This window comes from Pseudophryne corroboree, unplaced genomic scaffold, assembly GCF_028390025.1.
Source record: "Pseudophryne corroboree isolate aPseCor3 unplaced genomic scaffold, aPseCor3.hap2 scaffold_914, whole genome shotgun sequence".
Taxonomy (NCBI): domain Eukaryota; kingdom Metazoa; phylum Chordata; class Amphibia; order Anura; family Myobatrachidae; genus Pseudophryne; species Pseudophryne corroboree.
Genome location: NW_026970494.1, coordinates 1 through 125,820, shown reverse-complemented (window position 1 = coordinate 125,820; position 125,820 = coordinate 1). Strand labels below are relative to the sequence as shown.

The 125,820-nt window shown below is 44.5% G+C and overlaps 44 non-coding genes and 7 pseudogenes across 44 annotated transcripts; 26 read left to right on the top strand and 25 right to left on the bottom strand.

Moving 5' to 3' along the window:
• Window positions 1–63,656: 63,656 nt before the first annotated feature.
• Window positions 63,657–63,820, bottom strand: LOC135045886 (U1 spliceosomal RNA). Its single transcript, XR_010238282.1, has one exon. It is a non-coding gene; the product is annotated as a U1 spliceosomal RNA (small nuclear RNA).
• Window positions 63,821–64,491: 671 nt separating this feature from the next.
• On the bottom strand, window positions 64,492–64,654 carry LOC135045936 (U1 spliceosomal RNA). The gene has a single exon (XR_010238317.1). It is a non-coding gene; the product is annotated as a U1 spliceosomal RNA (small nuclear RNA).
• A 152-nt stretch (window positions 64,655–64,806) lies between these two features.
• LOC135045986 (U1 spliceosomal RNA) lies at window positions 64,807–64,970 on the bottom strand. Its single transcript, XR_010238364.1, has one exon. It is a non-coding gene; the product is annotated as a U1 spliceosomal RNA (small nuclear RNA).
• A 668-nt stretch (window positions 64,971–65,638) lies between these two features.
• LOC135045920 (U1 spliceosomal RNA) lies at window positions 65,639–65,802 on the bottom strand. Its single transcript, XR_010238307.1, has one exon. It is a non-coding gene; the product is annotated as a U1 spliceosomal RNA (small nuclear RNA).
• A 152-nt stretch (window positions 65,803–65,954) lies between these two features.
• Window positions 65,955–66,118, bottom strand: LOC135045957 (U1 spliceosomal RNA). Its single transcript, XR_010238336.1, has one exon. It is a non-coding gene; the product is annotated as a U1 spliceosomal RNA (small nuclear RNA).
• Window positions 66,119–66,816: 698 nt separating this feature from the next.
• LOC135045934 (U1 spliceosomal RNA) lies at window positions 66,817–66,951 on the bottom strand (annotated as a pseudogene).
• A 152-nt stretch (window positions 66,952–67,103) lies between these two features.
• Window positions 67,104–67,267, bottom strand: LOC135045960 (U1 spliceosomal RNA). Its single transcript, XR_010238339.1, has one exon. It is a non-coding gene; the product is annotated as a U1 spliceosomal RNA (small nuclear RNA).
• A 702-nt stretch (window positions 67,268–67,969) lies between these two features.
• LOC135045931 (U1 spliceosomal RNA) lies at window positions 67,970–68,104 on the bottom strand (annotated as a pseudogene).
• A 152-nt stretch (window positions 68,105–68,256) lies between these two features.
• LOC135045974 (U1 spliceosomal RNA) lies at window positions 68,257–68,420 on the bottom strand. The gene has a single exon (XR_010238352.1). It is a non-coding gene; the product is annotated as a U1 spliceosomal RNA (small nuclear RNA).
• A 2,361-nt stretch (window positions 68,421–70,781) lies between these two features.
• On the top strand, window positions 70,782–70,937 carry LOC135045940 (U1 spliceosomal RNA). Its single transcript, XR_010238319.1, has one exon. It is a non-coding gene; the product is annotated as a U1 spliceosomal RNA (small nuclear RNA).
• A 674-nt stretch (window positions 70,938–71,611) lies between these two features.
• LOC135045897 (U1 spliceosomal RNA) lies at window positions 71,612–71,775 on the top strand. The gene has a single exon (XR_010238292.1). It is a non-coding gene; the product is annotated as a U1 spliceosomal RNA (small nuclear RNA).
• Window positions 71,776–71,927: 152 nt separating this feature from the next.
• On the top strand, window positions 71,928–72,090 carry LOC135045928 (U1 spliceosomal RNA). Its single transcript, XR_010238313.1, has one exon. It is a non-coding gene; the product is annotated as a U1 spliceosomal RNA (small nuclear RNA).
• A 3,581-nt stretch (window positions 72,091–75,671) lies between these two features.
• Window positions 75,672–75,835, bottom strand: LOC135045962 (U1 spliceosomal RNA). The gene has a single exon (XR_010238341.1). It is a non-coding gene; the product is annotated as a U1 spliceosomal RNA (small nuclear RNA).
• A 655-nt stretch (window positions 75,836–76,490) lies between these two features.
• LOC135045889 (U1 spliceosomal RNA) lies at window positions 76,491–76,653 on the bottom strand. Its single transcript, XR_010238284.1, has one exon. It is a non-coding gene; the product is annotated as a U1 spliceosomal RNA (small nuclear RNA).
• Window positions 76,654–76,805: 152 nt separating this feature from the next.
• On the bottom strand, window positions 76,806–76,969 carry LOC135045982 (U1 spliceosomal RNA). Its single transcript, XR_010238360.1, has one exon. It is a non-coding gene; the product is annotated as a U1 spliceosomal RNA (small nuclear RNA).
• Window positions 76,970–77,642: 673 nt separating this feature from the next.
• On the bottom strand, window positions 77,643–77,805 carry LOC135045909 (U1 spliceosomal RNA). Its single transcript, XR_010238299.1, has one exon. It is a non-coding gene; the product is annotated as a U1 spliceosomal RNA (small nuclear RNA).
• A 152-nt stretch (window positions 77,806–77,957) lies between these two features.
• LOC135045979 (U1 spliceosomal RNA) lies at window positions 77,958–78,121 on the bottom strand. The gene has a single exon (XR_010238357.1). It is a non-coding gene; the product is annotated as a U1 spliceosomal RNA (small nuclear RNA).
• A 3,347-nt stretch (window positions 78,122–81,468) lies between these two features.
• Window positions 81,469–81,542, top strand: TRNAN-AUU (transfer RNA asparagine (anticodon AUU)). Its single transcript has one exon. It is a non-coding gene; the product is annotated as a tRNA-Asn (tRNA).
• A 1,381-nt stretch (window positions 81,543–82,923) lies between these two features.
• On the top strand, window positions 82,924–83,087 carry LOC135045977 (U1 spliceosomal RNA). Its single transcript, XR_010238355.1, has one exon. It is a non-coding gene; the product is annotated as a U1 spliceosomal RNA (small nuclear RNA).
• Window positions 83,088–83,239: 152 nt separating this feature from the next.
• Window positions 83,240–83,402, top strand: LOC135045908 (U1 spliceosomal RNA). The gene has a single exon (XR_010238298.1). It is a non-coding gene; the product is annotated as a U1 spliceosomal RNA (small nuclear RNA).
• A 674-nt stretch (window positions 83,403–84,076) lies between these two features.
• LOC135045981 (U1 spliceosomal RNA) lies at window positions 84,077–84,240 on the top strand. The gene has a single exon (XR_010238359.1). It is a non-coding gene; the product is annotated as a U1 spliceosomal RNA (small nuclear RNA).
• A 152-nt stretch (window positions 84,241–84,392) lies between these two features.
• Window positions 84,393–84,555, top strand: LOC135045994 (U1 spliceosomal RNA). The gene has a single exon (XR_010238371.1). It is a non-coding gene; the product is annotated as a U1 spliceosomal RNA (small nuclear RNA).
• A 655-nt stretch (window positions 84,556–85,210) lies between these two features.
• LOC135045961 (U1 spliceosomal RNA) lies at window positions 85,211–85,374 on the top strand. The gene has a single exon (XR_010238340.1). It is a non-coding gene; the product is annotated as a U1 spliceosomal RNA (small nuclear RNA).
• A 9,744-nt stretch (window positions 85,375–95,118) lies between these two features.
• LOC135045916 (U1 spliceosomal RNA) lies at window positions 95,119–95,281 on the bottom strand. Its single transcript, XR_010238303.1, has one exon. It is a non-coding gene; the product is annotated as a U1 spliceosomal RNA (small nuclear RNA).
• Window positions 95,282–95,433: 152 nt separating this feature from the next.
• Window positions 95,434–95,597, bottom strand: LOC135045991 (U1 spliceosomal RNA). The gene has a single exon (XR_010238369.1). It is a non-coding gene; the product is annotated as a U1 spliceosomal RNA (small nuclear RNA).
• Window positions 95,598–96,272: 675 nt separating this feature from the next.
• Window positions 96,273–96,435, bottom strand: LOC135045917 (U1 spliceosomal RNA). Its single transcript, XR_010238304.1, has one exon. It is a non-coding gene; the product is annotated as a U1 spliceosomal RNA (small nuclear RNA).
• A 152-nt stretch (window positions 96,436–96,587) lies between these two features.
• Window positions 96,588–96,751, bottom strand: LOC135045953 (U1 spliceosomal RNA). The gene has a single exon (XR_010238332.1). It is a non-coding gene; the product is annotated as a U1 spliceosomal RNA (small nuclear RNA).
• Window positions 96,752–97,425: 674 nt separating this feature from the next.
• Window positions 97,426–97,588, bottom strand: LOC135045894 (U1 spliceosomal RNA). The gene has a single exon (XR_010238289.1). It is a non-coding gene; the product is annotated as a U1 spliceosomal RNA (small nuclear RNA).
• A 152-nt stretch (window positions 97,589–97,740) lies between these two features.
• Window positions 97,741–97,904, bottom strand: LOC135045967 (U1 spliceosomal RNA). The gene has a single exon (XR_010238345.1). It is a non-coding gene; the product is annotated as a U1 spliceosomal RNA (small nuclear RNA).
• A 593-nt stretch (window positions 97,905–98,497) lies between these two features.
• On the bottom strand, window positions 98,498–98,625 carry LOC135045939 (U1 spliceosomal RNA; annotated as a pseudogene).
• Window positions 98,626–98,769: 144 nt separating this feature from the next.
• On the top strand, window positions 98,770–98,885 carry LOC135045947 (U5 spliceosomal RNA). Its single transcript, XR_010238326.1, has one exon. It is a non-coding gene; the product is annotated as a U5 spliceosomal RNA (small nuclear RNA).
• Window positions 98,886–99,167: 282 nt separating this feature from the next.
• Window positions 99,168–99,283, top strand: LOC135045948 (U5 spliceosomal RNA). The gene has a single exon (XR_010238327.1). It is a non-coding gene; the product is annotated as a U5 spliceosomal RNA (small nuclear RNA).
• A 286-nt stretch (window positions 99,284–99,569) lies between these two features.
• On the top strand, window positions 99,570–99,685 carry LOC135045950 (U5 spliceosomal RNA). Its single transcript, XR_010238329.1, has one exon. It is a non-coding gene; the product is annotated as a U5 spliceosomal RNA (small nuclear RNA).
• Window positions 99,686–105,056: 5,371 nt separating this feature from the next.
• On the bottom strand, window positions 105,057–105,130 carry TRNAN-AUU (transfer RNA asparagine (anticodon AUU)). Its single transcript has one exon. It is a non-coding gene; the product is annotated as a tRNA-Asn (tRNA).
• A 1,304-nt stretch (window positions 105,131–106,434) lies between these two features.
• LOC135045937 (U1 spliceosomal RNA) lies at window positions 106,435–106,598 on the top strand. The gene has a single exon (XR_010238318.1). It is a non-coding gene; the product is annotated as a U1 spliceosomal RNA (small nuclear RNA).
• A 152-nt stretch (window positions 106,599–106,750) lies between these two features.
• LOC135045930 (U1 spliceosomal RNA) lies at window positions 106,751–106,892 on the top strand (annotated as a pseudogene).
• A 692-nt stretch (window positions 106,893–107,584) lies between these two features.
• Window positions 107,585–107,748, top strand: LOC135045926 (U1 spliceosomal RNA). Its single transcript, XR_010238311.1, has one exon. It is a non-coding gene; the product is annotated as a U1 spliceosomal RNA (small nuclear RNA).
• A 152-nt stretch (window positions 107,749–107,900) lies between these two features.
• On the top strand, window positions 107,901–108,042 carry LOC135045901 (U1 spliceosomal RNA; annotated as a pseudogene).
• A 692-nt stretch (window positions 108,043–108,734) lies between these two features.
• On the top strand, window positions 108,735–108,898 carry LOC135045970 (U1 spliceosomal RNA). The gene has a single exon (XR_010238348.1). It is a non-coding gene; the product is annotated as a U1 spliceosomal RNA (small nuclear RNA).
• Window positions 108,899–109,050: 152 nt separating this feature from the next.
• LOC135045900 (U1 spliceosomal RNA) lies at window positions 109,051–109,192 on the top strand (annotated as a pseudogene).
• Window positions 109,193–109,884: 692 nt separating this feature from the next.
• Window positions 109,885–110,048, top strand: LOC135045989 (U1 spliceosomal RNA). The gene has a single exon (XR_010238367.1). It is a non-coding gene; the product is annotated as a U1 spliceosomal RNA (small nuclear RNA).
• A 4,845-nt stretch (window positions 110,049–114,893) lies between these two features.
• On the bottom strand, window positions 114,894–115,056 carry LOC135045905 (U1 spliceosomal RNA). Its single transcript, XR_010238297.1, has one exon. It is a non-coding gene; the product is annotated as a U1 spliceosomal RNA (small nuclear RNA).
• A 152-nt stretch (window positions 115,057–115,208) lies between these two features.
• On the bottom strand, window positions 115,209–115,372 carry LOC135045992 (U1 spliceosomal RNA). Its single transcript, XR_010238370.1, has one exon. It is a non-coding gene; the product is annotated as a U1 spliceosomal RNA (small nuclear RNA).
• A 675-nt stretch (window positions 115,373–116,047) lies between these two features.
• Window positions 116,048–116,203, bottom strand: LOC135045942 (U1 spliceosomal RNA). Its single transcript, XR_010238321.1, has one exon. It is a non-coding gene; the product is annotated as a U1 spliceosomal RNA (small nuclear RNA).
• Window positions 116,204–118,564: 2,361 nt separating this feature from the next.
• Window positions 118,565–118,727, top strand: LOC135045976 (U1 spliceosomal RNA). Its single transcript, XR_010238354.1, has one exon. It is a non-coding gene; the product is annotated as a U1 spliceosomal RNA (small nuclear RNA).
• Window positions 118,728–118,879: 152 nt separating this feature from the next.
• Window positions 118,880–119,025, top strand: LOC135045914 (U1 spliceosomal RNA; annotated as a pseudogene).
• A 691-nt stretch (window positions 119,026–119,716) lies between these two features.
• On the top strand, window positions 119,717–119,880 carry LOC135045956 (U1 spliceosomal RNA). Its single transcript, XR_010238335.1, has one exon. It is a non-coding gene; the product is annotated as a U1 spliceosomal RNA (small nuclear RNA).
• A 152-nt stretch (window positions 119,881–120,032) lies between these two features.
• LOC135045910 (U1 spliceosomal RNA) lies at window positions 120,033–120,195 on the top strand. The gene has a single exon (XR_010238300.1). It is a non-coding gene; the product is annotated as a U1 spliceosomal RNA (small nuclear RNA).
• Window positions 120,196–120,866: 671 nt separating this feature from the next.
• Window positions 120,867–121,030, top strand: LOC135045958 (U1 spliceosomal RNA). Its single transcript, XR_010238337.1, has one exon. It is a non-coding gene; the product is annotated as a U1 spliceosomal RNA (small nuclear RNA).
• A 152-nt stretch (window positions 121,031–121,182) lies between these two features.
• LOC135045935 (U1 spliceosomal RNA) lies at window positions 121,183–121,345 on the top strand. The gene has a single exon (XR_010238316.1). It is a non-coding gene; the product is annotated as a U1 spliceosomal RNA (small nuclear RNA).
• A 671-nt stretch (window positions 121,346–122,016) lies between these two features.
• On the top strand, window positions 122,017–122,180 carry LOC135045955 (U1 spliceosomal RNA). Its single transcript, XR_010238334.1, has one exon. It is a non-coding gene; the product is annotated as a U1 spliceosomal RNA (small nuclear RNA).
• The last annotated feature ends 3,640 nt before the right edge of the window (window positions 122,181–125,820 follow it).

Here is a 125,820-nt window from a genome sequence, read left to right as displayed (position 1 = left end):
TGGCCTAACAGGAGGCTTTAAAATTTTCTTTCTAGTTCCCTTCGTTTGGGAGAAAAATGCAATGGTACAAGACAGCTTTTCCTTGCCAATATCTCTCTTTTGCAAAGAGCTGCGCATTGGAAAATTCAGGGCTATGTCGTGTAGATGATGGCCTAACAGAAGGCTTTAAAATTTTCTTTCTAGTGACCTTCGTTTGGGAGAAAAATGCAAAGGTACAAGACAGCTTTTCATTGCCAATATCTCTCTTTTGCAAAGAGCTGCGCATTGGAAAATTCAGGGCTATGTCGTGTAGATGATGGCCTAACAGGAGGCATTAAAATGTTCTTTCTAGTGTCCTTCGTTTGGGAGAAAAATGCAATGGTACAAGACAGCTTTTCCTTGCCAATATCTCTCTTTTGCAAAGAGCTGCGCATTGGAAAATTCAGGGCTATGTCGTGTAGATGATGGCCTAACAGAAGGCTTTAAAATTTTCTTTCTAGTGACCTTCGTTTGGGAGAAAAATGCAAAGGTACAAGACAGCTTTTCATTGCCAATATCTCTCTTTTGCAAAGAGCTGCGCATTGGAAAATTCAGGGCTATGTCGTGTAGATGATGGCCTAACAGGAGGCATTAAAATGTTCTTTCTAGTGTCCTTCGTTTGGGAGAAAAATGCAATGGTACAAGACAGCTTTTCCTTGCCAATATCTCTCTTTTGCAAAGAGCTGCGCATTGGAAAATTCAGGGCTATGTCGTGTAGATGATGGCCTAACAGGAGGCTTTAAAATTTTCTTTCTAGTGTCCTTCGTTTGGGAGAAAAATGCAATGGTACAAGACAGCTTTTCCTTGCCAATATCTCTCTTTTGCAAAGAGCTGCGCATTGGAAAATTCAGGGCTATGTCGTGTAGATGATGGCCTAACAGGAGGCTTTAAAATTTTCTTTCTAGTGACCTTCGTTTGGGAGAAAAATGCAAAGGTACAAGACAGCTTTTCCTTGCCAATATCTCTCTTTTGCAAAGAGCTGCGCAATGGAAAATTCAGGGCTATGTCGTGTAGATGATGGCCTAACAGGAGGCTTTAAAATGTTCTTTCTAGTGTCCTTCGTTTGGGAGAAAAATGCAATGGTACAAGACAGCTTTTCCTTGCCAATATCTCTCTTTTGCAAAGAGCTGCGCATTGGAAAATTCAGGGCTATGTCGTGTAGATGATGGCCTAACAGGAGGCTTTAAAATTTTCTTTCTAGTGTCCTTCGTTTGGGAGAAAAATGCAATGGTACAAGACAGCTTTTCCTTGCCAATATCTCTCTTTTGCAAAGAGCTGCGCATTGGAAAATTCAGGGCTATGTCGTGTAGATGATGGCCTAACAGGAGGCTTTAAAATTTTCTTTCTAGTGACCTTCGTTTGGGAGAAAAATGCAAAGGTACAAGACAGCTTTTCCTTGCCAATATCTCTCTTTTGCAAAGAGCTGCGCATTGGAAAATTCAGGGCTATGTCGTGTAGATGATGGCCTAACAGGAGGCTTTAAAATTTTCTTTCTAGTGACCTTCGTTTGGGAGAAAAATGCAAAGGTACAAGACAGCTTTTCCTTGCCAATATCTCTCTTTTGCAAAGAGCTGCGCATTGGAAAATTCAGGGCTATGTCGTGTAGATGATGGCCTAACAGTAGGCTTTAAAATTTTCTTTCTAGTGTCCTTCGTTTGGGAGAAAAATGCAAAGGTACAAGACAGCTTTTCCTTGCCAATATCTCTCTTTTGCAAAGAGCTGCGCATTGGAAAATTCAGGGCTATGTCGTGTAGATGATGGCCTAACAGGAGGCTTTAAAATGTTCTTTCTAGTGTCCTTCGTTTGGGAGAAAAATGCAATGGTACAAGACAGCTTTTCCTTGCCAATATCTCTCTTTTGCAAAGAGCTGCGCATTGGAAAATTCAGGGCTATGTCGTGTAGATGATGGCCTAACAGGAGGCTTTAAAATTTTCTTTCTAGTGTCCTTCGTTTGGGAGAAAAATGCAATGGTACAAGACAGCTTTTCCTTGCCAATATCTCTCTTTTGCAAAGAGCTGCGCATTGGAAAATTCAGGGCTATGTCGTGTAGATGATGGCCTAACAGGAGGCTTTAAAATTTTCTTTCTAGTGACCTTCGTTTGGGAGAAAAATGCAAAGGTACAAGACAGCTTTTCCTTGCCAATATCTCTCATTTGCAAAGAGCTGCGCATTGGAAAATTCAGGGCTATGTCGTGTAGATGATGGCCTAACAGGAGGCTTTAAAATGTTCTTTCTAGTGTCCTTCGTTTGGGAGAAAAATGCAATGGTACAAGACAGCTTTTCCTTGCCAATATCTCTCTTTTGCAAAGAGCTGCGCATTGGAAAATTCAGGGCTATGTCGTGTAGATGATGGCCTAACAGGAGGCTTTAAAATTTTCTTTCTAGTGTCCTTCGTTTGGGAGAAAAATGCAATGGTACAAGACAGCTTTTCCTTGCCAATATCTCTCTTTTGCAAAGAGCTGCGCATTGGAAAATTCAGGGCTATGTCGTGTAGATGATGGCCTAACAGGAGGCTTTAAAATTTTCTTTCTAGTGACCTTCGTTTGGGAGAAAAATGCAAAGGTACAAGACAGCTTTTCCTTGCCAATATCTCTCTTTTGCAAAGAGCTGCGCATTGGAAAATTCAGGGCTATGTCGTGTAGATGATGGCCTAACAGGAGGCTTTAAAATTTTCTTTCTAGTGCCCTTCGTTTGGGAGAAAAATGCAATGGTACAAGACAGCTTTTCCTTGCCAATATCTCTCTTTTGCAAAGAGCTGCGCATTGGAAAATTCAGGGCTATGTCGTGTAGATGATGGCCTAACAGGAGGCTTTAAAATTTTCTTTCTAGTGACCTTCGTTTGGGAGAAAAATGCAAAGGTACAAGACAGCTTTTCCTTGCCAATATCTCTCTTTTGCAAAGAGCTGCGCATTGGAAAATTCAGGGCTATGTCGTGTAGATGATGGCCTAACAGGAGGCTTTAAAATTTTCTTTCTAGTGACCTTCGTTTGGGAGAAAAATGCAAAGGTACAAGACAGCTTTTCCTTGCCAATATCTCTCTTTTGCAAAGAGCTACGCATTGGAAAATTCAGGGCTATGTCGTGTAGATGATGGCCTAACAGGAGGCTTTAAAATGTTCTTTCTAGTGTCCTTCGTTTGGGAGAAAAATGCAATGGTACAAGACAGCTTTTCCTTGCCAATATCTCTCTTTTGCAAAGAGCTGCGCATTGGAAAATTCAGGGCTATGTCGTGTAGATGATGGCCTAACAGGAGGCTTTAAAATGTTCTTTCTAGTGTCCTTCGTTTGGGAGAAAAATGCAATGGTACAAGACAGCTTTTCCTTGCCAATATCTCTCTTTTGCAAAGAGCTGCGCATTGGAAAATTCAGGGCTATGTCCTGTAGATGATGGCCTAACAGGAGGCTTTAAAATTTTCTTTCTAGTGACCTTCGTTTGGGAGAAAAATGCAAAGGTACAAGACAGCTTTTCCTTGCCAATATCTCTCTTTTGCAAAGAGCTGCGCATTGGAAAATTTAGGGCTATGTCGTGTAGATGATGGCCTAACAGGAGGCTTTAAAATTTTCTTTCTAGTGTCCTTCGTTTGGGAGAAAAATGCAATGGTACAAGACAGCTTTTCCTTGCCAATATTTCTCTTTTGCAAAGAGCTGCGCATTGGAAAATTCAGGGCTATGTCGTGTAGATGATGGCCTAACAGGAGGCTTTAAAATTTTCTTTCTAGTGACCTTCGTTTGGGAGAAAAATGCAAAGGTACAAGACAGCTTTTCCTTGCCAATATCTCTCTTTTGCAAAGAGCTGCGCATTGGAAAATTCAGGGCTATGTCGTGTAGATGATGGCCTAACAGGAGGCTTTAAAATTTTCTTTCTAGTGACCTTCGTTTGGGAGAAAAATGCAAAGGTACAAGACAGCTTTTCCTTGCCAATATCTCTCTTTTGCAAAGAGCTGCGCATTGGAAAATTCAGGGCTATGTCGTGTAGATGATGGCCTAACAGGAGGCTTTAAAATTTTCTTTCTAGTGCCCTTCGTTTGGGAGAAAAATGCAATGGTACAAGACAGCTTTTCCTTGCCAATATCTCTCTTTTGCAAAGAGCTGCGCATTGGAAAATTCAGGGCTATGTCGTGTAGATGATGGCCTAACAGGAGGCTTTAAAATTTTCTTTCTAGTGTCCTTCGTTTGGGAGAAAAATGCAAAGGTACAAGACAGCTTTTCCTTGCCAATATCTCTCTTTTGCAAAGAGCTACGCATTGGAAAATTCAGGGCTATGTCGTGTAGATGATGGCCTAACAGGAGGCTTTAAAATTTTCTTTCTAGTGACCTTCGTTTGGTAGAAAAATGCAAAGGTACAAGACAGCTTTTCCTTGCCAATATCTCTCTTTTGCAAAGAGCTGCGCATTGGAAAATTCAGGGCTATGTCGTGTAGATGATGGCCTAACAGGAGGCTTTAAAATATTCTTTCTAGTGTCCTTCGTTTGGGAGAAAAATGCAATGGTACAAGACAGCTTTTCCTTGCCAATATCTCTCTTTTGCAAAGAGCTGCGCATTGGAAAATTCAGGGCTATGTCGTGTAGATGATGGCCTAACAGGAGGCTTTAAAATTTTCTTTCTAGTGACCTTCGTTTGGGAGAAAAATGCAAAGGTACAAGACAGCTTTTCCTTGCCAATATCTCTCTTTTGCAAAGAGCTGCGCATTGGAAAATTCAGGGCTATGTCGTGTAGATGATGGCCTAACAGGAGGCTTTAAAATGTTCTTTCTAGTGTCCTTCGTTTGGGAGAAAAATGCAATGGTACAAGACAGCTTTTCCTTGCCAATATCTCTCTTTTGCAAAGAGCTGCGCATTGGAAAATTCAGGGCTATGTCGTGTAGATGATGGCCTAACAGGAGGCTTTAAAATTTTCTTTCTAGTGTCCTTCGTTTGGGAGAAAAATGCAATGGTACAAGACAGCTTTTCCTTGCCAATATCTCTCTTTTGCAAAGAGCTGCGCATTGGAAAATTCAGGGCTATGTCGTGTAGATGATGGCCTAACAGGAGGCTTTAAAATTTTCTTTCTAGTGACCTTCGTTTGGGAGAAAAATGCAAAGGTACAAGACAGCTTTTCCTTGCCAATATCTCTCTTTTGCAAAGAGCTGCGCATTGGAAAATTCAGGGCTATGTCGTGTAGATGATGGCCTAACAGGAGGCTTTAAAATTTTCTTTCTAGTGCCCTTCGTTTGGGAGAAAAATGCAATGGTACAAGACAGCTTTTCCTTGCCAATATCTCTCTTTTGCAAAGAGCTGCGCATTGGAAAATTCAGGGCTATGTCGTGTAGATGATGGCCTAACAGGAGGCTTTAAAATTTTCTTTCTAGTGACCTTCGTTTGGGAGAAAAATGCAAAGGTACAAGACAGCTTTTCCTTGCCAATATCTCTCTTTTGCAAAGAGCTGCGCATTGGAAAATTCAGGGCTATGTCGTGTAGATGATGGCCTAACAGTAGGCTTTAAAATTTTCTTTCTAGTGTCCTTCGTTTGGGAGAAAAATGCAAAGGTACAAGACAGCTTTTCCTTGCCAATATCTCTCTTTTGCAAAGAGCTGCGCATTGGAAAATTCAGGGCTATGTCGTGTAGATGATGGCCTAACAGGAGGCTTTAAAATGTTCTTTCTAGTGTCCTTCGTTTGGGAGAAAAATGCAATGGTACAAGACAGCTTTTCCTTGCCAATATCTCTCTTTTGCAAAGAGCTGCGCATTGGAAAATTCAGGGCTATGTCGTGTAGATGATGGCCTAACAGGAGGCTTTAAAATTTTCTTTCTAGTGACCTTCGTTTGGGAGAAAAATGCAAAGGTACAAGACAGCTTTTCCTTGCCAATATCTCTCTTTTGCAAAGAGCTGCGCATTGGAAAATTCAGGGCTATGTCGTGTAGATGATGGCCTAACAGGAGGCTTTAAAATTTTCTTTCTAGTGACCTTCGTTTGGGAGAAAAATGCAAAGGTACAAGACAGCTTTTCCTTGCCAATATCTCTCTTTTGCAAAGAGCTGCGCATTGGAAAATTCAGGGCTATGTCGTGTAGATGATGGCCTAACAGGAGGCTTTAAAATTTTCTTTCTAGTTCCCTTCGTTTGGGAGAAAAATGCAATGGTACAAGACAGCTTTTCCTTGCCAATATCTCTCTTTTGCAAAGAGCTGCGCATTGGAAAATTCAGGGCTATGTCGTGTAGATGATGGCCTAACAGAAGGCTTTAAAATTTTCTTTCTAGTGACCTTCGTTTGGGAGAAAAATGCAAAGGTACAAGACAGCTTTTCCTTGCCAATATCTCTCTTTTGCAAAGAGCTGCGCATTGGAAAATTCAGGGCTATGTCGTGTAGATGATGGCCTAACAGGAGGCTTTAAAATTTTCTTTCTAGTGCCCTTCGTTTGGGAGAAAAATGCAATGGTACAAGACAGCTTTTCCTTGCCAATATCTCTCTTTTGCAAAGAGCTGCGCATTGGAAAATTCAGGGCTATGTCGTGTAGATGATGGCCTAACAGGAGGCTTTAAAATTTTCTTTCTAGTGTCCTTCGTTTGGGAGAAAAATGCAAAGGTACAAGACAGCTTTTCCTTGCCAATATCTCTCTTTTGCAAAGAGCTACGCATTGGAAAATTCAGGGCTATGTCGTGTAGATGATGGCCTAACAGGAGGCTTTAAAATTTTCTTTCTAGTGACCTTCGTTTGGTAGAAAAATGCAAAGGTACAAGACAGCTTTTCCTTGCCAATATCTCTCTTTTGCAAAGAGCTGCGCATTGGAAAATTCAGGGCTATGTCGTGTAGATGATGGCCTAACAGGAGGCTTTAAAATATTCTTTCTAGTGTCCTTCGTTTGGGAGAAAAATGCAATGGTACAAGACAGCTTTTCCTTGCCAATATCTCTCTTTTGCAAAGAGCTGCGCATTGGAAAATTCAGGGCTATGTCGTGTAGATGATGGCCTAACAGGAGGCTTTAAAATTTTCTTTCTAGTGACCTTCGTTTGGGAGAAAAATGCAAAGGTACAAGACAGCTTTTCCTTGCCAATATCTCTCTTTTGCAAAGAGCTGCGCATTGGAAAATTCAGGGCTATGTCGTGTAGATGATGGCCTAACAGGAGGCTTTAAAATGTTCTTTCTAGTGTCCTTCGTTTGGGAGAAAAATGCAATGGTACAAGACAGCTTTTCCTTGCCAATATCTCTCTTTTGCAAAGAGCTGCGCATTGGAAAATTCAGGGCTATGTCGTGTAGATGATGGCCTAACAGGAGGCTTTAAAATTTTCTTTCTAGTGTCCTTCGTTTGGGAGAAAAATGCAATGGTACAAGACAGCTTTTCCTTGCCAATATCTCTCTTTTGCAAAGAGCTGCGCATTGGAAAATTCAGGGCTATGTCGTGTAGATGATGGCCTAACAGGAGGCTTTAAAATTTTCTTTCTAGTGACCTTCGTTTGGGAGAAAAATGCAAAGGTACAAGACAGCTTTTCCTTGCCAATATCTCTCTTTTGCAAAGAGCTGCGCATTGGAAAATTCAGGGCTATGTCGTGTAGATGATGGCCTAACAGGAGGCTTTAAAATTTTCTTTCTAGTGCCCTTCGTTTGGGAGAAAAATGCAATGGTACAAGACAGCTTTTCCTTGCCAATATCTCTCTTTTGCAAAGAGCTGCGCATTGGAAAATTCAGGGCTATGTCGTGTAGATGATGGCCTAACAGGAGGCTTTAAAATTTTCTTTCTAGTGACCTTCGTTTGGGAGAAAAATGCAAAGGTACAAGACAGCTTTTCCTTGCCAATATCTCTCTTTTGCAAAGAGCTGCGCATTGGAAAATTCAGGGCTATGTCGTGTAGATGATGGCCTAACAGTAGGCTTTAAAATTTTCTTTCTAGTGTCCTTCGTTTGGGAGAAAAATGCAAAGGTACAAGACAGCTTTTCCTTGCCAATATCTCTCTTTTGCAAAGAGCTGCGCATTGGAAAATTCAGGGCTATGTCGTGTAGATGATGGCCTAACAGGAGGCTTTAAAATGTTCTTTCTAGTGTCCTTCGTTTGGGAGAAAAATGCAATGGTACAAGACAGCTTTTCCTTGCCAATATCTCTCTTTTGCAAAGAGCTGCGCATTGGAAAATTCAGGGCTATGTCGTGTAGATGATGGCCTAACAGGAGGCTTTAAAATTTTCTTTCTAGTGACCTTCGTTTGGGAGAAAAATGCAAAGGTACAAGACAGCTTTTCCTTGCCAATATCTCTCTTTTGCAAAGAGCTGCGCATTGGAAAATTCAGGGCTATGTCGTGTAGATGATGGCCTAACAGGAGGCTTTAAAATTTTCTTTCTAGTGACCTTCGTTTGGGAGAAAAATGCAAAGGTACAAGACAGCTTTTCCTTGCCAATATCTCTCTTTTGCAAAGAGCTGCGCATTGGAAAATTCAGGGCTATGTCGTGTAGATGATGGCCTAACAGGAGGCTTTAAAATTTTCTTTCTAGTTCCCTTCGTTTGGGAGAAAAATGCAATGGTACAAGACAGCTTTTCCTTGCCAATATCTCTCTTTTGCAAAGAGCTGCGCATTGGAAAATTCAGGGCTATGTCGTGTAGATGATGGCCTAACAGAAGGCTTTAAAATTTTCTTTCTAGTGACCTTCGTTTGGGAGAAAAATGCAAAGGTACAAGACAGCTTTTCCTTGCCAATATCTCTCTTTTGCAAAGAGCTGCGCATTGGAAAATTCAGGGCTATGTCGTGTAGATGATGGCCTAACAAGAGGCATTAAAATGTTCTTTCTAGTGTCCTTCGTTTGGGAGAAAAATGCAATGGTACAAGACAGCTTTTCCTTGCCAATATCTCTCTTTTGCAAAGAGCTGCGCATTGGAAAATTCAGGGCTATGTCGTGTAGATGATGGCCTAACAGGAGGCTTTAAAATTTTCTTTCTAGTGCCCTTCGTTTGGGAGAAAAATGCAATGGTACAAGACAGCTTTTCCTTGCCAATATCTCTCTTTTGCAAAGAGCTGCGCATTGGAAAATTCAGGGCTATGTCGTGTAGATGATGGCCTAACAGGAGGCTTTAAAATTTTCTTTCTAGTGACCTTCGTTTGGGAGAAAAATGCAAAGGTACAAGACAGCTTTTCCTTGCCAATATCTCTCTTTTGCAAAGAGCTGCGCATTGGAAAATTCATGGCTATGTCGTGTAGATGATGGCCTAACAGTAGGCTTTAAAATTTTCTTTCTAGTGTCCTTCGTTTGGGAGAAAAATGCAAAGGTACAAGACAGCTTTTCCTTGCCAATATCTCTCTTTTGCAAAGAGCTGCGCATTGGAAAATTCAGGGCTATGTCGTGTAGATGATGGCCTAACAGGAGGCTTTAAAATGTTCTTTCTAGTGTCCTTCGTTTGGGAGAAAAATGCAATGGTACAAGACAGCTTTTCCTTGCCAATATCTCTCTTTTGCAAAGAGCTGCGCATTGGAAAATTCAGGGCTATGTCGTGTAGATGATGGCCTAACAGGAGGCTTTAAAATTTTCTTTCTAGTGACCTTCGTTTGGGAGAAAAATGCAAAGGTACAAGACAGCTTTTCCTTGCCAATATCTCTCTTTTGCAAAGAGCTGCGCATTGGAAAATTCAGGGCTATGTCGTGTAGATGATGGCCTAACAGGAGGCTTTAAAATTTTCTTTCTAGTGACCTTCGTTTGGGAGAAAAATGCAAAGGTACAAGACAGCTTTTCCTTGCCAATATCTCTCTTTTGCAAAGAGCTGCGCATTGGAAAATTCAGGGCTATGTCGTGTAGATGATGGCCTAACAGGAGGCTTTAAAATTTTCTTTCTAGTTCCCTTCGTTTGGGAGAAAAATGCAATGGTACAAGACAGCTTTTCCTTGCCAATATCTCTCTTTTGCAAAGAGCTGCGCATTGGAAAATTCAGGGCTATGTCGTGTAGATGATGGCCTAACAGAAGGCTTTAAAATTTTCTTTCTAGTGACCTTCGTTTGGGAGAAAAATGCAAAGGTACAAGACAGCTTTTCATTGCCAATATCTCTCTTTTGCAAAGAGCTGCGCATTGGAAAATTCAGGGCTATGTCGTGTAGATGATGGCCTAACAGGAGGCATTAAAATGTTCTTTCTAGTGTCCTTCGTTTGGGAGAAAAATGCAATGGTACAAGACAGCTTTTCCTTGCCAATATCTCTCTTTTGCAAAGAGCTGCGCATTGGAAAATTCAGGGCTATGTCGTGTAGATGATGGCCTAACAGGAGGCTTTAAAATTTTCTTTCTAGTGTCCTTCGTTTCGGAGAAAAATGCAATGGTACAAGACAGCTTTTCCTTGCCAATATCTCTCTTTTGCAAAGAGCTGCGCATTGGAAAATTCAGGGCTATGTCGTGTAGATGATGGCCTAACAGGAGGCTTTAAAATTTTCTTTCTAGTGACCTTCGTTTGGGAGAAAAATGCAAAGGTACAAGACAGCTTTTCCTTGCCAATATCTCTCTTTTGCAAAGAGCTGCGCAATGGAAAATTCAGGGCTATGTCGTGTAGATGATGGCCTAACAGGAGGCTTTAAAATGTTCTTTCTAGTGTCCTTCGTTTGGGAGAAAAATGCAATGGTACAAGACAGCTTTTCCTTGCCAATATCTCTCTTTTGCAAAGAGCTGCGCATTGGAAAATTCAGGGCTATGTCGTGTAGATGATGGCCTAACAGGAGGCTTTAAAATTTTCTTTCTAGTGTCCTTCGTTTGGGAGAAAAATGCAATGGTACAAGACAGCTTTTCCTTGCCAATATCTCTCTTTTGCAAAGAGCTGCGCATTGGAAAATTCAGGGCTATGTCGTGTAGATGATGGCCTAACAGGAGGCTTTAAAATTTTCTTTCTAGTGACCTTCGTTTGGGAGAAAAATGCAAAGGTACAAGACAGCTTTTCCTTGCCAATATCTCTCTTTTGCAAAGAGCTGCGCATTGGAAAATTCAGGGCTATGTCGTGTAGATGATGGCCTAACAGGAGGCTTTAAAATTTTCTTTCTAGTGACCTTCGTTTGGGAGAAAAATGCAAAGGTACAAGACAGCTTTTCCTTGCCAATATCTCTCTTTTGCAAAGAGCTGCGCATTGGAAAATTCAGGGCTATGTCGTGTAGATGATGGCCTAACAGTAGGCTTTAAAATTTTCTTTCTAGTGTCCTTCGTTTGGGAGAAAAATGCAAAGGTACAAGACAGCTTTTCCTTGCCAATATCTCTCTTTTGCAAAGAGCTGCGCATTGGAAAATTCAGGGCTATGTCGTGTAGATGATGGCCTAACAGGAGGCTTTAAAATGTTCTTTCTAGTGTCCTTCGTTTGGGAGAAAAATGCAATGGTACAAGACAGCTTTTCCTTGCCAATATCTCTCTTTTGCAAAGAGCTGCGCATTGGAAAATTCAGGGCTATGTCGTGTAGATGATGGCCTAACAGGAGGCTTTAAAATTTTCTTTCTAGTGTCCTTCGTTTGGGAGAAAAATGCAATGGTACAAGACAGCTTTTCCTTGCCAATATCTCTCTTTTGCAAAGAGCTGCGCATTGGAAAATTCAGGGCTATGTCGTGTAGATGATGGCCTAACAGGAGGCTTTAAAATTTTCTTTCTAGTGACCTTCGTTTGGGAGAAAAATGCAAAGGTACAAGACAGCTTTTCCTTGCCAATATCTCTCTTTTGCAAAGAGCTGCGCATTGGAAAATTCAGGGCTATGTCGTGTAGATGATGGCCTAACAGGAGGCTTTAAAATGTTCTTTCTAGTGTCCTTCGTTTGGGAGAAAAATGCAATGGTACAAGACAGCTTTTCCTTGCCAATATCTCTCTTTTGCAAAGAGCTGCGCATTGGAAAATTCAGGGCTATGTCGTGTAGATGATGGCCTAACAGGAGGCTTTAAAATTTTCTTTCTAGTGTCCTTCGTTTGGGAGAAAAATGCAATGGTACAAGACAGCTTTTCCTTGCCAATATCTCTCTTTTGCAAAGAGCTGCGCATTGGAAAATTCAGGGCTATGTCGTGTAGATGATGGCCTAACAGGAGGCTTTAAAATTTTCTTTCTAGTGACCTTCGTTTGGGAGAAAAATGCAAAGGTACAAGACAGCTTTTCCTTGCCAATATCTCTCTTTTGCAAAGAGCTGCGCATTGGAAAATTCAGGGCTATGTCGTGTAGATGATGGCCTAACAGGAGGCTTTAAAATTTTCTTTCTAGTGCCCTTCGTTTGGGAGAAAAATGCAATGGTACAAGACAGCTTTTCCTTGCCAATATCTCTCTTTTGCAAAGAGCTGCGCATTGGAAAATTCAGGGCTATGTCGTGTAGATGATGGCCTAACAGGAGGCTTTAAAATTTTCTTTCTAGTGACCTTCGTTTGGGAGAAAAATGCAAAGGTACAAGACAGCTTTTCCTTGCCAATATCTCTCTTTTGCAAAGAGCTGCGCATTGGAAAATTCAGGGCTATGTCGTGTAGATGATGGCCTAACAGGAGGCTTTAAAATTTTCTTTCTAGTGACCTTCGTTTGGGAGAAAAATGCAAAGGTACAAGACAGCTTTTCCTTGCCAATATCTCTCTTTTGCAAAGAGCTATGCATTGGAAAATTCAGGGCTATGTCGTGTAGATGATGGCCTAACAGGAGGCTTTAAAATGTTCTTTCTAGTGTCCTTCGTTTGGGAGAAAAATGCAATGGTACAAGACAGCTTTTCCTTGCCAATATCTCTCTTTTGCAAAGAGCTGCGCATTGGAAAATTCAGGGCTATGTCGTGTAGATGATGGCCTAACAGGAGGCTTTAAAATTTTCTTTCTAGTGTCCTTCGTTTGGGAGAAAAATGCAATGGTACAAGACAGCTTTTCCTTGCCAATATCTCTCTTTTGCAAAGAGCTGCGCATTGGAAAATTCAGGGCTATGTCGTGTAGATGATGGCCTAACAGGAGGCTTTAAAATTTTCTTTCTAGTGACCTTCGTTTGGGAGAAAAATGCAAAGGTACAAGACAGCTTTTCCTTGCCAATATCTCTCTTTTGCAAAGAGCTGCGCATTGGAAAATTCAGGGATATGTCGTGTAGATGATGGCCTAACAGGAGGCTTTAAAATTTTCTTTCTAGTGCCCTTCGTTTGGGAGAAAAATGCAATGGTACAAGACAGCTTTTCCTTGCCAATATCTCTCTTTTGCAAAGAGCTGCGCATTGGAAAATTCAGGGCTATGTCGTGTAGATGATGGCCTAACAGGAGGCTTTAAAATTTTCTTTCTAGTGACCTTCGTTTGGGAGAAAAATGCAAAGGTACAAGACAGCTTTTCCTTGCCAATATCTCTCTTTTACAAAGAGCTGCGCATTGGAAAATTTAGGGCTATGTCGTGTAGATGATGGCCTAACAGGAGGCTTTAAAATTTTCTTTCTAGTGTCCTTCGTTTGGTAGAAAAATGCAATGGTACAAGACAGCTTTTCCTAGCCAATATCTCTCTTTTGCAAAGAGCTGCGCATTGGAAAATTCAGGGCTATGTCGTGTAGATGATGGCCTAACAGGAGGCTTTAAAATTTTCTTTCTAGTGACCTTCGTTTGGGAGAAAAATGCAAAGGTACAAGACAGCTTTTCCTTGCCAATATCTCTCTTTTGCAAAGAGCTGCGCATTGGAAAATTCAGGGCTATGTCGTGTAGATGATGGCCTAACAGGAGGCTTTAAAATTTTCTTTCTAGTGACCTTCGTTTGGGAGAAAAATGCAAAGGTACAAGACAGCTTTTCCTTGCCAATATCTCTCTTTTGCAAAGAGCTGCGCATTGGAAAATTCAGGGCTATGTCGTGTAGATGATGGCCTAACAGGAGGCTTTAAAATTTTCTTTCTAGTGCCCTTCGTTTGGGAGAAAAATGCAATGGTACAAGACAGCTTTTCCTTGCCAATATCTCTCTTTTGCAAAGAGCTGCGCATTGGAAAATTCAGGGCTATGTCGTGTAGATGATGGCCTAACAGGAGGCTTTAAAATGTTCTTTCTAGTGTCCTTCGTTTGGGAGAAAAATGCAATGGTACAAGACAGCTTTTCCTTGCCAATATCTCTCTTTTGCAAAGAGCTGCGCATTGGAAAATTCAGGGCTATGTCGTGTAGATGATGGCCTAACAGGAGGCTTTAAAATTTTCTTTCTAGTGACCTTCGTTTGGGAGAAAAATGCAAAGGTACAAGACAGCTTTTCCTTGCCAATATCTCTCTTTTGCAAAGAGCTGCGCATTGGAAAATTTAGGGCTATGTCGTGTAGATGATGGCCTAACAGGAGGCTTTAAAATTTTCTTTCTAGTGTCCTTCGTTTGGGAGAAAAATGCAATGGTACAAGACAGCTTTTCCTTGCCAATATTTCTCTTTTGCAAAGAGCTGCGCATTGGAAAATTCAGGGCTATGTCGTGTAGATGATGGCCTAACAGGAGGCTTTAAAATTTTCTTTCTAGTGACCTTCGTTTGGGAGAAAAATGCAAAGGTACAAGACAGCTTTTCCTTGCCAATATCTCTCTTTTGCAAAGAGCTGCGCATTGGAAAATTCAGGGCTATGTCGTGTAGATGATGGCCTAACAGGAGGCTTTAAAATTTTCTTTCTAGTGACCTTCGTTTGGGAGAAAAATGCAAAGGTACAAGACAGCTTTTCCTTGCCAATATCTCTCTTTTGCAAAGAGCTGCGCATTGGAAAATTCAGGGCTATGTCGTGTAGATGATGGCCTAACAGGAGGCTTTAAAATTTTCTTTCTAGTGCCCTTCGTTTGGGAGAAAAATGCAATGGTACAAGACAGCTTTTCCTTGCCAATATCTCTCTTTTGCAAAGAGCTGCGCATTGGAAAATTCAGGGCTATGTCGTGTAGATGATGGCCTAACAGGAGGCTTTAAAATTTTCTTTCTAGTGTCCTTCGTTTGGGAGAAAAATGCAAAGGTACAAGACAGCTTTTCCTTGCCAATATCTCTCTTTTGCAAAGAGCTACGCATTGGAAAATTCAGGGCTATGTCGTGTAGATGATGGCCTAACAGGAGGCTTTAAAATTTTCTTTCTAGTGACCTTCGTTTGGTAGAAAAATGCAAAGGTACAAGACAGCTTTTCCTTGCCAATATCTCTCTTTTGCAAAGAGCTGCGCATTGGAAAATTCAGGGCTATGTCGTGTAGATGATGGCCTAACAGGAGGCTTTAAAATATTCTTTCTAGTGTCCTTCGTTTGGGAGAAAAATGCAATGGTACAAGACAGCTTTTCCTTGCCAATATCTCTCTTTTGCAAAGAGCTGCGCATTGGAAAATTCAGGGCTATGTCGTGTAGATGATGGCCTAACAGGAGGCTTTAAAATTTTCTTTCTAGTGACCTTCGTTTGGGAGAAAAATGCAAAGGTACAAGACAGCTTTTCCTTGCCAATATCTCTCTTTTGCAAAGAGCTGCGCATTGGAAAATTCAGGGCTATGTCGTGTAGATGATGGCCTAACAGGAGGCTTTAAAATGTTCTTTCTAGTGTCCTTCGTTTGGGAGAAAAATGCAATGGTACAAGACAGCTTTTCCTTGCCAATATCTCTCTTTTGCAAAGAGCTGCGCATTGGAAAATTCAGGGCTATGTCGTGTAGATGATGGCCTAACAGGAGGCTTTAAAATTTTCTTTCTAGTGTCCTTCGTTTGGGAGAAAAATGCAATGGTACAAGACAGCTTTTCCTTGCCAATATCTCTCTTTTGCAAAGAGCTGCGCATTGGAAAATTCAGGGCTATGTCGTGTAGATGATGGCCTAATAGGAGGCTTTAAAATTTTCTTTCTAGTGACCTTCGTTTGGGAGAAAAATGCAAAGGTACAAGACAGCTTTTCCTTGCCAATATCTCTCTTTTGCAAAGAGCTGCGCATTGGAAAATTCAGGGCTATGTCGTGTAGATGATGGCCTAACAGGAGGCTTTAAAATTTTCTTTCTAGTGCCCTTCGTTTGGGAGAAAAATGCAATGGTACAAGACAGCTTTTCCTTGCCAATATCTCTCTTTTGCAAAGAGCTGCGCATTGGAAAATTCAGGGCTATGTCGTGTAGATGATGGCCTAACAGGAGGCTTTAAAATTTTCTTTCTAGTGACCTTCGTTTGGGAGAAAAATGCAAAGGTACAAGACAGCTTTTCCTTGCCAATATCTCTCTTTTGCAAAGAGCTGCGCATTGGAAAATACAGGGCAATGTCGTGTAGATGATGGCCTAACAGGAGGCTTTAAAATTTTCTTTCTAGTGACCTTCGTTTGGGAGAAAAATGCAAAGGTACAAGACAGCTTTTCCTTGCCAATATCTCTCTTTTGCAAAGAGCTGCGCATTGGAAAATTCAGGGCTATGTCGTGTAGATGATGGCCTAACAGGAGGCTTTAAAATTTTCTTTCTAGTGCCCTTCGTTTGGGAGAAAAATGCAATGGTACAAGACAGCTTTTCCTTGCCAATATCTCTCTTTTGCAAAGAGCTGCGCATTGGAAAATTCAGGGCTATGTCGTGTAGATGATGGCCTAACAGGAGGCTTTAAAATTTTCTTTCTAGTGTCCTTCGTTTGGGAGAAAAATGCAAAGGTACAAGACAGCTTTTCCTTGCCAATATCTCTCTTTTGCAAAGAGCTACGCATTGGAAAATTCAGGGCTATGTCGTGTAGATGATGGCCTAACAGGAGGCTTTAAAATTTTCTTTCTAGTGACCTTCGTTTGGTAGAAAAATGCAAAGGTACAAGACAGCTTTTCCTTGCCAATATCTCTCTTTTGCAAAGAGCTGCGCATTGGAAAATTCAGGGCTATGTCGTGTAGATGATGGCCTAACAGGAGGCTTTAAAATATTCTTTCTAGTGTCCTTCGTTTGGGAGAAAAATGCAATGGTACAAGACAGCTTTTCCTTGCCAATATCTCTCTTTTGCAAAGAGCTGCGCATTGGAAAATTCAGGGCTATGTCGTGTAGATGATGGCCTAACAGGAGGCTTTAAAATGTTCTTTCTAGTGTCCTTCGTTTGGGAGAAAAATGCAATGGTACAAGACAGCTTTTCCTTGCCAATATCTCTCTTTTGCAAAGAGCTGCGCATTGGAAAATTCAGGGCTATGTCGTGTAGATGATGGCCTAACAGGAGGCTTTAAAATTTTCTTTCTAGTGTCCTTCGTTTGGGAGAAAAATGCAATGGTACAAGACAGCTTTTCCTTGCCAATATCTCTCTTTTGCAAAGAGCTGCGCATTGGAAAATTCAGGGCTATGTCGTGTAGATGATGGCCTAACAGGAGGCTTTAAAATTTTCTTTCTAGTGACCTTCGTTTGGGAGAAAAATGCAAAGGTACAAGACAGCTTTTCCTTGCCAATATCTCTCTTTTGCAAAGAGCTGCGCATTGGAAAATTCAGGGCTATGTCGTGTAGATGATGGCCTAACAGGAGGCTTTAAAATTTTCTTTCTAGTGCCCTTCGTTTGGGAGAAAAATGCAATGGTACAAGACAGCTTTTCCTTGCCAATATCTCTCTTTTGCAAAGAGCTGCGCATTGGAAAATTCAGGGCTATGTCGTGTAGATGATGGCCTAACAGGAGGCTTTAAAATTTTCTTTCTAGTGACCTTCGTTTGGGAGAAAAATGCAAAGGTACAAGACAGCTTTTCCTTGCCAATATCTCTCTTTTGCAAAGAGCTGCGCATTGGAAAATTTAGGGCTATGTCGTGTAGATGATGGCCTAACAGGAGGCTTTAAAATTTTCTTTCTAGTGTCCTTCGTTTGGGAGAAAAATGCAATGGTACAAGACAGCTTTTCCTTGCCAATATCTCTCTTTTGCAAAGAGCTGCGCATTGGAAAATTCAGGGCTATGTCGTGTAGATGATGGCCTAACAGGAGGCTTTAAAATTTTCTTTCTAGTGACCTTCGTTTGGGAGAAAAATGCAAAGGTACAAGACAGCTTTTCCTTGCCAATATCTCTCTTTTGCAAAGAGCTGCGCATTGGAAAATTCAGGGCTATGTCGTGTAGATGATGGCCTAACAGGAGGCTTTAAAATTTTCTTTCTAGTGACCTTCGTTTGGGAGAAAAATGCAAAGGTACAAGACAGCTTTTCCTTGCCAATATCTCTCTTTTGCAAAGAGCTGCGCATTGGAAAATTCAGGGCTATGTCGTGTAGATGATGGCCTAACAGGAGGCTTTAAAATTTTCTTTCTAGTGCCCTTCGTTTGGGAGAAAAATGCAATGGTACAAGACAGCTTTTCCTTGCCAATATCTCTCTTTTGCAAAGAGCTGCGCATTGGAAAATTCAGGGCTATGTCGTGTAGATGATGGCCTAACAGGAGGCTTTAAAATTTTCTTTCTAGTGACCTTCGTTTGGGAGAAAAATGCAAAGGTACAAGACAGCTTTTCCTTGCCAATATCTCTCTTTTGCAAAGAGCTGCGCATTGGAAAATTTAGGGCTATGTCGTGTAGATGATGGCCTAACAGGAGGCTTTAAAATTTTCTTTCTAGTGTCCTTCGTTTGGGAGAAAAATGCAATGGTACAAGACAGCTTTTCCTTGCCAATATCTCTCTTTTGCAAAGAGCTGCGCATTGGAAAATTCAGGGCTATGTCGTGTAGATGATGGCCTAACAGGAGGCTTTAAAATTTTCTTTCTAGTGACCTTCGTTTGGGAGAAAAATGCAAAGGTACAAGACAGCTTTTCCTTGCCAATATCTCTCTTTTGCAAAGAGCTGCGCATTGGAAAATTCAGGGCTATGTCGTGTAGATGATGGCCTAACAGGAGGCTTTAAAATTTTCTTTCTAGTGACCTTCGTTTGGGAGAAAAATGCAAAGGTACAAGACAGCTTTTCCTTGCCAATATCTCTCTTTTGCAAAGAGCTGCGCATTGGAAAATTCAGGGCTATGTCGTGTAGATGATGGCCTAACAGGAGGCTTTAAAATTTTCTTTCTAGTGCCCTTCGTTTGGGAGAAAAATGCAATGGTACAAGACAGCTTTTCCTTGCCAATATCTCTCTTTTGCAAAGAGCTGCGCATTGGAAAATTCAGGGCTATGTCGTGTAGATGATGGCCTAACAGGAGGCTTTAAAATTTTCTTTCTAGTGTCCTTCGTTTGGGAGAAAAATGCAAAGGTACAAGACAGCTTTTCCTTGCCAATATCTCTCTTTTGCAAAGAGCTACGCATTGGAAAATTCAGGGCTATGTCGTGTAGATGATGGCCTAACAGGAGGCTTTAAAATTTTCTTTCTAGTGACCTTCGTTTGGTAGAAAAATGCAAAGGTACAAGACAGCTTTTCCTTGCCAATATCTCTCTTTTGCAAAGAGCTGCGCATTGGAAAATTCAGGGCTATGTCGTGTAGATGATGGCCTAACAGGAGGCTTTAAAATATTCTTTCTAGTGTCCTTCGTTTGGGAGAAAAATGCAATGGTACAAGACAGCTTTTCCTTGCCAATATCTCTCTTTTGCAAAGAGCTGCGCATTGGAAAATTCAGGGCTATGTCGTGTAGATGATGGCCTAACAGGAGGCTTTAAAATTTTCTTTCTAGTGACCTTCGTTTGGGAGAAAAATGCAAAGGTACAAGACAGCTTTTCCTTGCCAATATCTCTCTTTTGCAAAGAGCTGCGCATTGGAAAATTCAGGGCTATGTCGTGTAGATGATGGCCTAACAGTAGGCTTTAAAATTTTCTTTCTAGTGTCCTTCGTTTGGGAGAAAAATGCAAAGGTACAAGACAGCTTTTCCTTGCCAATATCTCTCTTTTGCAAAGAGCTGCGCATTGGAAAATTCAGGGCTATGTCGTGTAGATGATGGCCTAACAGGAGGCTTTAAAATGTTCTTTCTAGTGTCCTTCGTTTGGGAGAAAAATGCAATGGCACAAGACAGCTTTTCCTTGCCAATATCTCTCTTTTGCAAAGAGCTGCGCATTGGAAAATTCAGGGCTATGTCGTGTAGATGATGGCCTAACAGGAGGCTTTAAAATTTTCTTTCTAGTGTCCTTCGTTTGGGAGAAAAATGCAATGGTACAAGACAGCTTTTCCTTGCCAATATCTCTCTTTTGCAAAGAGCTGCGCATTGGAAAATTCAGGGCTATGTCGTGTAGATGATGGCCTAAAAGGAGGCTTTAAAATTTTCTTTCTAGTGTCCTTCGTTTGGGAGAAAAATGCAATGGTACAAGACAGCTTTTCCTTGCCAATATCTCTCTTTTGCAAAGAGCTGCGCATTGGAAAATTCAGGGCTATGTCGTGTAGATGATGGCCTAACAGGAGGCTTTAAAATTTTCTTTCTAGTGTCCTTCGTTTGGGAGAAAAATGCAAAGGTACAAGACAGCTTTTCCTTGCCAATATCTCTCTTTTGCAAAGAGCTGCGCATTGGAAAATTCAGGGCTATGTCGTGTAGATGATGGCCTAACAGGAGGCTTTAAAATTTTCTTTCTAGTGTCCTTCGTTTGGGAGAAAAATGCAATGGTACAAGACAGCTTTTCCTTGCCAATATCTCTCTTTTGCAAAGAGCTGCGCATTGGAAAATTCAGGGCTATGTCGTGTAGATGATGGCCTAACAGGAGGCTTTAAAATTTTCTTTCTAGTGACCTTCGTTTGGGAGAAAAATGCAAAGGTACAAGACAGCTTTTCCTTGCCAATATCTCTCTTTTGCAAAGAGCTGCGCATTGGAAAATTCAGGGCTATGTCGTGTAGATGATGGCCTAACAGGAGGCTTTAAAATTTTCGTTCTAGTGCCCTTCGTTTGGGAGAAAAATGCAATGGTACAAGACAGCTTTTCCTTGCTAATATCTCTCTTTTGCAAAGAGCTGCGCATTGGAAAATTCAGGGCTATGTCGTGTAGATGATGGCCTAACAGGAGGCTTTAAAATTTTCTTTCTAGTGCCCTTCGTTTGGGAGAAAAATGCAATGGTACAAGACAGCTTTTCCTTGCCAATATCTCTCTTTTGCAAAGAGCTGCGCATTGGAAAATTCAGGGCTATGTCGTGTAGATGATGGCCTAACAGGAGGCTTTAAAATTTTCTTTCTAGTGTCCTTCGTTTGGGAGAAAAATGCAAAGGTACAAGACAGCTTTTCCTTGCCAATATCTCTCTTTTGCAAAGAGCTACGCATTGGAAAATTCAGGGCTATGTCGTGTAGATGATGGCCTAACAGGAGGCTTTAAAATTTTCTTTCTAGTGACCTTCGTTTGGTAGAAAAATGCAAAGGTACAAGACAGCTTTTCCTTGCCAATATCTCTCTTTTGCAAAGAGCTGCGCATTGGAAAATTCAGGGCTATGTCGTGTAGATGATGGCCTAACAGGAGGCTTTAAAATTTTCTTTCTAGTGACCTTCGTTTGGGAGAAAAATGCAAAGGTACAAGACAGCTTTTCCTTGCCAATATCTCTCTTTTGCAAAGAGCTGCGCATTGGAAAATTCAGGGCTATGTCGTGTAGATGATGGCCTAACAGGAGGCTTTAAAATGTTCTTTCTAGTGTCCTTCGTTTGGGAGAAAAATGCAATGGAACAAGACAGCTTTTCCTTGCCAATATCTCTCTTTTGCAAAGAGCTGCGCATTGGAAAATTCAGGGTTATGTCGTGTAGATGATGGCCTAACAGGAGGCTTTAAAATTTTCTTTCTAGTGTCCTTCGTTTGGGAGAAAAATGCAAAGGTACAAGACAGCTTTTCCTTGCCAATATCTCTCTTTTGCAAAGAGCTGCGCATTGGAAAATTCAGGGCTATAACGTGTAGATGAAGCACTAACAGGAGGCTTTAAAATTTTCATTCTAGTGTCCTTCGTTTGGGAGAAAAATGCAAAGGTACAATACAGCTTTTCCTTGCCAATATCTCTCTTTTGCAAAGAGCTAGGCATTGGAAAATTCAGGGCTATACCGTGTAGATGAAGCACTAACAGGAGGCTTTTAAATTTTCATTCTAGTGTCCTTCGTTTGGTAGAAAAATGCAAAGGTACAATACAGCTTTTCCTTGCCGATATCTCTCTTTTGCAAAGAGCTAGGCATTGGAAAATTCAGGGCTATAACGTGTAGATGAAGCACTAACAGGAGGCTTTAAAATATTCATTCTAGTGTCTTTCGTTTGGGAGAAAAATGCAAAAGTACAATGCAGCTTTTCCTTGCCGATATCTCTCTTTTGCAAAGAGATAGGCATTGGAAAATGCAGGGCTATAACGTGTAGATGAAGCACTAACAGTAGGCTTTAAAATTTTCATTCTAGTGTCTTTCGTTTGGGAGAAAAATGCAAAGGTACAATACAGCATTTCCTTGCCGATATCTCTCTTTTGCAAAGAGATAGGCATTGGAAAATTCAGGGCTATTACGTGTAGATGAAGCACTAAAAGGAGGCTTTAAAATTTTCATTCTAGTGTCTTTCGTTTGGGAAAAAAATGCAAAAGTACAATGCAGCTTTTCCTTGCCGATATCTCTCTTTTGCAATGAGATAGGCATTGGAAAATTCAGGGCTATAACGTGTAGATGAAGCACTAACAGTAGGCTTTAAAATTTTCATTCTAGTGTCTTTAGTTTGGGAGAAAAATGCAAAGGTACAATACAGCTTTTCCTTGCCAATATCTCTCTTTTGCAAAGAGCTAGGCATTGGAAAATTCAGGGCTATAACGTGTAGATGAAGCACTAACAGGAGGCTTTAAAATTTTCATTCTAGTGTCTTTCGTTTGGGAGAAAAATGCAAAGGTACAATACAGTTTTTCCTTGCCGATATCTCTCTTTTGCAAAGAGATAGGCATTGGAAAATTCAGGGCTATAACGTGTAGATGAAGCACTAACAGGAGGCTTTAAAATTTTCATTCTAGTGTCTTTCGTTTGGGAGAAAAATGCAAAGGTACAATACAGCATTTCGTTGCCGATATCTCTCTTTTGCAAAGAGATAGGCATTGGAAAATTCAGGGCTATAACGTGTAGATGAAGCACTAACAGTAGGCTTTAAAATTTTCATTCTAGTGTCTTTAGTTTGGGAGAAAAATGCAAAGGTACAATACAGCTTTTCCTTGCCAATATCTCTCTTTTGCAAAGAGCTAGGCATTGGAAAATTCAGGGCTATAACGTGTAGATGAAGCACTAACAGGAGGCTTTAAAATTTTCATTCTAGTGTCTTTCGTTTGGGAGAAAAATGCAAAGGTACAATACAGTTTTTCCTTGCCGATATCTCTCTTTTGCAAAGAGATAGGCATTGGAAAATTCAGGGCTATAACGTGTAGATGAAGCACTAACAGGAGGCTTTAAAATTTTCATTCTAGTGTCTTTCGTTTGGGAGAAAAATGCAAAGGTACAATACAGCATTTCGTTGCCGATATCTCTCTTTTGCAAAGAGATAGGCATTGGAAAATTCAGGGCTATAACGTGTAGATGAAGCACTAACAGTAGGCTTTAAAATTTTCATTCTAGTGTCTTTAGTTTGGGAGAAAAATGCAAAGGTACAATACAGCTTTTCCTTGCCAATATCTCTCTTTTGCAAAGAGCTAGGCATTGGAAAATTCAGGGCTATAACGTGTAGATGAAGCACTAACAGGAGGCTTTAAAATTTTCATTCTAGTGTCTTTCGTTTGGGAGAAAAATGCAAAGGTACAATACAGTTTTTCCTTGCCGATATCTCTCTTTTGCAAAGAGATAGGCATTGGAAAATTCAGGGCTATAACGTGTAGATGAAGCACTAACAGGAGGCTTTAAAATTTTCATTCTAGTGTCCTTCGTTTGGGAGAAAAATGCAAAGGTACAATACAGTTTTTCCTTGCCAATATCTCTCTTTTGCAAAGAGCTAGGCATTGGAAAATTCAGGGCTATACCGTGTAGATGAAGCACTAAACAGGAGGCTTTTAAATTTTCATTCTAGTGTCCTTCGTTTGGGAGAAAAATGCAAAGGTACAATACAGCTTTTCCTTGCCGATATCTCTCTTTTGCAAAGAGATAGGCATTGGAAAATTCAGGGCTATAACGTGTAGTTGAAGCACTAACAAGAGGCTTTAAAATTTTCATTCTAGTGTCTTTCGTTTGGGAGAAAAATGCAAAGGTACAATACAGTTTTTCCTTGCCGATATCTCTCTTTTGCAAAGAGATAGGCATTGGAAAATGCAGGACTATAACGTGTAGATGAAGCACTAACAGTAGGCTTTAAAATTTTCATTCTAGTGTCTTTCGTTTGGGAGAAAAATGCAAAGGTACAATACAGCATTTCCTTGCCGATATCTCTCTTTTGCAAAGAGATAGGCATAGGAAAATTCAGGGCTATTACGTGTAGATGAAGCACTAAAAGGAGGCTTTAAAATTTTCATTCTAGTGTCTTTCATTTGGGAGAAAAATGCAAAAGTACAATGCAGCTTTTCCTTGCCGATATCTCTCTTTTGCAAAGAGCTACGCATTGGAAAATTCAGGGCTATGTCGTGTAGATGATGGCCTAACAGGAGGCTTTAAAATTTTCTTTCTAGTGTCCTTCGTTTGGGAGAAAAATGCAATGGTACAAGACAGCTTTTCCTTGCCAATATCTCTCTTTTGCAAAGAGCTGCGCATTGGAAAATTCAGGGCTATGTCGTGTAGATGATGGCCTAACAGGAGGCTTTAAAATTTTCTTTCTAGTGTCCTTCGTTTGGGAGAAAAATGCAAAGGTACAAGACAGCTTTTCCTTGCCAATATCTCTCTTTTGCAAAGAGCTACGCATTGGAAAATTCAGGGCTATGTCGTGTAGATGATGGCCTAACAGGAGGCTTTAAAATTTTCTTTCTAGTGTCCTTCGTTTGGGAGAAAAATGCAAAGGTACAAGACAGCTTTTCCTTGCCAATATCTCTCTTTTGCAAAGAGCTGCGCATTGGAAAATTCAGGGCTATGTCGTGTAGATGATGGCCTAACAGGAGGCTTTAAAATTTTCTTTCTAGTGTCCTTCGTTTGGGAGAAAAATGCAAAGGTACAAGACAGCTTTTCCTTGCCAATATCTCTCTTTTGCAAAGAGCTGCGCATTGGAAAATGCAGGGCTATAACGTGTAGATGAAGCACTAACAGGAGGCTTTAAAATTTTCATTCTAGTGTCTTTCGTTTGGGAGAAAAATGCAAAGGTACAATACAGTTTTTCCTTGCCGATATCTCTCTTTTGCAAAGAGATAGGCATTGGAAAATTCAGGGCTATAACGTGTAGATGAAGCACTAACAGGAGGCTTTAAAATTTTCATTCTAGTGACCTTCGTTTGGGAGAAAAATGCAAAGGTACAATACAGCTTTTCCTTGCCAATATCTCTCTTTTGCAAAGAGCTAGGCATTGGAAAATTCAGGGCTATACCGTGTAGATGAAGCACTAAACAGGAGGCTTTTAAATTTTCATTCTAGTGTCCTTCGTTTGGGAGAAAAATGCAAAGGTACAATACAGCTTTTCCTTGCCGATATCTCTCTTTTGCAAAGAGATAGGCATTGGAAAATTCAGGGCTATTACGTGTAGATGAAACACTAAAAGGAGGCTTTAAAATTTTCATTCTAGTGTCTTTCGTTTGGGAGAAAAATGCAAAAGTACAATGCAGCTTTTCCTTGCCGATATCTCTCTTTTGCAAAGAGATAGGCATTGGAAAATGCAGGGCTATAACGTGTAGATGAAGCACTAACAGGAGGCTTTAAAATTTTCATTCTAGTGTCTTTCGTTTGGGAGAAAAATGCAAAGGTACAATACAGCATTTCGTTGCCGATATCTCTCTTTTGCAAAGAGATAGGCATTGGAAAATTCAGGGCTATAACGTGTAGATGAAGCACTAACAGGAGGCTTTAAAATTTTCATTCTAGTGTCTTTCGTTTGGGAGAAAAATGCAAAGGTACAATACAGTTTTTCCTTGCCGATATCTCTCTTTTGCAAAGAGATAGGCATTGGAAAATTCAGGGCTATAACGTGTAGATGAAGAACTAACAGGAGGCTTTAAAATTTTCATTCTAGTGTCCTTCGTTTGGGAGAAAAATGCAAAGGTACAATACAGCTTTTCCTTGCCAATATCTCTCTTTTGCAAAGAGCTAGGCATTGGAAAATTCAGGGCTATACCGTGTAGATGAAGCACTAAACAGGAGGCTTTTAAATTTTCATTCTAGTGTCCTTCGTTTGGGAGAAAAATGCAAAGGTACAATACAGCTTTTCCTTGCCGATATCTCTCTTTTGCAAAGAGATAGGCATTGGAAAATTCAGGGCTATTACGTGTAGATGAAGCACTAACAGGAGGCTTTAAAATTTTCATTCTAGTGTCTTTCGTTTGGGAGAAAAATGCAAAAGTACAATGCAGCTTTTCCTTGCCGATATCTCTCTTTTGCAAAGAGATAGGCATTGGAAAATGCAGGGCTATAACGGGTAGATGAAGCACTAACAGGAGGCTTTAAAATTTTCATTCTAGTGTCTTTCGTTTGGGAGAAAAATGCAAAGGTACAATACAGCATTTCGTTGCCGATATCTCTCTTTTGCAAAGAGATAGGCATTGGAAAATTCAGGGCTATAACGTGTAGATGAAGCACTAACAGGAGGCTTTAAAATTTTCATTCTAGTGTCTTTCGTTTGGGAGAAAAATGCAAAGGTACAATACAGTTTTTCCTTGCCGATATCTCTCTTTTGCAAAGAGATAGACATTGGAAAATTCAGGGCTATAACGTGTAGATGAAGCACTAACAGGAGGCTTTAAAATTTTCATTCTAGTGTCCTTCGTTTGGGAGAAAAATGCAAAGGTACAATACAGCTTTTCCTTGCCAATATCTCTCTTTTGCAAAGAGCTAGGCATTGGAAAATTCAGGGCTATACCGTGTAGATGAAGCACTAAACAGGAGGCTTTTAAATTTTCATTCTAGTGTCCTTCGTTTGGGAGAAAAATGCAAAGGTACAATACAGCTTTTCCTTGCCGATATCTCTCTTTTGCAAAGAGATAGGCATTGGAAAATTCAGGGCTATTACGTGTAGATGAAGCACTAAAAGGAGGCTTTAAAATTTTCATTCTAGTGTCTTTCGTTTGGGAGAAAAATGCAAAAGTACAATGCAGCTTTTCCTTGCCGATATCTCTCTTTTGCAAAGAGATAGGCATTGGAAAATGCAGGGCTATAACGGGTAGATGAAGCACTAACAGGAGGCTTTAAAATTTTCATTCTAGTGTCTTTCGTTTGGGAGAAAAATGCAAAGGTACAATACAGCATTTCGTTGCCGATATCTCTCTTTTGCAAAGAGATAGGCATTGGAAAATTCAGGGCTATAACGTGTAGATGAAGCACTAACAGTAGGCTTTAAAATTTTCATTCTAGTGTCTTTAGTTTGGGAGAAAAATGCAAAGGTACAATACAGCTTTTCCTTGCCAATATCTCTCTTTTGCAAAGAGCTAGGCATTGGAAAATTCAGGGCTATAACGTGTAGATGAAGCACTAACAGGAGGCTTTAAAATTTTCATTCTAGTGTCTTTCGTTTGGGAGAAAAATGCAAAGGTACAATACAGTTTTTCCTTGCCGATATCTCTCTTTTGCAAAGAGATAGACATTGGAAAATTCAGGGCTATAACGTGTAGATGAAGCACTAACAGGAGGCTTTAAAATTTTCATTCTAGTGTCCTTCGTTTGGGAGAAAAATGCAAAGGTACAATACAGCTTTTCCTTGCCAATATCTCTCTTTTGCAAAGAGCTAGGCATTGGAAAATTCAGGGCTATACCGTGTAGATGAAGCACTAAACAGGAGGCTTTTAAATTTTCATTCTAGTGTCCTTCGTTTGGGAGAAAAATGCAAAGGTACAATACAGCTTTTCCTTGCCGATATCTCTCTTTTGCAAAGAGATAGGCATTGGAAAATTCAGGGCTATAACGTGTAGTTGAAGCACTAACAGGAGGCTTTAAAATTTTCATTCTAGTGTCTTTCGTTTGGGAGAAAAATGCAAAGGTACAATACAGTTTTTCCTTGCCGATATCTCTCTTTTGCAAAGAGATAGGCATTGGAAAATTCAGGGCTATAACGTGTAGATGAAGCACTAACAGGAGGCTTTAAAATTTTCATTCTAGTGTCTTTCGTTTGGGAGAAAAATGCAAAGGTACAATACAGCTTTTCCTTGCCAATATCTCTCTTTTGCAAAGAGCTAGGCATTGGAAAATTCAGGGCTATAACGTGTAGATGAAGCACTAACAGGAGGCTTTAAAATTTTCATTCTAGTGTCTTTCGTTTGGGAGAAAAATGCAAAAGTACAATGAAGCTTTTCCTTGCCGATATCTCTCTTTTGCAAAGAGATAGGCATTGGAAAATGTAGGGCTATAACGTGTAGATGAAGCACTAACAGTAGGCTTTAAAATTTTCATTCTAGTGTCTTTCGTTTGGGAGAAAAATGCAAAGGTACAATACAGCATTTCCTTGCCGATATCTCTCTTTTGCAAAGAGATAGGCATAGGAAAATTCAGGGCTATTACGTGTAGATGAAGCACTAAAAGGAGGCTTTAAAATTTTCATTCTAGTGTCTTTCATTTGGGAGAAAAATGCAAAAGTAAAATGCAGCTTTTCCTTGCCGATATCTCTCTTTTGCAAAGAGATAGGCATTGGAAAATGCAGGGCTATAACGTGTAGATGAAGCACTAACAGGAGGATTTAAAATTTTCATTCTAGTGTCTTTCGTTTGGGAGAAAAATGCAAAGGTACAATACAGCATTTCCTTGCCGATATCTCTCTTTTGCAAAGAGATAGGCATTGGAAAATTCAGGGCTATAACGTGTAGATGAAGCACTAACAGGAGGCTTTAAAATTTTCATTCTAGTGTCCTTCGTTTGGGAGAAAAATGCAATGGTACAAGACAGCTTTTCCTTGCCAATATCTCTCTTTTGCAAAGTGCTGCGCATTTGAAAATTCAGGGCTATGTCGTGTAGATGATGGCCTAACAGGAGGCTTTAAAATTTTCTTTCTAGTGTCCTTCGTTTGGGAGAAAAATGCAAAGGTACAAGACAGCTTTTCCTTGCCAATATCTCTCTTTTGCAAAGAGCTGCGCATTGGAAAATTCAGGGCTATGTCGTGTAGATGATGGCCTAACAGGAGGCTTTAAAATTTTCTTTCTAGTGTCCTTCGTTTGGGAGAAAAATGCAAAGGTACAAGACAGCTTTTCCTTGCCAATATCTCTCTTTTGCAAAGAGCTGCGCATTGGAAAATGCAGGGCTATAACGTGTAGATGAAGCACTAACAGGAGGCTTTAAAATTTTCATTCTAGTGTCTTTCGTTTGGGAGAAAAATGCAAAGGTACAATACAGTTTTTCCTTGCCGATATCTCTCTTTTGCAAAGAGATAGGCATTGGAAAATTCAGGGCTATAACGTGTAGATGAAGCACTAACAGGAGGCTTTAAAATTTTCATTCTAGTGACCTTCGTTTGGGAGAAAAATGCAAAGGTACAATACAGCTTTTCCTTGCCAATATCTCTCTTTTGCAAAGAGCTAGGCATTGGAAAATTCAGGGCTATACCGTGTAGATGAAGCACTAAACAGGAGGCTTTTAAATTTTCATTCTAGTGTCCTTCGTTTGGGAGAAAAATGCAAAGGTACAATACAGCTTTTCCTTGCCGATATCTCTCTTTTGCAAAGAGATAGGCATTGGAAAATTCAGGGCTATTACGTGTAGATGAAACACTAAAAGGAGGCTTTAAAATTTTCATTCTAGTGTCTTTCGTTTGGGAGAAAAATGCAAAAGTACAATGCAGCTTTTCCTTGCCGATATCTCTCTTTTGCAAAGAGATAGGCATTGGAAAATGCAGGGCTATAACGTGTAGATGAAGCACTAACAGGAGGCTTTAAAATTTTCATTCTAGTGTCTTTCGTTTGGGAGAAAAATGCAAAGGTACAATACAGCATTTCGTTGCCGATATCTCTCTTTTGCAAAGAGATAGGCATTGGAAAATTCAGGGCTATAACGTGTAGATGAAGCACTAACAGGAGGCTTTAAAATTTTCATTCTAGTGTCTTTCGTTTGGGAGAAAAATGCAAAGGTACAATACAGTTTTTCCTTGCCGATATCTCTCTTTTGCAAAGAGATAGGCATTGGAAAATTCAGGGCTATAACGTGTAGATGAAGAACTAACAGGAGGCTTTAAAATTTTCATTCTAGTGTCCTTCGTTTGGGAGAAAAATGCAAAGGTACAATACAGCTTTTCCTTGCCAATATCTCTCTTTTGCAAAGAGCTAGGCATTGGAAAATTCAGGGCTATACCGTGTAGATGAAGCACTAAACAGGAGGCTTTTAAATTTTCATTCTAGTGTCCTTCGTTTGGGAGAAAAATGCAAAGGTACAATACAGCTTTTCCTTGCCGATATCTCTCTTTTGCAAAGAGATAGGCATTGGAAAATTCAGGGCTATTACGTGTAGATGAAGCACTAACAGGAGGCTTTAAAATTTTCATTCTAGTGTCTTTCGTTTGGGAGAAAAATGCAAAAGTACAATGCAGCTTTTCCTTGCCGATATCTCTCTTTTGCAAAGAGATAGGCATTGGAAAATGCAGGGCTATAACGGGTAGATGAAGCACTAACAGGAGGCTTTAAAATTTTCATTCTAGTGTCTTTCGTTTGGGAGAAAAATGCAAAGGTACAATACAGCATTTCGTTGCCGATATCTCTCTTTTGCAAAGAGATAGGCATTGGAAAATTCAGGGCTATAACGTGTAGATGAAGCACTAACAGGAGGCTTTAAAATTTTCATTCTAGTGTCTTTCGTTTGGGAGAAAAATGCAAAGGTACAATACAGTTTTTCCTTGCCGATATCTCTCTTTTGCAAAGAGATAGACATTGGAAAATTCAGGGCTATAACGTGTAGATGAAGCACTAACAGGAGGCTTTAAAATTTTCATTCTAGTGTCCTTCGTTTGGGAGAAAAATGCAAAGGTACAATACAGCTTTTCCTTGCCAATATCTCTCTTTTGCAAAGAGCTAGGCATTGGAAAATTCAGGGCTATACCGTGTAGATGAAGCACTAAACAGGAGGCTTTTAAATTTTCATTCTAGTGTCCTTCGTTTGGGAGAAAAATGCAAAGGTACAATACAGCTTTTCCTTGCCGATATCTCTCTTTTGCAAAGAGATAGGCATTGGAAAATTCAGGGCTATTACGTGTAGATGAAGCACTAAAAGGAGGCTTTAAAATTTTCATTCTAGTGTCTTTCGTTTGGGAGAAAAATGCAAAAGTACAATGCAGCTTTTCCTTGCCGATATCTCTCTTTTGCAAAGAGATAGGCATTGGAAAATGCAGGGCTATAACGGGTAGATGAAGCACTAACAGGAGGCTTTAAAATTTTCATTCTAGTGTCTTTCGTTTGGGAGAAAAATGCAAAGGTACAATACAGCATTTCGTTGCCGATATCTCTCTTTTGCAAAGAGATAGGCATTGGAAAATTCAGGGCTATAACGTGTAGATGAAGCACTAACAGTAGGCTTTAAAATTTTCATTCTAGTGTCTTTAGTTTGGGAGAAAAATGCAAAGGTACAATACAGCTTTTCCTTGCCAATATCTCTCTTTTGCAAAGAGCTAGGCATTGGAAAATTCAGGGCTATAACGTGTAGATGAAGCACTAACAGGAGGCTTTAAAATTTTCATTCTAGTGTCTTTCGTTTGGGAGAAAAATGCAAAGGTACAATACAGTTTTTCCTTGCCGATATCTCTCTTTTGCAAAGAGATAGACATTGGAAAATTCAGGGCTATAACGTGTAGATGAAGCACTAACAGGAGGCTTTAAAATTTTCATTCTAGTGTCCTTCGTTTGGGAGAAAAATGCAAAGGTACAATACAGCTTTTCCTTGCCAATATCTCTCTTTTGCAAAGAGCTAGGCATTGGAAAATTCAGGGCTATACCGTGTAGATGAAGCACTAAACAGGAGGCTTTTAAATTTTCATTCTAGTGTCCTTCGTTTGGGAGAAAAATGCAAAGGTACAATACAGCTTTTCCTTGCCGATATCTCTCTTTTGCAAAGAGATAGGCATTGGAAAATTCAGGGCTATAACGTGTAGTTGAAGCACTAACAGGAGGCTTTAAAATTTTCATTCTAGTGTCTTTCGTTTGGGAGAAAAATGCAAAGGTACAATACAGTTTTTCCTTGCCGATATCTCTCTTTTGCAAAGAGATAGGCATTGGAAAATTCAGGGCTATAACGTGTAGATGAAGCACTAACAGGAGGCTTTAAAATTTTCATTCTAGTGTCTTTCGTTTGGGAGAAAAATGCAAAGGTACAATACAGCTTTTCCTTGCCAATATCTCTCTTTTGCAAAGAGCTAGGCATTGGAAAATTCAGGGCTATAACGTGTAGATGAAGCACTAACAGGAGGCTTTAAAATTTTCATTCTAGTGTCTTTCGTTTGGGAGAAAAATGCAAAAGTACAATGAAGCTTTTCCTTGCCGATATCTCTCTTTTGCAAAGAGATAGGCATTGGAAAATGTAGGGCTATAACGTGTAGATGAAGCACTAACAGTAGGCTTTAAAATTTTCATTCTAGTGTCTTTCGTTTGGGAGAAAAATGCAAAGGTACAATACAGCATTTCCTTGCCGATATCTCTCTTTTGCAAAGAGATAGGCATAGGAAAATTCAGGGCTATTACGTGTAGATGAAGCACTAAAAGGAGGCTTTAAAATTTTCATTCTAGTGTCTTTCATTTGGGAGAAAAATGCAAAAGTAAAATGCAGCTTTTCCTTGCCGATATCTCTCTTTTGCAAAGAGATAGGCATTGGAAAATGCAGGGCTATAACGTGTAGATGAAGCACTAACAGGAGGATTTAAAATTTTCATTCTAGTGTCTTTCGTTTGGGAGAAAAATGCAAAGGTACAATACAGCATTTCCTTGCCGATATCTCTCTTTTGCAAAGAGATAGGCATTGGAAAATTCAGGGCTATAACGTGTAGATGAAGCACTAACAGGAGGCTTTAAAATTTTCATTCTAGTGTCCTTCGTTTGGGAGAAAAATGCAATGGTACAAGACAGCTTTTCCTTGCCAATATCTCTCTTTTGCAAAGTGCTGCGCATTTGAAAATTCAGGGCTATGTCGTGTAGATGATGGCCTAACAGGAGGCTTTAAAATTTTCTTTCTAGTGTCCTTCGTTTGGGAGAAAAATGCAAAGGTACAAGACAGCTTTTCCTTGCCAATATCTCTCTTTTGCAAAGAGCTACGCATTGGAAAATTCAGGGATATGTCGTATAGATGATGGCCTAACAGGAGGCTTTAAAATTTTCTTTCTAGTGTCCTTCGTTTGGGAGAAAAATGCAATGGTACAAGACAGCTTTTCCTTGCCAATATCTCTCTTTTGCAAAGAGCTGCGCATTGGAAAATTCAGGGCTATGTCGTGTAGACGATGGCCTAACAGGAGGCTTTAAAATTTTCTTTCTAGTGTCCTTCGTTTGGGAGAAAAATGCAAAGGTACAAGACAGCTTTTCCTTGCCAATATCTCTCTTTTGCAAAGAGCTGCGCATTGGAAAATTCAGGGCTATGTCGTGTAGATGATGGCCTAACAGGAGGCTTTAAAATTTTCTTTCTAGTGTCCTTCGTTTGGGAGAAAAATGCAAAGGTACAAGACAGCTTTTCCTTGCCAATATCTCTATTTTGCAAAGAGCTACTCATTGGAAAATTCAGGGCTATGTCGTGTAGATGATGGCCTAACAGGAGGCTTTAAAATTTTCTTTCTAGTGACCTTCGTTTGGGAGAAAAATGCAAAGGTACAATACAGCTTTTCCTTGCCAATATCTCTCTTTTGCAAAGAGCTAGGCATTGGAAAATTCAGGGCTATACCGTGTAGATGAAGCACTAAACAGGAGGCTTTTAAATTTTCATTCTAGTGTCCTTCGTTTGGGAGAAAAATGCAAAGGTACAATACAGCTTTTCCTTGCCGATATCTCTCTTTTGCAAAGAGATAGGCATTGGAAAATTCAGGGCTATTACGTGTAGATGAAACACTAAAAGGAGGCTTTAAAATTTTCATTCTAGTGTCTTTCGTTTGGGAGAAAAATGCAAAAGTACAATGCAGCTTTTCCTTGCCGATATCTCTCTTTTGCAAAGAGATAGGCATTGGAAAATGCAGGGCTATAACGTGTAGATGAAGCACTAACAGGAGGCTTTAAAATTTTCATTCTAGTGTCTTTCGTTTGGGAGAAAAATGCAAAGGTACAATACAGCATTTCGTTGCCGATATCTCTCTTTTGCAAAGAGATAGGCATTGGAAAATTCAGGGCTATAACGTGTAGATGAAGCACTAACAGGAGGCTTTAAAATTTTCATTCTAGTGTCTTTCGTTTGGGAGAAAAATGCAAAGGTACAATACAGTTTTTCCTTGCCGATATCTCTCTTTTGCAAAGAGATAGGCATTGGAAAATTCAGGGCTATAACGTGTAGATGAAGCACTAACAGGAGGCTTTAAAATTTTCATTCTAGTGTCCTTCGTTTGGGAGAAAAATGCAAAGGTACAATACAGCTTTTCCTTGCCAATATCTCTCTTTTGCAAAGAGCTAGGCATTGGAAAATTCAGGGCTATACCGTGTAGATGAAGCACTAAACAGGAGGCTTTTAAATTTTCATTCTAGTGTCCTTCGTTTGGGAGAAAAATGCAAAGGTACAACACAGCTTTTCCTTGCCGATATCTCTCTTTTGCAAAGAGATAGGCATTGGAAAATTCAGGGCTATAACGTGTAGTTGAAGCACTAACAGGAGGCTTTAAAATTTTCATTCTAGTGTCTTTCGTTTGGGAGAAAAATGCAAAGGTACAATACAGTTTTTCCTTGCCGATATCTCTCTTTTGCAAAGAGATAGGCATTGGAAAATTCAGGGCTATAACGTGTAGATGAAGCACTAACAGGAGGCTTTAAAATTTTCATTCTAGTGTCTTTCGTTTGGGAGAAAAATGCAAAGGTACAATACAGCATTTCCTTGCCGATATCTCTCTTTTGCAAAGAGATAGGCATTGGAAAATTCAGGGCTATAACGTGTAGATGAAGCACTAACAGGAGGCTTTAAAATTTTCATTCTAGTGTCCTTCGTTTGGGAGAAAAATGCAATGGTACAAGACAGCTTTTCCTTGCCAATATCTCTCTTTTGCAAAGTGCTGCGCATTTGAAAATTCAGGGCTATGTCGTGTAGATGATGGCCTAACAGGAGGCTTTAAAATTTTCTTTCTAGTGTCCTTCGTTTGGGAGAAAAATGCAAAGGTACAAGACAGCTTTTCCTTGCCAATATCTCTCTTTTGCAAAGTGCTGCGCATTTGAAAATTCAGGGCTATGTCGTGTAGATGATGGCCTAACAGGAGGCTTTAAAATTTTCATTCTAGTGCCCTTCGTTTGGGAGAAAAATGCAATGGTACAAGACAGCTTTTCCTTGCCAATATCTCTCTTTTGCAAAGAGCTGCGCATTGGAAAATTCAGGGCTATGTCGTGTAGACGATGGCCTAACAGGAGGCTTTAAAATTTTCTTTCTAGTGTCCTTCGTTTGGGAGAAAAATGCAAAGGTACAAGACAGCTTTTCCTTGCCAATATCTCTCTTTTGCAAAGAGCTGCGCATTGGAAAATTCAGGGCTATGTCGTGTAGATGATGGCCTAACAGGAGGCTTTAAAATTTTCTTTCTAGTGTCCTTCGTTTGGGAGAAAAATGCAAAGGTACAAGACAGCTTTTCCTTGCCAATATCTCTATTTTGCAAAGAGCTACTCATTGGAAAATTCAGGGCTATGTCGTGTAGATGATGGCCTAACAGGAGGCTTTAAAATTTTCTTTCTAGTGACCTTCGTTTGGGAGAAAAATGCAAAGGTACAATACAGCTTTTCCTTGCCAATATCTCTCTTTTGCAAAGAGCTAGGCATTGGAAAATTCAGGGCTATACCGTGTAGATGAAGCACTAAACAGGAGGCTTTTAAATTTTCATTCTAGTGTCCTTCGTTTGGGAGAAAAATGCAAAGGTACAATACAGCTTTTCCTTGCCGATATCTCTCTTTTGCAAAGAGATAGGCATTGGAAAATTCAGGGCTATTACGTGTAGATGAAACACTAAAAGGAGGCTTTAAAATTTTCATTCTAGTGTCTTTCGTTTGGGAGAAAAATGCAAAAGTACAATGCAGCTTTTCCTTGCCGATATCTCTCTTTTGCAAAGAGATAGGCATTGGAAAATGCAGGGCTATAACGTGTAGATGAAGCACTAACAGGAGGCTTTAAAATTTTCATTCTAGTGTCTTTCGTTTGGGAGAAAAATGCAAAGGTACAATACAGCATTTCGTTGCCGATATCTCTCTTTTGCAAAGAGATAGGCATTGGAAAATTCAGGGCTATAACGTGTAGATGAAGCACTAACAGGAGGCTTTAAAATTTTCATTCTAGTGTCTTTCGTTTGGGAGAAAAATGCAAAGGTACAATACAGTTTTTCCTTGCCGATATCTCTCTTTTGCAAAGAGATAGGCATTGGAAAATTCAGGGCTATAACGTGTAGATGAAGCACTAACAGGAGGCTTTTAAATTTTCATTCTAGTGTCCTTCGTTTGGGAGAAAAATGCAAAGGTACAATACAGCTTTTCCTTGCCAATATCTCTCTTTTGCAAAGAGCTAGGCATTGGAAAATTCAGGGCTATACCGTGTAGATGAAGCACTAAACAGGAGGCTTTTAAATTTTCATTCTAGTGTCCTTCGTTTGGGAGAAAAATGCAAAGGTACAACACAGCTTTTCCTTGCCGATATCTCTCTTTTGCAAAGAGATAGGCATTGGAAAATTCAGGGCTATAACGTGTAGTTGAAGCACTAACAGGAGGCTTTAAAATTTTCATTCTAGTGTCTTTCGTTTGGGAGAAAAATGCAAAGGTACAATACAGTTTTTCCTTGCCGATATCTCTCTTTTGCAAAGAGATAGGCATTGGAAAATTCAGGGCTATAACGTGTAGATGAAGCACTAACAGGAGGCTTTAAAATTTTCATTCTAGTGTCTTTCGTTTGGGAGAAAAATGCAAAGGTACAATACAGCTTTTCCTTGCCAATATCTCTCTTTTGCAAAGAGCTAGGCATTGGAAAATTCAGGGCTATAACGTGTAGATGAAGCACTAACAGGAGGCTTTAAAATTTTCATTCTAGTGTCTTTCGTTTGGGAGAAAAATGCAAAAGTACAATGAAGCTTTTCCTTGCCGATATCTCTCTTTTGCAAAGAGATAGGCATTGGAAAATGCAGGGCTATAACGTGTAGATGAAGCACTAACAGTAGGCTTTAAAATTTTCATTCTAGTGTCTTTCGTTTGGGAGAAAAATGCAAAGGTACAATACAGCATTTCCTTGCCGATATCTCTCTTTTGCAAAGAGATAGGCATAGGAAAATTCAGGGCTATTACGTTTAGATGAAGCACTAACAGGAGGCTTTAAAATTTTCATTCTAGTGTCCTTCGTTTGGGAGAAAAATGCAATGGTACAAGACAGCTTTTCCTTGCCAATATCTCTCTTTTGCAAAGAGCTGCGCATTTGAAAATTCAGGGCTATGTCGTGTAGATGATGGCCTAACAGGAGGCTTTAAAATTTTCTTTCTAGTGTCCTTCGTTTGGGAGAAAAATGCAAAGGTACAATTCAGCTTTTCCTTGCCAATATCTCTCTTTTGCAAAGAGCTACGGATTGGAAAATTCAGGGCTATGTCGTGTAGATGATGGCCTAACAGGAGGCTTTAAAATTTTCTTTCTAGTGTCCTTCGTTTGGGAGAAACCAATATCTCTCTTTTGCAAAGAGCTACGCATTGGAAAATTCAGGGCTATGTCGTGTAGATGATGGCTTTAAAATTTTCTTTCTAGTGTCCTTCGTTTGGGAGAAAAATGCAAAGGTACAATTCAGCTTTTCCTTGCCAATATCTCTCTTTTGCAAAGAGCTACGGATTGGAAAATTCAGGGCTATGTCGTGTAGATGATGGCCTAACAGGAGGCTTTAAAATTTTCTTTCTAGTGTCCTTCGTTTGGGAGAAACCAATATCTCTCTTTTGCAAAGAGCTACGCATTGGAAAATTCAGGGCTATGTCGTGTAGATGATGGCCTAACAGGAGGCTTTAAAATTTTCTTTCTAGTGTCCTTCGTTTGGGAGAAAAATGCAAAGGTACAAGACAGCTTTTCCTTGCCAATATCTCTCTTTTGCAAAGAGCTGCGCATTGGAAAATTCAGGGCTATGTCGTGTAGATGCTGGCCTAACAGGAGGCTTTAAAATTTTCTTTCTAGTGTCCTTCGTTTGGGAGAAAAATGCAAAGGTACAAGACAGCTTTTCCTTGCCAATATCTCTATTTTGCAAAGAGCTAAGCATTGGAAAATTCAGGGCTATGTCGTGTAGATGATGGCCTAACAGGAGGCTTTAAAATTTTCTTTCTAGTGACCTTCGTTTGGGAGAAAAATGCAAAGGTACAAGACAGCTTTTCCTTGCCAATATCTCTCTTTTGCAAAGAGCTGCGCATTGGAAAATTCAGGGCTATGTCGTGTAGATGATGGCCTAACAGGAGGCTTTAAAATGTTCTTTCTAGTGTCCTTCGTTTGGGAGAAAAATGCAATGGTACAAGACAGCTTTTCCTTGCCAATATCTCTCTTTTGCAAAGAGCTGCGCATTGGAAAATTCAGGGCTATGTCGTGTAGATGATGGCCTAACAGGAGGCTTTAAAATTTTCTTTCTAGTGTCCTTCGTTTGGGAGAAAAATGCAAAGGTACAAGACAGCTTTTCCTTGCCAATATCTCTCTTTTGCAAAGAGCTACGCATTGGAAAATTCAGGGCTATGTCGTGTAGATGATGGCCTAACAGGTGGCTTTAAAATTTTCTTTCTAGTGTCCTTCGTTTGGGAGAAAAATGCAATGGTACAAGACAGCTTTTCCTTGCCAATATATCTCTTTTGCAAAGAGCTGCGCATTGGAAAATTCAGGGCTATGTCGTGTAGATGATGGCCTAACAGGAGGCTTTAAAATTTTCTTTCTAGTGTCCTTCGTTTGGGAGAAAAATGCAAAGGTACAAGACAGCTTTTACTTGCCAATATCTCTCTTTTGCAAAGAGCTACGGATTGGAAAATTCAGGGCTATGTCGTGTAGATGATGGCCTAACAGGAGGCTTTAAAATTTTCTTTCTAGTGTCCTTCGTTTGGGAGAAAAATGCAAAGGTACAAGACAGCTTTTCCTTGCCAATATCTCTCTTTTGCAAAGAGCTACGCATTGGAAAATTCAGGGCTATGTCGTGTAGATGATGGCCTAACAGGAGGCTTTAAAATTTTCTTTCTAGTGTCCTTCGTTTGGGAGAAAAATGCAAAGGTACAAGACAGCTTTTCCTTGCCAATATCTCTCTTTTGCAAAGAGCTGCGCATTGGAAAATTCAGGGCTATGTCGTGTAGATGATGGCCTAACAGGAGGCTTTAAAATGTTCTTTCTAGTGTCCTTCGTTTGGGAGAAAAATGCAATGGTACAAGACAGCTTTTCCTTGCCAATATCTCTCTTTTGCAAAGAGCTGCGCATTGGAAAATTCAGGGCTATGTCGTGTAGATGATGGCCTAACAGGAGGCTTTAAAATTTTCTTTCTAGTGTCCTTCGTTTGGGAGAAAAATGCAAAGGTACAAGACAGCTTTTCCTTGCCAATATCTCTCTTTTGCAAAGAGCTACTCATTGGAAAATTCAGGGCTATGTCGTGTAGATGATGGCCTAACAGGAGGCTTTAAAATTTTCTTTCTAGTGACCTTCGTTTGGGAGAAAAATGCAAAGGTACAAGACAGCTTTTCCTTGCCAATATCTCTCTTTTGCAAAGAGCTGCGCATTGGAAAATTCAGGGCTATGTCGTGTAGATGATGGCCTAACAGGAGGCTTTAAAATTTTCTTTCTAGTGTCCTTCGTTTGGGAGAAAAATGCAATGGTACAAGACAGCTTTTCCTTGCCAATATCTCTCTTTTGCAAAGAGCTGCGCATTGGAAAATTCAGGGCTATGTCGTGTAGATTATGGCCTAACAGGAGGCTTTAAAATTTTCTTTCTAGTGACCTTCGTTTGGGAGAAAAATGCAAAGGTACAAGACAGCTTTTCCTTGCCAATATCTCTCTTTTGCAAAGAGCTGCGAATTGGAAAATTCAGGGCTATGTCGTGTAGATGATGGCCTAACAGGAGGCTTTAAAATTTTCATTCTAGTGTCTTTCATTTGGGAGAAAAATGCAAAAGTACAATGCTGCTTTTCCTTGCCGATATCTCTCTTTTGCAAAGAGATAGGCATTGGAAAATGCAGGGCTATAACGTGTAGATGAAGCACTAACAGGAGGCTTTAAAATTTTCATTCTAGTGTCTTTCGTTTGGGAGAAAAATGCAAAGGTACAATACAGCTTTTCCTTGCCGATATCTCTCTTTTGCAAAGAGATAGGCATTGGAAAATTCAGGGCTATAACGTGTAGATGAAGCACTAACAGGAGGCTTTAAAATTTTCATTCTAGTGTCCTTCGTTTGGGAGAAAAATGCAAAGGTACAATACAGCTTTTCCTTGCCAATATATCTCTTTTGCAAAGAGATAGGCATTGGAAAATTCAGGGCTATAACGTGTAGATGAAGCACTAACAGGAGGCTTTAAAATTTTCATTCTAGTGTCTTTCGTTTGGGAGAAAAATGCAAAGGTACAAGACAGCTTTTCCTTGCCAATATCTCTCTTTTGCAAAGAGCTGCGCATTGGAAAATTCAGGGCTATGTCGTGTAGATTATGGCCTAACAGGAGGCTTTAAAATGTTCTTTCTAGTGTCCTTCGTTTGGGAGAAAAATGCAATGGTACAAGACAGCTTTTCCTTGCCAATATCTCTCTTTTGCAAAGAGCTGTGCATTGGAAAATTCAGGGCTATGTCGTGTAGATGATGGCCTAACAGGAGGCTTTAAAATTTTCTTTCTAGTGTCCTTCGTTTGGGAGAAAAATGCAATGGTACAAGACAGCTTTTCCTTGCCAATATCTCTTTTGCAAAGAGCTACTCATTGGAAAATTCAGGGCTATGTCGTGTAGATGATGGCCTAACAGGAGGCTTTAAAATTTTCTTTCTAGTGACCTTCGTTTGGGAGAAAAATGCAAAGGTACAAGACAGCTTTTCCTTGCCAATATCTCTCTTTTGCAAAGAGCTGCGCATTGGAAAATTCAGGGCTATGTCGTGTAGATGATGGCCTAACAGGAGGCTTTAAAATTTTCTTTCTAGTGACCTTCGTTTGGGAGAAAAATGCAAAGGTACAAGACAGCTTTTCCTTGCCAATATCTCTCTTTTGCAAAGAGCTACGCATTGGAAAATTCAGGGCTATGTCGTGTAGATGATGGCCTAACAGGAGGCTTTAAAATTTTCTTTCTAGTGTCCTTCGTTTGGGAGAAAAATGCAAAGGTAAAAGACAGCTTTTCCTTGCCAATATCTCTATTTTGCAAAGAGCTACGCATTGGAAAATTCAGGGCTATGTCGTGTAGATGATGGCCTAACAGGAGGCTTTAAAATTTTCTTTCTAGTGACCTTCGTTTGGGAGAAAAATGCAAAGGTACAAGACAGCTTTTCCTTGCCAATATCTCTCTTTTGCAAAGAGCTGCGCATTGGAAAATTCAGGGCTATGTCGTGTAGATGATGGCCTAACAGGAGGCTTTAAAATGTTCTTTCTAGTGTCCTTCGTTTGGGAGAAAAATGCAATGGTACAAGACAGCTTTTCCTTGCCAATATCTCTCTTTTGCAAAGAGCTGTGCATTGGAAAATTCAGGGCTATGTCGTGTAGATGATGGCCTAACAGGAGGCTTTAAAATTTTCTTTCTAGTGTCCTTCGTTTGGGAGAAAAATGCAATGGTACAAGACAGCTTTTCCTTGCCAATATCTCTTTTGCAAAGAGCTACTCATTGGAAAATTCAGGGCTATGTCGTGTAGATGATGGCCTAACAGGAGGCTTTAAAATTTTCTTTCTAGTGACCTTCGTTTGGGAGAAAAATGCAAAGGTACAAGACAGCTTTTCCTTGCCAATATCTCTCTTTTGCAAAGAGCTGCGCATTGGAAAATTCAGGGCTATGTCGTGTAGATGATGGCCTAACAGGAGGCTTTAAAATTTTCTTTCTAGTGACCTTCGTTTTGGAGAAAAATGCAAAGGTACAAGACAGCTTTTCCTTGCCAATATCTCTCTTTTGCAAAGAGCTACGCATTGGAAAATTCAGGGCTATGTCGTGTAGATGATGGCCTAACAGGAGGCTTTAAAATTTTCTTTCTAGTGTCCTTCGTTTGGGAGAAAAATGCAAAGGTACAAGACAGCTTTTCCTTGCCAATATCTCTATTTTGCAAAGAGCTACGCATTGGAAAATTCAGGGCTATGTCGTGTAGATGATGGCCTAACAGGAGGCTTTAAAATTTTCTTTCTAGTGACCTTCGTTTGGGAGAAAAATGCAAAGGTACAAGACAGCTTTTCCTTGCCAATATCTCTCTTTTGCAAAGAGCTGCGCATTGGAAAATTCAGGGCTATGTCGTGTAGATGATGGCCTAACAGGAGGCTTTAAAATGTTCTTTCTAGTGTCCTTCGTTTGGGAGAAAAATGCAATGGTACAAGACAGCTTTTCCTTGCCAATATCTCTCTTTTGCAAAGAGCTGCGCATTGGAAAATTCAGGGCTATGTCGTGTAGATGATGGCCTAACAGGAGGCTTTAAAATTTTCTTTCTAGTGTCCTTCGTTTGGGAGAAAAATGCAAAGGTACAAGACAGCTTTTCCTTGCCAATATCTCTCTTTTGCAAAGAGCTACGCATTGGAAAATTCAGGGCTATGTCGTGTAGATGATGGCCTAACAGGAGGCTTTAAAATTTTCTTTCTAGTGTCCTTCGTTTGGGAGAAAAATGCAATGGTACAAGACAGCTTTTCCTTGCCAATATCTCTCTTTTGCAAAGAGCTGCGCATTGGAAAATTCAGGGCTATGTCGTGTAGATGATGGCCTAACAGGAGGCTTTAAAATTTTCTTTCTAGTGTCCTTCGTTTGGGAGAAAAATGCAATGGTACAAGACAGCTTTTCCTTGCCAATATCTCTCTTTTGCAAAGAGCTGCGCATTGGAAAATTCAGGGCTATGTCGTGTAGATGATGGCCTAACAGGAGGCTTTAAAATTTTCTTTCTAGTGTCCTTCGTTTGGGAGAAAAATGCAAAGGTACAAGACAGCTTTTCCTTGCCAATATCTCTCTTTTGCAAAGAGCTACTCATTGGAAAATTCAGGGCTATGTCGTGTAGATGATGGCCTAACAGGAGGCTTTAAAATTTTCTTTCTAGTGACCTTCGTTTGGGAGAAAAATGCAAAGGTACAAGACAGCTTTTCTTTGCCAATATCTCTCTTTTGCAAAGAGCTGCGCATTGGAAAATTCAGGGCTATGTCGTGTAGATGATGGCCTAACAGGAGGCTTTAAAATTTTCTTTCTAGTGTCCTTCGTTTGGGAGAAAAATGCAATGGTACAAGACAGCTTTTCCTTGCCAATATCTCTCTTTTGCAAAGAGCTGCGCATTGGAAAATTCAGGGCTATGTCGTGTAGATTATGGCCTAACAGGAGGCATTAAAATTTTCTTTCTAGTGACCTTCGTTTGGGAGAAAAATGCAAAGGTACAAGACAGCTTTTCCTTGCCAATATCTCTCTTTTGCAAAGAGCTGCGAATTGGAAAATTCAGGGCTATGTCGTGTAGATGATGGCCTAACAGGAGGCTTTAAAATTTTCATTCTAGTGTCTTTCGTTTGGGAGAAAAATGCAAAAGTACAATGCTGCTTTTCCTTGCCGATATCTCTCTTTTGCAAAGAGATAGGCATTGGAAAATGCAGGGCTATAACGTGTAGATGAAGCACTAACAGGAGGCTTTAAAATTTTCATTCTAGTGTCTTTCGTTTGGGAGAAAAATGCAAAGGTACAATACAGCTTTTCCTTGCCGATATCTCTCTTTTGCAAAGAGATAGGCATTGGAAAATTCAGGGCTATAACGTGTAGATGAAGCACTAACAGGAGGCTTTAAAATTTTCATTCTAGTGTCCTTCGTTTGGGAGAAAAATGCAAAGGTACAATACAGCTTTTCCTTGCCAATATATCTCTTTTGCAAAGAGATAGGCATTGGAAAATTCAGGGCTATAACGTGTAGATGAAGCACTAACAGGAGGCTTTAAAATTTTCATTCTAGTGTCTTTCGTTTGGGAGAAAAATGCAAAGGTACAAGACAGCTTTTCCTTGCCAATATCTCTCTTTTGCAAAGAGCTGCGCATTGGAAAATTCAGGGCTATGTCGTGTAGATGATGGCCTAACAGGAGGCTTTAAAATGTTCTTTCTAGTGTCCTTCGTTTGGGAGAAAAATGCAATGGTACAAGACAGCTTTTCCTTGCCAATATCTCTCTTTTGCAAAGAGCTGTGCATTGGAAAATTCAGGGCTATGTCGTGTAGATGATGGCCTAACAGGAGGCTTTAAAATTTTGTTTCTAGTGTCCTTCGTTTGGGAGAAAAATGCAATGGTACAAGACAGCTTTTCCTTGCCAATATCTCTTTTGCAAAGAGCTACTCATTGGAAAATTCAGGGCTATGTCGTGTAGATGATGGCCTAACAGGAGGCTTTAAAATTTTCTTTCTAGTGACCTTCGTTTGGGAGAAAAATGCAAAGGTACAAGACAGCTTTTCCTTGCCAATATCTCTCTTTTGCAAAGAGCTGCGCATTGGAAAATTCAGGGCTATGTCGTGTAGATGATGGCCTAACAGGAGGCTTTAAAATTTTCTTTCTAGTGTCCTTCGTTTGGGAGAAAAATGCAATGGTACAAGACAGCTTTTCCTTGCCAATATCTCTCTTTTGCAAAGAGCTGCGCATTGGAAAATTCAGGGCTATGTCGTGTAGATGATGGCCTAACAGGAGGCTTTAAAATTTTCTTTCTAGTGTCCTTCGTTTGGGAGAAAAATGCAAAGGTACAAGACAGCTTTTCCTTGCCAATATCTCTCTTTTGCAAAGAGCTACTCATTGGAAAATTCAGGGCTATGTCGTGTAGATGATGGCCTAACAGGAGGCTTTAAAATTTTCTTTCTAGTGACCTTCGTTTGGGAGAAAAATGCAAAGGTACAAGACAGCTTTTCCTTGCCAATATCTCTCTTTTGCAAAGAGCTGCGCATTGGAAAATTCAGGGCTATGTCGTGTAGATGATGGCCTAACAGGAGGCTTTAAAATTTTCTTTCTAGTGTCCTTCGTTTGGGAGAAAAATGCAATGGTACAAGACAGCTTTTCCTTGCCAATATCTCTCTTTTGCAAAGAGCTGCGCATTGGAAAATTCAGGGCTATGTCGTGTAGATTATGGCCTAACAGGAGGCTTTAAAATTTTCTTTCTAGTGACCTTCGTTTGGGAGAAAAATGCAAAGGTACAAGACAGCTTTTCCTTGCCAATATCTCTCTTTTGCAAAGAGCTGCGAATTGGAAAATTCAGGGCTATGTCGTGTAGATGATGGCCTAACAGGAGGCTTTAAAATTTTCATTCTAGTGTCTTTCGTTTGGGAGAAAAATGCAAAAGTACAATGCTGCTTTTCCTTGCCGATATCTCTCTTTTGCAAAGAGATAGGCATTGGAAAATGCAGGGCTATAACGTGTAGATGAAGCACTAACAGGAGGCTTTAAAATTTTCATTCTAGTGTCTTTCGTTTGGGAGAAAAATGCAAAGGTACAATACAGCTTTTCCTTGCCGATATCTCTCTTTTGCAAAGAGATAGGCATTGGAAAATTCAGGGCTATAACGTGTAGATGAAGCACTAACAGGAGGCTTTAAAATTTTCATTCTAGTGTCCTTCGTTTGGGAGAAAAATGCAAAGGTACAATACAGCTTTTCCTTGCCAATATATCTCTTTTGCAAAGAGATAGGCATTGGAAAATTCAGGGCTATAACGTGTAGATGAAGCACTAACAGGAGGCTTTAAAATTTTCATTCTAGTGTCTTTCGTTTGGGAGAAAAATGCAAAGGTACAAGACAGCTTTTCCTTGCCAATATCTCTCTTTTGCAAAGAGCTGCGCATTGGAAAATTCAGGGCTATGTCGTGTAGATGATGGCCTAACAGGAGGCTTTAAAATGTTCTTTCTAGTGTCCTTCGTTTGGGAGAAAAATGCAATGGTACAAGACAGCTTTCCTTGCCAATATCTCTCTTTTGCAAAGAGCTGTGCATTGGAAAATTCAGGGCTATGTCGTGTAGATGATGGCCTAACAGGAGGCTTTAAAATTTTCTTTCTAGTGTCCTTCGTTTGGGAGAAAAATGCAATGGTACAAGACAGCTTTTCCTTGCCAATATCTCTTTTGCAAAGAGCTACTCATTGGAAAATTCAGGGCTATGTCGTGTAGATGATGGCCTAACAGGAGGCTTTAAAATTTTCTTTCTAGTGACCTTCGTTTGGGAGAAAAATGCAAAGGTACAAGACAGCTTTTCCTTGCCAATATCTCTCTTTTGCAAAGAGCTGCGCATTGGAAAATTCAGGGCTATGTCGTGTAGATGATGGCCTAACAGGAGGCTTTAAAATTTTCTTTCTAGTGACCTTCGTTTGGGAGAAAAATGCAAAGGTACAAGACAGCTTTTCCTTGCCAATATCTCTCTTTTGCAAAGAGCTACGCATTGGAAAATTCAGGGCTATGTCGTGTAGATGATGGCCTAACAGGAGGCTTTAAAATTTTCTTTCTAGTGTCCTTCGTTTGGGAGAAAAATGCAAAGGTACAAGACAGCTTTTCCTTGCCAATATCTCTATTTTGCAAAGAGCTACGCATTGGAAAATTCAGGGCTATGTCGTGTAGATGATGGCCTAACAGGAGGCTTTAAAATTTTCTTTCTAGTGACCTTCGTTTGGGAGAAAAATGCAAAGGTACAAGACAGCTTTTCCTTGCCAATATCTCTCTTTTGCAAAGAGCTGCGCATTGGAAAATTCAGGGCTATGTCGTGTAGATGATGGCCTAACAGGAGGCTTTAAAATGTTCTTTCTAGTGTCCTTCGTTTGGGAGAAAAATGCAATGGTACAAGACAGCTTTTCCTTGCCAATATCTCTCTTTTGCAAAGAGCTGCGCATTGGAAAATTCAGGGCTATGTCGTGTAGATGATGGCCTAACAGGAGGCTTTAAAATTTTCTTTCTAGTGTCCTTCGTTTGGGAGAAAAATGCAAAGGTACAAGACAGCTTTTCCTTGCCAATATCTCTCTTTTGCAAAGAGCTACGCATTGGAAAATTCAGGGCTATGTCGTGTAGATGATGGCCTAACAGGAGGCTTTAAAATTTTCTTTCTAGTGTCCTTCGTTTGGGAGAAAAATGCAATGGTACAAGACAGCTTTTCCTTGCCAATATCTCTCTTTTGCAAAGAGCTGCGCATTGGAAAATTCAGGGCTATGTCGTGTAGATGATGGCCTAACAGGAGGCTTTAAAATTTTCTTTCTAGTGTCCTTCGTTTGGGAGAAAAATGCAAAGGTACAAGACAGCTTTTCCTTGCCAATATCTCTCTTTTGCAAAGAGCTGTGCATTGGAAAATTCAGGGCTATGTCGTGTAGATGATGGCCTAACAGGAGGCTTTAAAATGTTCTTTCTAGTGTCCTTCGTTTGGGAGAAAACTGCAATGGTACATGACAGCTTTTCCTTGCCAATATCTCTCTTTTGCAAAGAGCTGCGCATTGGAAAATTCAGGGCTATGTCGTGTAGATGATGGCCTAACAGGAGGCTTTAAAATTTTCTTTCTAGTGTCCTTCGTTTGGGAGAAAAATGCAAAGGTACAAGACAGCTTTTCCTTGCCAATATCTCTCTTTTGCAAAGAGCTACGCATTGGAAAATTCAGGGCTATGTCGTGTAGATGATGGCCTAACAGGAGGCTTTAAAATTTTCTTTCTAGTGTCCTTCGTTTGGGAGAAAAATGCAAAGGTACAAGACAGCTTTTCCTTGCCGATATCTCTCTTTTGCAAAGAGATAGGCATTGGAAAATTCTGGGCTATAACGTGTAGATGAAGCACTAACAGGAGGCTTTAAAATTTTCATTCTAGTGTCCTTCGTTTGGGAGAAAAATGCAAAGGTACAATACAGCTTTTCCTTGCCGATATCTCTCTTTTGCAAAGAGATAGGCATTGGAAAATTCAGGGCTATAACGTGTAGATGAAGCACTAATAGGAGGCTTTAAAATTTTCATTCTAGTGTCCTTCGTTTGGGAGAAAAATGCAAAGGTACAATACAGCTTTTCCTTGCCGATATCTCTCTTTTGCAAAGAGCTAGGCATTGGAAAATTCAGGGCATTAACGTGTAGATGAAGCACTAACAGTAGGCTTTAAAATTTTCATTCTAGTGTCTTTCGTTTGGGAGAAAAATGCACAGGTACAATGCAGCTTTTCCTTGCCGATATCTCTCTTTTGCAAAGAGATAGGCATTGGAAAATGCAGGGCTATAACGTGTAGATGAAGCACTAACAAGAGGCTTTAAAATTTTCATTCTAGTGTCTTTCGTTTGGGAGAAAAATGCAAAGGTACAATACAGCATTTCCTTGCCGATATCTCTCTTTTGCAAAGAGATAGGCATTGGAAAGTTCAGGGCTATAACGTGTAGATGAAGCACTAACAGGAGGCTTTAAAGTTTTCATTCTAGTGTCTTTCGTTTGGGAGAAAAATGCAAAGGTACAATACAGCTTTTCCTTGCCGATATCTCTCTTTTGCAAAGAGATAGGCATTGGTAAATTCAGGGCTATAACGTGTAGATGAAGCACTAATAGGAGGCTTTAAAATTTTCATTCTAGTGTCTTTCGTTTGGGAGAAAAATGCAAAGGTACAATACAGCTTTTCCTTGCCGATATCTCTCTTTTGCAAAGAGATAGGCATTGGAAAATTCAGGGCTATAACGTGTAGATGAAGCACTAACAGGAGGCTTTAAAATTTTTATTCTAGTGTCCTTCGTTTGGGAGAAAACTGCAAAGGTACAATACAGCTTTTCCTTGCCGATATCTCTCTTTTGCAAAGAGATAGGCATTGGTAAATTCAGGGCTATAACGTGTAGATGAAGCACTAATAGGAGGCTTTAAAATTTTCATTCTAGTGTCCTTCGTTTGGGAGAAAAATGCAAAGGTACAATACAGCTTTTCCTTGCCGATATCTCTCTTTTGCAAAGAGATAGGCATTGGAAAATTCAGGGCTATAACGTGTAGATGAAGCACTAACAGGAGGCTTTAAAATTTTCATTCTAGTGTCTTTCGTTTGGGAGAAAAATGCAAAAGTACAATGCTGCTTTTCCTTGCCAATATCTCTCTTTTGCAAAGAGATAAGCATTGGAAAATTCAGGGCTATAACGTGTAGATGAAGCACTAACAGGAGGCTTTAAAATTTTCATTCTAGTGTCTTTCGTTTGGGAGAAAAATGCAAAGGTACAATACAGCATTTCCTTGCCGATATCTCTCTTTTGCAAAGAGATAGGCATTGGAAAATTCAGGGCTATAACGTGTAGATGAAGCACTAACAGGAGGCTTTAAAATTTTCATTCTAGTGTCTTTCGTTTGGGAGAAAAATTCAAAGGTACAATACAGCTTTTCCTTGCCGATATCTCTCTTTTGCAAAGAGATAGGCATTGGTAAATTCAGGGCTATAACGTGTAGATGAAGCACTAATAGGAGGCTTTAAAATTTTCATTCTAGTGTCTTTCGTTTGGGAGAAAAATGCAAAGGTACAATACAGCTTTTCCTTGCCGATATCTCTCTTTTGCAAAGAGATAGGCATTGGAAAATTCAGGGCTATAACGTGTAGATGAAGCACTAACAGGAGGCTTTAAAATTTTCATTCTAGTGTCCTTCGTTTGGGAGAAAACTGCAAAGGTACAATACAGCTTTTCCTTGCCGATATCTCTCTTTTGCAAAGAGATAGGCATTGGTAAATTCAGGGCTATAACGTGTAGATGAAGCACTAATAGGAGGCTTTAACATTTTCATTCTAGTGTCCTTCGTTTGGGAGAAAAATGCAAAGGTACAATACAGCTTTTCCTTGCCGATATCTCTCTTTTGCAAAGAGATAGGCATTGGAAAATTCAGGGCTATAACGTGTAGATGAAGCACTAACAGGAGGCTATAAAATTTTCATTCTAGTGTATTTCGTTTGGGAGAAAAATGCAAAGGTACAATACCGCTTTTCCTTGCCGATATCTCTCTTTTGCAAAGAGCTAGGCATTGGAAAATTCAGGGCTATAACGTGTAGATGAAGCACTAATAGGAGGCTTTAAAATGTTCAATCTAGTGTCCTTCGTTTGGGAGAAAAATGCAAAGGTACAATACAGCTTTTCCTTGCCAATATCTCTCTTTTGCAAAGAGCTAGGCATTGGAAAATTCAGGGCTATAACGTGTAGATGAAGCACTAACAGGAGGCTTTAAAATTTTCATTCTAGTGTCTTTCGTTTGGGAGAAAAATGCAAAAGTACAATGCTGCTTTTCCTTGCCAATATCTCTCTTTTGCAAAGAGATAAGCATTGGAAAATTCAGGGCTATAACGTGTAGATGAAGCACTAACAGGAGGCTTTAAAATTTTCATTCTAGTGTCTTTCGTTTGGGAGAAAAATGCAAAGGTACAATACAGCTTTTCCTTGCCAATATCTCTCTTTTGCAAAGAGCTAGGCATTGGAAAATGCAGGGCTATAACGTGTAGATGAAGCACTAACAGGAGGCTTTACAATTTTCATTCTAGTGTCTTTCGTTTGGGAGAAAAATGCAAAGGTACAATGCTGCTTTTCCTTGCCGATATCTCTCTTTTGCAAAGAGATAGGCATTGGAAAATGCAGGGCTATAACGTGTAGATGAAGCACTAACAGGAGGCTTTAAAATTTTCATTCTAGTGTCTTTCGTTTGGGAGAAAAATGCAAAGGTACAATACAGCTTTTCCTTGCCGATATCTCTCTTTTGCAAAGAGATAGGCATTGGAAAATTCAGGGCTATAACGTGTAGATGAAGCACTAACAGGAGGCTTTAAAATTTTCATTCTAGTGTCTTTCGTTTGGGAGAAAAATGCAAAGGTACAATACAGCTTTTCCTTGCCGATATCTCTCTTTTGCAAAGAGATAGGCATTGGAAAATTCAGGGCTATAACGTGTAGATGAAGCACTAACAGGGGGCTTTAAAATTTTCATTCTAGTGTCCTTCGTTTGGGAGAAAACTGCAAAGGTACAATACAGCTTTTCCTTGCCGATAGCTCTCTTTTGCAAAGAGATAGGCATTGAAAAATTCAGGGCTATAACGTGTAGATGAAGCACTAATAGGAGGCTTTAAAATTTTCATTCTAGTGTCCTTCGTTTGGGAGAAAAATGCAAAGGTACAATACAGCAGGGCCGGCTCGAGGCATGTTCGACTCGAGCGGCCGCGCAGGGCGCCACCCTTAATGGGCGCCGTGCGCTGGCGCCGCCATGTCGGAGCCTGGAGCCGGCCCTGATCTCCCCTGCTGTCCTCCGAGTCCCGGCTGGCACTGTGCGCTATGCGGCGCCGGCGTCTGATGTCAGACACCGGCGCCGCACAGACAGCGGGCGCGCACAGCAGCACTCACCCTCCCTCGGCAGCACAGCAGCACTCACCCTCCCTCGGCCTCGGCACAGCAGGTACTGGGGGCACATGTGGCACTGTGGGGGGCATTTATCTGGCACTGTGGGGGCACTGGGGGGCATTCATTTATCTGGCACTGTGGGGGGGGGGGGGACATTTATCTGTGCACTGTGAGGGGGCATTACTGTATCTGGCACTGTGGGGGCATGTATGTATCTGGCACTGTGGGGGCATTTCTGTATCTGGCACTGGGGGGGTATATCTGCACTGTGGGGGCACTTATTTATCTGGCACTGGGGGCATTTATTTATCTGGCACTGGGGGCATTTATTTATCTGGCACTGTGGGGGCATTTATTTATCTGGCACTGGGGGGGCATATCGGCACTGTGGGGGTATTTATGTATCTGGCACTGTGGGGGTATATCTGCACTGTGGGGGCACTTATTTATCTGGCACTGGGGGGCATTCATTTATCTGGCACTGGGGGCATTTATTTATCTGGCACTGTGGGGGCACTTATTTATCTGGCACTGGGGGCATTTATTTATCTGGCACTGTGGGGGCATTTATCTGGCACTGTGGGGGCATTTCTGGCACTGTGGGGGCATATCTGCACTGTGGGGGCATTTATGTATCTGCGCTGTGGGGGCATTTATGTATCTGCACTGTGGGGGCATGTATGTATCTGGCACTGTGGGGGCATTTCTGTATCTGGCACTGGGAGGGCATATCGGCACTGTGGGGGTATTTATGTATCTGGCACTGTGGGGGTATATCTGCACTGTGGGGGCACTTATTTATCTGGCACTGGGGGCATTTATTTATCTGGCACTGTGGGGGCATTTATTTATCTGGCACTGTGGGGGGCATTTATTTATCTGGTACTGTGGGGACATATCTGGCACTGGGGGCATTAATGTATCTGGCACTGTGGGGGCATATCTGGCACTGGGGGCATTAATGTATCTGACACTGTGAGGGGCAATAATGCATCTGGCACTGTGTGGGCACTTATGCATCTGGCACTGGGGGCATTTATGCATCTGGCAATGTGTGGGCATTTATGTATCTGGCACTGGGGGCATTTATGTATCTGGCCCTTTGGGGGCATATCTGGCACTGTGGGGGCATTTTTATATATGGCACTGTGGGTGCATATCTGGCACTGTGTGGCCATTTATGTAGCTGGCACTGCTGGGGGGCATGTCACGTGTAGCTGGCACTGCTGGGGGGGGGCATGTCACGTGTAGCTGGCACTGCTGGGGAGCATGTCGCGTGTAGCTGGCACTGCTGGGGAGCATGTCGCGTGTAGCTGGCACTGCTGGGGAGCATGTCGCGTGTAGCTGGCACTGCTGGGGAGCATGTCGCGTGTAGCTGGCACTGCTGGGGAGCATGTCGCGTGTAGCTGGCACTGCTGGGGAGCATGTCACGTGTAGCTGGCACTGCTGGGGGGCATGTCACGTGTAGCTGGCACTGCTGGGGAGCATGTCATGTAGTGTTCCCGCTAGGCGTCTGTGGCTAGGCAATGTGTCTCAGTGCTGTGCCTGGCGCAAAGTGTATAGGAGGTTCTACCTGGTGCAGTGTGTATTAGCTGCACTACTGTGTGGTGTAATGCAAATTGCCACTATTATGTGGCCACGTACCTTCCCCACGAAGTAACTCCCCTTAATTTTTGCTGCGCGCCTTCGGCGCGCACTGTCCATGCTTTGACATATAGGTATGAGAACAACAAGCAGTATGTACATCATTTTGCCCTCCTAACTTAAAAATGTGCCCTCCCTGTGATCAGCACCATGCCCTAAAAAGTGAACACTATCATGTGTAGCTGGCACTGCTGCGGGGCATGTCATGTGTAGCTGGCACTGCTGCGGGGCATGTCATGTGTAGCTGGCACTGGTGCGGGGCATGTCATGTGTAGCTGGCACTGCTGCGGGGCATGTCATGTGTAGCTGGCACTGCTGCGGGGCATGTCATGTGTAGCTGGCACTGCTGCGGGGCATGTCATGTGTAGCTGGCACTGCTGCGCTGCATGTCATGTGTAGCTGGCACTGCACATTATGTGTATCTGGCACTATACTGGAGACATTGTGTGTAAGGAACACTACTGTGGCTATGTGTAAGGCTGCTAATTGTGTGAAAATATGTTTATAGTTTGATGATATGAAGTTACGATGCCACGCCCACTTTTCCAGAGGCCACACCCACTTTTCCAGGAACGCGCGCGCGCCTTCGGCGCGCGCATGGGGGGGGGGGGCACTTTTACATTTTCTCGCTCAGGGTGCTAGTAGGCCTGGAGCCGGCCCTGCAATACAGCTTTTCCTTGCCGATAGCTCTCTTTTGCAAAGAGATAGGCATTGGAAAATTCAGGGCTATAACGTGTAGATGAAGCACTAACAGGAGGCTTTAAAATTTTCATTCTAGTGTATTTCGTTTGGGAGAAAAATGCAAAGGTACAATACCGCTTTTCCTTGCCGATATCTCTCTTTTGCAAAGAGCTAGGCATTGGAAAATTCAGGGCTATAACGTGTAGATGAAGCACTAACAGGAGGCTTTAAAATTTTCATTCTAGTGTCTTTCGTTTGGGAGAAAAATGCAAAAGTACAATGCTGCTTTTCCTTGCCAATATCTCTCTTTTGCAAAGAGATAAGCATTGGAAAATTCAGGGCTATAACGTGTAGATGAAGCACTAACAGGAGGCTTTAAAATTTTCATTCTAGTGTCTTTCGTTTGGGAGAAAAATGCAAAGGTACAATACAGCTTTTCCTTGCCAATATCTCTCTTTTGCAAAGAGCTAGGCATTGGAAAATGCAGGGCTATAACGTGTAGATGAAGCACTAACAGGAGGCTTTACAATTTTCATTCTAGTGTCTTTCGTTTGGGAGAAAAATGCAAAGGTACAATGCTGCTTTTCCTTGCCGATATCTCTCTTTTGCAAAGAGATAGGCATTGGAAAATGCAGGGCTATAACGTGTAGATGAAGCACTAACAGGAGGCTTTAAAATTTTCATTCTAGTGTCTTTCGTTTGGGAGAAAAATGCAAAGGTACAATACAGCTTTTCCTTGCCGATATCTCTCTTTTGCAAAGAGATAGGCATTGGAAAATTCAGGGCTATAACGTGTAGATGAAGCACTAACAGGAGGCTTTAAAATTTTCATTCTAGTGTCTTTCGTTTGGGAGAAAAATGCAAAGGTACAATACAGCTTTTCCTTGCCGATATCTCTCTTTTGCAAAGAGATAGGCATTGGAAAATTCAGGGCTATAACGTGTAGATGAAGCACTAACAGGGGGCTTTAAAATTTTCATTCTAGTGTCCTTCGTTTGGGAGAAAACTGCAAAGGTACAATACAGCTTTTCCTTGCCGATAGCTCTCTTTTGCAAAGAGATAGGCATTGAAAAATTCAGGGCTATAACGTGTAGATGAAGCACTAATAGGAGGCTTTAAAATTTTCATTCTAGTGTCCTTCGTTTGGGAGAAAAATGCAAAGGTACAATACAGCAGGGCCGGCTCGAGGCATGTTCGACTCGAGCGGCCGCGCAGGGCGCCACCCTTAATGGGCGCCGTGCGCTGGCGCCGCCATGTCGGAGCCTGGAGCCGGCCCTGATCTCCCCTGCTGTCCTCCGAGTCCCGGCTGGCACTGTGCGCTATGCGGCGCCGGCGTCTGATGTCAGACACCGGCGCCGCACAGACAGCGGGCGCGCACAGCAGCACTCACCCTCCCTCGGCAGCACAGCAGCACTCACCCTCCCTCGGCCTCGGCACAGCAGGTACTGGGGGCACATGTGGCACTGTGGGGGGCATTTATCTGGCACTGTGGGGGCACTGGGGGGCATTCATTTATCTGGCACTGTGGGGGGGGGGGGGGGACATTTATCTGTGCACTGTGAGGGGGCATTACTGTATCTGGCACTGTGGGGGCATGTATGTATCTGGCACTGTGGGGGCATTTCTGTATCTGGCACTGGGGGGGTATATCTGCACTGTGGGGGCACTTATTTATCTGGCACTGGGGGCATTTATTTATCTGGCACTGGGGGCATTTATTTATCTGGCACTGTGGGGGCATTTATTTATCTGGCACTGGGGGGGCATATCGGCACTGTGGGGGTATTTATGTATCTGGCACTGTGGGGGTATATCTGCACTGTGGGGGCACTTATTTATCTGGCACTGGGGGGCATTCATTTATCTGGCACTGGGGGCATTTATTTATCTGGCACTGTGGGGGCACTTATTTATCTGGCACTGGGGGCATTTATTTATCTGGCACTGTGGGGGCATTTATCTGGCACTGTGGGGGCATTTCTGGCACTGTGGGGGCATATCTGCACTGTGGGGGCATTTATGTATCTGCGCTGTGGGGGCATTTATGTATCTGCACTGTGGGGGCATGTATGTATCTGGCACTGTGGGGGCATTTCTGTATCTGGCACTGGGAGGGCATATCGGCACTGTGGGGGTATTTATGTATCTGGCACTGTGGGGGTATATCTGCACTGTGGGGGCACTTATTTATCTGGCACTGGGGGCATTTATTTATCTGGCACTGTGGGGGCATTTATTTATCTGGCACTGTGGGGGGCATTTATTTATCTGGTACTGTGGGGACATATCTGGCACTGGGGGCATTAATGTATCTGGCACTGTGGGGGCATATCTGGCACTGGGGGCATTAATGTATCTGACACTGTGAGGGGCAATAATGCATCTGGCACTGTGTGGGCACTTATGCATCTGGCACTGGGGGCATTTATGCATCTGGCAATGTGTGGGCATTTATGTATCTGGCACTGGGGGCATTTATGTATCTGGCCCTTTGGGGGCATATCTGGCACTGTGGGGGCATTTTTATATATGGCACTGTGGGTGCATATCTGGCACTGTGTGGCCATTTATGTAGCTGGCACTGCTGGGGGGCATGTCACGTGTAGCTGGCACTGCTGGGGGGGGGCATGTCACGTGTAGCTGGCACTGCTGGGGAGCATGTCGCGTGTAGCTGGCACTGCTGGGGAGCATGTCGCGTGTAGCTGGCACTGCTGGGGAGCATGTCGCGTGTAGCTGGCACTGCTGGGGAGCATGTCGCGTGTAGCTGGCACTGCTGGGGAGCATGTCGCGTGTAGCTGGCACTGCTGGGGAGCATGTCACGTGTAGCTGGCACTGCTGGGGGGCATGTCACGTGTAGCTGGCACTGCTGGGGAGCATGTCATGTAGTGTTCCCGCTAGGCGTCTGTGGCTAGGCAATGTGTCTCAGTGCTGTGCCTGGCGCAAAGTGTATAGGAGGTTCTACCTGGTGCAGTGTGTATTAGCTGCACTACTGTGTGGTGTAATGCAAATTGCCACTATTATGTGGCCACGTACCTTCCCCACGAAGTAACTCCCCTTAATTTTTGCTGCGCGCCTTCGGCGCGCACTGTCCATGCTTTGACATATAGGTATGAGAACAACAAGCAGTATGTACATCATTTTGCCCTCCTAACTTAAAAATGTGCCCTCCCTGTGATCAGCACCATGCCCTAAAAAGTGAACACTATCATGTGTAGCTGGCACTGCTGCGGGGCATGTCATGTGTAGCTGGCACTGCTGCGGGGCATGTCATGTGTAGCTGGCACTGGTGCGGGGCATGTCATGTGTAGCTGGCACTGCTGCGGGGCATGTCATGTGTAGCTGGCACTGCTGCGGGGCATGTCATGTGTAGCTGGCACTGCTGCGGGGCATGTCATGTGTAGCTGGCACTGCTGCGCTGCATGTCATGTGTAGCTGGCACTGCACATTATGTGTATCTGGCACTATACTGGAGACATTGTGTGTAAGGAACACTACTGTGGCTATGTGTAAGGCTGCTAATTGTGTGAAAATATGTTTATAGTTTGATGATATGAAGTTACGATGCCACGCCCACTTTTCCAGAGGCCACACCCACTTTTCCAGGAACGCGCGCGCGCCTTCGGCGCGCGCATGGGGGGGGGGGCACTTTTACATTTTCTCGCTCAGGGTGCTAGTAGGCCTGGAGCCGGCCCTGCAATACAGCTTTTCCTTGCCGATAGCTCTCTTTTGCAAAGAGATAGGCATTGGAAAATTCAGGGCTATAACGTGTAGATGAAGCACTAACAGGAGGCTTTAAAATTTTCATTCTAGTGTATTTCGTTTGGGAGAAAAATGCAAAGGTACAATACCGCTTTTCCTTGCCGATATCTCTCTTTTGCAAAGAGCTAGGCATTGGAAAATTCAGGGCTATAACGTGTAGATGAAGCACTAATAGGAGGCTTAAAAATTTTCAATCTAGTGTCCTTCGTTTGGGAGAAAAATGCAAAGGTACAATACAGCTTTTCCTTGCCAATATCTCTCTTTTGCAAAGAGCTAGGCATTGGAAAATTCAGGGCTATAACGTGTAGATGAAGGACTAACAGGAGGCTTTAAAATTTTCATTCTAGTGTCTTTCGTTTGGGAGAAAAATGCAAAAGTACAATGCTGCTTTTCCTTGCCGATATCTCTCTTTTGCAAAGAGATAAGCATTGGAAAATTCAGGGCTATAACGTGTAGATGAAGCACTAACAGGAGGCTTTAAAATTTTCATTCTAGTGTCTTTCGTTTGGGAGAAAAATGCAAAGGTACAATACAGCTTTTCCTTGCCAATATCTCTCTTTTGCAAAGAGCTAGGCATTGGAAAATGCAGGGCTATAACGTGTAGATGAAGCACTAACAGGAGGCTTTACAATTTTCATTCTAGTGTCTTTCGTTTGGGAGAAAAATGCAAAGGTACAATGCTGCTTTTCCTTGCCAATATCTCTCTTTTGCAAAGAGCTAGGCATTGGAAAATTCAGGGCTATACCGTGTAGATGAAGCACTAACAGGAGGCTTTTAAATTTTCATTCTAGTGTCCTTCGTTTGGTAGAAAAATGCAAAGGTACAATACAGCTTTTCCTTGCCGATATCTCTCTTTTGCAAAGAGATAGGCATTGGAAAATTCAGGGCTATAACGTGTAGATGAAGCACTAACAGGAGGCTTTAAAATTTTCATTCTAGTGTCTTTCGTTTGGGAGAAAAATGCAAAGGTACAATACAGCTTTTCCTTGCCGATATCTCTCTTTTGCAAAGAGATAGGCATTGGAAAATTCTGGGCTATAACGTGTAGATGAAGCACTAACAGGAGGCTTTAAAATTTTCATTCTAGTGTCCTTCGTTTGGGAGAAAAATGCAAAGGTACAATACAGCTTTTCCTTGCCGATATCTCTCTTTTGCAAAGAAATAGGCATTGGAAAATTCAGGGCTATAACGTGTAGATGAAGCACTAATAGGAGGCTTTAAAATTTTCATTCTAGTGTCCTTCGTTTGGGAGAAAAATGCAAAGGTACAATAAAGCTTTTCCTTGCCGATATCTCTCTTTTGCAAAGAAATAGGCATTGGAAAATTCAGGGCTATAACGTGTAGATGAAGCACTAACAGGAGGCTTTAAAATTTTCATTCTAGTGTCTTTCGTTTGGGAGAAAAATGCAAAGGTACAATACAGCTTTTCCTTGCCGATATCTCTCTTTTGCAAAGAGCTAGGCATTGGAAAATTCAGGGCTATAACGTGTAGATGAAGCACTAACAGTAGGCTTTAAAATTTTCATTCCCAATGGGGATGGCTTCCCGGGAGGTAACCCCTATTGAGTGAAGGGAGTATATAGGATACGACCCAGTGGTACCTGACGACATAGATACTAACAGCTATTTAATAACATTACGCTAGAAAGTGATTATTAGCAACATATATATCTATATAAACAACCCCGCCAGGGTTGTGCCTTCAAAAATAATCACACACGGACACGCTTTTTAAACCTTTTTTTCACATCTCTTTATTCTTCTTATGCACATGTATGTTAGTTCTGTGATTTTAACCTTTATGTTTCACTGCAGTTTGGGATAATAATATTAATATTTATCCAATTTTAATACATACTTAATAAAGGTTATATTTTATGATTCATTCATTCTGTCCAGTGCGTCAACAGTGCAGATTTCTTCTTGTTTTTTCTCCCAAATTCTATAACAATGACAGTAAATGTTGTTTCTTTTCAAACAGAACTTTCGTGACCATGCTACTTGCTTGAAAGATCTGGGAGCACATGGAAAACAGTACAAACCATGCAGTATCACAAGAGCCTTTATTTGATCTTTCATGAAGATAGAGCAGAATTGAGGACACGTCAACAATTTCTGCCGAAGGTGGTTCATCTTTCCACATGGTGCCTTTGGCCACTGACACCTTCGTTGAGTCAAAGTCTCTGGCTGTGGTCAGAACTTTGAAAATTTATGTCACCAGAACGGTTCAGATTAGGAAAACAGAGGCTCTGTTTGTCCTGTATGCTCCCAACAGGATTGGGTGTCCTGCTTCCATGTAGACCATTATGCGCTGGATCTGTGGTAAGATTCAGCATGCTCATTCCATGGCAGGATTGCCGTTACTGAATTAGGTGAAGACCCATTCTACTAGAAAGGTGGGTTCATCCTGGGCAGCTGGTCGGGGAGTCTCGGCATTGCAACTTTGCCGAGCAGCTATTTAGTAAACACTTTTGCTAAGTTTTACAAGTTTGATACCTTGGCTGATGATAACCTCAAGTTGGGTCATTCGACTGCAGAGTCGTACGCACTCTCCCACCCGTTCAAGAGCTTTGGTATAACCCCATGGTTCTTAATGTGACCCCAGCATCCTCTAGGTCGTATGAGAAAATAGGATTTTAATACCTACCGGTAAATCCTTTTCTCTTAGTCCGTAGAGGATGCTGGGCACCCGTCCCAGTCCATACTGTGTCTGCAGTTATTACTTGTGGTTATACACATGTTATGTTATGGTTCTGGTCAGCTTTTTGCTGCAATTGTTCATGCCGTTGGCTTGTGTTCTGTTGAATGCCACGTTCTGCGGCATGCTTAAGGTGTGAGCTGGTAAGATGCTCACCTTAGTTTAACAATAAATCCTTTCCTCGAAATGTCCGTCTCCCTGGGCACAGTTCCTATAACTGGAGTCTGGAGGAGGGGCATAGAGGGAGGAGCCAGTTCACACCCTTTGAAAGTCTTAAAGTGCCCATGTCTCTTGCGGATCCCGTCTATACCCCATGGTTCTTAATGTGACCCCAGCATCCTCTACGGACTAAGAGAAAAGGATGCCCTTGCGCACTATCCTGACTTCTCCTCCCGTCTGCTTACTTTGTGCCTTCCAACGCACAATGCGAACTACAGGTGGTGCTGCAGGGCCCACACCCTTTTACTTGCCTTACAGAACAGCTCTGGAGCTGTTACAGTGCCCAGCTGCTGCAAGAAATCAGCTTGAATGCTTCAGGGGATGGGGCATGGCCAACATGAGCCCCACACCAAAGGAGGGTGGGGGTGTTTAATGCGAACTAGGGGTCATCCAAGCACCGCAAAAGGCCGCCATGCCCTGCATGCCCCTTTTCTCTTTTCATATGCAGATGAGGGTTCCAGCCAACTTTGGCCCACATCTTGGATGACATCACCGTATGCAAATCCGTCTTCTGCAGACCTTCCCCCAGGAATGCTTGTACTAGTTGTTGCATATGGTTTGATATTTGATGGTGCTTCAATATTAGGCAGCCTTCCACCCTCCCATGTTCATCTGAACAGATGTGGTCTCCCTGCAGTTGTTGTCCCCAGACGAGAGTTCCCTTGTGCGTCCTCAGTTGAATCTCCTTAACTTGACGGGGGAGGGGCTGCCCGAGCAGCCACCCTCCCCAGCCCTATCCCAACTCATACTTATTTTGCATATGAGATCTCTTGATCATGAAGATTGTTCTCACAGGGTGAGGTTCATCCATTATATTTTAAAATAGGAAGGTACAAATTACATATTTGAATTGCATCTATGTGCTGGATTCAAATGTCCCCCCCCCCTTCCTTTCTCAATTGTGCCCGTCAGCAGCTATTCTAAGGTTGCTGCCAATGGGTGTGACACATTAATTTCTTCTGTGGGGTACACTGGACTCCACAAGGATTCACATTGGGGTGTAGAGTAGGATCTTGATCTGAGGCACCAACCGGCTCAAAGCTTTTGACTGTTCCCAAGATGCTCAGCGCATCCTCCTCTATAACCCCGCTTCCATGAACAGGGAGCTCAGTTTGTAGTTGGTGCCTTCAGTAGCAGGCCACTTAACAGGGGCCTGCCTCAGGCAGCCTATTCTTAGCTATTAATTTTGACAAGAAAAGAAGAACTTGTTTTATGAGAATCTACAAGGGCTGCAGCAGGCTAGGTCTAATAGACATCTTTACTGCAGCTTCATCACTCCCAGCGGCGCTGTATACTCCCGTGCCCTGGTTGCTGGGTCACTGCAGCGGAGGCTCCAGTTTCTTCCTAAGGTCAGTCACACACACACCGCCCTTCCGGATCACGAGGCCGCTGATGAAGGGGAGCGTGGCCGTAGGGGGTGGACCGTGTGCGCACTGGCGTGGACACTGATTACTGGGCAGCCGCTCCACTAGCCACCAGGTACAGTTAAGGAGCACAGGTCTGGGAGTTTTACTCCTATATTAACCCAATTTTGTACTGCCCGCAGCGCATTGTGATAGGTAATAGGGCCTGATTCAGGTTGGAATGCAATCACAATAAGCGATCCAACTGCAAAAATTGCTAACAGCATACGCATGTGCCTGCATTTTCTGCGGCACCCCGCAGAGAATGCGATCGCCTCTGCCTGTCAATCGGGGCGGGGGGGGGAGAGGGGGGTCAGCAACACTCCATTTCCAAGTCAGGGATGGAGCGGTGCGGGGGCAAGGCTTCAAAATGGGGTCTGCAACGGAGGAGACACAGGGGGCGTGGTCACAGCGGCTGTATGACATCACATTCAGCCGCTGTGATCACAAAAATGGTGGCGGCTTCCTGCGCGCACATACAGTTTGCACCAGCAGGAGGCTACACCATTTTTTATGATCACGCTGAACTGCAGTGCGACTGCAATTACAGCATGGTCAAGAATGGAGGCGTCATGCTGGGTGGCCATGCCCTGTCACTGTGCAGGAGCCAGCACCGCACACACACTAGTCCCCGGGTGCAGCCCCCAACCCCCGGGACACCCGGAGCAACAAAATGTAGATTCAGGCCACCAGGCCACGCCCCTACCTATGAAACCATGCCTCCTTTTTACCATTGCGCTGCTTATCTGCGCGCACTGCATTACAATCTCCTTCGCCACCTCTCTGGGTGTCACCAGTGATAGTGACACCTCTGCCATGCTTGTAGCAGCTGGTCCTAAGATCTACGCCTCAAGCCCTGAGTGTTTGCCCTTGTGACTTGTTGATCATCATAGCGAAGCAGATGCTTACAGAAAACTGCAGGGGCTTAGATTGAAAATAAAAAAATTGATGGGTATAAGGTAGAGAGGAGCGGGTTCGGTTCTCCGAGAACCGAATTCCCGACGAACTCCATGTGGTTTACACTGGTCCGAGGCAGGCTCGGTTGTTCCCGCCTGACTCGGAAAACCTGAACAAGGGAAAATGTCATCATCCCGCTGTCGGATTCTCTCGAGATTCGGATTCCATATAAAGAGCTGCGCGTTGCCGCCATTTTTACTCGTGCATTGAAGAAAGAGCGGAGAGGACGTGGCTATGTTCTCTCAGTGGAAATCTCAATATCAGTGCTCAGTATCAGTGGTTACTTATTGCTGCTCAGTAATACTAGTAGTGTGTCTCTCCTGCTCAGTGTCAGTTCTCAGTAGTATCCTCATCAGTGCTCAGTATCACTGCTCATTGTCTTGTGCTGCATTGTGGTGCTCAGCATACTACAGTACATTACTAATAGTCCAGTGCTGCATCTTGCTGCTCAGTGTCAGTTCTAGTATCCTCATCAGTGCTCACTATCACTGCTCATTACATTGTGGTGTTCTGTATACTACAGTAACATAGTAATATAGTAACATATAGTAACATAGTTTTTGAGGTTGAATAGAGGCAAATTGCCCATCGTGTTCAACCTGTTTTAAGTTGTGATGATTCTACATACTTGCTGAATAATGTTTTATGACTAGTTAGCTACTATAACTCATGTTACCCCCGGATTAACCATGTTGATATTTTAAGTATTATAACCTTGGATAGCTTTTTCATTCAGAAATGTATCCATTCCTTTTTTAAATCCAATTACAGAGTCCGCCATTACCACCTTCCCTGGCAGGGAATTCCACATCCTGATTGCCCTAACAGTGAACATCATAGTATCTCACCTGGCAGGTAAGTAGGAGTTGGGCTAGAGCTGTGGAGGATTGCTGCTCGGGCACCCCCTGTCAAGTGAAGGAGATCCAACTGAGGCAGCACAAGGGAACTCTCGAAAGAAGAACAAGGCTAGAGGAAGATCTGAGACAAAGAAATCTGACTTTTACCAGAGCTGACCAGAGGAAAGCACAAACGCAGTCCCCCACTACCACAAATAATGCAGTCGAGTTTCCCACATTTGGGGAAATCACAGGGGTCAGCATACCCAGAGTGCAATGAATGAACCTCACCCTGGGAGAACAATCTTCATGACCATGGTATCTCCTATGCAAAATAAGTATGATTTGGGATAGGGCTGGGGAGGGCCGCTGCTCAGGCACATCTCTGTCAAGTAAAGGAGATTCAACTGAGGCAACACAAGGGAACTCTCATCTGGGGACAACAACTGCAGGGAGAACACATATTTTCAGATGAACATGGGAGGGCAGAAGGCTGCCTAACACTGAAGCACCCCCAAACAACAAACCAAATGCAACTACTAGTGCAAGCATTCCTGGGGGAAGGCCTGCAGCAGATGGATTTGCATATGGTGATGTCATCCAAGCAGTGGGTCAAAGTTGGCTTCAACCCTCGTCTGCATATGAAAATAAAAAAGGGGTGTGCAGGGCATGGCGGCCTTTTGCGGCGCTTGGATGACCCCTAGTTTGCATTAAACACCTCCACCTTCCTTCGGTGTGGGGCTCATGTTGGCTATGCCCCAGCCCCTGAAGCATTCAAGCTGATTTCTTGCAGCAGCTGGGCACTGTAACAGCTCCAGAGCTGCTCTGTAAAGCAAGTAAAAGGGTGTGGGCCCTGCAGCACTACCTGTAGTTTGCATTGTGCGTTGGAAGGCACAAAGTAAGCAGACGGGAGAAGTCAGGATAGTGCACAAGGGCATAGAAGGGAGCGGCTCAAGAAAAGAGAAGTGGAAACAGACAGCAAACTAGGCTGGAGAGAGACCTGAGACAAAGAGATCTGAATTATACGAGAGCCGACCAGAGGAAACACAAATTATGTAATCAAGTGTCCCACATTTGGGGAAATCGTAGGAGCAGCACACCCAGAGTGCATTGGGTGAGCCTTGCCCTGGGAGAAGCACCTTCCTGATCATAGTATCTCACCTGGCAGGTAAGTAGGAGTTGGGCTAGAGCTGGGGAGGGTCGCTGTTCGGGCACCCCCCTGTCAAGTGAAGGAGATCCAACTGAGGCAGCACAAGGAAACTCTCGAAAAAAGAACAAGGCTAGAGGAAGATCTGAGACAAAGAAATCTGACTTTTACCAGAGCTGACCAGAGGAAAGCACAAACACAGTCCCCCACTACCACAAATAATGCAGTCGAGTTTCCCACATTTGGGGAAATGACAGGGGTCAGCATACCCAGAATGCAATGAATGAACCTCACCCTGGGAGAACAATCTTCATGACAATGGTATCTCCTATGCAAAATAAGTATGATTTGGGATAGGGCTGGGGAGGGCCGCTGCTCAGGCACATCTCTGTCAAGTAAAGGAGATTCAACTGAGGCAGCACAAGGGAACTCTCATCTGGGGACAACAACTGCAGGGAGAACACATATTTTCAGATGAACATGGGAGAGCAGAAGGCTGCCTAATACTGAAGCACCCCCAAACAACAAACCAAATGCAACAACTAGTACAAGCATTCCTGGGAAAAGGTCTGCAGAAGACGGATTTGCATACGGTGATGTCATCCAAGCAGTGGGCCACAGTTGGCTGGAACCCTCATCTGCATATGAAAAGAGAAAAGGGGTATGCAGGGCATGGCGGCCTTTTGCGGCGCTTGGATGACCCTTAGTTCGCATTAAACACCTCCACCTTCCTTCGGTGTGGGGCTCATGTTGGCTATGCCCCAGCCCCTGAAGCATTCAAGCTGATTTCTTGCAGCAGCTGGGCACTGTAACAGCTCCAGAGCTGCTCTGTAAGGCAAGTAAAAGGGTGTTGGCCCTGCAGCACTACCTGTAATTTGCATTGTGCGTTGGAAGGCACAAAGTAAGCAGACAGGAGAAGTCAGGAGAGTGCACAAGGGCAAGGGCAGGGGCTCAAGAAAAGAGAAGTGGAAACAGACAGCAAACTAGGCTGGAGAGAGACCTGAGACAAAGAGATCTGAATTATACGAGTAGCCGACCAGAGGAAACACAAATTATGTAGTCAAGTGTCCCACATTTGGGGAAATCGTAGGAGCAGCACACCCAGAGTGCAATGGGTGAGCCTTGCCCTGGGAGAAGCACCTTCCTGATCATAGTATCTCACCTGGCAGGTAAGTAGGAGTTGGGCTAGAGCTGGGGAGGGTCGCTGCTCGGGCACCCCCCTGTCAAGTGAAGGAAATCCAACTGAGGCAGCACAAGGAAACTCTCAAAAAAAGAACAAGGCTAGAGGAAGATCTGAGACAAAGAAATCTGACTTTTACCAGAGCTGACCAGAGGAAAGCACAAACACAGTCCCCCACTACCACAAATAATGCAGTCGAGTTTCCCACATTTGGGGAAATCACAGGGGTCAGCATACCCAGAATGCAATGAATGAACCTCACCCTGGAAGAACAATCTTCATGACCATGGTATCTCCTATGCAAAATAAGTATGATTTGGGATAGGGCTGGGGAGGGCCGCTGCTCAGGCACATCTCTGTCAAGTAAAGGAGATTCAACTGAGGCAGCACAAGAGAACTCTCATCTGGGGACAACAACTGCAGGGAGAACACATATTTTCAGATGAACATGGGAGAGCAGAAGGCTGCCTAATACTGAAGCACCCCAAACAACAAACCAAATGCAACAACTAGTACAAGCATTCCTGGGGGAAGGTCTGCAGAAGACGTATTTGCATACGGTGATGTCATCCAAGCAGTGGGCCAAAGTTGGCTGGAACCCTCATCTGCATATGAAAAGAGAAAAGGGGTATGCAGGGCATGGCGGCCTTTTGCGGCGCTTGGATGACCCTTAGTTCGCATTATACACCTCCACCCTCCGTCGGTGTGGGGCTCATGTTGGCTATGCCCCAGCCCCTGAAGCATTCAAGCTGATTTCTTGCAGCAGCTGGGCACTGTAACAGCTCCAGAGCTGCTCTGAAAGGCAAGTAAAAGGGTGTGGGCCCTGCAGCACTACCTGTAGTTTGCATTGTGCGTTGGAAGGCACAAAGTAAGCAGACAGGAGAAGTCAGGAGAGTGCACAAGGGCATAGAAGGCAGCGGCTCAAGAAAAGAGAAGTGGAAACAGACAGCAAACTAGGCTGGAGAGAGACCTGAGACAAAGAGATCTGAATTATACGAGAGCCGACAAGGGGAAACGCAAATTATGCAGTCAAGTTTCCCACATTTGGGGAAATCGCAGGAGCAGCACACCCAGAGTGCAATGGGTGAGCCTTGCCCTGGGAGAAGCACCTTCATGATCATAGTATCTCACCTGGCAGTTATGTAGGAGTTGGGCTAGAGCTGGGGAGGGTCGCTGCTCGGGTACCCCCCTGTCAAGTGAAGGAGATCAAACTGAGGCAGCACAATGGAACTCTCGAAAGAAGAACAAGGCTAGAGGAAGATCTGAGACAAAGAAATCTGACTTTTACCAGAGCTGACCAGAGGAAAACACAAACACAGTCCCCCACTACCACAAATAATGCAGTTGAGTTTCCCACATTTGGGGAAATCACAGGGGTCAGCATACACAGAATGCAATGAATGAACCTCACCCTGGGAGAACAATCTTTATGACCATGGTATCTCCTATGCAAAATAAGTATGATTTGGGATAGGGCTGGGGAGGGCCGTTGCTCAGGCACATCTCTGTCAAGTAAAGGAGATTCAACTGAGGCAGCACAAGGGAACTCTCATCTGGGGACAACAACTGCCGGGAGAACACATATTTTCAGATGAACATGGGAGGGCAGAAGGCTGCCTAATACTGAAGCACCCCCAAACAACAAACCAAATGCAACAACTAGTACAAGCATTCCTGGGGGAAGGTCTGCAGAAGACGGATTTGCATACAGTGATGTCATCCAAGCAGTGGGCCAAAGTTGGCTGGAACCCTCATCTGCATATGAAAAGAGAAAAGGGGTATGCAGGGCATGGCGGCCTTTTGCGGTGCTTGGATGACCCTTAGTTCGCATTAAACACCTCCACCCTCCGTCGGTGTGGGGCTCATGTTGGCTATGCCCCAGCCCCTGAAGCATTCAAGCTGATTTCTTGCAGCAGCTGGGCACTGTAACAGCTCCAGAGCTGCTCTGTAAGGCAAGTAAAAGGGTGTGGGCCCTGCAGCACTACCTGTAGTTTGCATTGTGCATCGGAAGGCACAAAGTAAGCAGACAGGAGGAGAAGTCAGGATAGTGCACAAGGGTATAGAAGGGAGGGGCTCAAGAAAAAAGAAGTGGAAACAGACAGCAAACTAGGCTGGAGAGAGACCTGAGACAAAGAGATCTGAATTATATGAGAGCCGACTAGGGGAAACACAAATTATGCAATCAAGTTTCCCATATTTGGGGAAATCGCAGGGGCAGCACACCCAGAGTGCAATGGGTGAGCCTTGCCCTGGGAGAAGCAACTTCATGATCATAGTATCTCACCTGGCAGGTAAGTAGGAGTTGGGCTAGAGCTGGGGAGGGTCGCTGCTCGGGCACCCCCCTGTCAAGTGAAGGAGATCCAACTGAGGCAGCACAAGGGAACTCTTGAAAGAAGAACAAGGCTAGAGGAAGATCTGAGACAAAGAAATCTGACTTTTACCAGAGCTGACCAGAGGAAAGCACAAACACAGTCCCCCACTACCACAAATAATGCAGTTGAGTTTCCCACATTTGGGGAAATCACAGAGGTCAGCATACCCAGAACGCAATGAATGAACCTAACCCTGGGAGAACAATCTTCATGACCATGGTATCTCCTATGCAAAATAAGTATGATTTGGGATAGGGCTGGGGAGGGCCGCTGCTCAGGCACATCTCTGTCAAGTAAAGGAGATTCAACTGAGGCAGCACAAGGGAACTCTCATCTGGGGACAACAACTGCAGGGAGAACACATATTTTCAGATGAACATGGGAGGGCAGAAGGCTGCCTAATACTGAAGCACCCCCAAACAACAAACCAAATGCAACAACTAGTGCAAGCATTCCTGGGGGAAGGCCTGCCGCAGATGGATTTGCATATGGTGATGTCATCCAAGCAGTGGGTCAAAGTTGGCTTCAACCCTCGTCTGCATATGAAAAGAGAAAAGGGGCATGCAGGGCATGGCGGCCTTTTGCGGCGCTTGGCTGACCCCTAGTTTGCATTAAACACCTCCACCCTCCGTCGGTGTGGGGCTCATGTTGGCTATGCCCCAGCCCCTGAAGCATTCAAGCTGATTTCTTGCTGCAGCTGGGCACTGTAACAGCTCCAGAGCTGCTCTGTAAGGCAAGTAAAAGGGTGTGGGCCCTGCAGCACTACCTGTAGTTTGCATTGTGCGTTGGAAGGCACAAAGTAAGCAGACAGGAGAAGTCTGGAGAGTGCACAAGGGCATAGAAGGCAGCGGCTCAAGAAAAGAGAAGTGGAAACAGACAGCAAACTAGGCTGGAGAGAGACCTGAGACAAAGAGATCTGAATTATACGAGAGCCGACCAGGGGAAACACAAATTATGCAGTCAAGTTTCCCACAGGAGTATATAGGATACGACCCAGTGGTACCTGACGACATAGATACTAACAGCTATTTAATAACATTACGCTAGAAAGTGATTATTAGCAACATATATATCTATATAAACAACCCCGCCAGGGTTGTGCCTTCAAAAATAATCACACACGGACACGCTTTTTAAACCTTTTTTTCACATCTCTTTATTCTTCTTATGCACATGTATGTTAGTTCTGTGATTTTAACCTTTATGTTTCACTGCAGTTTGGGATAATAATATTAATATTTATCCAATTTTAATACATACTTAATAAAGGTTATATTTTATGATTCATTCATTCTGTCCAGTGCGTCAACAGTGCAGATTTCTTCTTGTTTTTTCTCCCAAATTCTATAACAATGACAGTAAATGTTGTTTCTTTTCAAACAGAACTTTCTTGACCATGCTTCTTGCTTGAAAGATCTGGGAGCACATGGAAAACAGTACAAACCATGCAGTATCACAAGAGCCTTTATTTGATATTTCATGAAGATAGAGCAGAATTGAGGACACGTCAACTATTTCTGCCGAAGGTGGTTCATCTTTCCACATGGTGCCTTTGGCCACTGACACCTTCGTTGAGTCAAAGTCTCTGGCTGTGGTCAGAACTTTGAAAATTTATGTCACCAGAACGGTTCAGATTAGGAAAACAGAGGCTCTGTTTGTCCTGTATGCTCCCAACAGGATTGGGTGTCCTGCTTCCATGTAGACAATTATGCGCTGGATCTGTGGTAAGATTCAGCATGCTCATTCCACGGCAGGATTGCCGTTACTGAATTAGGTGAAGACCCATTCTACTAGAAAGGTGGGTTCATCCTGGGCAGCTGGTCGGGGAGTCTCGGCATTGCAACTTTGCCGAGCAGCTATTTAGTAAACACTTTTGCTAAGTTTTACAAGTTTTAGAGTAAAGGAGATTCAACTGAGGCAGCACAAGGGAACTCTCATCTGGGGACAACAACTGCAGTGAGAACACATATTTTCAGATGAACATGGGAGGGCAGAAGGCTGCCTAATACTGAAGCACCCCCAAACAACAAACCAAATGCAACAACTAGTACAAGCATTCCTGGGGGAAGGTCTGCAGAAGACGGATATGCATATAGTGATGTCATCCAAGCAGTGGGCCAAAGTTGGCTGGAACCCTCATCTGCATATGAAAAGAGAAAAGGGGTATGCAGGGCATGGCGGCCTTTTGCGGCGCTTGGATGACCCTTAGTTCGCATTAAACACCCCCACCCTCCTTCGGTGTGGGGCTCATGTTGGCCATGCCCCAGCCCCTGAAGCATTCAAGCTGATTTCTTGCAGCAGCTTGGCACTGTAACAGCTCCAGAGCTGCTCTGTAAGGCAAGTAAAAGGGTGTGGGCCCTGCAGCACTACCTGTAGTTTGCATTGTGCATTGGAAGGCACAAAGTAAGCAGACAGGAGGAGAAGTCAGGATAGTCCACAAGGGTATAGAAGGGAGGGGCTCAAGAAAAAAGAAGTGGAAACAGACAGCAAACTAGGCTGGAGAGAGACCTGAGACAAAGAGATCTGAATTATATGAGAGCCGACCAGGGGAAACATAAATTATGCAGTCAAGTTTCCCACATTTGGGGAAATCGCAGGGGCAGCACACCCAGGTGAGATACTATAATCAGGAAGGTGCTTCTCCCAGGGCAAGGCTCACCCATTGCACACTGGGTGTGCTGCTCCTACGATTTCCCCAAATGTGGGACACTTGACTGCATAATTTGTGTTTCCTCTGGTCGGCTCTCGTATAATTCAGATCTCTTTGTCTCAGGTCTCTCTCCAGCCTAGTTTGCTCTCTGTTTCCACTTCTTTTTTCTTGAGCCCCTCCCTTCTATACCCTTGTGCACTATCCTGACTTCTCCTCCCGTCTGCTTACTTTGTGCCTTCCAATGCACAATGCAAACTACAGGTAGTGCTGCAGGGCCCACACCCTTTTACTTGCCTTACAGAGCAGCTCTGGAGCTGTTACAGTGCCCAGCTGCTGCAAGAAATCAGCTTGAATGCTTCATGGGATGGGGCATGGCCAACATGAGCCCCACACCAAAGGAGGGTGGGGGTGTTTAATGCGATCTAGGGGTCATCCAAGCACCGCAAAAGGCCGCCATGCCCTGCACGCCCCTTTTCTCTTTTCATATGCAGATGAGGGTTGAAGCCAACTTTGACCCACTGCTTGGATAACATCACCATATGCAAATCCATCTGCTGCAGGCCTTCCCCCAGGAATGCTTGCACTAGTTGTTGCATTTGGTTTGTTGTTTGGGGGTGCTTCAGTATTAGGCAGCCTTCTGCCCTCCCATGTTCATCTGAAAATATGTGTTCTCCCTGCAGTTGTTGTCCCCATATGAGAGTTCCCTTGTGCTGCCTCAGTTGAATCTCCTTTACTTGACAGAGATGTGCCTGAGCAGCGGCCCTCCCCAGCCCTATCCCAAATCATACTTATTTTGCATAGGAGACACCATGGTCATGAAAATTGTTCACCCAGGGTGAGGTTCATTCATTGCATTCTGGGTATGCTGACCCCTGTGATTTACCCAAATGTGCGAAACTCGCCTGCATTATTTGTGGTAGTTGGGGACTGTGTTTGTGTTTTCCGCTGGTCAGCTCTGGTAAAAGTCAGATTTCTTTGTCTCAGATCTTCCTCTAGCCTTGTTCTTCTTTCGAGAGTTCCATTGTGCTGCCTCAGTTGGATCTCCTTCACTTGACAGGGGGGTGCCCGAGCAGCGACCCTCCCCAGCTCTAGCCCAACTCCTACTTACCTGCCAGGTGAGATACTATGATCTTGAAGGTGCTTCTCCCAGGGCAAGGCTCAACCATTGCACTCTGGGTGTGCTGCCCCTGCGATTTCCCCAAATATGGGAAACTTGACTGCATAATTTGTGTTTCCCCTGGTCGGCTCTCGTATAATTCAGATCTCTTTGTCTCAGGTCTCTCTCCAGCCTAGTTTGCTGTCTGTTTCCACTTCTCTTTTCTTGAGCCGCTCCCTTCTATGCCCTTGCGCACTATCCTGACTTCTCCCGTCTGCTTACTTTGTGCCTTCCAACGCACAATGCGAACTACAGGTAGTGCTGCAGGGCCCACACCCTTTTATTTGCCTTACAGAGCAGCTCTGGAGCTGTTACAGTGCCCAGCTGCTGCAAGAAATCAGCTTGAATGCTTCAGGGGCTGGGGCATAGCCAACATGAGCCCCACACCGAAGGAGGGTGGAGGTGTTTAATGCGAACTAGGGGTCATCCAAGCGCCGCAAAAGGCTGCCATGCCCTGCATAACCCTTTTCTCTTTTCATATGCAGATGAGGGTTCCAGCCAACTTTGGCCCACTGCTTGGATGACATCACCGTATGCAAATTCGTCTCCTGCAGACCTTCCCCCAGGAATGCTTGTACTAGTTATTGCATATGGTTTGATATTTGATGGTGCTTCAGTATTAGGCAGCCTTCCGCCCTCCCATGTTCATCTGAAAAAATGTGGTCTCCCTGCAGTTGTTGTCCCCAGACGAGAGTTCCCTTGTGCTTCCTCAGTTGAATCTCCTTAACTTGACGGGGGAGGGGCTTGCCCGAGCAGCCACCCTCCCCAGCCCTATCCCAACTCATACTTATTTTGCATATGAGATCTCTATATCATGAAGATTGTTATCACAGGGTGAAGTTCATCCATTATATTTTAAAATAGGAAGGTTCAAATTACATATTTGAATTGCATCTATGTGCTGGATTCAAATGTCCCCCCCCCTTCCTTTCTCAATTGTGCCCGTCAGCAGCTATTCTAAGGTTGCTGCCAATGGGTGTGACACATTAATTTCTTCTGTGGGGTACACTGGACTCCACAAGGATTCACATTGGGGTGTAGAGTAGGATCTTGATCTGAGGCACCAACCGGCTCAAAGCTTTTGACTGTTCCCAAGATGCTCAGCGCATTCTCCTCTATAACCCCGCTTCCATGAACAGGGAGCTCAGTTTGTAGTTGGTGCCTTCAGTAGCAGGCCACTTAACAGGGGCCTGCCTCAGGCAGCCTATTCTTAGCTATTAATTTTGACAAGAAAATAAGAACTTTTTTTATGAGATTCTACAAGGGCTGCAGCAGGCTAGGTCTAATAGACATCTTTACTGCAGCTTCATCACTCCCAGCGGCGCTGTATACTCCCGTGCCCTGGTTGCTGGGTCACTGCAGCGGAGGCTCCGGTTTCTTCCTAAGGTCAGTCACACACGCACCGCCCTTCCGGATCACGAGGCCGCTGATGAAGGGGAGCGTGGCCGTAGGGGGTGGACCGTGTGCGCACTGGCGTGGACACTGATTACTGGGCAGCCGCTCCACGAGCCACCAGGTACAGTTAAGGAGCACAGGTCTGGGGTTTTTTCTCCCATATTAAACCAATTTTGTACTGCCCGCAGCGCATTGTGATAGGTAATAGGGCCTGATTCAGGTTGGATTGCAATCACAGTAAGCGATCCAACTGCAAAAATTGCTAAGAGCATACGCATGTGCCTGCATTTTCTGCGGCACCCCGCAGAGAATGCGATCGCCTCTGCCTGTCAATCGGGGCAGGGGGGGAGAGGGGGGTCAGCAACACTCCATTTCCAAGTCAGGGATGGAGCCAGGTGTTTGTGTCGGCCACTTGGGTCGCTGAGCTTAGTCACACAGCTACCTCATTGCGCCTCTTTTTTTCTTTGCGTCATGTGCTGTTTGGGGAGTGTTTTTTGGAAGGGCCATCATGCGTGACACTGCAGTGCCACTCCTAGATGGGCCAGGTGTTTGTGTCGGCCACTTGGGTCACTGAGCTTAGTCATCCAGCGACCTCGGTGCAAATTTTAGGACTAAAAATAATATTGTGAGGTGTGAGGTGTTAAGAATAGACTGAAAATGAGTTGAAATTATGGTTATTGAGGTTAATAATACTTTGGGATCAAAATGACTCCCAAATTCTATGATTTAAGCTGTTTTTTAGGGTTTTTTGAAAAAAACACCCGAATCCAAAACACACCCGAATCCGACAAAAAAAATTCGGTGAGGTTTAGCCAAAACGCGTTCGAACCCAAAACACGGCCGCGGAACCGAACCCAAAACCAAAACACAAAACCCGAAAAATTTCCGGTGCACATCTCTAGTGGCCATGCCATGTCACTGTGCAGGAGCCAGCACCGCTCACACACTAGTCCCCGGTGCAGCCCCCAACCCCCGGGACACCCGGAGCAACAAAATGTAGATTCAGGCCACCAGGCAACGCCCCTACCTATGAAACCATGCCTCCTTTTTACCATTGCGCTGCTTATCTGCGCGCACTGCATTACAATCTCCCTCGCCACCTCTCTGGGTGTCACCAGTGATAGTGACACCTCTGCCATGCTTGTAGCAGCTGGTCCTAAGATCTACGCCTCAAGCCCTGAGTGTTTGCCCTTGTGACTTGTTGATCATCATAGCAAAGCAGATGCTTACAGAAAACTGCAGGGGCTTAGATTGAAAATAAAAAAATTTGATGGGTATAAGGTAGAGAGGAGCGGGTTCGGTTCTCCGAGAACCGAATTCCCCACGAACTCCACGTGGTTTACACTGGTCCGAGGCAGGCTCGGTTGTTCCCGCCTGACTCGGAAAACCTGAACAAGGGAAAATGTCATCATCCCGCTGTCGGATTCTCGCGAGATTCGGATTCCATATAAAGAGCTGCGCGTTGCCGCCATTTTTACTCGTGCATTGAAGAGAGAGCGGAGAGGACGTGGCTATGTTCTCTCAGTGGAAATCTCAATATCAGTGCTCAGTATCAGTGGATACTTATTGCTGCTCAGTAATACTAGTAGTGTGTCTCTCCTGCTCAGTGTCAGTTCTCAGTAGTATCCTCATCAGTGCTCAGTATCACTGCTCATTGTCTTGTGCTGCATTGTTGTGCTCAGCATACTACAGTACATTACTAATAGTCCAGTGCTGCATCTTGCTGCTCAGTGTCAGTTCTAGTATCCTCATCAGTGCTCACTATCCCTGCTCATTGCATTGTGGTGTTCTGTATACTACAGTAACATAGTAATATAGTAACATATAGTAACAAAGTTTTTGAGGTTGAATAGAGGCAAATTGCCCATCGTGTTCAACCTGTTTTAAGTTGTGATGATTCTACATACTTGCTGAATAATGTTTTATGACTAGTTAGCTACTACAACTCATGTTACCCCCGGATTAACCATGTTGATATTTTAAGTATTATAACCTTGGATAGCTTTTTCATTCAGAAATGTATCCATTCCTTTTTTAAATCCAATTACAGAGTCCGCCATTACCACCTTCCCTGGCAGGGAATTCCACATCCTGATTGCCCTAACAGTGAAGATCATAGTATCTCACCTGGCAGGTAAGTAGGAGTTGGGCCAGAGCTGTGGAGGATTGCTGCTCGGGCACCCCCTGTCAAGTGAAGGAGATCCAACTGAGGCAGCACAAGGGAACTCTCGAAAGAAGAACAAGGCTAGAGGAAGATCTGAGACAAAGAAATCTGACTTTTACCAGAGCTGACCAGAGGAAAGCACAAACACAGTCCCCCACTACCACAAATAATGCAGTCGAGTTTCCCACATTTGGGGAAATCACAGGGGTCAGCATACCCAGAATGCAATGAATGAACCTCACCCTGGGAGAACAATCTTCATGACCATGGTATCGCCTATGCAAAATAAGTATGATTTGGGATAGGGCTGGGGAGGGCCGCTGCTCAGGCACATCTCTGTCAAGTAAAGGAGATTCAACTGAGGCAGCACAAGGGAAATCTCATCTGGGGACAACAACTGCAGGGAGAACACATATTTTCAGATGAACATGGGAGGGCAGAAGGCTGCCTAATACTGAAGCACCCCCAAACAACAAACCAAATGCAACAACTAGTACAAGCATTCCTGGGGGAAGTTCTGCAGAAGACGGATTTGCATACGGTGATGTCATCCAAGCAGTGGGCCAAAGTTGGCTGGAACCCTCATCTGCATATGAAAAGAGAAAAGGGGTATGCAGGGCATGGCGGCCTTTTGCGGCGCTTGGATGACCCTTAGTTCGCATTAAACACCCCCACCCTCCTTCGGTGTGGGGCTCATGTTGCCAATGCCCCAGCCCCTGAAGCATTCAAGCTGATTTCTTACAGCAGCTTGGCACTGTAACAGCTCCAGAGCTGCTCTGTAAGGCAAGTAAAAGGGTGTGTAGTTTGCATTGTGCATTGGAAGGCACAAAGTAAGCAGACAGGAGGAGAAGTCAGGATAGTGCACAAGGGTATAAAAGGGAGGGGCTCAAGAAAAAAGAAGTGGAAACAGACAGCAAACTAGGCTGGAGAGAGACCTGAGACAAAGAGATCTGAATTATACGAGAGCCGACCAGGGGAAACACAAATTATGCAGTCAAGTTTCCCACATTTGGGGAAATCGCAGGGGCAGCACACCCAGAGTGCAATGGGTGAGCCTTGCCCTGGGAGAAGCACCTTCATGATCATAGTATCTCACCTGGCAGGTAAGTAGGAGTTGGGCTTGAGCTGGGGAGGGTCGCTGCTCGGGCACCCCCCTGTCAAGTGAAGGAGATCCAACTGAGGCAGCACAAGGGAACTCTCGAAAGAAGAACAAGGCTAGAGGAAGATCTGAAACAAAGAAATCTGACTTTTACCAGAGCTGACCAGAGGAAAACACAAACACAGTCCCCCACTACCACAAATAATGCAGTCGAGTTACCCACATTTGGGGAAATCACAGGGGTCAGCATACCCAGAATGCAATGAATGAACCTCACCCTGGGAGAATAATCTTCATGACCATGGTATCTCCTATGCAAAATAAGTATGATTTGGGATAGGGCTGGGGAGGGCCGCTGCTCAGGCACATCTCTGTCAAGTAAAGGAGATTCAACTGAGGCAGCACAAGGGAACTCTCATCTGGGACAACAACTGCAGGGAGAACACATATTTTCAGATGAACATGGGAGGGCAGAAGGCTGCCTAATACTGAAGCACCCCCAAACAACAAACCAAATGCAACAACTAGTGCAAGCATTCCTGGGGGAAGGCCTGCCGCAGATTGATTTGCATATGGTGATGTCATCCAAGCAGTGGGTCAAAGTTGGCTTCAACCTTCGTCTGCATATGAAAAGAGAAAAGGGGCGTGCAGGGCATGGCGGCCTTTTGCGGTGCTTGGATGACCCTTAGTTTGCATTAAACACCCCCACCCTCCTTCGGTGTGGGTCTCATGTTGGCCATGCCCCAGCCCCTGAAGCATTCAAGCTGATTTCTTGCAGCAGCTTGGCACTGTAACAGCTCCAGAGCTGCTCTGTAATGCAAGTAAAAGGGTGTGGGCCCTGCAGCACTACCTGTAGTTTGCATTGTGCATTGGAAGGCACAAAGTAAGCAGACAGGAGGAGAAGTCAGGATAGTGCACAAGGGTATAAAAGGGAGGGGCTCAAGAAAAAAGAAGTGGAAACAGACAGCAAACTAGGCTGTAGAGAGACCTGAGACAAAGAGATCTGAATTATACGAGAGCCGACCAGGGGAAACACAAATTCTGCAGTCAAGTTTCCCACATTTGGGGAAATCGCAGGGGCAGCACACCCAGAGTGCAATGGGTGAGCCTTGCCCTGGGAGAAGCACCTTCATGATCATAGTATCTCACCTGGCAGGTAAGTAGGAGTTGGGCTAGAGCTGGGGAGGGTCGCTGCTCGGGCACCCCCCTGTCAAGTGAAGGAGATCCAACTGAGGCAGCACAAGGGAACTCTCGAAAGAAGAACAAGGCTAGAGGAAGATCTGAGACAAAGAAATCTGACTTTTACCAGAGCTGACCAGAGGAAAACACAAACACAGTCCCCCACTACAACAAATAATGCAGTCGAGTTACCCACATTTGGGGAAATCACAGGGGTCAGCATACCCAGAATGCAATGAATGAACCTCACCCTGGGAGAACAATCTTCATGACCATGGTATCTCCTATGCAAAATAAGTATGATTTGGGATAGGGCTGGGGAGGGCCGCTGCTCAGGCACATCTCTGTCAAGTAAAGGAGATTCAACTGAGGCAGCACAAGGGAACTCTCATCTGGGGACAACAACTGCAGGGAGAACACATATTTTCAGATGAACATGGGAGGGAAGAAGGCTGCCTAATACTGAAGCACCCCCAAACAACAAACCAAATGCAACAACTAGTGCAAGCATTCCTGGGGGAAGGCCTGCAGCAGATGGATTTGCATATGGTGATGTCATCCAAGCAGTGGGTCAAAGTTGGCTTCAACCCTCATCTGCATGTGAAAAGAGAAAAGGGGCGTGCAGGGCATGGCGGCCTTTTGCGGCGCTTGGATGACCCCTAGTCCGCATTAAACACCTCCACCCTCCTTCGGTGTGGGGCTCATGTTGGCTATGCCTCAGCCCCTGAAGCATTCAAGCTGATTTCTTGCAGTAGCTGGGCTCTGTAACAGCTCCAGAGCTGCTCTGTACGGCAAGTAAAAGGGTGTGGGCCCTGCAGCACTACCTGTAGTTTGCATTGTGCATTGGAAGGCACAAAGTAAGCAGACGGGAGAAGTCAGGATAGTGCGCAAGGGCATAGAAGGGAGCAGCTCAAGAAAAGAGAAGTGGAAACAGACAGCAAACTAGGCTGGAGAGAGACCTGAGACAAAGAGATCTGAATTATACGAGAGCCGACCAGGGGAAACACAAATTATGCAGTCAAGTTTCCCACATTTGGGGAAATCGCAGGAGCAGCACACCCAGAGTGCAATGGGTGAGCCTTGCTGTCACGTTTGAATAGAGAAAGGAGGATCACAAATTATATGTGATCTAAGGTGTGGTGATTACCTGCAGGAATAATCACCAATAATGTTTTCAAGTGACTGTATATATATAATTTTGTATTCTTTCAGCCGAGATGTGACAACATGGCTGACATGCAATGTCCTGCATTTGACCCCCATAGGTCCAGGCCAAGAGAGATCTGCAGTCCATTTAAAGTAATCCAAAACTGGGATTGATATTTTAGCTTTTATTTTTACTTAAAGTACAATAACTTTTACCATTTTAATTTGTTTTAATAGTATATTGACAGTATTGTTTTCTTTCAAAAATCCACTTAATTTTCTTTACCCTATTATTAAAATGGTAATTGACAAAAACAAACTACATTGTCACCAGAAGAGCAGTACAATAGTTTTTGAGGTTGAATAGAGGCAAATTGCCCATCGTGTTCAACCTGTTTTAAGTTGTGATGATTCTACATACTTGCTGAATAATGTTTTATGACTAGTTAACTACTATAACTCATGTTACCCCCGGATTAACCATGTTGATATTTTAAGTATTATAACCTTGGATAGCTTTTTCATTCAGAAATGTATCCATTCCTTTTTTAAATCCAATTACAGAGTCCGCCATTACCACCTTCCCTGGCAGGGAATTCCACATCCTGATTGCCCTAACAGTGAAGAACCCTTTCCTCCATTGCATTCTGAATTTCCTCCAGTCGCAGCGAGTGACCACGTGTTCTTTTATTAAATAATTCCTCTGATAACTCTTTGTTATGTATCTTTACATATTTGAAGATATTAATAATATCTCCTCTTAGGCACCTCTTTTCTAGTGTATACATATTCAGCCTAGTAAGTCTTGGGTATGGGTGAAGATGTTTCTCACAAAATTGTTGCACCAAAGCATCATTGAAATTCAAGCTGGAAAGATGATTTTAATATATCACTTGTACATTTTGTACTGCTCTTCTGGTGACAATGTAGTTTGTTTTTGTCAATTACCATTTTAATAATAGGGTAAAGAAAATTAAGTGGATTTTTGAAAGAAAACAATACTGTCAATATACTATTAAAACAAATTAAAATGGTAAAAGTTATTGTACTTTAAGTAAAAATAAAAGAGCCAAAATATCAATCCCAGTTTTGGATTACTTTAATTAACAAAAAACAATGCATATAGCAGAGGATAGTTTCAATCTGCCTACCTCTGGGTTATGGGCCCAGCATGCTTCCGTTGCAGTACTCTGCTGCTCATGTAAGTGCAAGAGATCCTGAAGCACTCACTCATCATGGGAAAGTACCAATGTGTTTCTTACAAAAACTCTCCAGATTATTGACTTTTTAAAGTTTTTCTAGGAAACGTTCTAGATGAATGCTTATTAGCCTTTGTCAGTATATACTTTTACGAGGTGTCTCTGTGGTGCAATCGGTTAGCATGTTTGGCTATTAACCAAAAGGTTGGTGGTTCAATCCCACCCATGGATGTAATTGACCTTGTGATTAGATTTTGGTAATCTTTAAGTAGACAAGTCAAAATGTCAAACTCCCTTTTATGGTGTAGGGTACCTGGCCTTCTCTGATGTAATCAGAGTTAGATTTGATTAAGTGATTTTATAAAAAACAGCTAGGAAGCACAATTTAGCAGTGGGTTGCAGAGAAAAAAAACTATGCTGGCAGAAAAGTCCAATTGAGTGATTAAACAGCTCTTCATTTTCTGATTTTATGTTTATGCTAACAAATTTGCTCTCTGAAAAGTGTCCACAAAGTAAAGTCTCTGATTAACACCTTTGTAGGAATGGTTTTTCACCTATTACTGAATTAAACTTGCTTCATTGGAAAGGCAGCAAGATGCATCCTCATTTCAATGTCTACTGAAATAATACAGGTTGACACCAGGAAACATAAACGTCACTGCATCCTTGCTGCTTCCTCATGGGGAAGTCTGTTTAATGTGAAAACAAGGTGATATCTAATCAGCACACAGGTAAGGAATTAAGAAAATCTTTCTTTATGGGTGAAGATGTTTCTCACAAAATTGTTGCACCAAAGCATCATTGAAATTCAAGCTGGAATGATGATTTTAATATATCACTTGTACATTTTGTACTGCTCTTCTGGTGACAATGTAGTTTGTTTTTGTCAATTACCATTTTAATAATAGGGTAAAGAAAATTAAGTGGATTTTTGAAAGAAAACAATACTGTCAATATACTATTAAAACAAATTAAAATGGTAAAAGTTATTGTACTTTAAGTAAAAATAAAAGAGCCAAAATATCAATCCCAGTTTTGGATTACTTTAATTAACAAAAAACAATGCATATAGCAGAAGATAGTTTCAATCTGCCTACCTCTGGGTTATGGGCCCAGCATGCTTCCGTTGCAGTACTCTGCTGCTCATGTAAGTGCAAGAGATCCTGAAGCACTCACTCATCATGGGAAAGTAGCAATGTGTTTCTTACAAAAACTCTCCAGATTATTGACTTTTTAAAGTTTTTCTAGGAAACGTTCTAGATGAATGCTTATTAGCCTTTGTCAGAATGGACTTTTACGAGGTGTCTCTGTGGTGCAATCGGTTAGCATGTTTGGCTATTAACCAAAAGGTTGGTGGTTCAATCCCACCCAGGGATGTAATTGACCTTGTGATCAGATTTTGGTGATCTTTAAGTAGACAAGTCAAAATTTCAAACCCCCTCTTATGGTGTAGGGTACCTGGCCTTCTCTGATGTAATCAGAGTTAGATTTGATTAAGTGATTTTATAAAAAACAGCTAGGAAGCACAATTTAGCAGTGGGTTGCAGAGAAAAAAAAATTATGCTGGCAGAAAAGTCCAATTGAGTGATTAAACAGCTCTTCATTTTCTGACTTTATTTTTATGCTAACAAATTTGCTCTCTGAAAAGTGTCCACAAAGCCAAGTCTCTGATTAACACCTTTGTAGGAATGTTTTTTCACCTATTACTGAATTAAACTTGCTACATTGGAAAGGCAGCAAGATGCATCCTCATTTCAATGTCTACTGAAATAATACAGGTTGACACCAGGAAACATAAACGTTACTGCATCCTTGCTGCTTTCTCATGTGGAAGTCTGTTTAATGTGAAAACAAGGTAATATCTAATCAGCACACAGATAAGGAATTAAGAAAATCTTTCTTTATGGGTGAAGATGTTTCTCACAAAATTGTTGTCCCAATGCATCATTGAAATTCAAGATGGAAGATGATTTTAATATATCACTTGTACATTTTGCATTGCTCTTCTGGTGACAGATTTCCCCAAATGTGGGAAACTTGACTGCATAATTTGTGTTTCCCCTGGTCGGCTCTCGTATAATTCAGATCTCTTTGTCTCAGGTCTCTCTCCAGCCTAGTTTGCTGTCTGTTTCCACTTCTCTTTTCTTGAGCTGCTCCCTTCTATGCCCTTTCGCACTATCCTGACTTCTCCCGTCTGCTTACTTTGTGCCTTCCAATGCACAATGCAAACTACAGGTAGTGCTGCAGGGCCCACACCCTTTTACTTGCCGTACAGAGCAGCTCTAGAGCTGTTACAGTGCCCAGCTGCTGCAAGAAATCAGCTTGTATGCTTCAGGGGCTGGGGCATAGCCAACATGAGCCCCACACCGAAGGAGGGTGGAGGTGTTTAATGCGAACTAGGGGTCATCCAAGCGCCGCAAAAGGCCGCCATGCCCTGCACGCTCCTTTTCTCTTTTCATATGCAGACGAGGGTTGAAGCCAACTTTGACCCACTGCTTGGATGACATCACCATATGCAAATCCATCTGCTGCAGGCCTTCCCCCAGGAATGCTTGCACTAGTTGTTGCATTTGGTTTGTTGTTTGGGGGTGCTTCAGTATTAGGCAGCCTTCTTCCCTCCCATGTTCATCTGAAAATATGTGTTCTCCCTGCAGTTGTTGTCCCCAGATGAGAGTTCCCTTGTGCTGCCTCAGTTGAATCTCCTTTACTTGACAGAGATGTGCCTGAGCAGCGGCCCTCCCCAGCCCTATCCCAAATCATACTTATTTTGCATAGGAGATACCATGGTCATGAAGATTGTTCTCCCAGGGTGAGGTTCATTCATTGCATTCTGGGTATGCTGACCCCTGTGATTTCCCCAAATGTGGGTAACTCGACTGCATTATTTGTTGTAGTGGGGGACTGTGTTTGTGTTTTCCTCTGGTCAGCTCTGGTAAAAGTCAGATTTCTTTGTCTCAGATCTTCCTCTAGCCTTGTTCTTCTTTCGAGAGTTCCCTTGTGCTGCCTCAGTTGGATCTCCTTCACTTGACAGGGGGGTGCCCGAGCAGCGACCCTCCACAGCTCTAGCCCAACTCCTACTTACCTGCCAGGTGAGATACTATGATCATGAAGGTGCTTCTCCCAGGGCAAGGCTCACCCATTGCACTCTGGGTGTGCTGCCCCTGCGATTTCCCCAAATGTGGGAAACTTGACTGCAGAATTTGTGTTTCCCCTGGTCGGCTCTCGTATAATTCAGATCTCTTTGTCTCAGGTCTCTCTACAGCCTAGTTTGCTGTCTGTTTCCACTTCTTTTTTCTTGAGCCCCTCCCTTTTATACCCTTGTGCACTATCCTGACTTCTCCTCCTGTCTGCTTACTTTGTGCCTTCCAATGCACAATGCAAACTACAGGTAGTGCTGCAGGGCCCACACCCTTTTACTTGCCTTACAGAGCAGCTCTGGAGCTGTTACAGTGCCATGCTGCTGCAAGAAATCAGCTTGAATGCTTCAGGGGCTGGGGCATGGCCAACATGAGACCCACACCGAAGGAGGGTGGGGGTGTTTAATGCAAACTAAGGGTCATCCAAGCACCGCAAAAGGCCGCCATGCCCTGCACGCCCCTTTTCTCTTTTCATATGCAGACGAAGGTTGTAGCCAACTTTGACCCACTGCTTGGATGACATCACCATATGCAAATCCATCTGCGGCAGGCCTTCCCCCAGGAATGCTTGCACTAGTTGTTGCATTTGGTTTGTTGTTTGGGGGTGCTTCAGTATTAGGCAGCCTTCTGCCCTCCCATGTTCATCTGAAAATATGTGTTCTCCCTGCAGTTGTTGTCCCCAGATGAGAGTTCCCTTGTGCTGCCTCAGTTGAATCTCCTTTACTTGACAGAGATGTGCCTGAGCAGCGGCCCTCCCCAGCCCTATCCCAAATCATACTTATTTTGCATAGGAGATACCATGGTCATGAAGATTATTCTCCCAGGGTGAGGTTCATTCATTGCATTCTGGGTATGCTGACCCCTGTGATTTCCCCAAATGTGGGTAACTCGACTGCATTATTTGTGGTAGTGGGGGACTGTGTTTGTGTTTTCCTCTGGTCAGCTCTGGTAAAAGTCAGATTTCTTTGTTTCAGATCTTCCTCTAGCCTTGTTCTTCTTTCGAGAGTTCCCTTGTGCTGCCTCAGTTGGATCTCCTTCACTTGACAGGGGGGTGCCCGAGCAGCGACCCTCCCCAGCTCAAGCCCAACTCCTACTTACCTGCCAGGTGAGATACTATGATCATGAAGGTGCTTCTCTCAGGGCAAGGCTCACCCATTGCACTCTGGGTGTGCTGCCCCTGCGATTTCCCCAAATGTGGGAAACTTGACTGCATAATTTGTGTTTCCCCTGGTCGGCTCTCGTATAATTCAGATCTCTTTGTCTCAGGTCTCTCTCCAGCCTAGTTTGCTGTCTGTTTCCACTTCTTTTTTCTTGAGCCCCTCCCTTTTATACCCTTGTGCACTATCCTGACTTCTCCTCCTGTCTGCTTACTTTGTGCCTTCCAATGCACAATGCAAACTACACACCCTTTTACTTGCCTTACAGAGCAGCTCTGGAGCTGTTACAGTGCCAAGCTGCTGTAAGAAATCAGCTTGAATGCTTCAGGGGCTGGGGCATTGTCAACATGAGCCCCACACCGAAGGAGGGTGGGGGTGTTTAATGCGAACTAAGGGTCATCCAAGTGCCGCAAAAGGCCGCCATGCCCTGCATACCCCTTTTCTCTTTTCATATGCAGATGAGGGTTCCAGACAACTTTGGCCCACTGCTTGGATGACATCACCGTATGCAAATCCGTCTTCTGCAGAACTTCCCCCAGGAATGCTTGTACTAGTTGTTGCATTTGGTTTGTTGTTTGGGGGTGCTTCAGTATTAGGCAGCCTTCTGCCCTCCCATGTTCATCTGAAAATATGTGTTCTCCCTGCAGTTGTTGTCCCCAGATGAGAGTTCCCTTGTGCTGCCTCAGTTGAATCTCCTTTACTTGACAGAGATGTGCCTGAGCAGCGGCCCTCCCCAGCCCTATCCCAAATCATACTTATTTTGCATAGGCGATACCATGGTCATGAAGATTGTTCTCCCAGGGTGAGGTTCATTCATTGCATTCTGGGTATGCTGACCCCTGTGATTTCCCCAAATGTGGGAAACTCGACTGCATTATTTGTGGTAGTGGGGGACTGTGTTTGTGCTTTCCTCTGGTCAGCTCTGGTAAAAGTCAGATTTCTTTGTCTCAGATCTTCCTCTAGCCTTGTTCTTCTTTCGAGAGTTCCCTTGTGCTGCCTCAGTTGGATCTCCTTCACTTGACAGGGGGTGCCCGAGCAGCAATCCTCCACAGCTCTGGCCCAACTCCTACTTACCTGCCAGGTGAGATACTATGATCTTCACTGTTAGGGCAATCAGGATGTGGAATTCCCTGCCAGGGAAGGTGGTAATGGCGGACTCTGTAATTGGATTTAAAAAAGGAATGGATACATTTCTGAATGAAAAAGCTATCCAAGGTTATAATACTTAAAATATCAACATGGTTAATCCGGGGGTAACATGAGTTGTAGTAGCTAACTAGTCATAAAACATTATTCAGCAAGTATGTAGAATCATCACAACTTAAAACAGGTTGAACACGATGGGCAATTTGCCTCTATTCAACCTCAAAAACTATGTTACTATATGTTACTATATTACTATGTTACTGTAGTATACAGAACACCACAATGCAATGAGCAGTGATAGTGAGCACTGATGAGGATACTAGAACTGACACTGAGCAGCAAGATGCAGCACTGGACTATTAGTAATGTACTGTAGTATGCTGAGCACAACAATGCAGCACAAGACAATGAGCAGTGATACTGAGCACTGATGAGGATACTACTGAGAACTGACACTGAGCAGGAGAGACACACTACTAGTATTACTGAGCAGCAATAAGTATCCACTGATACTGAGCACTGATATTGAGATTTCCACTGAGAGAACATAGCCACGTCCTCTCCGCTCTCTCTTCAATGCACGAGTAAAAATGGCGGCAACGCGCAGCTCTTTATATGGAATCCGAATCTCGCGAGAATCCGACAGCGGGATGATGACATTTTCCCTTGTTCAGGTTTTCCGAGTCAGGCGGGAACAACCGAGCCTACCTCGTACCAGTGTAAACCACGTGGAGTTCGTGGGGAATTCGGTTCTCGGAGAACCGAACCCGCTCCTCTCTACCTTATACCCATCAATTTTTTTTATTTTCAATCTAAGCCCCTGCAGTTTTCTGTAAGCATCTGCTTTGCTATGATGATCAACAAGTCACAAGGGCAAACACTCAGGGCTTGAGGCGTAGATCTTAGGACCAGCTGCTACAAGCATGGCAGAGGTGTCACTATCACTGGTGACACCCAGAGAGGTGGCGAGGGAGATTGTAATGCAGTGCGCGCAGATAAGCAGCGCAATGGTAAAAAGGAGGCATGGTTTCATAGGTAGGGGCGTGGCCTGGTGGCCTGAATCTACATTTTGTTGCTCCGGGTGTCCCGGGGGTTGGGGGCTGCACCGGAGACTAGTGTGTGAGCGGTGCTGGCTCCTGCACAGTGACATGGCATGGCCACTAGAGATGTGCACCGGAAATTTTTCGGGTTTTGTGTTTTGGTTTTGGGTTCGGTTCCGCGGCCGTGTTTTGGGTTCGAACGCGTTTTGGCTAAACCTCACCGAATTTTTTTTGTCGGATTCGGGTGTGTTTTGGATTCGGGTGTTTTTTTCAAAAAACCCTAAAAAACAGCTTAAATCATAGAATTTGGGAGTCATTTTGATCCCAAAGTATTATTAACCTCAATAACCATAATTTCCACTCATTTTCAGTCTATTCTTAACACCTCACACCTCACAATATTATTTTTAGTCCTAAAATTTGCACCGAGGTCGCTGGATGACTAAGCTCAGTGACCCAAGTGGCCGACACAAACACCTGGCCCATCTAGGAGTGGCACTGCAGTGTCACGCATGATGGCCCTTCCAAAAAACACTCCCCAAACAGCACATGACGCAAAGAAAAAAAGAGGCGCAATGAGGTAGCTGTGTGACTAAGCTCAGCGACCCAAGTGGCCGACACAAACACCTGGCCCATCTAGGAGTGGCACTGCAGTGTCACGCAGGATGGCCCTTCCAAAAAACACTCCCCAAACAGCACATGACGCAAAGAAAAAAAGAGGTGCAATGAGGTAGCTGTGTGACTAAGCTCAGCGACCCAAGTGGCCGACACAAACACCTGGCCCATCTAGGAGTGGCACTGCAGTGTCACGCAGGATGGCCCTTCCAAAAACACTCCCCAAACAGCACATGACGCAAAGAAAAAAAGAGGCGCAATGAGGTAGCTGTGTGACTAAGCTCAGCGACCCAAGTGGCCGACACAAACACCTGGCCCATCTAGGAGTGGCACTGCAGTGTCACGCAGGATGGCCCTTCCAAAAAACACTCCCCAAACAGCACATGACGCAAAGAAAAAAAGAGGCGCAATGAGGTAGCTGTGTGACTAAGCTCAGCGACCCAAGTGGACGACACAAACACCTGGCCCATCTAGGAGTGTCACTGCAGTGTCACGCAGGATGGCCCTTCCAAAAAACACTCCCCAAACAGCACATGACGCAAAGAAAAAAAGAGGCGCAATGAGGTAGCTGTGTGACTAAGCTCTGCGACCCAAGTGGCCGACACAAACACCTGGCCCATCTAGGAGTGGCACTGCAGTGTCACGCAGGATGGCCCTTCCAAAAAACACTCCCCAAACAGCACATGACGCAAAGAAAAATAAAAGAAAAAAGAGGTGCAAGGTGGAATTGCCTTGGGCCCTCCCACCCACCCTTATGTTGTATAAACAGGACATGCACACTTTAACCAACCCATCATTTCAGTGACAGGGTCTGCCACACGACTGTGACTGAAATGACGGGTTGGTTTGGACCCCCACCAAAAAAGAAGCAATTAATCTCTCCTTGCACAAACTGGCTCTATAGAGGCAAGATGTCCACCTCATCATCATCCTCCGATTCATCACCGTGTACATCCCCCTCCTCACAGATTATCAATTCGTCCCCACTGGAATCCACCATCTCAGCTTCCTGTGTACTTTGTGGAGGCAATTGCTGCTGGTCAATGTCTCCACGGAGAAATTGATTATAATTCATTTTAATGAACATCATCTTCTCCACATTTTCTGGAAGTAACCTCGTACGCCGATTGCTGACAAGGTGAGCGGCGGCACTAAACACTCTTTCGGAGTACACACTTGTGGGAGGGCAACTTAGGTAGAATAAAGCCAGTTTGTGCAAGGGCCTCCAAATTGCCTCTTTTTCCTGCCAGTATACGTACGGACTGTCTGACATGCCTACTTGGATGCGGTCACTCATATAATCCTCCACCATTCTTTCAATGGTGAGAGAATCATATGCAGTGACAGTAGACGACATGTCCGTAATCGTTGGCAGGTCCTTCAGTCCGGACCAGATGTCAGCATCAGCAGTCGCTCCAGACTGCCCTGCATCACCGCCAGCGGGTGGGCTCGGAATTCTGAGCCTTTTCCTCGCACCCCCAATTGCGGGAGAATGTGAAGGAGGAGCTGTTGACCGATCAAGTTCCGCTTGACTTGATAATTTTCTCACCAGCAGGTCTTTGAACCCCTGCAGACTTGTGTCTGCCGGAAAGAGAGATACAACGTAGGTTTTAAATCTAGGATCGAGCACGGTGGCCAAAATGTAGTGCTCTGATTTCAACAGATTGACCACCCGTGAATCCTGGTTAAGCGAATGAAGGGCTCCATCCACAAGTCCCACATGCCTAGCGGAATCGCTCTGTCTTAGCTCCTCCTTCAATGTCTCCAGCTTCTTCTGCAAAAGCCTGATGACGGGAATGACCTGACTCAGGCTGGCAGTGTCTGAACTGACTTCACGTGTGGCAAGTTCAAAAGGTTGCAGAACCTTGCACAACGTTGAAATCATTCTCCACTGCGCTTGAGACAGGTGCATTCCACCTCCTATATCGTGGTCAGATGTATAGGCTTGAATGGCCTTTTGCTGCTCCTCCATCCTCTGAAGCATATAGAGGGTTGAATTCCACCTCGTTACCACTTCTTGCTTCAGATGATGGCAGGGCAGGTTCAGGCGTTTTTGGTGTTGCTCCAGTCTTCTGTACGTGGTGCCTGTACGCCGAAAGTGTCCCGCAATTCTTGTGGCCACCGACAGCATCTCTTGCACGCCCCTGTCGTTTTTTAAATAATTCTGCACCACCAAATTCAAGGTATGTGCAAAACATGGGACGTGCTGGAATTTGCCCAGATATAATGCACGCACAATATTGCTGGCGTTGTCCGATGCCACAAATCCACAGGAGAGTCCAATTGGGGTAAGCCATTCTGTGATGATCTTCCTTAGTTGCCGTAAGAGGTTTTCAGCTGTGTGCGTATTCTGGAAAGCGGTGATACAAAGCGTAGCCTGCCTAGGAAAGAGTTGGCGTTTGCGAGATGCTGCTACTGGTGCCGCCGCTGCTGTTCTTGCGGCGGGAGTCAATACATCTACCCAGTGGGCTGTCACAGTCATATAGTCCTGAGTCTGCCCTGCTCCACTTGTCCACATGTCCGTGGTTAAGTGGACATTGGGTACAACTGCATTTTTTAGGACACTGGTGAGTCTTTTTCTGAGGTCTGTGTACATTTTCGGTATCGCCTGCCTAGAGAAATGGAACCTAGATGGTATTTGGTACCGGGGACACAGTACCTCAATCAAGTCTATAGTTGGCTCTGAAGTAATGATGGATACCGGAACCACGTTTCTCACTGCCCAGGATGCCAAGGCCTCAGTTATCCGCTTTGCAGCAGGATGACTGCTGTGATATTTCATCTTCCTTGCAAAGGACTGTTGGACAGTCAATTGCTTGGTGGAAGTAGTAAAAGTGGTCTTACGACTTCCCCTCTGGGATGACCATCGACTCCCAGCAGCAACAACAGCAGCGCCAGCAGCAGTAGGCGTTACACTCAAGGATGCATCGGAGGAATCCCAGGCAGGAGAGAACTCGTCAGAATTGCCAGTGACATGGCCTGCAGGACTATTGGCATTCCTGGGGAAGGAGGAAATTGACACTGAGGGAGTTGGTGGGGTGGTTTGCGTGAGCTTGGTTACAAGAGGAAGGGATTTACTGGTCAGTGGACTGCTTCCGCTGTCGCCCAAAGTTTTTGAACTTGTCACTGACTTATGATGAATGCGCTGCAGGTGACGTATAAGGGAGGATGTTCCGAGGTGGTTAACGTCCTTACCCCTACTTATTACAGCTTGACAAAGGCAACACACGGCTTGACACCTGTTGTCCGCATTTCTGTTGAAATACTTCCACACCGAAGAGCTGATTTTTTTGGTATTTTCACCAGGCATGTCAATGGCCATATTCCTCCCACGGACAACAGGTGTCTCGCCGGGTGCCTGACTTAAACAAACCACCTCACCATCAGAATCCTCCTTGTCAATTTCCTCCCCAGCGCCAGCAACACCCATATCCTCCTCATCCTGGTGTACTTCAACACTGACATCTTCAATCTGACTATCAGGAACTGGACTGCGGGTGCTCCTTCCAGCACTTGCAGGGGGCGTGCAAATGGTGGAAGGTGCATGCTCTTCACGTCCAGTGTTGGGAAGGTCAGGCATCGCAACCGACACAATTGGACTCTCCTTGTGGATTTGTGATTTTGAAGAACGCACAGTTCTTTGCTGTGCTTTTGCCAGCTTAAGTCTTTTCATTTTTCTAGCGAGAGGCTGAGTGCTTCCATCCTCATGTGAAGCTGAACCACTAGCCATGAACATAGGCCAGGGCCTCAGCCGTTCCTTGCCACTCCGTGTGGTAAATGGCATATTGGCAAGTTTACGCTTCTCCTCCGACGATTTTTATTTAGATTTTTGAGTCCTTTTTTTACTGATCTTTTGTGTTTTGGATTTTACATGCTCTGTACTATGACATTGGGCATCGGCCTTGGCAGACGACGTTGATGGAATTTCATCGTCTCGGCCATGACTAGTGGCAGCAGCTTCAGCACGAGGTGGAAGTGGATCTTGATCTTTCCCTATTTTTGGAACCTCAACATTTTTGTTCTCCATATTTTAATAGGCACAACTAAAAGGCACCTCAGGTAAACAATGGAGATGGATGGATACTAGTATACTTATGGATGACGAGTGACTGACGACACAGAGGTAGCTACAGCCGTGGACTACCGTACTGCGTCTGCTAGTATAGAGATGATAATTAATGATATAAAAAAATATATATATAACTACTGTAGGTATATATAATATAATGACGGACCTGGTGGACACTGTCAGCAGACTGCTAAACTACTAGTATGAAGAAGATAGAAAAAAACTTGCACCACAGGTAGGTAGGTATACAATTATGGACGAGCACTGACGACACAGAGATAGCCACAGCCGTGGCCTACCGTACTGCGTCTGCTAGTATAGAGATGATAATTAATGATATAAAAAAAATATATATAACTACTGTAGGTATATATAATATAATGATGGACCTGGTGGACACTGTCAGCAGACTGCTAAACTACTAGTATGAAGAAGATAGAAAAAAAAACCCACCACAGTTAGGTATACAATTATGGACGAGTGACGACACAGAGGTAGGTACAGCCGTGCACTACCGTACTGCGTCTGCTAGTATAGATAATATACTAAATATATTACTACTGTAGGTATATAATATAATGACGGACCTGGTGGACACTGTCAGCAGACTCCTAAACTACTAGTATGAAGAAGATAGAAAAAAAAACCCCACCACAGGTAGGTATACAATTATGGACGAGCACTGACGACACAGAGGTAGGTACAGCCGTGGACTACCGTACTGCGTCTGCTAGTATAGATAATATAATAAATATATTACTACTGTAGGTATATAATATAATGACGGACCTGGTGGACACTGTCAGCAGACTGCTAAACTACTAGTATGAAGAAGATAAAAAAAAAACCCCACCACAGGTAGGTAGGTATACAATTATGGACGAGCACTGACGACACAGAGATAGCCACAGCCGTGGACTACCGTACTGCGTCTGCTAGTATAGATAATATAATAAATATATTACTACTGTAGGTATATAATATAATGATGGACCTGGTGGACACTGTCAGTAGACTCCTAAACTACTAGTATGAAGAAGATAGAAAAAAAAAAACCACCACAGGTAGGTAGGTATACAATTATGGACGAGCACTGACGACACAGAGATAGCCACAGCCGTGGACTACCGTACTGCGTCTGCTAATATAGAGATGATATAGATGAAAAAAAAAATATAACACTACTGCAGATAAATATTTATATAATATATGTATGACGGACCTGCTGGACACTGTCAGCAGAATGCGTTTATAGAATAAAAAAAAAACACCACAGGAGTGTTTAACTTTTTCAGGCAGACAATATACTGGTGGTCACACTGGCAGCAAAAGTGTGCACTGTACTCCTGCTATAACTGCTCCCCAGTCTCCCCCACAATTAAGCTGTGTGAGCAGTGAGCACTCAGCACAGTCAGATATACATAGATGATATATCATGCAGCACACTGAGGCTGAGCACAGATATGGTATGTGTATCGTTTTTTTTCAGGCAGAGAACGGATTATAAATAATAAAACTGGTGGTCACTATCAGCAAAACTCTGCACTACTGAGTACTCCTGACAAGTTCAACTGCTCCCCAAATTAGTAGTAAATCAAATGTCACTCGTCTCTATCTTCTAATCTAAACGGAGAGGACGCCAGCCACGTCCTCTCCCTATCAATCTCAATGCACGTGTGAAAATGGCGGCGACGCGCGGCTCCTTATATAGAATCCAAGTCTCGTGAGAATCCGACAGCGGGATGATGACGTTCGGGCGCGCTCGGGTTAACCGAGCAAGGCGGGAGGATCCGAGTCTGCTCGGACCCGTGCAAAAAAGGGTGAAGTTCGGGCGGGTTCGGATTCCGAGGAACCGAACCCGCTCATCTCTTATGGCCACCCAGCATGACGCCTCCCTTCTTGACCATGCTGTAATTGCAGTCGCACTGCAGTTCAGCGTGATCATAAAAAATGGTGTAGCCTCCTGCTGGTGCAGACTGTATGTGCGCGCAGGAAGCCGCCACCATTTTTGTGATCACAGCGGCTGAATGTGATGTCATACAGCCGCTGTGACCACGCCCCCTGTGTCTCCTCCATTGCAGACCCCATTTTGAAGCCTTGCCCCCGCACCGCTCCATCCCTGACTTGGAAATGGAGTGTTGCTGACCCCCCTCTCCCCCCCTGCCCCGATTGACAGGCAGAGGCGATCGCATTCTCTGCGGGGTGCCGCAGAAAATGCAGGCACATGCGTATGCTCTTAGCAATTTTTGCAGTTGGATCACTTATTGTGATTGCAATCCAACCTGAATCAGGCCCTATTACCTATCACAATGCGCTGCGGGCAGTACAAAATTGGTTTAATATAGGAGAAAAACCCCCAGACCTGTGCTCCTTAACTGTACCTGGTGGCTAGTGGAGCGGCTGCCCAGTAATCAGTGTCCACGCCAGTGCGCACACGGTCCACCCCCTACGGCCACGCTCCCCTTCATCAGCGGCCTCGTGATCCGGAAGGGCGGTGTGTGTGTGACTGACCTTAGGAAGAAACCGGAGCCTCCGCTGCAGTGACCCAGCAACCAGGGCACGGGAGTATACAGCGCCGCTGGGAGTGATGAAGCTGCAGTAAAGATGTCTATTAGACCTAGCCTGCTGCAGCCCTTGTAGATTCTCATAAAACAAGTTCTTCTTTTCTTGTCAAAATGAATAGCTAAGAATAGGCTGCCTGAGGCAGGCCCCTGTTAAGTGGCCTGCTACTGAAGGCACCAACTACAAACTGAGCTCCCTGTTCATGGAAGCGGAGTTATAGAGGAGGATGCACTGAGCATCTTGGGAACAGTCAAAAGCTTTGAGCCGGTTGGTGCCTCAGATCAAGATCCTACTCTACACCCCAATGTGAATCCTTGTGGAGTCCTGTGTACCCCACAGAAGAAATTAATGTGTCACACCCATTGGCAGCAACCTTAGAATAGCTGCTGATGGGCACAATTGAGAAAGGAAGGGGGGGGGGGGGACATTTGAATCCAGCACATAGATGCAATTCAAATATGTAATTTGTACCTTCCTATTTTAAAATATAATGGATGAACTTCACCCTGTGAGAACAATCTTCATGATCAAGAGATCTCATATGCAAAATAAGTATGAGTTGGGATAGGGCTGGGGAGGGTGGCTGCTCGGCCCCTCCCCCGTCAAGTTAAGGAGATTCAACTGAGGAAGCACAAGGGAACTCTCGTCTGGGGACAACAACTGCAGGGAGACCACATCTTTTCAGATGAACATGGGAGGGCAGAAGGCTGCCTAATACTGAAGCACCATCAAATATCAAACCATATGCAACAACTAGTACAAGCATTCCTGGGGGAAGGTCTGCAGCAGACGGATTTGCATACGGTGATGTCATCCAAGCAGTGGGCCAAAGTTGGCTGGAACCCTCATTTGCATATGAAAAGAGAAAAGGGGCATGCAGGGCATGGCGGCCTTTTGCGGTGCTTGGATGACCCCTAGTTCGCATTAAACACCCCCACCCTCCTTTGGTGTTGGGCTCATGTTGGCTATGCCCCAGCCCCTGAAGCATTCAAGCTGATTTCTTGCAGCAGCTGGGCACTGTAACAGCTCCAGAGCTGCTCTGTAAGGCAACTAAAAGGGTGTGGGCCCTGCAGCACTACCTGTAGTTCGCATTGTGTGTTGGAAGGCACAAAGTAAGCAGACGGGAGAAGTCAGGATAGTGCGCAAGGGCATAGAAGGCAGTGGCTCCAGAAAAGAGAAGTGGAAACAGACAGCAAACTAGGCTGGAGAGAGACCTGAGACAAAGAGATCTGAATTATACGAGAGCCGACCAGGGGAAACACAAATTATGCAATCAAGTTTCCCACATTTGGGGAAATCGCAGGAGCAGCACACCCAGAGTGCAATGGGTGAGCCTAGCCCTGGGAGAAGCACCTTCATGATCATAGTATCTCACCTGGCAGGTAAGTAGGAGTTGGGCTAGAGCTGGGGAGGGTCACTGCTCGGGCACCCCCCTGTCAAGTGAAGGAGATCCAACTGAGGCAGCACAAGGGAACTCTCGAAAGAAGAACAAGGCTAGAGGAATATATGAGACAAAGAAATCTGACTTTTACCAGAGCTGACCAGAGGAAAACACAAACACAGTCCCCCACTACCACAAAAAATGCAGGCGAGTTTCCCACATTTGGGGAAATCACAGGGGTCAGCATACCCAGAATGCAATGAATGAACCTCACCCTGGGTGAACAATCTTCATGACCATGGTGTCTCCTATGCAAAATAAGTATGATTTGGGATAGGGCTGGGAGGGCCGCTGCTCAGGCACATCTCTGTCAAGTAAAGGAGATTCAACTGAGGCAGCACAAGGGAACTCTCATCTGGGGACAACAACTGCAGGGAGAACACATATTTTCAGATGAACATGGGAGGGCAGAAGGCTGCCTAAAACTGAAGCACCCCCAAACAACAAACCAAATGCAACAACTAGTGCAAGCATTCCTGGGGGAAGGCCTGCCGCAGATGGATTTGCATATGGTGATGTCATCCAAGCAGTGGGTCAAAGTTGGCTTCAACCCTCATCTGCATATGAAAAGAGAAAAGGGGCGTGCAGGGCATGGCGGCCTTTTGCGGTGCTTGGATGACCCCTAGTTCGCATTAAACACCCCCACCCACCTTTGGTGTGGGGCTCATGTTGGCCATGCCCCATCCCCTGAAGCATTCAAGCTGATTTCTTGCAGCAGCTGGGCACTGTAACAGCTCCAGAGCTGCTCTGTAAGGCAAGTAAAAGATTGTGTGGGCCCTGCAGCACTACCTGTAGTTTGCATTGTGCATTGGAAGGCACAAAGTAAGCAGACGGGAGGAGAAGTCAGGATAGTGCACAAGGGTATAGAAGGGAGGGGCTCAAGATAAAAGAAGTGGAAACAGACAGCAAACTAGGCTGGAGAAAGACCTGAGACAAAGAGATCTGAATTATACGAGAGCCGACCAGAGGAAACACAAATTATGCAGTCAAGTGTCCCACATTTGGGGAAATCGTAGGAGCAGCACACCCAGAGTGCAATGGGTGAGCCTTGCCCTGGGAGAAGCAACTTCCTGATCATAGTATCTCACCTGGCAGGTAAGTAGGAGTTGGGCTAGAGCTGGGGAGGGTCGCTGCTCGGGCACCCCCCTGTCAAGTGAAGGAGATCCAACTGAGGCAGCACAAAGAAACTCTCGAAAGAAGAACAAGGCTAGAGGAAGATCTGAGACAAAGAAATCTGACTTTTACCAGAGCTGACCAGAGGAAAGCACAAACACAGTCCCCCACTACCACAAATAATGCAGTCGAGTTTCCCACATTTGGGGAAATCACAGGGGTCAGCATACCCAGAATGCAATGAATGAACCTCACCCTGGGAGAACAATCTTCATGACCATGGTAACTCCTATGCAAAATAAGTATGATTTGGGATAGGGCTGGGGAGGGCCGCTGCTCAGGCACATCTCTGTCAAGTAAAGGAGATTCAACTGAGGCAGCACAAGGGAACTCTCATCTGGGTACAACAACTGCAGGGAGAACACATATTTTCAGATGAACATGGGAGGGCAGAAGGCTGCCTAATACTGAAGCATCCCCAAACAACAAACCAAATGCAACAACTAGTAAAAGCATTCCAGGGTGAAGGTCTGCAGAAGACGGATTTGCATACGGTGATGTCATCCAAGCAGTGGGCCAAAGTTGGCTGGAACCCTCATCTGCATATAAAAAGAGAAAAGGGTTATGCAGGGCATGGCGGCCTTTTGCGGCACTTGGATGACCCCTAGTTTGCATTAAACACCTCCACCCTCCTTCGGTGTGGGGCTCATGTTGGCTATGCCCCAGCCCCTGAAGCATTCAAGCTGATTTCTTGCAGCAGCTGGGCACTGTAACAGCTCCAGAGCTGCTCTGTAAGGCAAGTAAAAGGGTGTGGGCCCTGCAGCACTACCTATAGTTCGCATTGTGCGTTGGAAGGCACAAAGTAAGCAGAAAGGAGGAGAAGTCAGGATAGTGCGCAAGGGCATAGAAGGGAGCGGCTCAAGAAAAGAGAAGTGGAAACAGACAGCAAACTAGGCTGGAGAGAGACCTGAGACAAAGAGATCTGAATTATACGAGAGCCGACCAGGGGAAACACAAATTATGCAGTCAAGTTTCCCACATTTGGGGAAATCGCAGGAGCAGCACACCCAGAGTGCAATGGGTGAGCCTTGCCCTGGGAGAAGCACCTTCATGATCATAGTATCTCACCTGGCAGGTAAGTAGGAGTTGGGCGAGAGCTGGGGAGGGTCGCTGCTCGGGTACTTCCCTGTAAAGTGAAGGAGATCCAACTGAGGCAGCACAAGGGAACTCTCGAAAGAAGAACAAGGCTAGAGGAAAATCTGAGACAAAGAAATCTGAGTTTTACCAGAGCTGACCAGAGGAAAGCACAAACACAGTCCCCCACTACCACAAATAATGCAGTTGAGTTTCCCACATTTGGGTAAATCACAGGGGTCAGCATACCCAAAATGCAATGAATGAACCTCACCCTGGGAGAACAATCTTCATGACCATGGTATCTCCTATGCAAAATAAGTATGATTTGGGATAGGGCTGGGGAGGGCCGCTGCTCATGCACATCTCTGTCAAGTAAAGGAGATTCAACTGAGGCAGCACAAGGGAACTCTCATCTGGGGACAACAACTGCAGGGAGAACACATTTTTTCAGATGAACATGGGAGGGCAGAAGGCTGCCTAATACTGAAGCACCCCCAAACAACAAACCAAATGCAACAACTAGTACAAGCATTCCTGGGGGAAGTTCTGCAGAAGACGGATTTGCATACGGTGATGTCATCCAAGCAGTGGGCCAAAGTTGGCTGGAACCCTCATCTGCATATGAAAAGAGAAAAGGGGTGTGCAGGGCATGGCGGCCTTTTGCGGCGCTTGGATGACCCTTAGTTCGCATTAAACACCCCCACCCTCCTTCGGTGTGGGGCTCATGTTGGCCATGCCCCATCCCCTGAAGCATTCAAGCTGATTTCTTGCAGCAGCTTGGCACTGTAACAGCTCCAGAGCTGCTCTGTAAGGCAAGTAAAAGGGTGTGGGCCCTGCAGCACTACCTGTAGTTTGCATTGTGCATTGGAAGGCACAAAGTAAGCAGACAGGAGGAGAAGTCAGGATAGTGCACAAGGGTATAAAAGCGAGTTTCCCACATTTGGGAAAATCACAGGGGTCAGCATACCCAGAATGCAATGAATGAACCTCACCCTGGGAGAACAATCTTCATGACCATGGTATCTCCTATGCAAAATAAGTATGATTTGGGATAGGGCTGGGGAGGGCCGCTGCTCAGGCACATCTCTGTCAAGTAAAGGAGATTCAACTGAGGCAGCACAAGGGAACTCTCATCTGGGGACAACAACTGCAGGGAGAACACTTATTTTCAGATGAAAATCTTGGTCATGCTCTGGTTTCTCTTCAGAACGAACAAATCTTTCGCCTTTTACTAAAGATTTCTGTGGAGAGGAGCAAAACCGAGTTTTATCTCAATCTTTGCATGCCCCATATTATTGGGGTTTCTTTTATCAGTTTAAAGACAGAACGAGTGTGCTTTCTTGTTAGCTTTAATGTAAGCTCATTTGCATAGAAATGACAGTAAATGTTTGTTTCTTTTCAAACAGAACTTTCTTGACCATGCTACTTGCTTGAAAGATCTGGGAGCACATGGAATACAGTACAAACCATGCTTATAGCAAGGAGAAGCCAGGTGAGAAATCTGCTTTCTTTCAAGTTGGGCGCTCACTTTGATCTGAATGAGGACTGCTGGCACAGCATTTAGGCGACAGGTGGAATCTTGGTCATACTCTGGTTTCTCTTCAGAACGAACAAATCTTTCGCCTTTTATTAAAGATTTCTGTGGAGAGGAGCAAAACTGAGTTTTATCTCAATTTTTGCATGCCCCATATTATTGGGGTTTCTTTTATCAGTTTAAAGACAGAACGAGTGTGCTTTCTTGTTAGCTTTAATGTAAGTTTATTTGCATAACAATGACTATAAATGTCTGTTTCTTTTCAAGCAGAACTTTCTTGACCATACTAATTGCTTGAAAGATCTGGGAGCACATGGAAAAGAGTACAAACCATGTTTATAGCAAGGGGAAGCCTGGTGAGAAATCTGCTTTCTTTCATTCAAATTGGGTGCTCACTTTGATCTGAATGAGAACTGCTGGCATGGCACTCAGGCGACAGGTGGAATCTTGGTCATGCTCTGGTTTCTCTTCAGAACTAACAAATATTTCGCCTTTTATTAAAGATTTCCGTGGAGAGGAGCAAAACTGAGTTTTATCTCAATTTTTGCATGCCCCATATTATTGGGGTTTCTTTTATCAGTTTAAAGACAGAACGAGTGTGCTTTCTTGTTAGCTTTAATGTAAGTTTATTTGCATAACAATGACAGTAAATGTTTGTTTCTTTTCAAACAGAACTTTCTTGACCATGCTACTTGCTTGAAAGATCTGGGAGCACATGGAAAACAGTACAAACCATGCAGTATCACAAGAGCCTTTATTTGATCTTTCATGAAGATAGAGCAGAATTGAGGACACGTCAACAATTTCTGCCGAAGGTGGTTCATCTTTCCACATGGTGCCTTTGGCCACTGACACCTTCGTTGAGTCAAAGTCTCTGGCTGTGGTCAGAACTTTGAAAATTTATGTCACCAGAACGGTTCAGATTAGGAAAACAGAGGCTCTGTTTGTCCTGTATGCTCCCATCAGGATTGGGTGTCCTGCTTCCATGTAGACCATTATGCGCTGGATCTGTGGTAAGATTCAGCATGCTCGTTCCACGGCAGGATTGCCGTTACTGAAGTAGGTGAAGACCCATTCTACTAGAAAGGTGGGTTCATCCTTGGCAGCTGGTCGGGGAGTCTCGGCATTGCAACTTTGCCGAGCAGCTATTTAGTAAACACTTTTGCTAAGTTTTACAAGTTTGATACCTTGGCTGATGATAACCTTAAGTTGGGTCATTCGGTGCTGCAGAGTCGTACGCACTCTCCCACCCGTTCAAGAGCTTTGGTATAACCCCATGGTTCTTAATGTGACCCCAGCATCCTCTAGGTCGTATGAGAAAATAGGATTTTAATACCTACCGGTAAATCCTTTTCTCTTAGTCTGTAGAGGATGCTGGGCACCCGTCCCAGTCCATACTGTGTCTGCAGTTATTACTTGTGGTTATACACATGTTGTGTTATGGTTCTGGTCAGCTTTTTGCTGCAATTGTTCATGCCGTTGGCTTGTGTTCTGTTGAATGCCACTTTCTGCGGCATGCTTAAGGTGTGAGCTGGTAAGATGCTCACCTTAGTTTAACAATAAATCCTTTCCTCGAAATGTCCGTCTCCCTGGGCACAGTTCCTATAACTGGAGTCTGGAGGAGGGGCATAGAGGGAGGAGCCAGTTCACACCCTTTGAAAGTCTTAAAGTGCCCATGTCTCTTGCGGATCCCGTCTATACCCCATGGTTCTTAATGTGACCCCAGCATCCTCTACGGACTAAGAGAAAAGAATGCCCTTGCGCACTATCCTGACTTCTCCTCCCGTCTGCTTACTTTGTGCCTTCCAACGCACAATGCGAACTACAGGTGGTGCTGCAGGGCCCACACCCTTTTACTTGCCTTACAGAACAGCTCTGGAGCTGTTACAGTGCCCAGCTGCTGCAAGAAATCAGCTTGAATGCTTCAGGGGATGGGGCATGGCCAACATGAGCCCCACACCAAAGGAGGGTGGGGGTGTTTAATGTGAACTAGGGGTCATCCAAGCACTGCAAAAGGCCGCCATGCCCTGCATGCCCTTTTTCTCTTTTCATATGCAGATGAGGGTTCCAGTCAACTTTGGCCCACTGCTTGGATAACATCACCGTATGCAAATCCGTCTGCTGCAGACCTTCCCCCAGGAATGCTTGTACTAGTTGTTGCATATGGTGCTTCAGTATTAGGCAGCCTTCCGCCCTCCCATGTTCATCTGAAAAGATGTGGTCTCCCTGCAGTTGTTGTCCCCAGACGAGAGTTCCCTTGTGCTTCCTCAGTTGAATCTCCTTAACTTGACGGGGGAGGGGCTGCCCGAGCAGCCACCCTCCCCAGCCCTATCCCAACTCATCCTTATTTTGCATATGAGATCTCTTGATCATGAAGATTGTTCTCACAGGGTGAGGTTCATCCATTATATTTTAAAATAGGAAGGTACAAATTACATATTTGAATTGCATCTATGTGCTGGATTCAAATGTCCCCCCCCCCCCTTCCTTTCTCAATTGTGCCCGTCAGCAGCTATTCTAAGGTTGCTGCCAATGGGTGTGACATATTAATTTCTTCTGTGGGGTACACTGGACTCCACAAGGATTCACATTGGGGTGTAGAGTAGGATCTTGATCTGAGGCACCAACCGGCTCAAAGCTTTTGACTGTTCCCAAGAAGCTCAGTGCATTCTCCTCTATAACCCCGCTTCCATGAACAGGGAGCTCAGTTTGTAGTTGGTGCCTTCAGTAGCAGGCCGCTTAACAGGGGCCTGCCTCAGGCAGCCTATTCTTAGCTATTAATTTTGACAAGAAAAGAAGAACTTGTTTTATGAGAATCTACAAGGGCTGCAGCAGGCTAGGTCTAATAGACATCTTTACTGCAGCTTCATCACTCCCAGCGGCGCTGTATACTCCCGTGCCCTGGTTGCTGGGTCACTGCAGCGGAGGCTCCGGTTTCATCCTAAGGTCAGTCACACACACACCACCCTTCCGGATCACGAGGCCGCTGATGAAGGGGAGCGAGGCCGTAGGGGGTGGGCCGTGTGCGCACTGCGGTGGATACTGATTACTGGGCAGCCGCTCCACTAGCCACCAGGTACAGTTAAGGAGCACAGGTCTGGGGGTTTTTCTCCTATATTAACCCAATTTTGTACTGCCCGCAGCGCATTGTGATAGGTAATAGGGCCTGATTCAGGTTGGATTGCAATCACAATAAGCGATCCAACTGCAAAAATTGCTAAGAGCATACGCATGTGCCTGCATTTTCTGCGGCACCCCGCAGAGAATGTGATCGCCTCTGCCTGTCAATCGGGGCGGGGAAGGGGGGGAGAGGTGGGTCAGCAACACTCCATTTCCAAGTCAGAGATGGAGCGGTGCGGGGGCAAGGCTTCAAAATGGGGTCTGCAACAGAGGAGACACAGGAGGCATGGTCACAGCGGCTGTATGACATCACATTCAGCCGCTGTGATCACAAAAATGGTGGCGGCTTCCTGCGCGCACATACAGACTGCCCCAGCAGGAGCCTACACCATTTTTTATGATCACGCTGAACTGCAGTGCGACTGCAATTACAGCATGGTCAAGAAGGGAGGCGTCATGCTGGGTGGCCATGCCCTGTCACTGTGCAGGAGCCAGCACCGCTCACACACTAGTCCCCGGGTGCAGCCCCCAACCCCCGGGACACCCGGAGCAACAAAATGTAGATTCAGGCCACCAGGCCACGCCCCTACCTATGAAACCATGCCTCCTTTTTACCATTGCGCTGCTTATCTGCGCGCACTGCATTACAATCTCCCTCGCCACCTCTCTGGGTGTCACCAGTGATAGTGACACCTCTGCCATGCTTGTAGCAGCTGGTCCTAAGATCTACGCCTCAAACCCTGAGTGTTTGCCCTTGTGACTTGTTGATCATCATAGCGAAGCAGATGCTTACAGAAAACTGCAGGGGCTTAGATTGAAAATAAAAAAATTGATGGGTATAAGGTAGAGAGGAGCAGGTTCGGTTCTCCGAGAACCGAATTCCCCACAAACTCCACGTGGTTTACACTGGTCCAAGGCAGGCTCGGTTGTTCCCGCCTGACTCGGAAAACCTGAACAAGGGAAAATGTCATCATCCCGCTGTCGGATTCTCGCGAGATTCGGATTCCATATAAAGAGCTGCGCGTTGCTGCCATTTTTACTCGTGCATTGAAGAGAGAGCGGAGAGGACGTGGCTATGTTCTCTCAGTGGAAATCTCAATATCAGTGCTCAGTATCAGTGGTTACTTATTGCTGCTCAGTAATACTAGTAGTGTGTCTCTCCTGCTCAGTGTCAGTTCTCAGTAGTATCCTCATCAGTGCTCAGTATCACTGCTCATTGTCTTGTGCTGCATTGTGGTGCTCAGCATACTACAGTACATTACTAATAGTCCAGTGCTGCATCTTGCTGCTCAGTGTCAGTTCTAGTATCCTCATCAGTGCTCACTATCACTGCTCATTGCATTGTGGTGTTCTGTATACTACAATAACATAGTAATATAGTAACATAGTTTTTGAGGTTGAATAGAGGCAAATTGCCCATCGTGTTCAACCTGTTTTAAGTTGTGATGATTCTACATACTTGCTGAATAATGTTTTATGACTAGTTAGCTACTATAACTCATGTTACCCCCGGATTAACCATGTTGATATTTTAAGTATTATAACCTTGGATAGCTTTTTCATTCAGAAATGTATCCATTCCTTTTTTAAATCCAATTACAGAGTCCGCCATTACCACCTTCCCTGGCAGGGAATTCCACATCCTGATTGCCCTAACAGTGAAGAATCCTTTCCTCCATTGCGTTCTGAACTTTCCTCCAGTCGCAGCGAGTGACCACGTGTTCTTTTAATAAATAATTCCTCTGATAACTCTTTGTTATGTATCTTTACATATTTGAAGATATTAATAATATCTCCTCTTAGGCACCTCTTTTCTAGTGTATAAATATTCAGCCTAGTAAGTCTTTCCTTATAGTCAAGTACTTTTAGGCCTTTAATCAATTTAGTCTTCAGGATCTCTTACACTTCCATGAGCAGCAGAGTAGTGCAATGGAAGCATGCTGGGCCCATACCCCAGAGGTCGATTGATCGAAACTATCCTCTGCTATGTGCATTTTTTTTTTTATAATTAAAGTAATCAAAAACTGGGATTGATATTTTGGCTCTTTTATTTTTACTTAAAGTACAATAACTTTTATCATTTTAATTTGTTTTAATAGTATATTGACAGCATTGTTTTCTTTAAAAAATCCACTTAATTTTCTTTACCCTATTACTGAAATGGTAATTGACAAAAACAAACTACATTGTCACCAGAAGAGCAATGCAAAATGTACAAGTGATATATGAAAATCATCTTCCATCTTGAATTTCAATGATGCATTGGGACAACAATTTGTGAGAAACATCTTCACCCATAAAGAAAGATTTTCTTAATTCCTTACCTGTGTGCTGATTAGATATCACCTTGTTTTCACATTAAACAGACTTCCCCATGAGGAAGCAGCAATGATGCAGTGACGTTTCCTGGTGTCAACCTGTATTATTTCAGTAGACATTGAAATGAGGATGCATCTTTGATGCCTTTCCAATGAAGCAAGTTTAATTCAGTAATAGGTGAAAAACCATTCCTACAAAGGTGTTAATCAGAGACTTGGCTTTGTGGACACTTTTCAGAGAGCAAATTTGTTAGCATAAACATAAAATCAGAAAATGAAGAGCTGTTTAATCACTCAATTGTACTTTTCTGCCAGCATAATTTTTTTTCTCTGCAACCCACTGCTAAATTGTGCTTCCTAGCTGTTTTTTTATAAAATCACTTAATCAAATCTAACTCTGATTACATCAGAGAAGGCCAGGTACCCTACACCATAAGGGGGGTTTTTGAAATTTTGACTTGTCTACTTAAAGATCACCAAAATCTGATTACAAGGTCAATTACATCCCTGGGTGGGATTGAACCACCAACCTTTTGGTTAATAGCCAAACATGCTAACCGATTGCGCCACAGAGACACCTTGCAAAAGTCAATACTGACAAAGGCTAATAAGCATTCATCTAGAACGTTTCCTAGAAAAACTTTAAAAAGTCAATAATCTGGAGAATTTTTGTAAGAAACACATTGGTACTTTCCCATGATGAGTGAGTGCTTCAGGATTTCTTGCACTTACATGGGCTATTAACCAAAAGGTTGGTGGTTCAATCCCACCCAGGGATGTAATTGACCTTGTCAACAGATTTTGGTGATCTTTAAGAAGACAAGTCAAAATTTCATACCCCCTCTTATGGTGTAGGGTACCTGGCCTTCTCTGACGTAATCAGAGTTAGATTTAATTAAGTGATTTTATAAAAAACAGCTAGGAAGCACAATTTAGCAGTGGGTTGCAGAGAAAAAAATAACATTTTAAACCTACCGGTAATTTTTTTTTCTCGTAGTCCGTAGAGGATGATGGGGACTCCGTAAGGACCATGGGGGATAGACGGGCTCCGCAGCAGACATGGGCACTTTAAGAAAGACTTTTGATCTGGGTGTGCACTGGCTCCTCCCTCTATGCCCCTCCTCCATACCTCAGTTAGAGAAACTGTGCCCAGAGGAGACGGACAGTACGAGGAAAGGATTTTTGTTAATCCAAGGTCAAGATTCATACCAGCCACACCAATCACACCGTATAACTTGTGATATACTACCCAGTTAACAGTATGAAAACAACATAGCATCAGTCCAAGACCGATGAAAACTAACATATAACCCTTATGTAAGCAATAACTATATACAAGTCTTGCAGAAGTAGACCGCACTTGGGACGGGCACCCAGCATCCTCTACGGACTACGAGAAAAAGATTTACCGGTAGGTTTAAAATCTTATTTTCTCTTACGTCCTAGAGGATGCTGGGGACTCCGTAAGGACCATGGGGATTATACCAAAGCTCCCAAACGGGCAGGAGAGTGCGGATGACTCTGCAGCACTGATTGAGCAAACAGGAGGTCCTCCTCAGCCAGGGTATCAAACTTATAGAACTTTGCAAAGGTGTTTGAACCAACTTTGACCCACTGCATGGATGACATCACCATATGCAAATCCATCTGCGGCAGGCCTTCCCCCAGGAATGCTTGAACTAGTTGTTGCATTTGGTTTGTTGTTTGGGGGTGCTTCAGTATTAGGCAGCCTTCTGCCCTCCCATGTTCATCTGAAAATATGTGTTCTCCCTGCAGTTGTTGTCCCCAGATGAGAGTTCCCTTGTGCTGCCTCAGTTGAATCTCCTTTACTTGACAGAGATGTGCCTGAGCAGCGGCCCTCCCCAGCCCTATCCCAAATCATACTTATTTTGCATAGGAGATACCATGGTCATGAAGATTGTTCTCCCAGGGTTAGGTTCATTCATTGCATTCTGGGTATGCTGACCCCTGTGATTTCCCCAAATGTGGGAAACTCAACTGCATTATTTGTGGTAGTGGGGGACTGTGTTTGTGCTTTCCTCTGGTCAGCTCTGGTAAAAGTCAGATTTCTTTGTCTCAGATCTTCCTCTAGCCTTGTTCTTCTTTCGAGAGTTCCCTTGTGCTGCCTCAGTTGGATCTCCTTCACTTGACAGGGGGGTGCCCGAGCAGCGACCCTCCCCAGCTCTAGCCCAACTCCTACTTTACTGCCAGGTGAGATACTATGATCATGAAGATGCTTCTCCCAGGGCAAGGCTCACCCATTGCACTCTGGGTGTGCTGCCCCTGCGATTTCCCCAAATGTGGGAAACTTGACTGCATAATTTGTGTTTCCCCTGGTCGGCTCTCATATAATTCAGATCTCTTTGTCTCAGGTCTCTCTCCAGCCTAGTTTGCTGTCTGTTTCCACTTCTTTTTTCTTGAGCCCCTCCCTTCTATACCCTTGTGCACTATCCTGACTTCTCCCGTCTCCTTACTTTGTGCCTTCCAACGCACAATGCAAACTACAGGTAGTGCTGCAGGGCCCACACCCTTTTACTTGCTTTACAGAGCAGCTCTGGAGCTGTTACAGTGCCCAGCTGCTGCAAGAAATCAGCTTGAATGCTTCAGGGGCTGGGGCATAGCCAACATGAGCCCCACACCGAAGGAGGGTGGAGGTGTTTAATGCGAACTAGGGGTCATCCAAGCGCCGCAAAAGGCCGCCATGCCCTGCACACCCCTTTATTCTTTTCATATGCAGACGAGGGTTGAAGCCAACTTTGACCCACTGCTTGGATGACATCACCATATTCAAATCCATCTGCTGCAGGCCTTCCCCCAGGAATGCTTGCACTAGTTGTTGCATTTGGTTTGTTATTTGGGGGTGCTTCAGTATTAGGCAGCCTTCTGCCCTCCCATGTTCATCTGAAAATATGTGTTCTCCCTGCAGTTGTTGTCCCCAGATGAGAGTTCCCTTGTGCTGCCTCAGTTGAATCTCCTTTACTTGACAGAGATGTGCCTGAGCAGCGGCCCTCCCCAGCCCTATCCCAAATCATACTTATTTTGCATAGGAGATACCATGGTCATGAAGATTGTTCTCCCAGGGTTAGGTTCATTCATTGCATTCTGGGTATGCTGACCCCTGTGATTTCCCCAAATGTGGGAAACTCAACTGCATTATTTGTGGTAGTGGGGGACTGTGTTTGTGCTTTCCTCTGGTCAGCTCTGGTAAAAGTCAGATTTCTTTGTCTCAGATCTTCCTCTAGCCTTGTTCTTCTTTCGAGAGTTCCCTTGTGCTGCCTCAGTTGGATCTCCTTCACTTGACAGGGGGGTGCCCGAGCAGCGACCCTCCCCAGCTCTAGCCCAACTCCTACTTACCTGCCAGGTGAGATACTATGATCATGAAGATGCTTCTCCCAGGGCAAGGCTCACCCATTGCACTCTGGGTGTGCTGCCCCTGCGATTTCCCCAAATGTGGGAAACTTGACTGCATAATTTGTGTTTCCCCTGGTCGGCTCTCATATAATTCAGATCTCTTTGTCTCAGGTCTCTCTCCAGCCTAGTTTGCTGTCTGTTTCCACTTCTTTTTTCTTGAGCCCCTCCCTTCTATACCCTTGTGCACTATCCTGACTTCTCCCGTCTGCTTACTTTGTGCCTTCCAACGCACAATGCAAACTACAGGTAGTGCTGCAGGGCCCACACCCTTTTACTTGCTTTACAGAGCAGCTCTGGAGCTGTTACAGTGCCCAGCTGCTGCAAGAAATCAGCTTAAATGCTTCAGGGGCTGGGGCATAGCCAACATGAGCCCCACACCGAAGGAGGGTAGAGGTGTTTAATGCGAACTAGGGGTCATCCAAGCGCCGCAAAAGGGCGCCATGCCCTGCACACCCCTTTTTTCTTTTCATATGCAGACGAGGGTTGAAGCCAACTTTGACCCACTGCTTGGATGACATCACCATATGCAAATCCATCTGCTGCAGGCCTTCCCCCAGGAATGCTTGCACTAGTAGTTGCATTTGGTTTGTTGTTTGGGGGTGCTTCAGTTTTAGGCAGCCTTCTGCCCTCCCATGTTCATCTGAAAATATGTGTTCTCCCTGCAGTTGTTGTCCCCAGATGAGAGTTCCCTTGTGCTGCCTCAGTTGAATCTCCTTTACTTGACAGAGATGTGCCTGAGCAGCGGCCCTCCCCAGCCCTATCCCAAATCATACTTATTTTGCATAGGATATACCATGGTCATGAAGATTGTTCTCCCAGGGTTAGGTTCATTCATTGCATTCTGGGTATGCTGACCCCTGTGATTTCCCCAAATGTGGGAAACTCAACTGCATTATTTGTGGTAGTGGGGGACTGTGTTTGTGCTTTCCTCTGGTCAGCTCTGGTAAAAGTCAGATTTCTTTGTCTCAGATCTTCCTCTAGCCTTGTTCTTCTTTCGAGAGTTCCCTTGTGCTGCCTCAGTTGGATCTCCTTCACTTGACAGGGGGGTGCCCGAGCAGCGACCCTCCCCAGCTCTAGCCCAACTCCTACTTACCTGCCAGGTGAGATACTATGATCATGAAGATGCTTCTCCCAGGGCAAGGCTCACCCATTGCACTCTGGGTGTGCTGCCCCTGCGATTTCCCCAAATGTGGGAAACTTGACTGCATAATTTGTGTTTCCCCTGGTCGGCTCTCATATAATTCAGATCTCTTTGTCTCAGGTCTCTCTCCAGCCTAGTTTGCTGTCTGTTTCCACTTCTTTTTTCTTGAAACCCTCCCTTTTATACCCTAGTGCACTATCCTGACTTCTCCCGTCTGCTTACTTTGTGCCTTCCAACGCACAATGCAAACTACAGGTAGTGCTGCAGGGCCCACACCCTTTTACTTGCTTTACAGAGCAGCTCTGGAGCTGTTACAGTGCCCAGCTGCTGCAAGAAATCAGCTTGAATGCTTCAGGGGCTGGGGCATAGCCAACATGAGCCCCACACCGAAGGAGGGTGGAGGTGTTTAATGCGAACTAGGGGTCATCCAAGCGCTGCAAAAGGCCGCCATGCCCTGCACACCCCTTTATTCTTTTCATATGCAGACGAGGGTTGAAGCCAACTTTGACCCACTGCTTGGATGACATCACCATATTCAAATCCATCTGCTGCAGGCCTTCCCCCAGGAATGCTTGCACTAGTTGTTGCATTTGGTTTGTTGTTTGGGGGTGCTTCAGTATTAGGCAGCCTTCTGCCCTCCCATGTTCATCTGAAAATATGTGTTCTCCCTGCAGTTGTTGTCCCCAGATGAGAGTTCCCTTGTGCTGCCTCAGTTGAATCTCCTTTACTTGACAGAGATGTGCCTGAGCAGCGGCCCTCCCCAGCCCTATCCCAAATCATACTTATTTTGCATAGGAGATACCATGGTCATGAAGATTGTTCTCCCAGGGTGAGGTTCATTCATTGCATTCTGGGTATGCTGACCCCTGTGATTTCCCCAAATGTGGGAAACTCGACTGCATTATTTGTGGTAGTGGGGGACTGTGTTTGTGCTTTCCTCTGGTCAGCTCTGGTAAAAGTCAGATTTCTTTGTCTCAGATCTTCCTCTAGCCTTGTTCTTCTTTCGAGAGTTCCCTTGTGCTGCCTCAGTTGGATCTCCTTCACTTGACAGGGGGTGCCCAAGCAGCAATCCTCCACAGCTCTAGCCCAACTCCTACTTACCTGCCAGGTGAGATACTATGATCTTCACTGTTAGGGCAATCAGGATGTGGAATTCCCTGCCAGGGAAGGTGGTAATGGTGGACTCTGTAATTGGATTTAAAAAAGGAATGGATACATTTCTGAATGAAAAAGCTATCCAAGGTTATAATACTTAAAATATCAACATGGTTAATCCAGGGGGAACATGAGTTGTAGTAGTTAACTAGTCATAAAACATTGTGAAGGCAGGGGAGAAGAACAAGCGCCATATGGTGTAGTATTTTGAATAAATTGGAGTGATAGATAGGTATATACGAAGTAAGTACCGGATAGATTCTTGAGATTAGGCCTGTCTGTCTCACTAAATTCTTTGTGGCTGTTCCCCACCTAGGAGACAAAAGATCATCGCCATATGGTGTAGTAACCTCAGATATATCTTGGGGTACCCTCCCCTCTATTTCATGCGTACCAAAAGGAAAATTCAATATAGCATATAGGATATATTTATATCCAGGTAGATCAAGTCGGTCCAATATGATGTAATGGCTGAATCAGTCGACTGTTGCTGCCTTATATAGTATTATCAATAAAAAATTTTAATCCACAAAATAATAATACAAATTCAGATAAAAAATAAATAAAACAAATCAGAAAATCTTAGCTGATTGGTGTAGGCAGTAGTTAGGTCAGTCTCAACGCGTTTCGCCTCCAGGGCTTCCTCAGGAGAATACATCATATCAAAAGATACACATATTTATAGTGCTTTCAGTTTCATTTTGGCCAGCACTTCCGGTTCGCGTCATTTCCGGAACCGGAAGTGCTCGGTCCGACTTACATACTAAATGCATATGTGGCTTGATATTTAACATTAGATTGCATTGGTGGTGCAGTGTTAATATAAATTTTAGATCAGTCTGTATAAGTAGCGCAAGACGGACATAGAGTCCGTTTGCTCCGTGAAACCGGAAGTGACGCGGCTCGTCCCGGCCACTGCCGCGTCACTTCCGGTTTAGGTTAGAACCGGAAGTGCTGGCCAAAACGAAACTGAAAGCACTATAAATATGTGTATCTTTTGATATGATGTATTCTCCTGAGGAAGCCCTGGAGGCGAAACGCGTTGAGACTGACCTAACTACTGCCTACACCAATCAGCTAAGATTTTCTGATTTGTTTTATTTATTTTTTATCTGAATTTGTATTATTATTTTGTGGATTAAAATTTTTTATTGATAATACTATATAAGGCAGCAACAGTCGACTGATTCAGCCATTACATCATATTGGACCGACTTGATCTACCTGGATATAAATATATCCTATATGCTATATTGAATTTTCCTTTTGGTACGCATGAAATAGAGGGGAGGGTACCCCAAGATATATCTGAGGTTACTACACCATATGGCGATGATCTTTTGTCTCCTAGGTGGGGAACAGCCACAAAGAATTTAGTGAGACAGACAGGCCTAATCTCAAGAATCTATCCGGTACTTACTTCGTATATACCTATCTATCACTCCAATTTATTCAAAATACTACACCATATGGCGCTTGTTCTTCTCCCCTGCCTTCACAGAATTTCATGACTGAACATACCCAAGTCATATTCTGAAGAACTGAGCAGCCACCAAAGAAGTTTGGAGAGGTGTTTTCTGACGGGGCATCCACAACTGACTGAATCCAAACAGTAGAACCTGTTTGACGACCCTTTGCTTTAAAGGAATATTTGGACGCGAGACTAAGCGCACTGACCTTAAAAAAACTCCCAGTCATAAAACATTATTCAGCAAGTATGTAGAATCATCACAACTTAAAACAGGTTGAACACGATGGGCAATTTGCCTCTTTTCAACCTCAAAAACTATATTACTATATGTTACTATATTACTATGTTACTGTAGTATACAGAACACCACAATGTAATGAGCAGTGATAGTGAGCACTGATGAGGATACTAGAACTGACACTGAGCAGCAAGATGCAGCACTGGACTATTAGTAATGTACTGTAGTATGCTGAGCACCACAATGCAGCACAAGACAATGAGCAGTGATACTGAGCACTGATGAGGATACTACTGAGAACTGACACTGAGCAGGAGAGACACACTACTAGTATTACTGAGCAGCAATAAGTAACCACTGATAATGAGCACTGATATTGAGATTTCCACTGAGAGAACATAGCCACGTCCTCTCCGCTCTCTCTTCAATGCACGAGTAAAAATGGCGGCAACGCGCAGCTCTTTATATGAAATCCGAATCTCGCGAGAATCCGACAGCGGGATGATGACATTTTCCCTTGTTCAGGTTTTCCGAGTCAGGCGGGAACAACCGAGCCTGCCTCGGACCAGTGTAAACCACGTGGAGTTCGTGGGGAATTCGGTTCTCGGAGAACCGAACCCGCTCCTCTCTACCTTATACCCATAATTTTTTTTATTTTCAATCTAAGCCCCTGCAGTTTTCTGTAAGCATCTGCTTCGCTATGATGATCAACAAGTCACAAGGGCAAACACTCAGGGCTTGAGGCGTAGATCTTAGGACCAGCTGCTACAAGCATGGCAGAGGTGTCACTATCACTGGTGACACCCAGAGAGGTGGCGAAGGAGATTGTAATGCAGTGCGCGCAGATAAGCAGCGCAATGGTAAAAAGGAGGCATGGTTTCATAGGTAGGGGCGTGGCCTGGTGGCCTGAATCTACATTTTGTTGCTCCGGGTGTCCCGGGGGTTGGGGGCTGCACCCGGGGACTAGTGTGTGAGCGGTGCTGGCTCCTGCACAGTGACAGGACATGGCCACCCAGCATGACGCCTCCCTTCTTGACCATGCTGTAATTGCAGTCGCACTGCAGTTCAGCGTGATCATAAAAAATGGTGTAGCCTTCTGCTGGTGCAGACTGTATGTGCGCGCAGGAAGCCGCCACCATTTTTGTGATCACAGCGGCTGAATGTGATGTCATACAGCCGCTGTGACCACGCCCCCTGTGTCTCCTCCGTTGCAGACCCCATTTTGAAGCCTTGCCCCCGCACCGCTCCATCCCTGACTTGGAAATGGAGTTTTGCTGACCCCCCTCTCCCCCCCTGCCCCGATTGACAGGCAGAGGCGATCGCATTCTCTGCGGGGTGCCGCAGAAAATGCAGGCACTTGCGTATGCTCTTAGCAATTTTTGCAGTTGGATCGCTTATTGTGATTGCAATCCAACCTGAATCAGGCCCTATTACCTATCGCAATGCGCTGCGGGCAGTACAAAATTGGTTTAATATGGGAGAAAAACCCCCAGACCTGTGCTCCTTAACTGTACCTGGTGGCTTGTGGAGCGGCTGCCCAGTAATCAGTGTCCACGCCAGTGCGCACACGGTCCACCCCCTACGGCCACGCTCCCCTTCATCAGCGGCCTCGTGATCCGGAAGGGCGGTGTGTGTGTGACTGACCTTAGGAAGAAACCGGAGCCTCCGCTGCAGTGACCCAGCAACCAGGGCACGGGAGTATACAGCGCCGCTGGGAGTGATGAAGCTGCAGTAAAGATGTCTATTAGACCTAGCCTGCTGCAGCCCTTGTAGATTCTCATAAAAAAAGTTCTTATTTTCTTGTCAAAATTAATAGCTAAGAATAGGCTGCCTGAGGCAGGCCCCTGTTAAGTGGCCTGCTACTGAAGGCACCAACTACAAACTGAGCTCCCTGTTCATGGAAGCGGGGTTATAGAGGAGAATGCGCTGAGCATCTTGGGAACAGTCAAAAGCTTTGAGCCGGTTGGTGCCTCAGATCAAGATCCTACTCTACACCCCAATGTGAATCCTTGTGGAGTCCAGTGTACCCCACAGAAGAAATTAATGTGTCACACCCATTGGCAGCAACCTTAGAATAGCTGCTGACGGGCACAATTGAGAAAGGAAGGGGGAGGAACATTTGAATCCAGCACATAGATGCAATTCAAATATGTAATTTGAACCTTCCTATTTTAAAATATAATGGATGAACCTCACCCTGTGAGAACAATCTTCATGATATAGAGATCTCATATGCAAAATAAGCATGAGTTGGGATAGGGCTGGGGAGGGTGGCTGCTCGGGCAAGCCCCTCCCCCGTCAAGTTAAGGAGATTCAACTGAGGAAGCACAAGGGAACTCTCGTCTGGGGACAACAACTGCAGGGAGACCACATCTTTTCAGATGAACATGGGAGGGCGGAAGGCTGCCTAATACTGAAGCACCATCAAATATCAAACCATATGCAATAACTAGTACAAGCATTCCTGGGGGAAGGTCTGCAGGAGACGAATTTGCATACGGTGATGTCATCCAAGCAGTGGGCCAAAGTTGGCTGGTACCCTCATCTGCATATGAAAAGAGAAAAGGGTTATGCAGGGCATGGCGGCCTTTTGCGGCGCTTGGATGACCCCTAGTTCGCATTAAACACCTCCACCCTCCTTCGGTGTGGGGCTCATGTTGGCTATGCCCCAGCCCCTGAAGCATTCAAGCTGATTTCTTGCAGCAGCTGGGCACTGTAACAGCTCCAGAGCTGCTCTGTAAGGCAAATAAAAGGGTGTGGGCCCTGCAGCACTACCTGTAGTTCGCATTGTGCGTTGGAAGGCACAAAGTAAGCAGACGGGAGAAGTCAGGATAGTGCGCAAGGGCATAGAAGGGAGCGGCTCAAGAAAAGAGAAGTGGAAACAGACAGCAAACTAGGCTGGAGAGAGACCTGAGACAAAGAGATCTGAATTATACGAGAGCCGACCAGGGGAAACACAAATTATGCAGTCAAGTTTCCCACATTTGGGGAAATCGCAGGGGCAGCACACCCAGAGTGCAATGGGTGAGCCTTGCCCTGGGAGAAGCACCTTCAAGATCATAGTATCTCACCTGGCAGGTAAGTAGGAGTTGGGCTAGAGCTGGGGAGGGTCGCTGCTCGGGCACCCCCCTGTCAAGTGAAGGAGATCCAACTGAGGCAGCACAATGGAACTCTCGAAAGAAGAACAAGGCTAGAGGAAGATCTGAGACAAAGAAATCTGACTTTTACCAGAGCTGACCAGCGGAAAACACAAACACAGTCCCCCACTACCACAAATAATGCAGGCGAGTTTCCCACATTTGGGGAAATCACAGGGGTCAGCATACCCAGAATGCAATGAATGAAACTCACCCTGGGTGAACAATTTTCATGACCATGGTGTCTCCTATGCAAAATAAGTATGATTTGGGATAGGGCTGGGGAGGGCCGCTGCTCAGGCACATCTCTGTCAAGTAAAGGAGATTCAACTGAGGCAGCACAAGGGAACTCTCATCTGGGGACAACAACTGCAGGGAGAACACATATTTTCAGATGAACATGGGAGGGCAGAAGGCTGCCTAATACTGAAGCACCCCCAAACAACAAACCAAATGCAACAACTAGTGCAAGCATTCCTGGGGGAAGGCCTGCAGCAGATGGATTTGCATATGGTGATGTTATCCAAGCAGTGGGTCAAAGTTGGCTTCAACCCTCATCTGCTTATGAAAAGAGAAAAGGGGCGTGCAGGGCATGGCAGCCTTTTGCGGTGCTTGGATGACCCCTAGATCGCATTAAACACCCCCACCCTCCTTTGGTGTGGGGCTCATGTTGGCCATGCCCCATCCCATGAAGCATTCAAGCTGATTTCTTGCAGCAGCTGGGCATTGTAACAGCTCCAGAGCTGCTCTGTAAGGCAAGTAAAAGGGTGTGGGCCCTGCAGCACTACCTGTAGTTTGCATTGTGCATTGGAAGGCACAAAGTAAGCAGACGGGAGGAGAAGTCAGGATAGTGCACAAGGGTATAGAAGGGAGGGGCTCAAGAAAAAAAGAAGTGGAAACAGACAGCAAACTAGGCTGGAGAGAGACCTGAGACAAAGAGATCTGAATTATACGAGAGCCGACCAGAGGAAACACAAATTATGCAGTCAAGTGTCCCACATTTGGGGAAATCGTAGGAGCAGCACACCCAGAGTGCAATGGGTGAGCCTTGCCCTGGGAGAAGCACCGTCCTGATTATAGTATCTCACCTGGGTGTGCTGCCCCTGCGATTTCCCCAAATGTGGGAAACTTGACTGCATAATTTGTGTTTCCCCTGGTCGGCTCTCATATAATTCAGATCTCTTTGTCTCAGGTCTCTCTCCAGCCTAGTTTGCTGTCTGTTTCCACTTCTTTTTTCTTGAGCCCCTCCCTTCTATACCCTTGTGGACTATCCTGACTTCTCCTCCTGTCTGCTTACTTTGTGCCTTCCAATGCACAATGCAAACTACAGGTAGTGCTGCAGGGCCCACACCCTTTTAGTTGCCTTACAGAGCAGCTCTGGAGCTGTTACAGTGCCAAGCTGCTGCAAGAAATCAGCTTGAATGCTTCAGGGGCTGGGGCATGGCCAACATGAGCCCCACACCAAAGGAGGGTGGGGGTGTTTAATGCGAACTAAGGGTCATCCAAGCGCCGCAAAAGGCCGCCATGCCCTGCATACCCCTTTTCTCTTTTCATATGCAGATGAGGGTTCCAGCCAACTTTGGCCCACTGCTTGGATGACATCACTGTATGCAAATCCGTCTTCTGCAGACCTTCCCCCAGGAATGCTTGTACTAGTTGTTGCATTTGGTTTGTTGTTTGGGGGTGCTTCAGTATTAGGCAGCCTTCTGCCCTCCCATGTTCATCTGAAAATATGTGTTCTCACTGCAGTTGTTGTCCCCAGATGGGAGTTCCCTTGTGCTGCCTCAGTTGAATCTCCTTTACTCTAAAACTTTTAAAACTTAGCAAAAGTGTTTACTAAATAGCTGCTCGGCAAAGTTGCAATGCCGAGACTCCCCGACCAGCTGCCCAGGATGAACCCACCTTTCTAGTAGAATGGGTCTTCACCTAATTCAGTAACGGCAATCCTGCCGTGGAATGAGCATGCTGAATCTTACCACAGATCCAGCGCATAATGGTCTACATGGACGCAGGACACCCAATCCTGTTGGGAGCATACAGGACAAACAGAGCCTCTGTTTTCCTAATCTGAACCGTTCTGGTGACATAAATTTTCAAAGTTCTGACCACAGCCAGAGACTTTGACTCAACGAAGGTGTCAGTGGCCCAAGGCACCATGTGGAAAGATGAACCACCTTCGGCAGAAATTGTTGACGTGTCCTCAATTCTGCTCTATCTTCATGAAAGATCAAATAAAGGCTCTTGTGATACTGCATGGTTTGTACTGTTTTCCATGTGCTCCCAGATCTTTCAAAAAAGAAGCATGGTCAAGAAAGTTCTGTTTGAAAAGAAACAACATTTACTGTCATTGTTATAGAATTTGGGAGAAAAAACAAGAAGAAATCTGCACTGTTGACGCACTGGACAGAATGAATGAATCATAAAATATAACCTTTATTAAGTATGTATTAAAATTGGATAAATATTAATATTATTATCCCAAACTGCAGTGAAACATAAAGGTTAAAATCACAGAACTAACATACATGTGCATAAGAAGAATAAAGAGATGTGAAAAAAAGGTTTAAAAAGCGTGTCCGTGTGTGATTATTTTTGAAGGCACAACCCTGGCGGGGTTGTTTATATAGATATATATGTTGCTAATAATCACTTTCTAGCGTAATGTTATTAAATAGCTGTTAGTATCTATGTCGTCAGGTACCACTGGGTCGTATCCTATATACTCCTGTGGGAAACTTGACTGCATAATTTGTGTTTCCCCTGGTCGGCTCTCGTATAATTCAGATCTCTTTGTCTCAGGTCTCTCTCCAGCCTAGTTTGCTGTCTGTTTCCACTTCTCTTTTCTTGAGCCGCTGCCTTCTATACCCTTGTGCACTCTCCTGACTTCTCCTGTCTGCTTACTTTGTGCCGTCCAACGCACAATGCAAACTACAGGTAGTGCTGCAGGGCCCACACCCTTTTACTTGCCTTACAGAGCAGCTCTGGAGCTGTTACAGTGCCCAGCTGCAGCAAGAAATCAGCTTGAATGCTTCAGGTGCTGGGGCATAGCCAACAAGAGCCCCACACCGACGGAGGGTGGAGGTGTTTAATGCAAACTAGGGGTCAGCCAAGCGCCGCAAAAGGCCGCCATGCCCTGCATGCCCCTTTTCTCTTTTCATATGCAGACGAGGGTTGAAGCCAACTTTGACCCACTGCTTGGATGACATCACCATATGCAAATCCATCTGCGGCAGGCCTTCCCCCAGGAATGCTTGCACTAGTTGTTGCATTTGGTTTGTTGTTTGGGGGTGCTTCAGTATTAGGCAGCCTTCTGCCCTCCCATGTTCATCTGAAAATATGTGTTCTCCCTGCAGTTGTTGTCCCCAGATGAGAGTTCCCTTGTGCTGCCTCAGTTGAATCTCCTTTACTTGACAGAGATGTGCCTGAGCAGCGGCCCTCCCCAGCCCTATCCCAAATCATACTTATTTTGCATAGGAGATACCATGGTCATGAAGATTGTTCTCCCAGGGTTAGGTTCATTCATTGCATTCTGGGTAGCTTACCTCTGTGATTTCCCCAAATGTGGGAAACTCAACTGCATTATTTGTGGTAGTGGGGGACTGTGTTTGTGCTTTCCTCTGGTCAGCTCTGGTAAAAGTCAGATTTCTTTGTCTCAGATCTTCCTCTAGCCTTGTTCTTCTTTCAAGAGTTCCCTTGTGCTGCCTCAGTTGGATCTCCTTCACTTGACAGGGGGGTGCCCGAGCAGCGACCCTCCCCAGCTCTAGCCCAACTCCTACTTACCTGCCAGGTGAGATACTATGATCATGAAGTTGCTTCTCCCAGGGCAAGGCTCACCCATTGCACTCTGGGTGTGCTGCCCCTGCGATTTCCCCAAATGTGGGAAACTTGACTGCATAATTTGTGTTTTCCCTAGTCGGCTCTCATATAATTCAGATCTCTTTGTCTCAGGTTTCTCTCCAGCCTAGTTTGCTGTCTGTTTCCACTTCTTTTTTCTTGAGCCCCTCCCTTCTACACCCTTGTGCACTATCCTGACTTCTCCTCCTGTCTGCTTACTTTGTGCCTTCCAATGCACAATGCAAACTACAGGTAGTGCTGCAGGGCCCACACCCTTTTACTTGCCTTACAGAGCAGCTCTGGAGCTGTTACAGTGCCAAGCTGCTGAAAGAAATCAGCTTGAATGCTTCAGGGGCTGGGGCATGGCCAACATGAGCCCCACACCGAAGGAGGGTGGGGGTGTTTAATGCGAACTAAGGGTCATCCAAGCGCCGCAAAAGGCCGCCATGCCCTGCATACCCCTTTTCTCTTTTCATATGCAGATGAGGGTTCCAGCCAACTTTGGCCCACTGCTTGGATGACATCACTGTATGCAAATCCGTCTTCTGCAGACCTTCCCCCAGGAATGCTTGTACTAGTTGTTGCATTTGGTTTGTTGTTTGGGGGTGCTTCAGTATTAGGCAGCCTTCTGCCCTCCCATGTTCATCTGAAAATATGTGTTCTCCCGGCAGTTGTTGTCCCCAGATGAGAGTTCCTTTGTGCTGCCTCAGTTGAATCTCCTTTACTTGACAGAGATGTGCCTGAGCAGCGGCCCTCCCCAGCCAATTCCCAAATCATACTTATTTTGCATAGGAGATACCATGGTCATAAAGATTGTTCTCCCAGGGTGAGGTTCATTCATTGCATTCTGGGTATGCTGACCCCTGTGATTTCCCCAAATGTGGGAAACTCAACTGCATTATTTGTGGTAGTGGGGGACTGTGTTTGTGTTTTCCTCTGGTCAGCTCTGGTAAAAGTCAGATTTCTTTGTCTCAGATCTTCCTCTAGCCTTGTTCTTCTTTCGAGAGTTCCATTGTGCTGCCTCAGTTTGATCTCCTTCACTTGACAGGGGGGTACCCAAGCAGCGACCCTCCCCAGCTCTAGCCCAACTCCTACATACCTGCCAGGTGAGATACTATGATCATGAAGGTGCTTCTCCCAGGGCAAGGCTCACCCATTGCACTCTGGGTGTGCTGCTCCTGCGATTTCCCCAAATGTGGGAAACTTGACTGCATAATTTGTGTTTCCCCTGGTCGGCTCTCGTATAATTCAGATCTCTTTGTCTCAGGTCTCTCTCCAGCCTAGTTTGCTGTCTGTTTCCACTTCTCTTTTCTTGAGCCGCTGCCTTCTATGCCCTTGTGCACTCTCCTGACTTCTCCTGTCTGCTTACTTTGTGCCTTCCAACGCACAATGCAAACTACAGGTAGTGCTGCAGGGCCCACACCCTTTTACTTGCCTTTCAGAGCAGCTCTGGAGCTGTTACAGTGCCCAGCTGCTGCAAGAAATCAGCTTGAATGCTTCAGGGGCTGGGGCATAGCCAACATGAGCCCCACACCGACGGAGGGTGGAGGTGTTTAATGCGAACTAAGGGTCATCCAAGCGCCGCAAAAGGCCGCCATGCCCTGCATACCCCTTTTCTCTTTTCATATGCAGATGAGGGTTCCAGCCAACTTTGGCCCACTGCTTGGATGACATCACCGTATGCAAATCCGTCTTCTGCAGACCTTTTCCCAGGAATGCTTGTACTAGTTGTTGCATTTGGTTTGTTGTTTGGGGGTGCTTCAGTATTAGGCAGCCTTCTGCTCTCCCATGTTCATCTGAAAATATCTGTTCTCCCTGCAGTTGTTGTCCCCAGATGAGAGTTCCCTTGTGCTGCCTCAGTTGAATCTCCTTTACTTGACAGAGATGTGCCTGAGCAGCGGCCCTCCCCAGCCCTATCCCAAATCATACTTATTTTGCATAGGAGATACCATTGTCATGAAGATTGTTCTCCCAGGGTGAGGTTCATTCATTGCATTCTGGGTATGCTGACCCCTGTGATTTCCCCAAATGTGGGAAACTCGACTGCATTATTTGTGGTAGTGGGGGACTGTGTTTGTGCTTTCCTCTGGTCAGCTCTGGTAAAAGTCAGATTTCTTTGTCTCAGATCTTCCTCTAGCCTTGTTCTTTTTTCGAGAGTTTCCTTGTGCTGCCTCAGTTGGATCTCCTTCACTTGACAGGGGGGTGCCCGAACAGCGACCCTCCCCAGCTCTAGCCCAACTCCTACTTACCTGCCAGGTGAGATACTATGATCAGGAAGGTGCTTCTCCCAGGGCAAGGCTCACCCAATGCACTCTGGGTGTGCTGCTCCTACGATTTCCCCAAATGTGGGACACTTGATTACATAATTTGTGTTTCCTCTGGTCGGCTCTCGTATAATTCAGATCTCTTTGTCTCAGGTCTCTCTCCAGCCTAGTTTGCTGTCTGTTTCCACTTCTCTTTTCTTGAGCCGCTCCCTTCTATGCCCTTGTGCACTATCCTGACTTCTCCCGTCTGCTTACTTTGTGCCTTCCAACGCACAATGCAAACTACAGGTAGTGCTGCAGGGCCCACACCCTTTTACTTGCTTTACAGAGCAGCTCTGGAGCTGTTACAGTGCCCAGCTGCTGCAAGAAATCAGCTTTAATGCTTCAGGGGCTGGGGCATAGCCAACATGAGCCCCACACCGAAGGAAGGTGGAGGTGTTTAATGCGAACTAGGGGTCATCCAAGCGCCGCAAAAGGCAGCCATGCCCTGCACACCCCATTTTTATTTTCATATGCAGACGAGGGTTGAAGCAAACTTTGACCCACTGCTTGGATGACATCACCATATGCAAATCCATCTGCTGCAGGCCTACTACCAGGAATGTTTGCACTAGTAGTTGCATTTGGTTTGTTGTTTGGGGGTGCTTCAGTATTAGGCAGCCTTCTGCCCTCCCATGTTCATCTGAAAATATGTGTTCTCCCTGCAGTTGTTGTCCCCAGATGAGAGTTCCCTTGTGTTGCCTCAGTTGAATCTCCTTTACTTGACAGAGATGTGCCTGAGCAGCGGCCCTCCCCAGCCCTATCCCAAATCATACTTATTTTGCATAGGAGATACCATGGTCATGAAGATTGTTCTCCCAGGGTGAGGTTCATTCATTGCACTCTGGGTATGCTGACCCCTGTGATTTCCCCAAATGTGGGAAACTCGACTGCATTATTTGTGGTAGTGGGGGACTGTGTTTGTGCTTTCCTCTGGTCAGCTCTGGTAAAAGTCAGATTTCTTTGTCTCAGATCTTCCTCTAGCCTTGTTCTTCTTTCGAGAGTTCCCTTGTGCTGCCTCAGTTGGATCTCCTTCACTTGACAGGGGGTGCCCGAGCAGCAATCCTCCACAGCTCTAGCCCAACTCCTACTTACCTGCCAGGTGAACTATGATCTTCACTGTTAGGGCAATCAGGATGTGGAATTCCCTGCCAGGGAAGGTGGTAATGGCGGACTCTGTAATTGGATTTAAAAAAGGAATGGATACATTTCTGAATGAAAAAGCTATCCAAGGTTATAATACTTAAAATATCAACATGGTTAATCCGGGGGTAACATGAGTTATAGTAGCTAACTAGTCATAAAACATTATTCAGCAAGTATGTAGAATCATCACAACTTAAAACAGGTTGAACACGATGGGCAATTTGCCTCTATTCAACCTCAAAAACTATGTTACTATATGTTACTATATTACTATGTTACTGTAGTATACAGAACACCACAATATAATGAGCAGTGATAGTGAGCACTGATGAGGATACTAGAACTGACACTGAGCAGCAAGATGCAGCACTGGACTATTAGTAATGTACTGTAGTATGCTGAGCACCACAATGCAGCACAAGACAATGAGCAGTGATACTGAGCACTGATGAGGATACTACTGAGAACTGACACTGAGCAGGAGAGACACACTACTAGTATTACAGAGCAGCAATAAGTAACCACTGATACTGAGCACTGATATTGAGATTTCCACTGAGAGAACATAGCCACGTCCTCTCCGCTCTCTCTTCAATGCACGAGTAAAAATGGCGGCAACGCGCAGCTCTTTATATGGAATCCGAATCTCGCGAGAATCCGACAGCGGGATGATGACATTTTCCCTTGTTCAGGTTTTCCGAGTCAGGCGGGAACAACCGAGCCTGCCTCGGACCAGTGTAAACCACGTGGAGTTCGTCGGGAATTCGGTTCTCGGAGAACCGAACCCGCTCCTCTCTACCTTATACCCATCAATTTTTTTATTTTCAATCTAAGCCCCTGCAGTTTTCTGTAAGCATCTGCTTCGCTATGATGATCAACAAGTCACAAGGGCAAACACTCAGGGCTTGAGGCGTAGATCTTAGGACCAGCTGCTACAAGCATGGCAGAGGTGTCACTATCACTGGTGACACCCAGAGAGGTGGCGAGGGAGATTGTAATGCAGTGCGCGCAGATAAGCAGTGCAATGGTAAAAAGGAGGCATGGTTTCATAGGTAGGGGCGTGGCCTGGTGGCCTGAATCTACATTTTGTTGCTCCGGGTGTCCCGGGGGTTGGGGGCTGCACCCGGGGACTAGTGTGTGTGCGGTGCTGGCTCCTGCACAGTGACAGGGCATGGCCACCGAGCATGACGCCTCCATTCTTGACCATGCTGTAATTGCAGTCGCACTGCAGTTCAGCGTGATCATATAAAATGGTGTAGCCTCCTGCTGGTGCAGACTGTATGTGCGCGCAGGAAGCCGCCACCATTTTTGTGATCACAGCGGCTGAATGTGATGTCATACAGCCGCTGTGACCACGCCCCCTGTGTCTCCTCCGTTGCAGACCCCATTTTGAAGCCTTGCCCCCGCACCGCTCCATCCCTGACTTGGAAATGGAGTGTTGCTGACCCCCCTCTCCCCCCCCCCCCGCCCCGATTGACAGGCAGAGGCGATCGCATTCTCTGCGGGGTGCCGCAGAAAATGCAGGCACATGCGTATGCTCTTAGCAATTTTTGCAGTTGGATCGCTTATTGTGATTGCAATCCAACCTGAATCAGGCCCTATTACCTATCACAATGCGCTGCGGGCAGTACAAAATTGGGTTAATATAGGAGTAAAACTCCCAGACCTGTGCTCCTTAACTGTACCTGGTGGCTAGTGGAGCGGCTGCCCAGTAATCAGTGTCCACGCCAGTGCGCACACGGTCCACCCCCTACGGCCACGCTCCCCTTCATCAGCGGCCTCGTGATCCGGAAGGGCGGTGTGTGTGTGACTGACCTTAGGAAGAAACTGGAGCCTCCGCTGCAGTGACCCAGCAACCAGGGCACGGGAGTATACAGCGCCGCTGGGAGTGATGAAGCTGCAGTAAAGATGTCTATTAGACCTAGCCTGCTGCAGCCCTTGTAGATTCTCATAAAACAAGTTCTTCTTTTCTTGTCAAAATTAATAGCTAAGAATAGGCTGCCTGAGGCAGGCCCCTGTTAAGAGGCCTGCTACTGAAGGCACCAACTACAAACTGAGCTCCCTGTTCATGGAAGCGGGGTTATAGAGGAGAATGCACTGAGCATCTTGGGAACAGTCAAAAGCTTTGAGCCGGTTGGTGCCTCAGATCAAGATCCTACTCTACACCCCAATGTGAATCCTTGTGGAGTCCAGTGTACCCCACAGAAGAAATTAATGTGTCACACCCATTGGCAGCAACCTTAGAATAGCTGCTGACGGGCACAATTGAGAAAGGAAGGGGGGGGGGACATTTGAATCCAGCACATAGATGCAATTCAAATATGTAATTTGTACCTTCCTATTTTAAAATATAATGGATGAACCTCACCCTGTGAGAACAATCTTCATGATCAAGAGATCTCATATGCAAAATAAGTATGAGTTGGGATAGGGCTGGGGAGGGTGGCTGCTCGGGCAGCCCCTCCCCCGTCAAGTTAAGGAGATTCAACTGAGGACGCACAAGGGAACTCTCGTCTGGGGACAACAACTGCAGGGAGACCACATCTGTTCAGATGAACATGGGAGGGTGGAAGGCTGCCTAATATTGAAGCACCATCAAATATCAAACCATATGCAACAACTAGTACAAGCATTCCAGGGGGAAGGTCTGCAGAAGACGGATTTGCATACGGTGATGTCATCCTAGCAGTGGACCAAAGTTGGCTGGAACTCTCATCTGCATATGAAAAGAGAAAAGGGGCATGCAGGGCATGGCGGCCTTTTGCGGTGCTTGGATGACCCCTAGTTCGCATTAAACACCCCCACCCTCCTTTGGTGTGGGGCTCATGTTGGCCATGCCCCATCCCCTGAAGCATTCAAGCTGATTTCTTGCAGCAGCTGGGCACTGTAACAGCTCCAGAGCTGTTCTGTAAGGCAAGTAAAAGGGTGTGGGCCCTGCAGCACCACCTGTAGTTCGCATTGTGCGTTGGAAGGCACAAAGTAAGCAGACGGGAGGAGAAGTCAGGATAGTGCGCAAGGGCATCCTTTTCTCTTAGTCCGTAGAGGATGCTGGGGTCACATTAAGAACCATGGGGTATAGACGGGATCCGCAAGAGACATGGGCACTTTAAGACTTTCAAAGGGTGTGAACTGGCTCCTCCCTCTATGCCCCTCCTCCAGACTCCAGTTATAGGAACTGTGCCCAGGGAGACGGACATTTCGAGGAAAGGATTTATTGTTAAACTAAGGTGAGCATCTTACCAGCTCACACCTTAAGCATGCCGCAGAACGTGGCATTCAACAGAACACAAGCCAACGGCATGAACAATTGCAGCAAAAAGCTGACCAGAACCATAACACAACATGTGTATAACCACAAGTAATAACTGCAGACACAGTATGGACTGGGACGGGTGCCCAGCATCCTCTACGGACTAAGAGAAAAGGATTT